Below are 123,955 nucleotides of genomic sequence, written 5' to 3' on the forward strand. Positions count from 1 at the left end.
ACAGTAATCCTGTTTTGTAATTTTCAGTGAATGCAAGTAATGTTTAAATATTAATTATACGTAATTACAGGTTATTTTTATAAGTATTTCTAAGTATTACCTAGCAATATTAAAGTTAATCCAAGTAAATTTAGTTAGTTAATAGTTATCACAATCCAAGTAAATGTATGGGGGTACCTGGTCTAAAATGGGCTTATCATATTTATCTAGTACATACTGAAATAAAATACGCTATTTTGACCGATTTGTTGAAATAACTGTTTAATGGGTCTTTTTGAATATCGACATATGGAGTATTGATTCTACGTTTTGAATAATGAACGGATTCGTTTATAAAGTACATATATATTTTATTGGTTCTGAGTAATTTCTATTTGAACTCAAATTTCAAAACAACACTTAATGCATTATATGCGTCCGACGCGCTTTTATGCATTTACGTTCATTAGGAACGCTCAAAGAAAGCCAAGGATGTATAAGAACTGAAACAGTTCACGAGCTATATGACTAAAATTGACCAACATAATAGCCAAATTCATCTATGGTCAACTTTGCCTTAGGGATTTGAAACCTTAGTTTCTTAATAATTTCTAAATTAATTAATGAACAATTTAAGAAAGTCATGTAGTAAACCATATCAGTACCAAAGTAATAACTATTAAGCTGATGATACTTTTAAATGTACTAAGCACAGATCATTACTTTTTTTTAAAAGGAATTTAAATTTGCAATGATATTTATTAAAAATTTGTCTCAAGGACAACTTGTGGTAATTTTTTTATAAATTTTCTTTTAAGCTTAGCAGTTTGTCAGTTTAATGATGCATGTTTCTACCACACGTAGCATGCGAAGCGTAACAGTTTAAGAAGTGGTTTTTAAAATGACATCTTAAATTTTCTTTCTATACGATGCATTTGTTATGATGATGCAATTTATGAAAATTCTAAAGAGCAGATCATTTTGAATTTTAAACACATTGAAAACTTGTTAATCAAATTATGCAAAACAAAGTGATTTCAACAACAAACTGGTTAAACTTCTTCAGTACTTGGGTACTTGCTAGTAAAACATGTCACAAGGTAAAGTGGTACACCTTCTTTTCAAATACTTCGAAACGACAACTAAAGACAATTCAATCAAATCTAGAGGGAAATGAAGGAACTATCTGAAAACAGTCTTAAATTTGTAAATGTTTTATTTACTTTTAATTCATATATTATTTATGTGGTAAACTTTATTTTGAAATTACCATGATAACATATCTTAAGGAATATGGCAGTTGTTTTTCACTCGATCCGTTGATTGATAGTGTTTGATTTTGTCAGTTTTTATAGACTTGCCTTTTTTCAATTTCCTTGCAGTTCTTTATTTTAGTTACACTTTTTTTATATAGTATGTATTTATAATTTATTATGAGAATAACTGTCAAGATGTATTAACATACGTTCAACAAAACACTAGAACAATTCTGTCTAGATATTAAAAAAAAGCATGTGCGCATGTTTCTTTAATAGGAAAACAAAGGATATGGGTGCAAGCATTTTTTTATATGATCTTGTTAATTATTGTTGTGCTTGACTTTGTGTTTTTATTATTTTTTGTTGTTATTCGTCTGATTGGCATTGAAGACAGAGGTTGGGACGTAAAAAAAACTTGTTCAACCCGCCATATATTAACGTGCCTGTCGTATGTCAGTAAAGTCCTGTTCCATTAGTTGCACCCGTCATGCTGTTTATTTGCAGTAAACAAAAATCTTTGATATTTCATAAACAGGATTAATTTGAATTATTGCCTATTCATTAAATAGAAGCTTTGTTCCTTTAATGTTTGTTTTGTCAAGTTTGTGCATGATTTAATGCCATGAAATGAGACAACATATCACTTATTTTCCATTGCAATGAAACAGTTTGTGTTGTGTGAAGGCCATAGATTATTTCCCCAGGTATCAAATGTAAGCTCTCATACTTTTACTTTTTGCGTATATTAATCATTTTTTAATGTGTGCTACTTTATTTTTTCTTTGTTCATATGTTTGTAAATCGACATCATGTCGAAATATTGCTCTATCAATTCATTATTTTATGCCTGTTATTTTTATCTTTTCTAATTGAAATTTGATATTATAAACATGATTACTGAAAAAAATATAAGAAATGGATAGGCTGTTGTGTATATTTAATGAATGAAATGCTTATATGAAATGTCTTTTTGGCAAATAAGTCAATGAAACATTATCACAAATGACTTTCCTGCACTAGGGGTGTCAAAACTACAAAACATATATTGTTAAAAGAATGTCATTTCAGGAGCCAAATCATGAATCTAATCATATCGTATCACTACTACTGCTATTTTAATGAAAAAGTATTTATTCTTCCAGGAAAATCTAAACCATACTTCATTAAACTTTTTGGGGTAAGATTCCGTCGAACTGAGCATTACATCAAATTTACGACAAAACACCATAAGGTTGCCTTAAATGTTTATTTTGTGGCAAAGGAATGATTTTATGCTTAAATTTCTCACAAGAAGCTCAGTTTTGTTATTGGACATAGGATAACTAAACTATGACGTAGTGTGTTCTAAATATCGCTATGAATTGTTTGCAATTCAAAAAAAAAAGACAAAAGACAAACATTAGAACACAAAACAAAACATTCAAAACTGAAGACTGAGCAACACGAACACCACCAACACCCGGGGTAATCTCCATGAAGGTAAGCCGATTCTGCTGTACATGTGACACCCATTGTGTTGCTCATGTTAGTATAAAGCGATGATAAGTATAATTCGGTAGGTCACATTTGAGGAAATAAACTCATCATAGATACCAGAATGAAAATGTGTACGCCAAACGCGCGTTTCGTCTACAAAAGACTTGACACTCAAATAAAAATAGTAAAAAAGGTAAAAAAAAAAAGTTGAAGAGCATTGAGGACCAACAATTCCTAATACAGCTAAAGTCATCTATTCCTGGGGTAAAAATCTTAGTATTACGAAAACGTCAAGGTTTTGTAAACAGTTCATTTATAATTATGACCACATGAATGATTGTTCATGTAAACACAGAAGTTCTGACTACTGGACTTGTGATACCCACGAGGAAAAAACCTCGACCAACATCAGCATCGACCCAGTAGATTTAAATAAACGCATCATAGATTGAGTAAGACGGCCTAAAAGCAAGAAAAAAAGACAATTCCATCCGAGAAAAATCACTCTGTAACTCCTCGCTCTTGCAATCCCAAAAATCAAATGGTTGTCCAGTAAAAAACATTTATGGTCATATATTGTTTCTTGAGCAAAGATAAAATTGGCGTCTCGTTTCTGTTCACCGTTTTTAGCGGAATGACATCTCTTTATTTGTCCGCAATTTGTGAACAATTGGTTATTGACTGTCTTATTGAAATCAAAGTGAATAACAGATTTTGGTTACGTCATATAATTTCTGTTTTCTTCCACTATAATCCATTAATAATGAAAAATTAATTTGCGTACGTTGAAATAAATTGTCGTTATCGATGATGTACGTTATTTCCATGAATACAATATATCTGAAACCAAATACCGTTCATCAATTATAAATGAAAAATGTGGGAAAAAGCAATAATTTATCAGGAATACTCAACGTCGGACCAGTATAGTCGTCTGATCTGTAAATTTATTGATTTTGTCTTATTCTAGATTGTGATAATTTGACTAAGTGTGAATTCGCATGGCGGATTATGCATGCATACCAGGGGACGCTTACCCCGTCGACCCACCTGGTCTCGCCCCTTTTGGAGTTTATGCGATTCCCTCAGTTTTTGTTTGTTATTTCAATCTGTCTCTTCATAATCGATTTACGGGGTTTAAACATCGGTAAATTACTGTTGCCTACAGCTATACAAACTGAGCATAGGCTGGTTGCAACATTTGGGTATCTCAGACACCCTTGGTGTTTCTGTCAGAGCCAAACAGATATAGGACAGGAAAGCAGTCTAAACTGAGCATTGTTTGACGAAAATACGCACTCATTGGGGTCAAGCAATAAAGTATCAGTTAGAAATAGAATGAAATACTTAACCAACAAAGAAAATAAAAGAAGAATGTGTCTGAAGACACGAATGCCCCCAATCAAGCTTGCTTTTCAAACGAAAATGAGGCGGACGGACGGAAAGATGGAAGGGCAGAAAGGTGCAAAGACGGAAGGACGGACAGACGGAAGGACGGAACGACGGAAAGATGGAAGGACGGAACGACGGAAAGACGGAAAGATGGACGGTCAAGGGTAACACTTAATGCCTACTTCGCCTTGTGGCGGTGGCATTAAAATCAATGTGATATAATTCATGATATGCATCGACAATAATAGTAAGCAAAATACCAAACGGTAAGTGTTATAAAAATTCGATCATTTGTTTGAGAACTGCCTTTGTTCGACAAATGGATGGGCGGCAGGCGGGGAAATGTTGGTACCTAATTTGTGTATTCAACTCCTCGTAGTTTTCAACCCATATCACTGCAACTTCACAGGAATATTGAACACATATTGAAATTGTGAACCTGCTTTTATGGAATTGTTTAATGAATATTTTATTCATTTTTCATGACTTGGCAATTTAGTCATTGTTTTAGCAAAATTTAGGAGAGAGGGTGAATCTTTTGTGTAATCAACGCCTACTAGTTTTCCACCCAGCTTCCTGAAACTTCACAGGAAGATTGTACATATATTGAAGTTTTGCACCTCCTATTATGACATTGTCTGAGGATTTTTTTTTCTCATTTTTCAAGATTTGGGAACTTCATCATTTTACAAATATTTATTCAGTTGATTTGGAAAAGAGATTTTAGCTTTACAAAATAATGTGATACTGCATTTAATTTGATACATCACTTTTGGTTTCAAAAATTCGTTGCATGAAGAAGTCGATTTTAATTATATCCCTATATTCTTACTGAACCTCAATTTAATAACAGCAAATAAAAAACAAGAAACTTGATACAAATGCACAATACATAGATAAAAAAAGGAACAAGTTGTACTGAAATTAATTTAAAAGGCAAATATACAGACAAACATCTGCTGAGTAATATATAACTAACATTCTGTAAGTTACAAAATTACATTATTGTATATGCCTTAAGATTGCTATTCCCTCAGGCTTATATGATTAACACGAGAGGTGCCACATGTAAAGCAGGATCTGCTTACCCTTCCGAAGTACCTGATATCACACCCAGTTTTGATGGGTTCATGCTGCTCAGTCTTTAGCTTTTATGTTGTGTTTTGTATACTGTTGATGGTCTTGATCGTTTTTCATTTTTTTGCCATGGCGTTGTCAGTTTGTCTTCGACCCATTAGTTTGATCATTACTTTGGCCTCTCTCTTTCAGCTTCTCTCAAATAGGTTTTGACTGTTCTGTTAAAGCCCTTTAGATTTGTATGCTTCCAATTGTTTCTATGTTTAAGCCATACGGTGACCAATAGTTGTTAACTTATATGTCATTTAGTCTCTGGGGGAGAGTTGTCTCATTGTTAATCATATCACATCTTCTTATTTTTATATTTAAGCTTTCCAAATTTTACTGCATGCCTAATGAATAATCCTAAAAGGTGTTTAAAGCATGGAAATATGTTTTTAGGATGCTTCACAATAATCGAAAAAACAATTAATGATGGCGAGAAATCTCGGTAATATTTATGAAATTGTTAATCTTGGTCTGAGCAATCCTGATGAAAGTAAACCCAGAAAAGCGATTCTGACACACGAAATTAACAAAATTAAAAGTGTTTTTCATTGATGTGATTCTATGGTCAGATTAAAACTAAAACTAAAATTTTACTACATTTATTTCAGGTTGAAAATATGTTAATAGGTGGGGAGTTTATTAAGATGTTTTAATACACAGTATTTTTTTATAATTCTCAGTGTGTATTTGTTTTCTTCGGAAAATGGTTCAAACATAGTTTTGACTAGAATGTCGTGCCATACAAAACGTTCCCATATTTGCTAAAAAAAAAAATTTTATTTTGTGACCATTTGTTTGTCATTTAAAATACATGATACAGTACCAGATCATATAAACAACTGTAACGTGTAACCAGTAAGGCGTTCATATCGTAAACGATTCGTTCCAGTTAATACTTGGATTCAAGTTTTCCATAAACAATACGGCGATACCAAAAATCTATAACTATCTATCTATGTTATGTACAATGAACTAAAAACTTTGTCTGGTATCTGTAAATATTTTGACCTGACTTTGTTCTCTCTTAGAACAATCACTACTCATTTTTGACTGCCTGCCTGATGTAAACCTACATGGTTTGCCTGGAGCACGACCTAGCGTGTCAGCATTTCTATGTTTGGTACCTTGAAAAATTAGGGGAACCCTAAAGTTATCGATGTGTAATAAGTTAGTAGACACGTCAATGAGACAATTATTTTTCTTCATAAAATCTAAACCTAGAATACCATCTACATGTAGATCAGTAACTACGGCCTCTGAAGTAAATTTTTCTCTTCCAAAACCAAGTGTAAAACTACTTTTACCTCGAAGTCTTAAATTGTTGTTGCAGACGGACTTAATCTGTGCCTTACTTTCACTCATATGTGACCTATGCAACCCAGGAATTACATTATACAATCTTGTAGAAACTAGAGTTAGTGTAGCTCCAGTATCTACCACAAATTGACTGGTACATCGTAAATGTTCAACTCAACAAACATTCCTGTATCCTCTGATGCTGGAATAACAGGGCTTTTATCATTGTTTGAATACTTATTTTCAGACTTCAGTGTATTGACCGACCCGTCTGTATCAAGTTCTTTCTTATGTGTTCCTTCATTACTTTGTATCTTAATATTATTGGGACAGTTTCTCGCAAAGTGTCCAAGACCTATTTCTCCACAATTGAAACAGGGACCACCCCTTTTTCCGTTACTTTGGGTCTTATTGATCTTCCCCCGTGGTTTGAACATTCTTATGGACTTTAAATCTCTAAGCTATTTTGTTAAGGATTGTAAGTTATTCTCAATCGTCTGCATCCATGTCGCCATATGGTCCATATATACAACGGTATCAGGACTGTAAGATGCTTTCGTCGGTTCATCACTAGTGGTCTGTCGTAAGTGACACATACTTTTCATTGTTCAATTCTGAGCCTTGTTATAAGCTTTAAGCTGAACTGCCAACATAAAGCATCCTTAAGTCCTTTTGTACGAGACAGTTTAATTCTCAGTCTCATTTTGGAGTCTATTAACGCATCTAAAAATTGTACTTTTGCGAGCGTTTCCCTTAATTCTAACGGGGCAGTCGGGTAGGCCAGATTAGAAAGTCTTCGAACTGACTGACCTAACTCCGGTAGAGTTTCGCTTGCATTCTGTCGACCTTCTTTGAATTGTACACGATAGAGTTTGGTTTGACAACACGTTCCTCCAGTGCATTTACTAGGTCTGCAAATATTTGTCTCTTTTCCTTTGATTAATCACCAAGGACTGCTTGAGCCTATCCACACAGTATAAAGTACAAACCTTTTTGATGTTCAGACCACATATTAACTAGGGCACACATCTCAAAATAAGTAATCCATCCAAGGAGTATTGCCATCAAATGTTGAAGGTTTGATTTTACATCATTTGAACCAGAGCAAACAGTATGACCAGAACTTTGATTTTTTGTTAAGTCCTGCTTAGAATGGCAATATTGATTTTTATCTTACCCTATAGATTTTCTATTACTCATTTGCGGTTTTGATATGATTTCCTCATCTGGCAAAGGCAGTGTATCACCCACGACCAATCCACCATGTGCTGATATGGACGGCCTAGTGTCACTACGCCTGAATCATGATCTTTATTTTCAATGGCCTTTGGACGTACACCCTGATCTCTAGATGTAGAAGATATAAAACTAAGTCCATGTTGGATGTTGTTATTGAGTTAACAGGGAAAGGGGGTGCCTAAATTAAGCACGATATAATTTTGTTCAATTAAACAATTGCTTTGAAAAAAAATCCGTATTTGTAAAAATGTCGACATAAATCATACAATTTTCTTCATTCAATTAAAAGTCTTATCAATCAATTAATGCATTCCATTCTTTTTTTTCAATATTTCAGTAAAGATCCAGACCAATTGTTTTCTGCTATTTCATGATTCAGGATAGCGGGGACCCCCGACCTTCGCACTATTTGCTTTTTGATTCAAGTCTACACCATTTCATTGACTTACCCTTCTGTCAATCCTTAAAATTCTTTTAGTTGCTATCCACTGTTTTTTTTCAAATGAAACAAAAAAGCTGTCATGATCTCAGCTAAACAATTATGATATCAGCACTGTACGTTTGCCGACATTATAAGTTATTTAAGCCTGTCATTATATACCACGTAATTAAACGTCTGGCATTAAAAAGATATATTACAAAGACAGCACTATAAAGGACCATATAGGTAATAAAGGTGCTTGAAACAAAACAATTGGAAGGCCAAATCATATACATAGCAAACAATTAAGTATTAAAACCATATTTATATTTTAAAAATATCCGGAAAATCGCTTAATTTTTATGGTTAAATAAATTTAGAAGTAAATTAAAATAAATCATTGAGCTTATTTTACAACTCATGTAATCAAACCCACTTTAGCTTTTTTTATACTTAAATTCTAACACTATGTGACGTAATATTTATGTTTTTATACATCCAGAATGACAACATCACGTGTGCAAAAACATGATTGCCTTGAACTAAGCAATTCAGCAGTTTATGACTAATCATATATAAGATGATAAACAACGTCAGTACATAGAATCTATACTTCAAGCCCATAATATATTATTTGTGAAGTTGATACGAACAAATCAACAAGGTCCATAAACAATCCAAACATTTCTGATTTGGTTCCATTTATATATCCCCCAGAACTAGAAATTAAAGAAACAACAGACACGGCTTCCTCCGCCTCATTTTTAGACTTATACCTTAAATTTGACATCAGCGGTCATCTCAGTACCAGAATCTATGACAAACGAGACGATTTTAATTTTGAAATTATAAATTTCCCCCACCTTAGTAGCAATATACCAACTCCACCTGCATATGGGATATACATTTCCCAACTCATTCGGTATTCAACAGCTTGCAGCTGCTACTCAGACTTTGTAAAACGTCACCAGTTTCAGGCAAAACGTTGATGAATCAGGGTTATTTCAAAGAACGTCTCGTCCTTTTTCTAAAAGAGTTCATCGGAAGATACCAAGACCTTGTTGATAAATATTCGGTATCAACTTCACAAATAATACATGATGGTCTTGAAGTATAGCTTCTAGGTACTGACATTGTTTATCATCTTGATTACGTGTTATAGTGTTCTTTTATTTGTCTTTGTAAATTATTAACGTTTAATGTTTGGTCCATTTTTGGTAATTTCTTTTAGACGTGGCTCGGTACTTGTATGTCTCCCCACTGTGTTTTTGTGCTATGGTCATTTTTTGTATTCTTGTGTTTCAATGTTGCGTATGTGCTTTGCCGTTTTCATTTTCTTTGTTGACATATTTGTTTGTTTTTTAAGTGATTGAGATTATAACACAATGTTGACTGCTGTACCCCTTTTTTTGACATGTTTACCTTTTATGTCTGTTTGTTTTGTTCACACATTGTTGTCAGTATAATGGATTTTTACGCGATTGTCATACAAGTGAGACGCTTATCTAGCTTTCAAAGCAGGTTTAATCCACCATTTACTACATAAGAAAATGCCTGTACCAAGTCAGGAATATGATAGTTGTTTTCCATTCGTTTGATATGTTTGAGCTTTTGATTTGCCAATTGTTAAAGGACGTTTCGTTTTGAATTTTCGTTGGAGTTTGGTATGTTTGTTGTTTTACTTTTTTTTCAAATTAGAAAAACGTGTTACAAACTGTATTTTTTATTCCGGTAAATCTTTGAAATAGTATCGGGTTGTAAAATTTAGGAATGACTTAATGTTTTGCAAAAACTGCTTTACACTCTTAAAAACAATTTCTTTGAATTACACAAAAAATGATGTTCAATTACTCAAATCAAGATATTGAACTTGTTAAACTTATTGATCATAGGTAGTTATTATTAATAATGACTAGTAAAATGTATAATTCTTTTCTAAGTAATTAGTAGAAATTTTGTTAAATCAATTTCAACAATTTAGAGTAATCAATTAGTATTTCCCTAATATACAATTTATGATAAAAGAGATGATTTTTAATTTCCTATCGTTAATTATCCATTTTTAGATGGTGACGTTCCCTTGTCACCATCTTATGGTGTTTATATATTTCAACTTGTTCGATTCGCTTGTGTATGTAACAACGTATTTGATTTTAACGAAAGAAACATCTGTATTACTGAAAAATTATTACACCAGGGTTTTCGATATCACAAACTTGTCTAAACATTTACCAAATTTTATCATCGGTACAAGGACATCATTCGTAAATATAAATCAACATGCAGACATCTTATACGTTCAGGTATTTCACATCCAATCTTTTATGGTAATATTCTATACAAAGCACAAACAACATGTCGACCTTCATCTCAAAAGCTAACCAAACCATTAAACAGACTTATGCAGAAGGAATATAGTTACGATATTGTTGTCAGGTCATTAAAGATGGCATATCTTGGTATTAATATTGATTCCATCATAGGGTCTTTGCTTCGGAAATAAAACATTTATTCTAAAACCAGTTTTTGCCATGATACGGATTATTTTCTTCTCATATATTTTATGATGGTTTGATACCAAACCCCTAACGGGAGGGATTGTGCTTGATTTTCGTATGATGAAGACATAATCTTTCAATCAGTTTAATTGAGGTCTGGAGCTGGCATGTCAGTTACTGCTAGTAGTCCTTTGTTAATTTATGAATCATTGTCATTTTGCTTAGTTTCTTTTGTTATCTAATCTGATATTGGACTCGGACTTCTTTTAAACTGATTTTTACTGTGCGTATTGCTGTGTGTTTTTAATTCTACATTGGCTAGAGGTATAGAAGGAGGGTTGAGATCTCACAAAACATATTTAACCCCGCCGCATTTTAGCGCCTGTCTCAAGTCAGGAGCCTCTGGTCTTTGTTAGTCTTGTATGGTTTTTTTTTTAATTTTAGTTCATTTATATGTTTTGGAGTTTAGTGTGACGTGCATTTTCATTGAACTAGTACACTTTTTTGTTAAGGGACCAGCCGAAGCCCACCTCCGGGTAGGGGATTTTTTCGCTGTGTTGAAGACCCATTGGTGGCCTTCGGCTGCTTTTGCTCTTTGGTCGGGTTGTTGTCTCTTTGACACATTCCCCATTTCCATTCTAAATTTTATTGTAAAAGTAATTATTAGTTATATTTGGAGTAATTTCAAGTAATTCTGTTTGATAATTCTCAGTGAATGAAAGTATTTTTTAAATATTAGTTAAAAATAAATACGGGTTTTTTTATAAGTATTCCTAAGTAATACCTAGCAATATTAAAAGTAATCCTAGTAAATAGAATTGGTTCAAAGTAATCATAATCAAGTAAATGTAAAATAGAAATAAGAAGATGTGGTATGAGTGCCAATGAGACAACTCTCTATTCAAGTCACAATGTGTAAAAAGAAAACAATTATAGGTCAAAGTACAGCCTTCAACACGGAGTCTTGGCTCACACCGAACAGCAAGCTATAAAGGGCCGCAAAAGGACTAGTGTAAAACAATTCAAACAGGAAAACCAACGATCTAATCTATATAAAAACGAGAAACGAGAAACACTTATGAACCACATCAACAAAAGTAAAATCACAAAAATACTGAACTCCAAGGAAAATTCAAAAAGGAAAGCCCCTAATCAAATGGCAAAATCAAAAGCTCAAACACATCAAACGAATGGATAACAACTGTCATATTCCTGACTTGGCACAAACGACAACCACTGAACAACAGGTTTCAGGTAAGTATTTCAAAGTAATGATATATATAATATAGCATATTCATATCAATCAATTGACACGATGAAAGGATATTGACTTAAGACAAAATCCGAACTCAATATACCCATATCGGTCGATAAAACATGTGTATGACATATCTGACTAGCCACTAGATTTCCAGACTGGGAAACCTGGGGTACCCCGTCTAAAATGAGCTTATATCATATTTATCTAGTACATACTGAAAGAAAACAAGTTATTTTGACAGATTTCTTGAAATTACAGTGTAATGGGTCTTTTTGAATACTGTATGTTCAGAAATTATTGCATGCATTTATTATTGCAATTTTTGAAGAATTAACAAAAATGTGAGTTTGAATATTACAATTTTAGGAAAAGCTACAACAGATATATGTATTTGATATCAAAATGCGAGTTCTTATTATTGCAATACTCAAGTAGTCACATTATTCGCATTAATAAAAACTTCAAAATAATTTTGTATTGACATATGTAGTATTGATTTTACTTCTTGAATAATGAACGCATTCGTTAATAAAGTTCAGATATATTTTATTGGTGCTGAGTAATTTCTAACAACTTATTTGAACACAAATTTCAAAACAACATTTTATGCATGTCATGAGTCCGAAGAGCTTTTCTGCATTCATCTTCATCAAGACTGCACAAAGCTGAATATTTTAAGCCAGTGATGTATAAGAACCGAAACAATTGACGAGCTATGTGACAAAAAGGGACCTAAAATAATAGCCAAATCCATCTATGGTCAGCTTTGCCTTATGGAGTTGAAACCTTAGTTTCTTAATAATTTCCAAATTAATTAATGGACAATTTAAGATTTGTTTTATTATAAACCATATTAGAACCGAAGTACTGACTGACTATTCAGCTGATGGTACTTTCAAATATACTAAACACAGCTCTTTGCTTTTTTTCTAGAAAATGTAATTTAAATTTGCAATTAAATTAATTAAAAATTTGTCTCAAGGACAGCTTATGGTAGGTTTTTTTATAAATTTTCTTTTAAGCTTGACAATTTTTCAGTTTAATGATACATGTTTCTGCCACACGTAGCATGCGAAGCGTATTAGTTTAAGAAGTAGTTTCCAAAATGACATCTCAACTCAAGTTTGCATTCGATACGATGCAGTTAATATTTGATGCTATTTTGATTATTCTAACTTTAAAAACTCTTCAGAGCAGATCATATTGAATTTTATACATATTGAAAACTTGTTAATCAATTTATGCAAAACAAAGTAATTTCAACAACAAACAATGTCGTTAAAATTCTTCAGCTCTTGTGTACTTGTCATCAACACATGTAACAAAGTAAAGTGTTATACCTTCTTCACAAATACCTCAAAACGACAACTAAACACCATTCAATTAGATATAGATGAAATTGAAGGAACTATCTGATACTAGTAACAGTCTTGAACTTGTAAATGTTTGATTTACTTTCAATTTATATAATATTTATGAAGCAAATTATATTTTGAATCTATCATGCTGACATATCTTAAGACTTCTTTGGACTTCTAGTGGTAATGTCTAATATTGCTTCTGTTTACTTATATATGGACATTTGGAGGATTGGACTCCTGATAATACATTCTCAATGCTCTTCAACTTCTTACTTTATTTGGCCTTTTTAACGTTTGTGATTCGAGCGTCACAGATGAGTCTTTTGGTTTTTTTTTTTTTTTTGTATTTTTTCTTATTTTTTTATAACAATACACATAATCCCCAGTTTACCTTCTGGAGGATCTTTCTACACGTTCCTGATTTCAACCAAAGTTTTATTAAAGCTAAGAAAGCGGTTACTAGTGAACATTATACCGATGACGAACAATGTTACTTGAGCGGTAAAACATTATATTTAGATATCCCAAGGTAGGATAACATGAAAAATGAAATGCAATAACTAAAGTATGATGAATATGGTACAAAGTCATATGAAATAATAAAAATAATAATAATTAAACAAAAATTACTAAGGCAATTGCTAACTCCGATCAAGACCACCGGTAGAATTTTTATATTTTTACATATTTTGTAGATCATTTTACGCTGAATAAAAAAATGCAAAGAAAATAGGGGGTCACCAGGCTAGTTTTTTCCTCAAAAGGAAACGAACTGTGCGAGTTAGGCCCTATTTTCAATCCTTTCCAGCCTGTCAACAATAAGGGCTACACCAGTTTTAAAGACTTGTAGAACTTAGTCTGTATGAATACTATGTGAAAAAAATCTATAAAATTATAAATGTAAACGTTTCCATTGGTTGTTTTAGACGTAAAATTCCTTTATTTACAAATTTTGCTGTACTCTGATTTCAATTTAAGGCTGAAAATATTGGTAAAATCGATTTTTCGTAAAATTTCTCAGGTAGATTATTTTTTAAAATGGATAAGCCAAAGTTATGAATTTTTCGAACATTTTAAGGTAAAATAAAATGGGGGTCACCAGGCGTTTAAAAAAGGTTACGGGCTTTTGTTTTACCCCTCTACCCTATAAGGTCTGATTTCAAAGCACTTCATTAATTACTTTGTTGTGAATTCTTTATTGATCGCTTTATTAAAATAATGTGTAATATTATATTAATGAATGATATCTGCATATAAATTTATTTAACGTATGATTGTCAGTGATGTCAAACGAGATTTTGATTATTTTGGCGAAATACGGTAACTTTGTCAGGCGCGAGTTGTTTCCCTTTAATTTGGCGCCAAAATTGGACAACAGAAATTTCAGGGTCGCCATTGTCGTGCAGCACATAAATACGAACGTGTAGCTGAATAACAGACATTGTGGCGAATATACAAGGTTGAAGGTAGAGTTATTGCATATAAAAACATAAATTTGGATATTTAAGGCAGATAAATGTTATCATTATCACGAAAAATACAAATAGGGGGGTTGTCTCAAAATAGTGGCTGCCCCAGAAAATATCTGCGACTGAAAACTTCTATGGGTCAAAAACTGAATGATGTTTGCCCAACGTATTTTAAATGTATTTTCCTACTTTAACATGGTATATTCGTAATGGCTGGCTATCCTTCTGTGTTCATTAAGCCGACATATTGTAAACATGTAACCTGGTGGCAAAATATCGGTGCCAAAAAGTATGATTGTTGAATTTGTTGGCAAGAATATTAATGGCCTTATGTAAATTAGAACCCCTACAGTATAAGGCAATATATTTTATTGGTCGATACTTCATGATCGTAATTGGTTAAGGTTCATCATTATATAAATAACACATAGCTGAGAGGGTGTTAGAGCAGATTGTTACCCCGAGAAAATATTGTTAACCACAAATTTTTCTCTGAATACAGACAAACCGGTGCATCTGTAAAAGTTTTGAGGCATGGCAGGAACTAGATTATCAAATTCTTAATGTAAATTATCTTTCAGATCATTATAAACTTTTCTGGATTTTGCTTTTTATCTTATTTTTATTCCTGCAGAAGGTGCTAAAATAAACTAAGTTGAAAAAGAGGTTTGAGAAGCTCCTCTCATACGATAAATGTTGTGAGTGGTATTGATATAAATGGACAATAGATGGACAATAGACATCTACAAACAATAGGTGATTTAAATTGTGTAAATTAGTGGACCGTATCAAATAAAACTAATGTGTTTGTTTATTTTGCTATCTTCTGCTGAGTGGCTGTCCTGTCCTGTTTAAAGTAAGCATATACTTATATATATATACATTATACAACCTACATATTACACCTAACATACCTAAATAAAACATTAAACTTTAAGGTCTTATTTTTGCATTGTTGTAACATTATTCATTTGTTATTCAAATAGCGTGATAATGCACTTTAGCAAGAGGCTTTTTTCAAAAGTTAAGATTTATGTTGAAGTCAAATTTGTTTTATTTTGTTTTTTACTTCTTTGCAACAATACAAACATTTTTGACAATTTCCTTTCTAAAAAAAACTTTTTTAAAGGTTATTTGAAAGATAAAACATCACTAAATAATGCCTCCTTGTAAAAGATAAATGGTCAGGCCAATAAGACAAAATGCAGTTCCTGTAATATCCAAATGAAAAAGAGTACATTGGACATTGAAAGTTGAATTATTTTTAATGTATTTTACTACTAGTAACCTCAATATAGGTTGATAAAGAGTACATTTTAGGTCTCATTGGGGTGTAAGCGTGATCGGGATTGGCAGATTTTTTGTAAGGGTGACACATGAAAGTCAAATTATTTTGCATGAAAACGGGAAACGAAGTCGGGCGGGACACGTGAAATTACAAGCGGTATTATAACAATGATAATCGGGATCCGGGATGAGAACCCCTGCAAATGTTGACATTTGACAGAGAAATACTTGTCCCTGGCAGCCAAACAGCCAGGCATCAAGTATGAATTCTGGACCACCTATTTGGTCAACAATATATTTGTTGAGTTTGAAGGACCGATATTTCAACAGACAGTCGGTATTCTAATGTGTACTTATTGTGCACCCCTACTGGCCGATTTGTTTTTGCACTCGTATGAAGCAGAATTAATTCAGAACCTTCTAAAAGACAAAAAGAAAAAGCACCTCGCGAAATTCTTTTATTTTACTTTCAGATATATTGATGATGTCTTATCACTGAATAACCCATATTTCAGTCAGTACTTACATCTCATATATCCCAGTGAACTTGAAATTAAGGATACTACTGATACTAGAAAGACTGCTTCATACCTTGATCTTTTCCTCAATATTGACACAGATGGACGAATCCACACTAAAATCTTTGACAAACGAGACGATTTCAACTTCCCAATTATCGAATTCCATTTGTCAGCAGTAACATACCCTCTGCCCCATCGTAGGATGTTTAAATATCTCAGTTGATACGTTATGCTCGTGCATGTTTACACTATACGGACTTCAAATACAGGAGTGTGCTCCTTACGCAGAAACTGCTCCAACAGAGTTATGAGTAGGAAAAATTAAAAATGACACTTCAGTGTTTCTGCTGTTTCGTTGTTTTCCTCTTATAGTTGATGTGTTTCCCTCGGTTTTGGTTTGTGACCCGGATTTGTTTTCGCTTAATCGATTTATGACTATTGAACAGTGGTATACTACTGTTGCCTTTATTGAGAGGTGTTTCATGAAATAAAATCACTTTAATATACATTTAATTCTATCTTGACCGAGTTAAAAAGCAAACATATGCATGCTGTTTCCGGCGGCGGCTTCAACAATGCTTGTGATTAGGTCAGTTTATGGGGAACCATTAGTGATAGTTCAATGGTATTTGGTATGCAGTTGCATTAGCATGGGCACATCTTATTTCCATAGAGATTATTTGGTCTCGCCCCCAGTCTGACATGGTTTATTGACTTTTAAATATTCGCTTAGTTTACATGTTTTAGTTTGTGATTAGGTCAGTTTATGGGGAACCACTACTGGTAGGTCAATGATATTTGGTATGCATATGTATTAGCATTAGCACATCTCATTTCCATGGAGATTTTTTGACCTTGTACCTTCAGTAATGGTCCATTGACTTTCAATATTTTTCTTAATTTACATGTTAAAGTATTGCTATTTTAATTTTAACATTTGTATTCAACCATCAAAATAACAAAAAGGCCAGACATATCTCTGTGTGAACACTTTATTTTTAAAGATGAATTACATTATACAGTTAAATATCAATCATGGTTAATTTTTCTGACAGAATTACTCTAAACTTTAATTTCAGACTTCAAATACTGGATACTGGTTCATATGAGACATTTAAAGGGAGAAGCGATTTGTTCTGGAATGTTCAACTTTACTTGGGAACTATTTGCAAAGTACTGTCAGAATCCACATGAGAACCCAAAATCATCTATACTTGGTGACTATATACCATGTGCTGTCAGAATCCACATTAGAAGCCGAGATCAACTACTTGGGAACTATTTGAAAAGTGCATTCAAAATCCAAGATCAAAAGGACCAGTTTACCTCCATGTCCCATTAATGAACACAGAATGTTGTGTCATATAAACAATACTGAAAAAGAATTGAAAATAATATATTGATATAAAAATAGTGAAAATATGGATATGATCACTTAAAGATTGTACATGTACTAGTATACATAAGGACATCATTCGTAAATATAACTCAACATGCAGACATCTTATACGTTCGGGTATTTCACATCCAATCTTTTATGGTAATATTCTTTACAAAGCACAAAAATGTCAGTATTCACCTCAAAAGCTAACAAAACCTTTAAACAGACTTATTAAGAAAGGATATAGTTACGATACTGTTGTCAGGTCATTAAAGATTGCATATTTTGGCTTTAATATTGATTCACTTATAGGGTCTTTGCATCGGAATTAAACATATTTATTCTAAAACCAGTTGTTGGCATGACACGGGTTATGTTCTTCTCATATATTTAATGATGGTATAATACTAAACCCCTAACAGGAGGGATTGTGCCTGATATTCATATGATGAAGACATTATCTTTCAATCAGTTTAATTGAGGTCTGGAACTGGCATGTCAGTAACTGCTAGTAGTCTGTTGTTATTTATGTATTATTGTCATTTTGTTTATTTTCTTTTGTTTCCTATTCTGACATCGGACTCGGACTTCTCTTAAACTGAGTTTTACTGTGCGTACTGTTGTACGTTTGTTTTTTCTACATTGGCTAGAGGTATAGGGGGAGGGTTGAGATCTCAAAAAACATGTTTAACCCCGCCGCATTTTTGCGCCTGTCCCAAGTCAGGAGCCTCTGGCCTTTGTTATTCTTGTATCATTTTTTATTTCAGTTTCTTGTGTATAATTTGGAGTTTAGTATGACGTCCATTATCACTGAACTAGTATACATATTTGTTTAGGGGCCAGCTGAGGGACGCCTCCGGGTGCGGGAGTTTCTCGCTGCATTGAAGACCCATTGGTGGCCTTCGGCTGTTGTCTGCTCTATGGTCGGGTTGTTGTCTCTTTGACACATTCCCCATTTCCATTCTCAATTGTATGTCTATTTTGGAATACACAAAGTAAATTAATGTTTAATATCTTTAATTTCATAAACATTTGAATACAAAAATGTTGCAAAAAATGACTCAATTTTTTTTTTTAGAGCTGATTTAATTCATTTTTTGCTGCATGTAGTGAGTTTTGTTGCAAATATGATATATGACATGCAAACTACAATATACATACTTTTGTCTTGCAAAATAAAGCTAATGAGATTTATATATTTTGGAAATCATTATTAGTATATCAGGTGGCAGTTGTGGTAAATGCACGTGCCTTTCCTTCATCTTTTACCTCACCAACCTCTTGACCAAATTCGAAATACTTTACATCATTTGGCATGTGTTGTTCATCCATATGCTAATCAGTAGCTATTTCAAAAGTCTTTGTTAGATAAAAGGAGATTTGGAATATAGTTCAATGATACTGCAACCAAACAAAACAATCAAACAAATTATATATTGTCTGGAAAAACTGACACAATTAGGATGGTGATTATATGGTTTGTCTGTTAAATGGTGTCTCACCAGAATGTAACTGACAACTTCATCAACTATCACCATGATCTAGATAACTAAAATCAGGCAAATATTGTTTTGTAAAATTATATATGACTTCCAATTAATAGGGATTGCAACAATGATTTCCGTAAATGATATTTAAAAAAGAAGTATAACCCTACCCTAATTATGGCCTTGTAAACATAAAATTAAACTTGCAAATATTTCTAAGAGTTGAAATGGAAAAATCCTGTCTTCACAATTTTTATCTCAATATTTGAATTATGTCTGATCAATCACCTGAATGTCATCAACAATGGACTTTAACACTACTTGAATTCTAAATTTTGTTACCTTAAAATTCCTATGAAGGAGAAATATGGAGTATTCATAAACAAAACAACAACACAAGGTTGTTTTTTTTTGCCTGCTATGAAAGTGGCATAATGTGAGATATAGGGATTACAATCGGGCGTCGGCATAAACTATTTGTATAAAGCTTTATATTTCAGAAGGTAGAAGACCTGGAAGCTTTTTAACTTGTATTCAGATGCCTTATGTTACAACATTTCTGTCTGTCATATGTCTGCTGTCCTTGGCTTCATTTTCATGGTTCAGCGACTGCAACATGTACAATAGGATACATATATTAGGTATATGGGTCCCTTGCAAGGTCCACATGTCCTTCAGACTGGTTTAATCTCATCTCAACCTCATTTCATGGATCAGTGATCAAGGTTAAAGTTATCTTATTAGGGCTGTTGCTCCGATACTGTAAGCAGTAGGTCATTTGTCAATGTTAATTTTTTGTGCTTTGGTCTGTTTTTCCAATACTAAAAGCAAAAGGTAAACTATATTTGGTGTATGAAATAATAGTAAGGTGTACAGGTTTGTCTGGCAGGTATCATTTGTCCTTGACCTCATTTTTACGATTTATTGATCAATATTAAGTTTTCATGGTTTGGTCTTTTTCTTGTATATTATATATATATATACTATAGTTCAACAACATTTATGGAATGGCTGTAAGGCGAACTTGGTTTATCTGACCTTTGCCTCATTCATAAATCGTTGATCACACAATTGTTTATGACACTTCAAGTAAAACTTGATCTTTAGGAATATCAACATAAAAGTAATAATGACCAGTAAAGCAGGTGAGACATTTCAGCTTGTGTATTCTTATTGACACAAAAACGTGTTGAAAACTATGACTAGCATACATGTAGATGTATCTAGGAATCTGTGGTAACAACTTAAAAACATATGTGATCTATCCTGATATACTTATTGTTTGTATTGAAACACGTTTTAATAGATCACACCGTTTGCTTGCAAGCATTGTAGTTTTAAGACAACTTATTTAGTGTTGTGAAATGATTTCCTTGTTAAGTGTTTTAGTTTTATAACCATGTTAACACATAGAGTCCAGTTTGATAAAAAAAAAATTGGCGTCTCATTATCAACATAGACCGATAATTTCGTTATTTTGTAGAAGGTGCTTCAAACATGGGACTTGTATACTAACTATATAGTACATTACATGTATATTATATATAATATGTACCAGAACAATCTAGTGATCACACATTCATTATGAAAATTGTTATTCATTTTTTTTGTTTGCCGCAAAGACATACTCCTGTCATTTTTGAAATCAAGATCTTATGTTATTTGCTTCCCTTTTCAAAAAACTCATGTCAAAAAAGTAAGACAGAAGAAGTTAAAGTTTGCCTATACCACCGAGTAATTTAACGTGTCTACTGGGCTAAGCTTTGAAATTAAAATCCCAATTTTTCCTAACTAATTAAGTAGTTCATAATTTTTTAATATTTAAAGCCTTTGGCTAGTAATATTTAGAACTACGCGATAGATTGCTGTGGGTCCTAAATTAAATCCCCAACTGGGTCGAATAAAAGAGTTTGTGCTTCTCCGCAAAGCATGCCACGTTGGGGGATAACAGCATAGACCGAATATATATAAGGTCATAATAAAAGGTCCATGTTACTATTAACTAGTTTTCATCTACGGTGGAAAACAGGAATTTATTAAAGTATTGGAAAAACAAAGGGTATGGGTTATCCATCAATGACTCAAAATCAGTCCATGCACAACAAAATAAACACAAAAAGCATAGAAACAGCGCTTCTATTGCTGTTTTTCATCTCAAAGTCACATTGATACCTTCTTTACGCGGAGCAAAAAACTCTCACCTCACTGCAAGTTTAAGAAGGAAGTGTCTGTTTTTTTTCTGTGTAAAACAAATCAATTGGGTAAAATGTGTTGCTCGAGTACCAGTAGTCTATCACATTCTTATTCAATTTCTAAAGTGTTAACGCTTATATATTCTTTTTTTACTGCGAACTTGGTTGGCACATTGATAGTTAAAACTGAAAATAGAAAATGAAAAAATAACAAACAGCAAAATAAGTTAAAAGAAAATATCAGAATCAGTCTATGGAAAGTGCGAATCGAAAAAACCGTTTCTTATGTGGAGTCGCGCTTTTTTCTAACATGAAACTGTAAATATGCAGACACTCCATGATGAAAAAGAAATTTTTGCAATAATTTTTTTTTAATATTAAAATATATAAATATAGTAAGTCCGAAAATAATTCACGCCGCGACACAAAGAAGAGTTTATGTATTACCATTAATCAAGAGAGTGTGAAATCGAATATTATAAGACTTTCGAGGTAGTTTTGAATGTAGAATGTCAGATGGACCTGTTAAACGAGCAACAAGGTAAGATTTCTGTATAAACATATAAACTGATAACCTATTATTTAAATATCAACGAAAATTAAGTCTTGAAATACGCTCAATATCAAAGTAAAAGCAAAAGTTGATGTCCTTGTAAAAATTGTACTGCTACGTTTTTCTTTTGTTAATAAATAATTAATTGCTATTTATTTTATTGTAGATGTGATATTTTTTTAATGTAGTTGCGGTATGTTTTTATTGTAACTAATCGTTTCATGTTATATGACGTAGCAGTCTTAACCCATTGCTTACTATCAAAAATCAATTTTTGAGACATCTTTCGAAATTCATAATTATTCTTCAAACATATTTTTATTAGGTAAAAGTTATATGGCAGATGTTTTTCACTTGTTCCGTTGATTGATAGCGTTTGGGTTTGTTAGTGTTTATGGACTTCCCCTTTTTGAATTTGCCTTGGAATTCGATATTTTTGTTATATTTTTTTATATGTGATGGATAAAATCAAGTCATTTTGTATAGACCGACCCGAATTTTCGTTCAAATTGGTGGCATCGACATTACATCTATTTCATTTCTATATGAACACGTCAAAAATGCATTCCGATATCCTTACTACATGTAAACTGCATAAATGGTGTTTAAATCCTAAACACAATTCTAAAAACATATACATTGTTTGCGCACTTTATTAACCTGTTTCATTTCGTAACATGTTTAGATTGAAGAAAGTGTTTAGGGTTGTGTTTGGGATCATGTTTAGCTTAGAAATTAGTGTTTAAGTCCTAAAAACTTTTAATTCTAAAAAACAATTCAAAGTGTTTATATTCAAGAGATGTGAACATTTAATGTGTTTACTTAGAAATGTGTGTTGATAATATCATAATTCTAAACACGAATTTTCAGGCATGTCAAATAGATTATCTCTGGAAAATAAAATTTACTTTAAGTAATGGAAAAGAAAAACGATTCCTAGTTCACAACTCAAAAATTATGTCCTTACTTTCCACATTTCAACCTATCGAATGCAGTTCTTGGCCTTTTTAATCTTCGTGCATAATTCGATAAAATTGCAATATCATTTCATCAAATATAGATTTTCCAGATATAAGAGGGCGAAAAAAGTTAGTGTAAATACTTTTTGTCTCGCCTCTACGTAATGGAGGCGTGCTGTTCCCGGTGGTGTTGGCGGCGTCAACATTTTTTTTTTCTAATTTGTGATAAGGTAATGTTTTTAAAATGGGACCACTAACGATAAGTCAGTGGATATTTGGTATGCATTTGTATAAGCATTGGCATATTTCTATTTAGATAATAAGGCCTCGCCCCCTGAACGATACATATATCTGTGTCAACACTTTATCGTTCTAGATTGACACTAGCCAGACATTTTTTTCACTGGAAGTTGAAAGGTAGCAAACACTGTGCAAAATTGATTTGTAAACACAAAATTGATAAATGCGCAGGGGATATTGAACATCGTGTCTATTTCTTTTTAAGCGTATAATTGGTTCATTTTGTATGTAAATCATCTATACGAAATTTCAGTGATATTTTGCCTGCCCAATCGAACCTATCATGAATAATTGTCGATGTTTCTACTTTGTTTTAACGTATTGTGCCATATTATCGTATTTTTTCATTAAATTATCGCATTTCTATTAGAAAAAAATCTCAGTGGTAAAGTTTTTCATAATAAAAGTATATCGCTATTCTATTAGAAAAACGTCGCATTCACATAAGAAAAATAGCATAAGTATCCAATTACAAGTGATTGTGGCGTAGAACTTAATCGATTAAGCTCAATGGCCATTCCATTTTTTGGTACATCATTGTAAAAGTATTTGGACACCTCAAAATTATAGATCGTGGAAATAAGTTTTATTTAATGCAAATGCATATTCACTCGTATAAATACAACATACTTGGGATTAAGTATTCAAAATACATGGTAAGTTGTAAATATACGTTTATGTTTTAAAAAGAATAGGCAGGTACTTACCGATGAATTTTGTTTTATTCCAACAAATGTCAACTTTCGTCTTAGAATTTACCCCACAATGCATCTCATTCACAAAAGAAAATATCGCTAATCCACATAAGAAACGGATTTCTCGATTCGCACTTTCCATAGACTGAGAATAGAAAACATCACACCCGAGGTATATGTTATAGGACAAGAGTTCCGGAAATCGTCGAATTATGTTACGAAAGAGGTTGTTAGATATCCTCTTTACGATAACAGATGCAAAACATTAAACTTCCAGGTTAGAAGACAGTGGTTGATATGAAGTGTTTTTTCGTGCCCATGATTTGATAAAGAATGTAAATTAAATATGTAAAATTCAAATGTTGAATGTTACTGTTTAGTATGTATTCTTTGCCTGAAAATTGTTATACTCCAAATTGTTTTTGTTCAATAAAAAATATTTAACTATTACCAAACATTTTGTAGTGGGAAAATATTTTATAGACTTCGGTATAAACTCCTGGCCATTACTTAAAGATGAAGATATTTCAAGTTAAAAAAGATTTATGACAGTGGCAAAATATAAGAATACCTGATAACGTCACGCCTTGCAGATTAACCTCTCGATGCAATTTGAAGCATACTAGGTATATGGATTTTACTCGTTGTTGAAGGCCGTACTATGGCATACAGGTCCTTTGTTTAAAGTTAAACGTTGCGTCATTGGCAGTCGTACACCATTTCAATATTTCAATTTTATTTTTTATGCACAACACCATATTTATATTTCTGTCCTTTCAATATTTTATTTGAAAAAGTAACAAACCACTCTGTATTCAAGGCCGTAACTAGACATCAAATAATAGTGAGGCAAGGGGTCTGGGAACCACACTGGTTCACAGCGGGTGCAGGGAAGAGTCCTGCTAGGAGGACTAGGGGGCAAATTTCCCACCTATGAAAAATAAACAACTATGTATATGGAGACAGCACACTTTGAACATGAATCATACAATTAGCATGACAAATTAGAAAAATGCCCACATTTCATTCAATGTGTAACTGTCTGAACTTTCTGTGTCCGGCAATATCAAGCATATTTTGAGAAAAAAGTCTTTCATCACGAACTGAAGATCGGTACATTGAAGAAAACATATTTCCATGCAAAATGCGTACAAATTAGATTCTAGTACTATATTTAAATTAGTTTGAATGTGTTTTTAACTCATTATACTAAGTTATAGAAGCTGAAATATTGAATTCATGGCTATGTGTAACACAAACTTTTATGGCATAGACTGACCAGTCTTACTTTACATAAGGTCTATAATAATGTACACGAAACGCGCGTATGGCCTACAAAATGTTAATCCTGTTATTTATGATGGTTATTCACATATATTCACATCTAATAACTTACATTAACCGACTGGACCTAACATAGACAGAATAGCATCTTTTTCTTTAAATAAATTTACTGGTCCTCTTTAAGATACTTACATTTGTTTCGAAACTAAATTACGTCACATATTTAAGGTGGAACCTAACACTACAGGGAGATAACTCTGTAAAAATCAGCTAAACGTTTTAATTACGTTGTATTGTTAAGGAAATATTAAGCTTCTCAATGATCAAAATTAGTGTTTGTCAAACTGCTATTTAACCAATGAAATTTTTCTAATAAAGTGGTTGGTTCAAATTTTTTGAAATTTTTATATTTTTGTCAAAATTTTATGAAAATTAAACGAGCCAAATTAATATTAGTCAAGGTGTTGGGTACCACCTTAAGTAGACAAAAACTTTGAAAACTATGTATAATGATAGAGAGTTGACAACCACTAAACTACAGGCTCCTGACTTGGTACAGGTACTTATAGAATGTGCCGAAATTAGATACTTGACTTTCTTTTCAGGCATCATAAGTTTGTTCTATTGTTATCGATTTCTGCGTTAGCTTCTTTTAAGTAAATATAAGTTTCTAAAACTACAGGTAACGACCATCTGGATGTATTTTCCAAACAAAAAACGTATCAGCTGGGAGTAAATCTCGAAGATGTCCATGGAATCACAGGTTATGCAATTCACAACACGTTTCGTGTGTTACCAGAAGAGGGTAGATACCAACTCACCATCGGAGACTACGCTGGCACAGCAGGTATGTTTTTCTTTATTTGCACAGGTTTTAACAAGAGCTATGTTTAAATCGGAGTTATTTTATACTGTATTTTAAAGTTGTTGTACACATTTCATTGACCAAAATAGACTTTAGCCATTTTTGTATTTTAAGCCGTTGTACACATTTCTTTGTGCCGAAATAGACTTTTACTATATTTATCTTAAAATTTTTGATATAACATTTTTTTTTGTTATTTGGATTAAGACATTAATTAAAATAGTATGTACTTTTTTTATCACATTATGCAATTAAATTGTCTATTTCCCTTAGCTTTCGTAAAGTTTTCCACCATTTCTTTTTATAAGTTTTTCCTCGTCTTTTGTAAAATGAGTTTCGAATTTGCAAATTTTCAGTATTAATTGAAACTGTGAGTGAGCAAACAAAAGATAACCCCAACCAACAATCCTATATATTTAATTACCCCCTATGAACATGTTATCCCGGGATTATATTCCTTTGTGCACATCCTCCTGTAAGATTCTGCAACTGTGTAAATGTTTCTTTATTATAAGTTACGTCTTATAGCTCTTCACGTGTAATTATACATTCTTGGTTTTCAGTTTTTGGGTAAGAGCGTTCTTGATAAAGGTTAATACAACAAAGCGTCGTGAAGAAGTTGTACTAAAACAACACATGGACAGACGGACAGACATATAAACAGGACTGTCAATGTGATACCTTTTGACCCCATTACTTTGTCTACCTAGGATATAATAAAATGCATGCAACTCTTACAAAATGTGATCAGTTTTTATGCTTAGATTTACTAGACTGGGTAAAAGAAATCGGTCAAAGTAAGAATTAAGATTTAAGTGATAACCAGCAAAGCCATACTAAAAAAGTCAACAAAAGGTTCATGAATCGTGCCAACTAAAACTGTACTCTTAAAAAGATATGTCAGTTAAATCAGGTACACCTTGAATTCAGTTGTATTGTTTCCTTGTAGAATTTTTTTTATAATCAAGGATAGAAAATATATAGAAATGCCATTCTGTCATGACAGCTACTAAGATTATCATTTGACCCAATTTTGTCAATATAACGGAATTATAAACAATTGTCAGACAAGTGAGAGGTCTATCAAGCTATAAACCAGGTTTAACCCACTATCTTTCTTCTGAAAATGCATGTACCAAGTCAGGAATATGGTAGCTGTTTTTCACCTCTTCCGTTGATTGATAGCGTTTAATTTTGTTGGTTTTTCAATGTTTTTATGGACTTCCCTTTTTTGAATTTGCCTTGGAGTTCATTATTTTAGTTCCACTTTTTCTCCGTTTTATATGTTTTCAAACTTATTGAAATTATTATAAGAATGGTTGTCAAGATGTATTAACAAACGTCCAATAAAACACTAGAAAAATTCTGTTTAGATATTTAAAAATGTCATGTGTGCATGTTTCTGAAATAGGAAAAAACAAAGGATATGGGTGCGAGCATCTTTTAATATGGTCTTGTTTATTATTGTTGTGCTTGAACTTGTGTTTTTATTAATTCTTGTTGTTATTCGTCTGATTGGCATTGAAGGTAAAGGTTGGGACGTTAAAAAAACTACTTCAACCCCGCAACATATTTACGTGCCTGTCGTATGTCAGTAACTTTCATAAGTATACTTTTTCCTTTTTGTGTGTGTTTTATTATTTTTTTTTTTAATGCGTACTACTTGATTTCTCGGTCGAATTGTTTGTAAATCGACATCAATATACAGTTCTTTCGAATTATTGCTCTATCTATTCATTATTTCATTTTCTAATTGATTTCATGAACGTGCCTACTGAAAAAGATATTTGTCGACAAGAGATGGATAAGCTTTTGTATATATTTAATGAATAAAATGCAAATATAAAATGTCTTTTTTGACAAATAAGTCAATGTAACATTATCACAAATAACCTTCTTGCACTAGAGTTGTCACAACTACAAATTTGATCTTGTTTATTTATCGAAAACAATTACCGTATAGCGAGTTATTTTCGCAGGTGTAAAATTTCGCGATTACGGGGCAACAAAATATACGAAAAATTTTGGCGGTTTTTGTCTTGGTGGATTCATAAACCCCTAATAAATATTTAGCGGATACTGAACTTGATGAGGTTAAAAAGTTATAAAAATTGACAAACAAGTGTCTATATTGTTATGGTTAAATGATTTTGTTTACCTGAATGACGTCTTATTTATTGAATATATTCTGATACATCAAATCAATAGAATACCGGTAACTTGAATAGTTGTCACAGGTATACAAACTTTTTGAAAATTTTACAGTTGATTGGTTACGATATTGACCGGACATTTGATGTACTTACTAAAAGAGAGGAGAAAGATACCAAGGGGACATTCAAACTCATAATTTGGAACTATACTGACAACGCCATGGCTAAAAATGAAAAATACCAACAGACAAACAATAGTACACAAAACACAACATAGAAAACTAAAGACTGATCAACACGACCCCAACCAAAAACTGGGGTGATATCATGTGCTAAGAAATGGTAAGCAGATCCTGCTCCACATGTGGTAACCGTCGTTTTGCTCATGTTAGTACAAACCCGGAATTAAGTCTAATTCGGTAGGTCACATTCGGGAAAAGGGGACGGGATTGTAGTTTTTTATGATCATATCCATTATCATCTGTGAAACGGATATTCCGTAATGATCAACCAACTCGTGATGGCGAAGTAATTAGGGTATAAAATTATCAAGAGTAACTTACAACTCTTATACAATTTGGCACTAATTAATAAAGGTAATAACCTGATAAAGTACCTTACAGTCTTATTTTGTTTGACACTAATTAATAAGGGTATACACACCTAGCAGTCATTTTATGAAATGCATGTATGTACAATGCGCTTTGGCATTTATATTGTTAAAACTAACATATACCGTTATTGACTTGCCGACTTCAAAAGAAACACATCGTTTACAAAACGTTTTAGCTATTAGAAAGAACATATGCATAAATTTTTGCGAAATTTATTTTCGCGACTTTCATTTATCCGCCAATATAAGCGAAGATAAACCGCTATACGGTAACATAATTTTAAAAAAGATGTCATTTCAGGAGCCAAATAATGGCTTTTATCATATCTTATCACTACTCCTAATGCTATTTCAATGATCAAAGTATTTATTCTTACAGTAAAATCTAAATCATACTCATATATGATCTGATCATTACATCAAATTAAACAACCAAACACCATACGGTTACCTTAAATAATTACCAAATATAAAAATAAGGCCACCAAACTATTAGACTGGTATTGTTGATGAGATATTCCTTTTACGATGGAAAAAAGTATCAAATCAATAGCTTATGAATTTTGATATTTAGTATTGAGAGCATTATAAGCATATATAAAATATCACATGCGAAATACATGTGTACCTGGTCAACATTGCAAAGCATTAGTAAGAAAACACGTAAATAAAATATATTTTAAAATATTTTAAAAAAAATACATTAACCAATAACTATAATCCAGGTCATATCATGCATTTGCTGCTCCATGAAATTTTATATAAATGTAATATATAATATTTTTAATACTTATCTCTACAAAGATAAACGAATCATTATGATTGGAGTGTATGTTTTAAAGAATCAGTATAACAGCATTTTGGTCACACCAAATTTCCTCAATATGAGAGTTAATTGCTGACATTTCCGGCATTTATAAACATTGATAAGAAGTAGATAATAATATAGTTACTAACATGAGTAACATGACGGGATCTGCTTACCCTTCCGGAGCACCTGAGGTCACCCCTAGTTTTTGGTGAGGTTCGTGTTGCTCAGTCTTTAGTTTTCTATTATGTGTTGAGTGTTGTGTACTGTTGTATATCTGTTGGTTTTTTTTTATATTTTTAACTATGACGTTGTTTGTTTATTTTTTAGGAGTTTTGAATGTCCCTTTAGTATCTATCGCCTCTTTTTTTTTTAATGTGTTAAACATAACAACTTGGAAAAAAAACGTATGAAGAAAGGCATTTAAATGGTTTATAGTTAAGAAACAAATGAATTTTAGCATGTAAAATGAAATATATTTGAGTTTTCAATTTATAAAATTCTCATTCGCATCCTTAACCTCTCGGCCACTGCCTATTTACTTCGTATTAGCATTAATGTATACTCAAATTCTGAATAATTTATGGAAAGAGTTTTAACTTTTTCGTTTGTGTTTTAATATTTTTTTCAACATACAATTTAAAAATAATAATTTTTCAATTAGTTCGATTTCAAGATTTGATGAATCTGATTTTTAAATCGGAGCATTTATTATCCAAATTATCAGAACATAATGAAAGAGCGATGTCAGTGCAATGAAAAATTCAAAATAATTTTGACTTGTTGATAATGACCATTCTCTTCCATCTTTATGTTGATATTGATAAAAGAAGTATAATTTTCCATATGTAGTTGTCTTTTCTTTTGATAAGCTGCGTTGTGCAACACATTTTACTCGTTAGTTTGGGTAATTACTTCTTCTTAAGTTCAGCGACAATCCAGCGTTTAAAGGTCAAATGGCAGTTGTACAGGATAGATTGTATGTAAAATTGAAATGTATCCTCAGTAAAAAATTTCGTTTCTTCCCTGCTTTGAATAGTACCGTCGTTTAAATATATATAATATAGATATTGTCTAAAATATATGTAGTTTAAATTTTCACCTACTGTGCATTCTGAAATATAAAACAAGACGAATTTTCGAGCATCAAAACATGATAACATTATCACCCAATCACAGGAAAAACCGTTGAAAAACCATGAAAACGTTGTATATAAGGATCGAATACAATTACAATTTGACGTAGAAACCTCCAGATCAACCAACAAAAATTATAGAGGTTTTATTTTTTTTTTTTCAGTTTGATTAAAACGTTTATGCAACGGTCGTTGTTACGAATATTTAAGATCGTAATAGAAAAAAAAGTACAGTTCACAAAGAAAATATATAAGTCAAAATGTGTACAGTAACAACCATAAATAAGTACAAAAATGAATATTTGATAACGTATACAAAACCAGTTAATATTTCAGATAATTAATGTGCTTCCTCTATATAAATTGATCGATGTCAAATGGCAAAGTTTATATCAATATATATTCCAAGAGATATTGAAGTAGATACTATCAAAGTGAATAAAATATAATATAAAGCAAGTTTAAATGTAAGCGTGAAAATTGTAAACTATCTGATCAAAATCCAATTGCAGCAATGTCGTCAGGAACATCAGTTGGACTTCGAGTGTCTGCAAGCAAGTTGCTGTAAAATTTGGCTCTGTGATTTAGCTGCTCACATGTAAAAACAAATTGCCAAGTAACCACAGATTCTCCTGGGTTAACTGAAACGTAAAGATATTGTTTAATTGTCAGACTAACTACCAAACTAGGAAATGAGTAATTATATGAAAAAGTTCCATGAACAAACATGTGATTACATTATGAAAAATTCCGAAAATATGTGAGACACAGATTTTGGTAAAATTTTGGTTGAACAAACGATAAAAATAATATAATATTAACTTTTATTTTTTTTTTGGAAATATTACTGATTGAATTCTTTCAACATAGGTGAACATTTTTATAGAAAGCACGAATCATCGTCGTTAAATTTTCTTAAATTGTCTCTTGATAAGGTGGCATAATAAAAAGGTCATCGAATTTGTTTTTACGGTATGCATCATTCAAAGTGGTACCAACTAGGTAATACATTGATTACTACACATAAAACTCGTAAATCGAAAATAAACTGTTTACTATATTTTTTTTTTTTTTGGTTTATTGTTTTTTACATAAATCTTCTTTACATTTGTTATTTCAGATCCTTGTATAGCTTGCTATGTGGTATGGGTTTTGCTCATTGTTATGGCAGTGCGGTGAACTATAATTACTATCTTCTACGTCATTTGCAATCATACCACATTTTCTTATCCTTATATTGACAAAAGCAAGACAAAAAACAAAAAAGACTAATGGCAAACAACAATCTACAAACACAACATAGGAAACTAAAGACTGAGAAACAAAAAAAAAACACAAAAACATGGGGTGAGGTTATGTGCTCATGATCCGTCACGTATTTGCTATGCTATTTTTTTGTTATGCAAAAGCCATGTGAAATCAATAAATGAGAAAACAACCTGTTATCTCTCGTTTAACTGTTGTCTCCTCCGACCATGTTGAAGCAGATGATCTTTCAAACATAGATGATAAGGATGCTGACGCGGATGCAGACCCAATACCAGCTGATACACTTGCTGTTGTTTCCCACTTAAACGAAAACGAATAAGTTGTACTCTCAGTTTTTGACTTCCCAACCTTGTATTGGAAGGTTTGTTTGTGTACCGCTGCCGGATTCATTACCATATTGATAATTTTCCACTTTCCACGTAAGGTTGGTGCACCATAAACTAGAGCTTCTTCGCTGGTATTGTTTGGAGATACACATTCGAACTTCATTTGATAGTGTTGATCTTGATGAAGGCAAACCTGCGTGTTATTTTCAGGCTTGTGGCTTCCACCTTTCGGATGTACAAACTTTCCTCCTATGTGCATTATGGCATCATTTGCACTATCGATACAGAAAAGGGCGCCTCCATGACGGTCCTCGTGTAGGACAAGATCCGCATTGTTTCTTGGGTTAAAATCGCCGCCATACGGATGTATTACTTTACCACTTGCTACGTGTCGTATGTATCCCCAATGATCATCTTCAACATCAAAGGTGAAATGGGTTTGGTCATCTGTTCCTTCGCATAAAACTAATTTCTGGTCGTTTCCTGGATTCTTTCTGCCGTTTGAATGATGTAAATATTTACCACCAGACTTGTGCTTTATGACAAACGTTGCCATTATCTAAACGCTATAACCTGCAGTAAATAATAAATGACTTTCATTGAAGAATCTTATGATACTTTTGAATTTAGATTTAATGCGACTGGAAAAAGTATAACAGAAATTTATAACGGAATAAAAGAATAATCACTGAGACAACACCACTATCAAAACAAACTTATTTCTGAAGGTAAACATACGGGTAATTGACTTTAGACAGATACGTGACGATTTTGTATCTTAAACCTCCTGGTAAAAATTACATAAAATACTATACAAGACATATACAAAAACACTTAATCTAAGAAAACGGATCGACAGATGTCGTAGTATGAACAAAACAGTAGTTTACAAATTACTTAATAAAACATAACAAAAATATAACAGGAATAACAAAATGATACTAAACAGTACATAGACTACGTCAACCACGGAGACTTGAGTCCTCCGAAAAAAAGCCAGACATTCAAACAGAATAAAATTACAGCAAAAGAATACGGTTAATATAGACTGAATTTGTATAAGCGTAAGATGTGGTGGGATTAAAATATTGTTACGTGCGTACAAACTTCCCCTTTAACTCTCTCGGTTGTATGTCTCAATACACAATAAACTAAACCTACACATTGTAAGGTGCCAACATAATAACCACTAGTTTAAACAAAGAAATTAAACACTTAAATGTTGGATTGATACTCGCAAGAAGCAACACTCCGAACAGGTCTCTTCATAACATTTAACTTCATTTGTAAGAATTATACAACAATAATTAAATTTTAGATGTAGCACGTCTTCTGATTGTCTGAAAGTTTTTTGTCAATCAGCTCATATACATAATTTTGTCATATGACGGTGACGTCATCAAAATCTTTTCATGATTTACTCCTTAAAATGGAATTTTGAGGTAAATCATAAGGAATGTTTTTTTCTGTCTATTTGAAATAACCTCAAAAATATGGTAAACACTTTTAAATAAGCCGCTACGCGGGTTATGCAGTTTGCACCACATTTTTGAGGCAAAAATAAATATTACAGTCATTCCATAAATGTATACAATGTCAAAATTCATCACATAAGTTGTCAAAGTGACTGAAAGTAAGTTCACATAGCTCAATCTCCTGTATTTGATCATGTTGGGGGAGGGAACTGTAGTTTATGGGATATTTTGTAGCAACTTCATAAGCACTATCTTGTTTAGTGCCCCCAGACAAACTGTAGCAAATTTCAAAGCAAAAAAACAAAAAAATCATTTTTTATTTATTATTATTATTTATTATTTTGCTTACTATTATAAATCAGTGAATTGATGTTCACACAAAAGATATATCAGACGCAATGATTAACGAACAATAGCATTAATATGACTTTTATCCATAAGCCTTTTCAGCAAAACAAAATAAGATTTGAAAGACAATATCTGAACGTGTTCGTTTCATAAATAGTAATCCTTAAAAAGATTGGTGTGAAATATCACTAATATGAAAAATTCTAAAAAAAGAACTAATATTTTCACAATAAATCTCTATATTTGTGTTACAATTTTGAGTAAATTATGACGAAAATTGAATAAACTAAAAACAGTGATCGTTTCCGTTTCGTTTCCTTTACTCCATTAGTGTAGAGTAGTAAATATATATATAAATATAGCACAAACAACATTTTCAAAAAGACCAAAAAAGTAAAAAAGTATAGTTAAACAAAACGCATTTGACTAGCAGGTCGAACAACGGATGTTCTTAAACCCTACTGACTACCATTGGCGATTGCCAAATAAACGGATCACCAGATGTAACAAAATGGATCTTATCTATTAATTTAATACCAAACAGAAAACAATAAACTTGCGGAAAAAATGGTAAACCGTAAACAGAAGGTGCACAAATTAGTGCACCATATCCGGATTTCGACAATTAATGTCTCTCCAGTGATGAGTGATGTTAGGAATCGGAACGGTATTTGGAAGGCCATATAATTTACCTCAATTTAGGATAGACTCTTGAATTTTGAAAGAGTCGTAATAGGATGAACGGGTCATATAAACCCGTAGGCAAATATGATACAAGCCCAAACGAAAAAATATATAAACAAGTCTTAATTGAAAACAACGTTCAAACCTATGATTGCTTTGGATAAACACCTCAATTGTTGTACGTGTGCATGCAAAAGAAATTCCTTGGCAGAGGGGTCTAAATACAGCACGAACAACATTTTCCAAAAGACCAAAAAAGTGAAAAAGTATATTTTTAACAAAACGCATTTGACTAACAGGTCGAACAACGGATGTGCTTAAACCCTGCTGACTGCCATTGGCGATTGCCAAATTAATGGATCACCAGATGTAACAAAATGGATCTAAACTATTAATTTAATATTAAACAGAAAACAATGAACTTGCGGAAAAGATGGTATACCGCAAACAAAAGGTGAAAAAATTTGTACACCATTTCCGGATTTCGACAATTAATGTCTCTTCAGTGATGATTGGAATCGAAACGGTATTTGGAAGGCCATATAATTTACCTCAATTTAGGATAGACTCTTGAATTTTTAAGAGTCGTAATAGGATGAACGGATCATATAAACCCGAAGGCAAATATATTACAAGCCCAAATGAAAAAATATAAACAAGTCTAAATTGAAAATAACGTTCAAACCTATGATTGCTTTGGATAAAAACCGCAATTTTTATACGTGTGCATGCAAAACAAATTTATTGGTAGAGGGGTCTAAATACAGCACAAACAACATTTAAATCCAGGCGAGGGAAAAACAAAAAATGGCTTTCGCAAATTTGCAGATTTAACATTGTTGTGCTGATATTTGGGGTAATTATGAATATAATATGTGTTTTCAGCCGTGTATCACCTTTACTGGTGGTCCATTGGATGGATCTCTCGTAGAGTTGTCACTTGTTTACACGTACTTATATATTGAAATGTTATAGATTTTCTATATATATATATATATATATTTGTAGTCACAACCTAATAATCTGTACTATTCTGAAAAACAACCTTGAAGCAAACTATTTAAAATCTCAAATATTTTCCCTGAGAGTGATGGCTTGGTAAATGCGAACAAATTGGCTTCATCTACGCATAGATTGCTTCTTATAGACAAAAGATGTCCTAAGTTGTATCTTTTATTTGCATTTGAAAGGAAAACAAATGACTTCAACAATTCCAAAGTCTAGATAAAGAAGAAGGGAAGCAATTTGTTATCATATAGCGTATAGTTGTAAAAATAAATTGTTTAGTTTCAGTGCATTTTACATAAATAAAAGTACCTTCTTTAATAACTATTGTGCAAAAGAACTCTGTCGTAAATGAACGCATCATTGACGCAGATGTTAACGCACGTATGCGTAAGAAAAAGAACACCTGTTTGACCGGTGAAAAATATACTATTCAACTATAATGTTGCTGACTTTATGTCAGGGTAAACATCTAATACAATTCGCTTAAAATTTACAAGTTAACATACGATTAATGAATTGTAAAACAGTGATTAATAACGCCACGTGTGGAGCCGGATCTGCTCTCCTTCATGAGGACCTGAGATCAACCTCAGTTTTTATTGGGGTTCTTGTTGCTCAGTCGTTGATTTTCTTATATGGTGTTTTATAGACTGATGTTTATCTTCACGTAATTGTTCGGTTTTTTATTAGGATTCTGTCAGTCTCTAGAGAGTCTTGATTTTCCCTTTGGTAGATTCTGCCTCTCTTTAAAAACAGTTATAACTAGATTTGTAATTGCGAGCAATAACATATTACACCCTCGTCCCCCAATTGCGAGAGTAACGAAAATTCAAAAGTCAAACAGCGCACATGCCATTTAAGATTTTTGTAACAAGTTTTAAGCATTTTGAAATTTTGGACATTTTTGCTGTTTGCATGGTAATGGCGGTTATTTTGGAAAATTCAGAAGTCAAATGGAAAGTCTACACATGCCAATTAACATTTGTGTAAAGTTTCAGTAAGTATATAAGTATATAAGCGGGACAAAAAAGTGGAAGACAAATAAAAATAACTAGAATTGTCATTGCGAGCAAAAGCAGATGTCACCCTGGTCCGCCAATTGCCTCTAAACGGCAGACATTTTGAATTTTTTTAACATTGAACGCACAAATATGCATCTCAATAGATCTATGCTTTTTTTTCAAATTTTCAGAAAGTTTAAAGCATTTTAAAAATTTTCTCATTTGTACTGTTTCCATGGCAACGGCGGTCATTTTGAAAAATTCCAAAGAGGGATAGCATATTTTCACTTGTCAAGGAACATTTTCACAAAGTTTCATTCAATTTGGAAGACATTCCGATTTTTCACATTCTTTCTGTTTCCATGACAACGGCGCCCATCTTGGAAATGCCAACTTCCGATTGCACAACTGAATATGGGGGTTAACATTATTGATAAGTTCCATTATGTTTGGTCCATACATTCCCGAGAAATAGTCTGGACAAAAAAGTGTGGAATAATAATATTAATAAAAATAAAAAGTATATATAAAAAAAAGAATGGAACAATAACAATATATCACCCGACCTCCGTCAGGGTGACATTAAAACTAGAATTGGCATTGCAAGCTATAGCAGCCATTTCAGAAATTTTAAACAGTGAATGCACATATATGCATGGCTATACATCTTTCTCAAAATTTTCAGAATATTTTGAGCATTTTGAAATTTTTACACAAATTTTTGAAGTTTCCATGGCAACGGCGACCATTTTGGAAATTCCAAAGTCAAAAGTCTCATTTATACTTGCCGGTTAACATTCATATTAAGTTTCATTAAGTTTGGAGCATTTTTTATGTTTCCATAGTTACGGTGACCATTTCCAAAATTTTAATAGCAGATGATGCCACATTGGTACATAAAAGGGATCATACCATTAAAGTTTCACTGGGTTTGACCTACCATTTCAATAGAGGAAATGCTACTGAAAGGATTTTAGAAATGTTTTTAGAGCATTTTTAGAGCATTTTGACCTTTTTTTCATTGTTTCCATAGTAACGGCAGCAATTTTAAAAATTCCAAAGCCAAATGCCACATCTAGTATTGTGTGATGGTTGATTCCTATATTTTTTCTTCCCAAAAGGATTAGGCGATATAGATTATTGGAGTAAAAACATTCAGACAATTGGGTCGTTTACAGTTTCTGTTGTAAATGAAAATTGAGTTAGCTCATTGTGTGATCTTACTAGTATGCCAGTAATAGCTGTTAAGGAAGTTTTTTTACATTGCATTCTTAGTATTTGTATGAGTTATTTTTCTTTACCTAGAACAATTAACTAGTAAATTGATGTGTTTTTTTTTTTGTTTTTTGTTTTTTGTTTTTCTAAAAGGTTAGTCTATAAGAATTCTGAAAGAATATATAAACAGGACAGCATAAATTATAACAATACTAGACTACAACAGACCATACTGGTAGACCAAACGTCATAAAAGTAAAAAAAAAATCCTGAAAAATTTAAACTGCCCTTGCAGATACAGGAGAGACTGGGTGGACTTTGCAAAAATGAGAATAATGGGCAAAAATTAAGAAAAATGAAACAAAAAATAAAGGCTGGAGAGAAAAGGACAAACAAATGAGGAATATAGAATACTGGTGTGCTATAATATAAATAGGTTCGATTGTTGGTTGCTTGCTTAACGTCCAGTGGTAGATATTTCATGCATGTTCAGGACGAAAAGAAATTAACAATAAATACAATAGGGAGGTCATGTAATAGAGGCCGTAGGGAATACAGGTCGTATAAATTATGACTGCCACTAGAAAATGAGGGTAAATTGGATAGGAGAAGAAATTTAGCCTTACAACATGCCACCTGCGGACCCCTCACTTAGACTGCAGATAGCGTGGCACTCTCTCTACACGAGGAATCGAATTTAACATCCCCATTCTGACCTGACGTGGCTGCGTACTTCCTTAACATCCCTTAAAAAAAGAGCTGACGCCACTTTCGCAAGGGTTTTACTGCCGGTCGGAAGAAGACCAAGAGTGACCATATGTTTATTCCCCAGTCACCATTAGGGGTATAAAAAGTAGAAATAATGGTGTGTTATAATATAAAGAATATAGAATTATGGCGTCTATGATTATAAAGAATAGAGAATAGTGGTGTGCTATGATATGAAAAAAGAATAGAGAATAATGGTGTGCTTTAATATAAGGAATGGAGAATAATTGAGTTCTATAATACAAAGAATAGAATATTTCACGTTCTATAGTGGAAAAGTTGGACTGATCATACCTGTGGATTTATCAATTCAGTTTTTTGTTCTTCAAAAAAATGTACATGTACAAAATTGATAAGTCAAAAATAGCAATAAATTTTATCAGGTAGGCTCGGGACAAAACCAAATGTAATTAGACTTGTATAAATTTGTAGAACAGCAAAACCCACGTCATCTTTTAAGAAGTATTATGTTATTTATATATGCTTAAGTTACTTTCGATCCTCTTTTGGTTTTATCATCTCTTTTACGTTTATATAAGTTTTAAGACTTTTGAATATATCGGCCTCAGGCATAACTAAATAGACATTGATTATTGTCAAAATGCACATCTGGTGTAGTTAAAATGAAACACTTGATGTTACCATAAACTGAAAACTTACAGTAAATAATAAAAATAAAATATGCGGACATTTAAATCAAATCGTATTATGCTAGAAATCTTCAGTCTGTTAATTTCATACAGTAAAGATATTTTTCCATTTTGCCAATGTTTTTTAAAATCCAATCTTAAATGCTGTTACAAAATTTAAGAAATTATTTTAAATTAAGGAAAATATCTCCTTCATGCCAAAACCTCTGATTCCTTGCCCGGCTTTGGCTAAACTTGTTTGTCCTTTTTGGATTATAGCTCTTCATCATTTTAATAAGCTTTGAATTTTCAAATATTTAGACCTCGAGCATCACTGAAGAGACATTTATTGTCCAAATGCGCATCTGGTGCAGAAAAATTGGTACCGTTAATGTTATTAAACTTTCGTAGAAAAGATAGACGTAAACATTTTATAATTAATACATATTTGTTCAAATAAGTTTTTCAAATAAACATAATTATTTACATTTCAATTGTAATGCGATTAAATAACACGATCTTTAAAGTATTGCTTTTATATTATTAATATCTTCAAATTCCTCTTAAATATCTTGTTTAGATTTAGAATTTATAAATCTTATAGATTAAACAAACATTTATTTTGTCCGTCTGAATGTTTCTGAATAGGATTTGTATTTGCTATATTTAGTTAATTCAAAAAAAAGACATTCATACTTACCAAGAACTGTATAAGTAGGCAAGTTATTAAGTGACTACTTCGCCGTAAATGATAACTTGTATCTAAATATATTTCAGTTCCACTTTATTTTGAGAAGGACAGATCCAGTGTGATTATTTTGTTTATGAGTTATGGTATTTATACCTAGCTTGTTTTTTGAGAAACATTTCTTAAGAAAGCAAAACAAAAATTGATCAATCAAATTTGATGGAAAGAGTCGTGTTATTTGTCACCGCCTTAATCGATAAAGTATTTAAGTAGGTGTTATGTAATTTCTCAGCTGGAAATCAATAAACAACATATTCATATTGATATGTTTTTAATTAAGGGTATACAAATCATACAATGTATTGAAGCTGATACATGTTGTTTAGATTTAAAGTAAAATATCTTAACAAATTAGAGGCCCTAGTAGTTAAACGTGAAAGGTACAGTATAAATTATTTTACAGACACTTTTGCTCGCTCTTTTTTATATACCTCGAACAAATAGTGTCATTTCACCCAACTCCATTGTATCGACAAAACTGTACTCCATTCATGTAACCTTCAATTAGGTTTATTCTTTCCAGTAAAATTTTAATGTCTATAAATCGATAAATTGCCTCCTTTACACATTTAGGCAATCACAATGTGTTTCTATATTGATGCATATTCCTTTGTAAATTTTCAACCACAAGGTGCAATTACCAGAAATTTGTAAGATACCTAGCAAACTTAAAACAAATACAACAATTATCTTTTATATTAAATGAGAAACGAACACTTTTATACTCACCCGGCAAATAATTTTACATTTTTGGGAAAATATGGAAATTACATAAACAGTCTATTTTTCACAATCAAACGAAAACATTTTATTGCTTGCCAAACAGGAAGATATTTAGGACTTTTTCATCACACGAGCATTGTTCGAAATTCCTTAATGAAGAATTTTCCTTTCGAAACTATTGCAGACTATTAAGCGTTTTCTTTCCCAAGTATACAATAACATTTCTCACTTTATGATTTTTAGATTTAATTGTTGTAAAAGATCAACGGACATATGAAAAATTTCTATATAAACTAAAAATCAAGTTAGCATTCTATATGTATTGGAACTACGGAAAAGTTATGACCGAAATGATTTAATTTCCTATATGGCGGATATACTCGAAAGTCATGGGTACAAAAACTTATTTTTTGACGGTATTGTTTGAAATGAACTTTATAACTTACATTTATATACCTATTCTTGTTTGTTTAATGGAAGACATTACTTAGTTACTTGAAATAGACTTGAAATGCTTAATTGAACGTGTTTGCTGTAATTATATTGCATTTTGTGCTTACTTTTATATATAGAAAATGTCGAAACCCTCTGATTTAACTTTGGTTTAAACTAAAGTGGTTATTTAAATTAAATATAAAAAAAACATTCAAAGAAGAAACCACCATTTTCAAACAAAAAAGAAACATTTTATAAACTGTATTATTTATTCAGGTAAAATCTTTGAAATAGTATCGGGTGGTAAAATTGACGAATGGCTTAATGTTATGCAAAAACTGCTTAACAGTCTTAAAATTAATATCTTTAAATTACACAAAAATTGTTGTTCAATTACTCAAATAAGAAATTGAATTTGATAAACTTATTGATCATGAGTAGTTAGTATTAATAATGACTAGTATAATGTAGTAATTCATTTCTTAGTAATTAGTGGAAATTTTATGTAAACCATTTCATCAATTTAGAGTAATCAATACTAGTATTTCCAAGTACTTCGTATACATTGTAAAAGTAATTATTAGTAATATCTGGAGTCATTTCATGTAATCCTGTTTGGTTATTTACAGTGAATGTAAGTAATGTTTAAATATTAATTATAAGTAATAACAAGTATTTTTTATAAGTATTCCTAAGTAATACGTAGCAATAATCCTAATAAATTTAATTAGTTCAAAGTAATCATAGTCCAAGCATAAATTATGATATTTCAAAGTAATGATATATAATATAGATAGAGGAAAGGCAATAGTAATACACCGCTGTTCAATAGTTCAATATATAATATAGCCTATTCATGTTTTATTGACACTGTGAAAGGATATTGGCTGAATAAGCAGTCCGAACTCAATATACTCATTAGGACATATCTGACTAGCCACGAGATTTCGAGGCTTATGGTGTCACCTGGTCTGAAATGGGCTTATATCATATTTACTTAGTACATACGGAAAGACAACAAGTTATTTTGATAGATTTGTTGAAATAACTGTGTAATGGGTCGTTTTAAATGTCGACATATGGAGTATTGATTCTACTGTTTATGCTATAATAATAGCTCAATCCATCTAAGGCCAAGTTTGAATAAGGCAGTCGAAACCTTAGTTTCTTGATAATTTCTAAATTATTTAATGTACATTTTAAGACAGCTTTGTTATAGACCATATCAGTACCGAAGGACTGACTACTGAGCTGATGATACCCTACATGTACTAAGCATAGCTCTTTGGTTTTTTTTTTAAGAAAATGTTATTTAAATTTGCAATGAAATTAATTAAAAATTTGTCTGAAAGACAGCTTGTGGTATGTTTTTTTTTATTTTCGTTTAAGCTTGACAGTTTGTCAGTTAAATGATGCATGTTTCTACCAAACATAGCATGTGAAGCGTAACAGTTTTAGAAATAATTTCCAAAATAACTTTTCAAATTTGTATTCCATACGATGAATTTATTATAATAATGCGGTTTAACTTAATCGCACTATGAAAACTCTATATAACAGATCATATTGAATTTTAAACACATTGAAAACTTGTTAATCCATTTATGCAATTTAACTAATTTCAACTTCAAACAAAAAAGTTACAATTCTATATACCTTCTTCACAAATACTTTGAAACGATAACTAAACACCGTTTAAATAAATCTAGAGAGAATTAAAGGAATTATCTGAAAACAATCTTAAATTTAATTTTTTTTTTATATACTTTCAATATATATATATTATTTATGAAGTAAATTATATTTTGAATCTACCGTGCTAACATATTTTAAGACTTCCTTGGACTTGTCTAATATTGCTTCCGTTTACTTATATATGGAAATTTGCAGGATTGGACTCCGAATAATACATTCCAAATGCTCTTTAACTTCGTTCTTTGTTTGGCCTTTTTATTTAATTTTTGTTCGAGCGTCACAGATGAGCCTTTTCGTACACGAAACTCGCGTCTAGCCTACAAAATTTTAATCCTGGTATTTATGATGAGTTTATTCACATATTTTCACGTCTTATAACTTACATTAACCGACTGGACCTGACATAGACAAAATTGCATCTTCTTTTTTAAATAAACTTACTGATCCTTTTAAAGATACTTACATTCGTATGGAAACCAAATTAAATTACACATATAAGTAGGCAAAAGCGTTGAAAAGTATGGATAATGATAGACAGTCGACAACCACTAAACTACAGACTCCTGACTTGGTACAGGCATTTAAAGAATGTAGCGGGGTTAACCATGTTTGTGAGCGCTCAACCCTCCTCCTCCTAACCTGGGATAGACTATAAAAATCAGTTGAAAAGAACTTAAATGAACGTAAATGCAATGTATGTGTGTCCCTACTTTCCTGTTGCCTTTAAACCTCTGAAACATATCTCATCTTAACTCAGTCTATTGCTATTGCAACTTGCTACTTATATCGTAAATGTGCAAATTAAAGGATTGCTCCTTTTCATTTAGGTCACATTATTCAAGTGAACAGGGTATAAATAAGATATACAATATCAACCTTTGACATTTGCCGAAATTAGATACTTGGCTTTCTTTTTATGTCTCATAAGGTTGTTCTATTGTTATCAATGTTCTGCAGTTGCTTCTTTTAAGTATATATTTGTTTTTGAAACTACAGGTAACGACTATCTGGATTTGTTCACCAAACATAAGACGTACCAGCTGCGAGTAGATCTCGAAAATGTCCATGGAAATACAGGTTATGCAATTTACAACATGTTTTGTGTGGCACAAGAGGAGGCTAGATACCAACTTACCATTGGAGACTACACTGGCACAGTATGTATGTTTTTCATTAATTTTACAGGTTTTAACAAACTCTATGTTTTACTGTATTTTAAAGTAGTTGTACACATTTCATTGTGCCGAAATATACTTTTACACTATTTTATTTTAAAATGTTTGAAATGATATTTTTTGTTTATTTGGATTAAAAGAGAGGCGAAAGATACCAAAGGGACATTCAAACTCATAAATCGAAAATATACTGACAACGCCATGGCTAAAAAGGAAAATGACAAACAGACAACACGAATCCACCAAAAACTGTGGGTGATCTCAAGTGCTCCGGAAGAGTAAGCAGATCCTGCTCCACATAGGGCACCCTTCGTGTTGCTCATGTTAGTTCAAACCCGGTGATACGTTTAATTCGGAAGGTAACATTCGTGGAAAAAGGGACGGGGTTGTAGGTACGACAATTGGAACATATCCGGTATCATCTGTGAAAAAGATATTATATAACGGTCAACCAACACGTGATGGCGTCCGTAAAATTTACGAAGGGATAAAACCATTAATTAAAATGATATGCACTTTGTTGTATCGCATGATGCGACACAATATATTTTTCAAAAGAGAATCATATTGAAATGTGAAACCTTCCATTAGCGGTCTAACAGTTTTCCACCATTTATCTTTATTATTTTTTCCTTGTCTTATGTGAAATGTGTTTCGTCAATGCAAATTTTCAGTACTTACTTAAACTGCGAGCAAGCAGATAAAGGTACCCCTGCCCCACAATCCAATACATTTATTTTTCCCCTTTTAACATGTTATCCAGGGATTATATTCCTTTATGTATAGCCTCATATAGGATTCTGCAACTGTGTAAAGGTTTCATTAATAAAAGTTATAGCTCTTCGCGTGTAATTATACATCTGTTTTAGGTAAAAACGTTTATGATAAAGGTTTAAAACAAAAAAGCGTTGAGGAGTAAAACCGCGCATGGACAAACAGACAGTCGGACAGACAGATAAACAGGACTGTCAATATGATATCTTTATACCCAATACTTTGTCTACGGAGGATATAATTAAATGCATGTAACTCTTTCAAAATGTGATCAGTTTTAATTCTTAGATTTAGTAGACTGGGTTAAAGAAATCGGTCAAAGTAAGAATTAAGAATTGAATAAAACTGGCAATCCAAAATAAAAAAAATCCACAACATTTTAATGAATCATGCCAACTAAAATTGTACTCTTAAAAAGATATGTTAATTGAATCAGGTATACTTTGAATTCAGTAGTATTGTTTCCATGTATAGGTTTTTTTATAATCAAGGAAGGGTATCTTTATAAAAATGTAATTCTGCTATAACAGCTACTGAGATTATCATTTGATCCAATTTTGTCAATATGACGGAACTTTAAACAATACAAGTGGGAGGAAATCTAGCTATAAAACCAGGTATAACCCATCGTTTTTTTTCTGAAAATGCCTGTGCCAAGTTAGGAATAAGACAGTTGTTTTTTCACATGTTCCGTTGATTGATAGCGCTTAATTTTGATATTTTTGTTAAACTATTTTGATACTAGTATGTTTATTGAATTTATTATGAGATTGGCTGCCAGGATGTATTAACAAACTTTCAATACAACACAAGAAAAATTATGTTAAGATATTAAAAAATGGCATGTGTGCATTGAGCTCACTTTAAATCACTAAGAGCAATATGGTATTGTTTGTTATTGTTGTGCTTGACTTTGTGTTATTATCTATTATTGTTATTTGTCTGATTGGCAATGAAGGCAAAGGTTTGGACCTTAAAAATAGTTCAACCCCGCCATATATTGCCGTGCCAGACAAAATGCACATATATCTGCGGTAACATTCAGTTGAATTGATCATTATATCATAACACAATAAAGAAAAACTTAAGACAGAACAACATGAACCCCAACAAAAACCAGGGTGGTCCCAGGTGCTCTGGAAGGGTAAGCAGATCTGCTCCACACGTCCAAACAATCAAACACCATAAGGTTGCTTTGAGTAATGACCAAATGTTTATTTTCGTGGCAAAGGAATGTTTGATATATTATGAAACTTAAATTCCCGACAATGAGCTTAGTTTTGTTATTAGAAATATTGTTACTAAACTATGAAGTAATGTGTTCTAAATATCGCTATAAATTGTTTGCAATTCAAAACATGTAAATGACATTTAAAGCATTGTTTATCAACAATCCAGAAAAATTGTCCCTTGTTGTTACTAAAAGACAAACATAACACAAAACAAAAGATGGAAAACTAAACTGAGCAACACGAATCCCACGAATACCCAGGGTGATCTCCGAGAATTTAAGCCGAACCGATCCTGTCGGGTTGCTCATGTTGATATAAAAGCGGTGATAGGTCTAATTTGGTAGGTCACATTCAAGGAAATAAACTCATTAAAGATACTGGGATTGAATTTATGTACGCCAAAGAGACTCCTCATGGGATTTTTGATTATGTGATTACTTGGCCGTTTTTAAAGTGTTTATTTGATTACCAGACCAACTATTTCATGATTATTTGATTATTTGATAATTTAGGACTGTATTTTTTTATTATTGAGGGTCCTCGCCAAACGCGTTTCGTTTCAAAAAGACTCATCAGTGACGCTCGAATAAGAAAGTAAAAAAGAACAAATAAAGTAAGAAGTTGAAGAGTGTTGAGGACCCAAAATTCCTAAAAGTTGGGCCAAGTACAGCTAAGGCCATTCATCTATTCCTTTTCGTAAATTTCAAGGTTTTGTAAACAGTTCATTTATATCTATGACCACACCAATGATAATTCATGTCAACACAGAAGTGCATACTATTGGGATAGTGATACCCTCGAGGAGGAAACCTCCACAAGCAGTGGCATCGACCCAGTGAATGTAAATAATAGATTAAAGAGAAAAAGAAAATTTCATCTGAGAAAAATAATCCTGTCATCCCTCCCCCTCCGTCACCCCGAAAATCTACTGCTCGTCCCGTAAAATACATTGATGGTCCGATATTGTTTCTTAAGCAAATTGGATAGGGTCGATGAATCTAGAATAAAACATAACTTTGAACGCTGCTTTACTTTTAGATGTCACATATCCAATAAGCTGATAATCATTCCATACACCAAACATAGTTGACCTATTGCTTATAGTTTCTTATAAAAATCTAAATCGATCACATAGCTATCAGCACAACTGGTCTACAGAAATTATTTCTAGGTTCTAATATACACGCTCCTTCCACTTCAAGTATGCAACACAGTGCTAATGTTGTTTCTGAAATTATAGAAGAGTACAATAAAAAGGATTTGGCTCAGAAAAGAAAATTACTAAAGGAAATAAACATATTGAGAGGTGATAATCCCAATATTATTAACATTCAGGCCGACGATATGTATAATAACCCTATTTATTCCGGGATGGGTAAAACACCATTTCAACCAGCTACTCAATGTACATACAACATGTTAGAAAATAACTCTTATAAGCACATTATTGTAAGCACAAGACAAGTTTCTAAGCTATGCTCAAATAAGAGTGAACATAAAACAAAAACAAAGGTGAAATCTCTCATGGGTCACTGTTCCGCAAACATTGAAATGCATGACAGCATAGGCAGTGAGGAGCGATGGGCTAAGGCTGCTTGTTAGACCGGAACAATGATGGTCTTGAAGTTCAAGAAATCACTACTGACCCTGACAGCAGTGCATTTAAAGCTGGAGAGTCTCTTTTTAAATCTGGTACTACCAATACTCAACCAATTCATTTTCTAGATACGAGACATGTGTCCGCAAATCATAGAAATTGTATCAAAAAAACGTCAGGTCTGACGGAAATAATACCGGCATGATTAGTTTCTGAGAAAAAAAAATGCTGAAAAGGTTTGCATTAGATATGGCAGCGCGTTGTCAGGCAAAGTACAATGCTGCCTTTGAAAGATTCAATATGGACTCTGTACGGATAAAGGTTCACTTATCATATGCATGTCATGCTATGATAATAATAATAATAATAATAATATAATAATAACAAATTCTTTATCTAAAGAGGGTAAACACAGTTAGTTACAATTACTAATCTTCCCTGAGGCCCTCATATACAATACAAGTAAAAAAATAATAATATGAGAAAAAAAGCAAACAAACAACATATTAACACACATGGTCAGTTCACAATCGTATAGTCATGATAGTTCAGTGTACATGTACCATTAGAACATATAAAACAGTTACAGAGTGCATGTAGTAATTTTATATAAATAGATATTATATACAAATCAAAATCATAAATTCTAAAAAAGTAATAGTTACGATCATTTCAAGACTGAATATTGGGACTGCCTCAAGTATCGTTTTATAATTTGTTTAAAATAAAAAGTGTTTTGCACTTTACGCATTTTATATGGTAGTCCGTTCCATAAAAGTGATCCAGAATAAGCAAAAGATTTTTTAAATAGTTCAATTTTTGGCTTAGGAACTATCAAATTGCCTTGAGTAACACCCCTTAAAGCATAAGGATTATTAACAGATACAAGTTGAAACTTTTGAAGTAGGTACTGTGGTGCTTCTTTCCGCATACATTTATATAGCAGTAATTATTTGTGGTATTTGATTCTATTTTCTACTGTCGTCCATCCAAGTTCTTTAAATAAGGAGGCTGATGGGGATAAAGTTGATGGCTATAGTTTCTTGCTATCAGGGAGATCATAATGGGTGAACAAAATATTCCCTTGTTTGTTCAAATAGGAATAGTTTGAAGACATGGACTGAAAAATCACCTTATCTGAAAAATAACTTCAAATTAGATAAATCATTGTTACGTGAATGCATGAAATATCGATTTGGACCTACCATACTAAACCGTACATGCAAAAACACTTAACACACAAAAAGCTGAAGCAACTAACCGTGCAATACATGCAACTGTACCTAGCAATGTAACATTTACCAGAAACTACAAAGGAAGGGTACATACAGCTATACACAATGTAAATAATGGCCCTAGAGAATCCATCGTTAAACTCTGTAAAGCGGCTGGGATTCCCATTTAACCAGGAAGTCGAGCTGCACAGGGTCTGAAAATCATTCAACGACACAATGAAAAACATAAATTATACAAACAGACAAAGCGGTACACAGACCAGAGATCATCTAAAAAGCATGCACTCTATGAAATATATGATGAATATCAAGAGGAAAAGTACTATGAGAAAAACAAACTTTTACAGACAAAACAGCTGGCCGCAAAACAATCCTCAAGAGTATTCGTTTGCCAAAAAACTGAGATCAAGACATGTTAAAAATAAATAAACTACCTGCATCAAATAAGACAATACGGTAATGACTTTTTGTACACTGTTTTATCCGTCTACAGAAAATTCTATCTATGTTTATACTAATTGCGGCTCTAAAATCAGGTGCTCCAGATTTATACATTTAGCAGGTTAACGCAAAGGTGTGAAATATCTAAATGGTCACCGTTTGCAGAGTAACGGGGAAGATTTTCTTTTAATATTTTTTTATCCAGCATATAAGATAATCTGCGAGCTCTTTCAAGAGTTCTAGTGCCATCAGGCCAAATTACAACTTTTTTTTCACATAGACCCCATGCTCTAAAGCTCCTATCCACACTGTACAGTCATAATTTCCATAATTTTTTTACACTTTTCTTAGACAAAGCTAACGCCAATGCATTCCAAAATGATTCCATGTTGATTCTGCAAAAATGAAAACCCAAAAGGTGTCCAAAATTTGATTCCGAAGAAGGCTGAGTGATAAATTCCCATTATTTACCTTATAGGTTGCACTTGTGTAAAATCAGCAATGCAATTTCCCATTGAAACTGCCTAAAATGCATATGCAGTCACTCTTCATTCAGGAAGTTTTGAAGATAATGTTATATTTCCCTGGAAAGGAGACATGTACTCCTTTTTTTTTGCACCAATAAAAACATATAGCTGTGCGGCATATTTTCAAGTTTTAATGGCCTCCATTTATAAACATTGTAGGATCGCACTGAATTTTTCCATAAAATTTGACTCAACACCCATATGTCTTCCAGTCCTCCTGAAAAATAAGTTGAATAAATAGACATTTTTATTTCTATCCATTTAGTTCTCCAATCAAGTCTTAATCAAAAACAAAATAGTTTGCATCCATAGCAACAACCACGTAAACAGTAGCAGCATTGATATGCATTTTAAATTTCTCCCAAAAGGGTCGTGACTTGCAAATCACACGTGATTTACAAAGTGCTAACCTGTAAATCCTAAAATATAGTTGATCTATTGCTTATAGTATTAGAAAAAAGACCAAAAACAAAAACTTAACTTTAACCACTGAACCATTAAAATGAGGTCAAGGTCAGATGACACCTGCCAGTTGGACATGTACACCTTACAATCATTCCATACACCAATAAAATGCTCCGCTGGGGCGCAGCTTGATACGACCGCAGAGGTCGAACCCTGAACAGTTGGGGCAAGTATGGACACAACATTCAAGCTTGATACAGCACTGAATTTAGATTGTGATTAAATATTTGACACAGCATAGGTTTCTGACACAGAATGAATGTGGTCTAAGAACTTAAAAAATTTTAATTTACCTATTCAAACCATATCATTATTATTTGCTTTTATATATAAATCAGAAATAACCAATTTAAAATGGAAAATTTTAAAGAAAAAAAAATCCCTCCACTAAATTTTTTGAGCCCCCTTATGATTCATCACCCCCAAACTCAATCCCAGCCTCCCCCTTGTGGTATGGTACCTTGCAGTACAATTTCAGAGAGATCCATACACTTGAACACAAGTTATTGTCTGGAAACTAGAAAAATGCTTGTTTTTAGGCCCCTTTTTGGCCCCAAATTCCTAAATGTTTAGGGCAATTACCCCCAAACTCAAACCCAGCTTTCCTTTTGTGATATGGAACCTTGTAGTACAATTTCATAAAGATCCATACACTTACACACAAGTTATTGTCCTGAAACTAGAAAAATGCTTGTTTTTTTTCCCTTTTGGGCCCCTAATTCCTAAAATTTTGAGGCAATTACCCCTTAAACTCAATCTCAGCCTTCCCTTTGTGGTATGGTACCTTGCAGTACAATTTCAGAGAGATCCATACACTTGAACACAAGTTATTGTCTGGAAACTAAAAAAATGCTTGTTTTTAGGCCCCTTTTTGGCCCCAAATTCCTAAACGTTTAGGGCAATTACCCCCAAACTCTAACCCAGCTTTCCTTTAGTGATATGGAAACTTGTAGTACAATTTCATAAAGATCCATACATTTACACAGAAACTATGAAACTAGAAAAATGCTGGTTTTTTGCCCCTTTTTGGCCCCTAATTCCTAAAATTTTGAGGCAATTACCCCCAAAATCAATCCCAGCATTCCCTTTGTGGTATGGTACTTTGCAGTACAATTTCAGAGAGATCCATACACTTGAACAGAAGTTATTGCCTGGAAACTAGAAAAATGCTATTTTTGGTCCTAAACGCAAAAATCCATATACTTACACACAAGTTATTATCATGAAACTAGAAAAATGCTTGTTTTTTGCCCCTTTTTTGGCCCCTAATTCCTAAAATTTTGTGGCAATTACCCCCAAAATCAATCCCAGCATTCCCTTTGTGATATGGAACCTTGTGGTACAATTTCAGAGAGATCCATACACTAACACACAAGTTATGTCTGGAAGTTACAAAAATGCTTATTGTTGGCCCTTTTTTGGCCCCTAATTCCTTAACTGTTGGTACCATAACCCCCGAAATCAATCCCAACCTTCCTTTTGTGGGATTGAACCTTATGGTAAAATTTCATGGAGATCCATTCACTTAAACTAAAGTTAGAGTGTGAAAACCAATGTGTCTTCGGACGACGACGCCTGACGACAACGACGACGACAACGCCAACGTCATACCAATATACGACCAAAATTTTTTTAATTTTTGCGGTCGTATAAAAATATAGTAGACCTTTTGTTTATCATATCTAAGATATGGACTTGACCACGAAAACTTAACCTTGTTCACTGATCCATGAAATGAGGTCAAGGTCATATAAAAATTGTCAGACACAAGTACCTTGCAAGGTACGCACATACTAAATATAGTTATCCTATTACTCATAATAAGCAAGAAATCAACATTACAAAAAATCAAGTAGTCACTGAACCATGAAAATGAGGTCAAGGACAATGGACATATGACAGACGGAAACTTCATAACACAAGGCATCTACCTACAAAGTATGAAGCATCCAGGTCTTCCACCTTCTAAAATATAAAGCTTTTAATAGTTAGTTAACGCCACCGCTGCCGCTGGATCACTATCCCTATGTCGAGCTTTCTGCAACAGAAGTTGCAGGCTCGACAATAAAACCATTGGTGAAAAATATTATTTTGTTACATTAGTGAATAGTGACTACGTGACTAACAGATAAAATTTGTGCTTCGTTTCTGTTGATCGTTTTTTAGCGGATATTTGTTCAGACTTTTGTGAACATTTGGTATTTGACTGTCCAATTGAAATCAAAATGAATAACAGATTATGATTGCCTACTATAATTTCTTTTTTCTTCTATATATAATCGATAATGTATGAGATTTCAAATGAATACAATATCTCAGAAACCAAATATCATTCATCAATTGTGAATGCAAAATGTGGAAAAAAGTTATTCTTTATTAGAAATACTCAACGACCAGTATAGTCGTCTGATGATCTGTAATTTTGTGTTTTATTCCTGCTTGTGACAACTTGACTTGGTGTTAATTCGCATGGAGGGTGATGCATGGATAATAGGAGACACTTGCCCTGTCGACCCACCTGGTCTTGCTCCTTTTGAAGTTCATGCGATTCACTCAGTTTTTGTTTGTTATATTGATCTGTCTATTTAGAATCCATTTACGAGATTAAAACATCGGGTAAACTCCTGTTGCTTTCAAACTGAGCATAGGCTGGTTGCTCTCTTGTTACATATGGGTATCTCAGACACCCTTGGTGGGGTCTCATTGATTAGCGACAAGAAGTGTCAAGAAGAACAACATTAGCAACAAGAAGAAAAATATTAGCAACAAGAAGAAAAAAACAGCAACAAGAAGACAAATTAAGCGACAAGAAGACAAATTAAGCAACAAGACTTGGTGTATCGATCTGAAATAGAAAATATGCTATTTGCGGGCTCTGATTGAAATATCTTTCTGTATTAATGGCTATTTTGCTGACGTCGGCAATATAATAAATTTGTTATTATAATAATTTAATGTTTACTTTTGAACACTGTCAACACAAAGGAGTCAAATTATTATCCGACCCCAGTATTTTTAGTAACGATTTTCCTTATCAATAAATAACTTTTAATTTTCGCACATTAAGAAGATAAATGAAATATACTGGCTAAAAGTGATGTTAATAGGTCCTCGGCCGGTTTCGGGTCCGTTTGCCCTAAAAACATATGTTCGCCCTTGGTTCGTTCAACCAGTACTCATATAGATAAACAAGGATAAGATTTTTAGAGGGGCGTAAAGGGTGGGTATCTGCACGGAAGAACGCGAAATAAAATTGCCATTTCACGATGAACAAATAATTGAAAATTTCTTGCACGTTGATCTTTTTACCGATTTCACGAAACACAGTGAATAACTAACCTTTTTCACAGCTGCACATGAAATAAAAACGGCAAAACACGTTGCATGAAAATAACCCTTTACCACCCTCTTTTTAAATTGTTGATTTTGGATTGAGCATTCCTGATGAAAGTAAATAAGGAAAAGCACTTCTGACAAATTAAAAAAATTTAATGTTTTATTTTCATTGATGTGCAACTTATGTCAGATTAAAACTAAAACTCATATTTTACTACATTTATTCCAAGGCACAGTCCATCTTTAATACTGACAACATATATGCATAGACAAACAAAGGAAATAACCTGTAGCTTTTCATCCCAAAAGTATCTCTGATATTATGATTTTTTTTCACATGCTCGTTTCTAAATTTAGAACATGCATGTAATTCTTGCCACTGGACATCAAACATTAAACAAACAACAATAATCTATCAAAACGTAGGTAAAACAGTTAATTTGAAATCCTTGTGAAGATCAAGGGGGTCACTAGTCTATAAAAAATCTTTTGATATTTTTATCACGGAAAGGTTATATTAAGGTGGTACATAACACTACAGGGAGATAACTTTGTAAAAATCAGCTGAACGTTTTAATCACCTTCAATTATTTTATAGGAAATATTAAGCTTCTCAATGATTAAAATTAGTGTTTGTCAAACTGCTGTATATCCAATGAAATTTTTCTGATAAAGTGTGTGGTTCAAGTTTTTTGAAATTTTTATATATTTGTCAAAGGGTCAAAGTAAATATTTTGTCAAAATTTTATGAAAATTAAACGAGCCAAATTAATTTTAGTCAAGGTGTTTGGTACCACCTCAATTACATATAAAATTCCTTTGGACTGTTTAAACAGATGCATATTCTTGCTGAAAACTCAAATGATTTAATACAGAATTTAAAATATCTTTGTTTTGTGGTAATAGGCATTGTGAATAAGTTTCATAACATTTGGTTGAGGCAAACTAAACTAGAGGACAGAAACCAATTCTAAGCGACATACAGACCGACATGGGTAACACTTAATGCCCCCTCCAGTGATGGATCAGACATATAAATATTAAGACTCTACCACTAAGAGGGTTACTGATATAAATCAATCTTTTTTTAGAAAGTACTGATTCCCATGATAGAGAACTCTGTAAAACTGAACAAATAAATTTTAAATAACAATAAAAAATTATTTAAAGTACAGAGATATGCCCTTGGAGCGGCAATTCTTCTATTTATAAAAATATTTTTAATTATCATGAAAATGTGTTAAAAAATATAAGGATAATGGTTTGTTAATTTAAAAATCTTAGAAATCTTATCAGATCTATAAAAAAAATACTAATGTACCTACAATCAAGCAAACAAATTTAAAAAGTTAACAATTCAATAAACAAGTACTTGGTAAGAACAAGAATGAACAACAGTAATCAAAACATCCATCCTTTGTTCTTAGAAACATATCATAAATATATATAACTTCATATAAACATAACGTTTTTTAAATAAAAATAAAATTGTTAAAAAAAAAAATTTAGATGCATAAAAATATAATATAAAATATAATATAATCACAGATTAAGTATTTAATTCATTCAAAACAGTGAGGACACAAAAATGTTTCACCTGTTTAATGAATCTGTACAAATAAATATATCAAGAAAATAAAGAAATGGATCAAAGACAAAATTAAAACATTATTAGGATACTAAAACTAAATAAAACATGTTTATGATTATTTTCATGTCTCTATTGATAAATGCTGTAAAAAGACAACCCCCCCCCCCCCCCCCCCCCCCACAAAAAATATATCTAGACTGATACCCTCAGCAGACGGCTGAAAATAGGATTATATGTAACACATTTCAACATCCTATAAAATAAAATAATCTTTCTAAAAGATTTTCATCAAGGCACTATTAAACAGTACTGTAAATTCAGAAATTATTACGAGGTTTTTATCAATGTGAATAATGCGACTGAATGCATATCGCAATAATAAGAAGTTGCATTATGCTATCTGATACATATGTCTGTAGGCAGCTCTTCCCGAAATCGCAATGATTAATCTTGCATTTTCCTCCATTCTAAAAAAAGTGCAATAATAAATGCATGCAATAATTTCTGAAATTTACAGTATATCACAGATAATATATGACAATATTAATTGCAGCTAAATATTAAATAATAATTGTCAACACTTTTTGGCAGTAACTTTTTGAAAGCATAATCAAATATATGCATATATAAATATATGGACCTATTGATGAAGGACCAATCAGTTGGGTTTTTTTTCCATACTTGACAACTGGATAGGACTTCAAGTTTTAAATCAAGGATTTCAATAATTTATAACGACATGTCAAGAAATGAACCATCTGCCTCCAAATCTGAATTTATAAAATTACCCCATACATATTTATACCTGAAACCAAACCAAGTTTAAACATCAAAAGGTCAATGTTATATTTACTTTAACTGTTTAAAGAGATGGACTATTAATAAATTCTGAATTAGACTTAAATTAAATAAATCAAAAACAGTGTCTGCTGCAATCTATTATTGCTTAAAAAACTGTATTATTATTTATTCTACAATTAAAATAACAATTTCATGTATAGAATTTGAAAAGCAACTAACTTTCAATATTTTATTAGTTTAATACTGATTAGTCATAAGCATTTAATTATTTATTCTAAATAAGCAATCATACAACATCTCCTTATTTTTATAAAATCACATTTATTGGGATAAAAATTACTTCTTTTAGCCCAAATAACAACAGGTGTTTACATTTAATTTTATGTAACTTAGTGTAAGTAGACCTGTTTCCAATGGGTTGTTATCCCTAAGATCACTGTTCCCATCCAAAGTTAGGAGATAGGGACTCCTTGTAAACTAGATGATTTACATTTCTTAAGTACAGAAATCAATTTGTTAACTATTTGCTTGACATTTTATAAAGAAATTGTCCAATAGAATCAAACTCTCTTACACATCTGCCAGCAGAATATGATTATATGAACTCTGCAACCAATTAAAAGAAATGTTCTTTCTGACCACTGTCACTTCTATACACACATAACTTGTTCTTTCATTGGCTGACAGTAATTGACCATGTGATCCCTGTAGTCAGGAGTAACTAAGTCAGAACTTTTGATGCACTGCTGTAATGCATAGTCACAATTGATTGTTTCATCTGAAAAGAGAAAAAAACATGAATGTTTTGGGTTCGTGTGTGTCATTCTAAAAACTGAGAGCACTTCATGGAAGCAAAGAGTCTAAAAAAAATTGAATATTCTGCAATGAAAGTATTCATTGATTTAAATTTATAACCGATTATGAAGATTTTGATGTTGACAGACATTTCAGAGCTTAATAACTGCTAAAATCAAAATGGCTATGTTCATCTAAAATCTATTTACTTTTTAAAGCTCATTTAATAAACCAATTTAAAATTCAGAGACATAATTATTGATGACTTTAATTTTGTGCTTAATGACAATTTGCAAAACAATCACTTTAGGTCTGTTACATCAAAAATTATACTAATTTATAACATGAAGATTTTTTACTTCCTTCAATGACAGACAAATTCCAAATTAGTGTATCAATTATATCTAACTCTCTAACATAAGACCATTTGTATATGAAAACCAACATACTTGACTCTTAAGTATTATGACTAAGTTGATCTTTTAACCTATAGATATTGGATAGTCCAAAACCATCAACTCTAAATCTCACATAAAAAATTAATAATATTTCATCAACAATAAAATATCTCTCTTACCTGAACTCAACATAAAATGTAAACCTATGTAAACTGGACCCGGAAATACATTAAAACTAATTAGTTATTTAACCTTATAATTATGTGAACTGGATACCTGTCTAAGGCAAAAAAAAAATTCATTTCTAGAAGGGTTTCAAATTAAATAGGTTTACTTTTATTAGAATGAATAATAAGTGCTGTGTGCATTTCAATTAATGTTTGTGTACAGACTTCAACAAATAAGATCTTATTTATACATTACCTTTGTTTATCCATTTATCTTGAGCTAAATACATAACAGCAGGTACACAATATTGGGCTACTCCATACTGGTCAGGATTCATGGAGTTTGACATCCACACTGGTAACATCAAATGTGTATAATGCTGTAAAAAAAATGGTCATAAATAACTTAACTTAATGAATTAAGATAGAATAGAGAATGGAAATGGGAAATATGTCAAAGAGACAACAACCCGACTAAAGAGCAGAAAACAGTCCAAGGCCACCAAAGGGTCTTGTGTGCAGCGAGAAAATCCCGCACCCAGAGAAGGGCTTCAATTGGCCCCTCAACAATAATGTATACTAGTTCAGCTAAATGGACACCCCACTAAACTCCAAAACTTATAAATGAACCAAAATTTTTAAAACAGCTGAGTTGGGACAGATGCAGAAATACAACAGGATTAAACATGTTTTGTGAGATCTCAACTCCCCCCTATACCTCTAGCCAATGTGGATTAAACAAACACAAAGCAATATGCACAGTAAAACTCAGCTTAAAAGAAGTCTTTATACACTTCAATGAGACAGTGACCTAGCAACAGAGAAAAATAAAAATATCTAGAGGTCAACATGAATCCTTCAACAATAGACAAATGTCTACACACTATGTCAAGCTTTACATATACCTAAGACTATAAAAATTGTAAATAAATACAATAGAGATCATCAATTTTGACCATCAATGCAGTATTATAAAAATTAAAACAAGAATATTCAATCTGATCTTGACAATCTATCAAAACTAATGAATATCTAATTTTGAGTAAATGGTCTAATACAGTAAAGAGTTATTTCCTTGACCAAAGACAAGCAAAAACCAAAATATCTTTGGAACCCAAAGTGTGAATGTCATGTAACATTTAGTTTGTTCTAACAGGATTGTATGTTTACTAGATTAATGCATTAAATGAAATACAGAATACTTTTGAAATTACTGTTATTTCAATACACATGATCCATTTCTGCAATAACTTTCATTTAGAAATGCTGAGGTTAAAAAGTTCAGCATATAAAATACATAAAAATTTATTAGCATTAGAACAAAAAGGTAAAATAGAAGACCCAAAACTATCTACCAATAAGGTCAACTTTGCCTGGAGAGGTTAAGATAGATAAATGTGTGAGATATATGCTTTTAAAAAAATCTAAAAATGTTGGTGGAAAATATATTTGTAGGTTATTTATGAGAGAATTCAATGTAAAAATGAAAGAAAATTATACAGAAAGTAACATTCGATATATTGAATGATTGATATTATTTAATGAGACTTTTGTATATGTGTATATCATCCATCATATATTCTGTCTTTACATATATTTACTAAGTTTCTAACCTCTGGATATCCAGTGTGATTATCTAATAACTGTAATTCTTCTGCCGTTATCTGGTAAATTACACCTTCAACTGAACAAAATGGGTTCAACTCAATATTGGCAAAACCTCCTGCTTCAACATCTAAACCTGAAATATAATTCATTAATCTAATTATATAAAACCTACTGGCTAGAACACATAAACCTAGAATATAACATCAATATGGGCAAAATCCTCCAGCTTACATATTAATTACAAATTTAAATCTTGTGAAATCCTATTTTGGACCCTTCCTGGGGACATCATTTCGACACAAATTTGTCCTTCTACACAGTCCCTCAACTCTTGTTGGTATTTTTCTTTTTGGTCATGTTATTGTCTGTTAATCATAAACTTATTTTTCTTTTTGGTCATGTTATTGTCTGTTAATCACAAACCTATTGTTCTTTTTGGTCATGTTATTGTCTGTTAATCATAAACATATTTTTCTTTTTGGTCATGGTATTATCTGTTAACCATAAACTTATTTTTCTTTTTTTGTCATTGTTATTGTCTGTTAATCTTAAAATTATTTTTCTTTTTGGTCATGTTATTGACTGTTTATCTGAAAATTATGGTTTTTCATTTACCCGTTTGGTTTCTTCTCATGTTTTTTTATAACCTGGTAAATTACAATTCTAATGATATTATTGTGTATCAATGGTTCTGATTGGGAGACAATTTTTTCAATGTCATCTTTGTATTTATTTGATGCAAATTTGTTTTAACTTATGCAAACTTTTGGATTTAACATTGTTACTGTCTTCATATGTATCATATAGATATTATACTACATGTACAATAAAACAGTACAATTTAATTTTCAAATTTCCTGATTAGCAGTAAAATTCTGAACATCTCTGTTGTTGAGCATTTTTCACTAATTTTGGTTATTCAAACCTTTTTGTTCTATTTATTTCTCTCAATTCCAAATCATACAGTAATATCTGTTGTCTGTCTCCATGCCCCAACTTATTTTAATTACAACAAAACCATTGATTGACAGACTATCAGAATTAAAATTGTAAATTCCAGTGAATCAACGCAGTACATCTGATCCTTATGCTAACTAACATATATATATAAATAGAGCATTCTATAATCTATCTGATGACAAACCTTTTTTGTTGAACACAAGCTGGAAACCATACAAAAGTCCCCAATATCTGCAGTTCACTTCTCTTTTTAAGTAAGCAGATACCCTGAAATAAAAAAAATAAACACATTAAGTTTTTTAGGTTTTTTGTCTTTCAGTTGCTGTTTGTTTGATGATACCAAACATATCTTTTTATTTATCAGTATAAAGGCACTGACTGGCTAAAAGACTTTTTATACATTTAAAAGTGATGCATCTTGGAATACAATTAAAGGTTCTTGTTAACACCATTAGAATTACCAAATGACAATGGAACATACCATAATATATGCATAGACGATTTTAAAATGTTAATTTTAAGGAACACCATGCAGACTTCTAATACACAAAGTGAAATGTGTTGCTGTTCAGTCTGTCGATAATGACAACTATTCTGTGAATGGATATTTAAAGCAAAAAGATTAATCTTGGATGCCTATTCAGTATGTTAAGATGTGGACATTATTTAAAGAGAATGTGAAAGCTACTTTGTACTGGACCAACACATTGGTTCAAAAAATAAAAGTATACAAGAAAATAGGTCAGTTTATCCAGACATATTCATACTCTTAAGCCAGCCATTCCTTATTCTTACCCCTACATACTGTAAATTCAGAAATTATTATGAGGTTTTTATTAATGAAAATAATGTGACTGGGTAAGTATAGCAATAATAAGAACTTGTATTCTGATATTTGATACATATACATATGTATGAAGCTTTTCCCTAAATCGCAAATTATTAATCACATATTTTTGTTCAGTCTTCAAAAATCTCAATAATAGATGCATGCAATAATTTCTGAATTCACAGTACCAAAAACACAGCATATCTTTTGGAGTTGGCACAGCCAAGGATCTAAAGTGAAACTTACCTAGATGGGTTCATGTCAGGTCCATAAGCAAAGTAATATAAATATCCTGTAGGTGCTCTAGCATTCAAAGTAAAACACAGAGGAGCAAATGGTGCAACTGGTTCCTTCTTCGCTGGTTTCTTCACTTGTCTATAGTTCAAATTTAAAAAGTTTGTTACATCTACTTATTCTGCAACTGTACTATTTGAACAGTCAAATTGTATTGACCATATATTCATTCATTTTATACAGTCACTAACTGTAAATTGCCTTGTTTGTGACATTGAGAACATTTTTCAGTAGAGTTTTATTTATGACATCAATAAAAAAATACAATTTTGCGCTGTCTGCTTCAAATTCAAAATCGATAGTTTTTCTTAAAATATTGCATTTGGTACAGTTTTAATATTTGCAGTATAAAGAGAACAACCATACATTGTCTTGTAATCTTTAAATCTTATTTGTACTCAAAACAGGATAGAAATGCTGGGCAAATCCTCACATTCAACCTGTTTTTAAGCCAGGTACAAATAAATTTTATATGTCCAGGCAATGTATGGTTATTCTATATATAAATATACAATATTAGGTCAACATCAGAAGATATTAACTTTTTTTTTAGGCTTAGAAACTGGGGAATGGTGATGTTTACTGAGCCTTTCAATAGTTTTGTGCTGAATATATGAAAAAGGTTTTATTTTTCTGACATTTATCTAATATTGTTTTTATACTCCAGCAAAAAATTGCTTAAATAATAGCCATTCAAATCTCAACAAAAAGATTAAACTTATAATCAAGCCCTTAAAAGAGCCCCTGATTGTGAAGGAAACAGATTGACTTGAAATTGATATTGTACAATATATCAATCTCTTTATTGGGAAATAACACTGGTAGACCTATTTGGCAAATGACCGCGATTTTTGGATAATCTGCACGGAACGGAAAATAATTAGAGGTTCATCGTAAATTTGCTGTGTCACAGAAAATTATGCATGTCATCCGGAGATTTACCGTGTCGGCGGGAATTTGCCGTTTGTCCGATAAAACTGGTGTGTATTGAGTCATTGATAGAACCAGTGATGCGTGAGCGACGGTTATTAATAGATCGTTGTATATAGATGTTTACATAATCCATTATACAGTGTCGACGGGAATTAGCCGTTGGTCCGATAAAACTGGTGTGTATTGAGTCGTCAATAGAACTATTGGTGCGTGAGCGACGGTTATTAATAGCTCGTTGTGATATATACAATGTTTACAGTCAGATAAAAAAAACTGTCTTATTACCCTTTTCAGTCGAGATAATAAAGTTACTTAATATTTAAATATCGAATTTGGTTATTGTTCAATAAAGAAAACTCTATTTTAATGTGACCGATGAACAGGATGAATACACGCGGTAACTTTGAAATACACAACTACAAATATTCTCACCTTATAAAATTCTTCTTTATTGTCATGTTTAGAAAAGAAATCAGTTCCTGTTCTAATAGTCTTATAACTGTAGATGCCGTAATTCGGCAAGATGTCACATACTGATTTGACACTTGTTTAATAGAAAAATATATGTATATGTCCGAGGCCAGAGATCATTTAAATTTCATTGGCAAATATGAATTTTTACTACGATCTGATTTACCTGTGTGATCCTTTAATCTTTATTAATGAAATGCACATTTATACTCCTAGGGGTTGAAGGCATATATAAACAAAACAACATGATTCGATGAGATAATTGAATTACCGACCGTGCGAGGGCTGAACAGCCATTCAAGGTCGTTAAACACTCCCAAACAGAAAAATAAATGAACAAATTGCTTTCAAATCGTATTCAAATCTCTTTCAAATCATGATTCTGCGATTTGTTAGTACCATTTGCTTGTGATTCATTAAACAAATTATAAACAAATCAGAATTTGCCAAATTCCCTAAAACTGATTTCTTTGTGATTTCTTTCAATTGTATGATTTGTAAGCAATTTGTTTCTGTTTTTGCGTGATTTCTTTATGATTTGTTTACTTAGAATATTGTATGAAGTGATTTGAAAGAGATTTGTTAACTTTGTTAGCTAAAATGATGTGATTTCGTTATGATTTGTTTACTTAGAATATCATATTAAATGATTTGAAAATGATTTGTTTACTTTGTAAATAATCATGATGTGATTCATTGATGATTTGCTATAATGAATAAAATGTTAATGCATTTGAATTTTCTTTGTTTATCTATCTCTCTGACTTCCGGTTGAGATCAAATTCAAATTTCAAATACTGTTCTATATTAACTGCACAAAGAAGGTTGCAAGATGAGGAGTTGTTCTATCAATGATGAGAGTGGTAAGGAATCTCAGTTATTTATTTATAATTTCACACATTCAATTAATACTATTTAACATGTAAAGGTGTGAAATTTTTAAATTCAGAAACTGTGCATTTAAGTATCTCGATTTAATTTTGTACTGTCTGCATTAATTTTCAAAATAAAAATGTGTAAAAGATGTGTAAACAGATCGAGACATGCAATTAAAGACTAGCTTCCCGAGCCAGCAGACAAAATTCACTGCCAAGTTTCATGTTTTAATTTTTCATGTTTACTGGCCAGATCCCGGGCAGTAGGGGCAAAGCTACATTAGCAAATTTAGACCAAGACTAAGACTGATCACCTATATATATTCGACATGCATCCTTTTAGTACACGTGGTTGCCCAAGTTTTGTCAAATCTCGTTAGAGACAAATTCGGATGAGAAGTAAGAGAAACCTAAACAGAGTTAACGATTCGTCCCTCATCGCAACCAAAGATAGTATTCCTTTTTACAATTAGAGGAGTAGCTAAGGTAAAATGAAGACAAATGCACTTCAAAGTTTGGGGGTAGTCAGGGGCAGAAAATATTTTTGATCTGGATGTAAATGATTTAATCTGTGAATTGATGGTTGATGCAAATTTATTGACGATTTGCTTGTGCTTGCTTGAAGTAGAAATATATGATTTACTTGTGATTTGTTAAAGATCTGGTAACAATTTGTTTATAATTTCTTCATAATTTGAAAACAATTTGTTTGTGATTTGCTTGAGGTAGGATTATGATTTACTTCTGATTTGTTAAAGATTTGATAAAAATTTCTTTACAGTTTGAAAACAATTTGTTTGTGATTTGCTTGAAGTAGGAAAGCAATGATCTCTGATTTGTTAATGATTTCAAAACAATTTCTTGACAATTTGTTTGTGATTTGCTTATGAATTGGAAGCAATTTGTTTGTGATTTGTTGTTGTGATTTGTTAGCTCATTTGCATGTGAAATTTTATCACTTTCAAATCATAAAGAAATCATACGATTTGGTTATCATTTGTTACCATGATTTGTTCCTCAATTTTTTTTGTTTGGGCTTCCATTTGTTCGATGAGATAATAACAAGTTGCGAATTGTAGTCCGAATGTGTATTCTAGTATATAGGAACATTTGGACATTATTTCATATTCATAATTAATTAGTTCATCCGTCATTTGTTTTATTGAATTACTATTCAACTGTGGTTATACAAAAAGAACCGTTTATTGGAACTAAAATACAATAAACCATCTGTTTATTTGATACAGGTGTCAACATTGAATTGAAGCTTTACATTTCTGACGGACAGGGGAAAGTTTTAACCTTAGTTGATATCAGGGGTCAACTGGTATAGCAGTATGTTGGTAATACACCGACCGTCGTTTCATAATATGTATATGTATTTACGCACAATGCAGTCCTTTCAAACTCGATTTCGCCAACTCGTAGGTTGTCTTTTAGACAAAAAAGTTCCATTTAAAAGATATGAAAGTTGCGTACATGTATACCTCAATGCACGTCTTGTAAACTAATCTGTTACATTGTGAAAAATAAATAAGTTCTAATTAAAAGATTGGAGGGTTATTTTACATGAATAAAAGTTTTTCTGATCATTATTGTTTTTCAATTATTTTTGAGAGTGCGATCTTAAAACTAAGTTCGTCCTGACATGCATGGAATATTTGCCACTGGAAGTTAAGCAACCAACAATCACTCATCTTAAAATATGCCTGAGAGATAATATTCTTTTAAATTTTAATTGTTACAGTTTCTCCGTTTATTATAAAGCACTTTCAGGTGTAATGTTAAAGTGTATATTATATACATTCCGGGATGAGATTAATTTACTATAATTGCCAACAAAAAAAAAAGAAATGATGCTACGTTTCTTTTAATTAAAAATTAGACTGTAACGAATGTAGACCGAACATTTTAAATAATGAAATAATGCACGCCAAAAATATCTGTAATCAACTTGATCTTAAACTTGACTTCACTCACAAAAGAGAATGTTAAAAATAGCTCAGATCAATTGTGTCGACTGCACGAGATTTTCCAACGGCGGGAAATATCATGTAACTATAAACACAGGTGATGTTACTGACCGATTGTGGAATGTCAATTTAGGGTTAAATTTGATGTGTAATGATTGACATTATTGTGCGCGTTAAAGTTGAGGCTCTAGAAGGTTCATTTCAATTTATAACCGAAAATCTAAAATCAAGTTTTTTTTTCAAATCAACGTTTAAGTTTTGAATCTTGTGGGAGGGAAACTTTATTTTGTTTGTTTTTTAGGGGCAAAGGGGGTTACGATAAAAGTCTATAGGAAAATTAAATAAAACAATTTCGAAGGTCACAACTTGTAAACTAATGAAAACAATAATATAGCGAATTAAATAACTGTTATTAGATTGCAATAACATGACGGTTTTTTTTTGTTTCGGGAGTGGGAGTGTGATTACCTTATATACTTGAGATGTTCCATTTTCGGCATTATTTGTTTTAGTTTAACTTGTTCTCGGTGGTGGATCCAGATTTTTTTATATAAGGGGAGGGGGCACTAACTGCTAATATCATTCTTAAGTGATTCCCTATATAATCAACATTTATTTTCCCACAAAAAGGGGGTTGGCACCGTGCCATTCCCCCTATATAGCCGACCGAGCAATGTATAGCCAGTCAAGGTCGTTAAAAACTTCCATATATATGTATAGCCAGTCAAGGTCGTTAAAAACTCCCGGTTCTATTAGTTTCATTATATCTTCATCAGCATAACTGTATCGGGAGCATTCGAGTAAGGTAGCACTCCATAGATAGGTGTGTAGTTTCGCATGTATGACACAAGCGCTGCAGTTGGCCTAATGTATTAGAAGGCCAGGATTGGAAGATTATGATTAAACATTCTGTGGCTCAATTTTAATTTTATTTTCTGTGAAGTGCTACCTAAGCCGTGGCCTGCAGAACCCTACTCATATTTTTAAAGGGTGTTCCAAAAGCACATTAAACCACTTCCAGCATTATACAGGTCGTGAGGTACAATTTGTTGGGGAGGAGATTTCAATTGCTGTTCGTTGGGTTAATTTCCTATAACTACGAATTTTCGTTTTTTTTTCATCAGATTTGCCCGAATTGTCTATTCTGTTAACTCCATGTAGACTCTCACACGCAATGTTTTGTCTTTTTTTTACCACGAATATTTATATTTGTCAACAAATTAGACAACTTATTTAGTTATTTTTTGTATGTCGAGGATAACTTCAATGTAATTAAAAATCGATCTCTCATCGCTCCCGTTTTCTGATATCTTGTCAAGTTGATTTCCAAATGTTTTTTTTTTATTTAAGAATTGAATGCTTCTTTTTGTAACTTCATTTGGGTGTAAAAGCGTTGGCCGAAGTACCTTTTGTATGAAGCGCGAAAGCGCTTCATTCTAAAAATGTGCGCACGGTCAATGCTTTTACACCCCTATGAAGTTACAAAAAGAAGCATCCAATACTTATAATTACATTGTTAATTAGCTAGGATCATGAAAACACGATTTTTATCATTTTTTTATTTAATTTGCCTGTGCACTTTACTGTTGGATCTCGTGTCATCATGAATGATAAATTTCATTGTGTAATGAAGTTGATTAAGGAATAACGCGAGATTTCAGTTAGCCACTCAGAATAACGTATTATAATGAAACATACATCTAATGTAATTATATATTTGTACCACTTATTTTATATTCAGATTATAAAAATAATCCCGAATACAAGTACTCCAAATCCCTGATAGCCCCCCTGAAACACCATACCTATATCAATTTAATTAATTCTTAAGACAACCATTTAACTTCAAAGGGGTGGGTGACTGCTTTTTTCCCCCCATAAAATCATATTCTGCTCCCCAATTTGATGAGAGAAAAAAATATTGTGGTCAGGCAGATGACAAAAAAAATATTCTGAATTCCAGATTTCCCCATACCGTTTATTTTGAGAAAAAAATTGCTTGGTAACAGTGGGGAATAACGTTGTGTTCCAAATGATTTCTGACTCAGACCAAACCCCCTAACCCCTTGAATTTAAATGTTGCTCCTATACGCGTTACTATCATGAATTTCTATGTTTCATGTATATTTCAGGTCAGGTCCCAGGACATACGCTGTGTTCAAAATTATAAAAACGTAGAAAATTTATGCTTCGTGTACGTGTAATATGTCTCAAGAAAATGGATTGAATTAAGTACTATAATCATTTTTTTTATTTGTACAAAAATACACAAAGGCAATGAAAACCGTGTGTGCGCCAAGAACGGTCAATACGTATGACAACTCGGGGGCTGATTTAGGGGGGTGGGATGGGGGCAGGCTGTCCAGGTCCCTCCTTATGAAACTACATATTTGGTTAATTCAGACTTTTATTTGCACCTACCCTAATAATTCAGTCGTTATATTCCGCTGATCTACGATTACTTCATTAACAAGTATATAGGAGAAATCGATTACGGGGAGAGACTTGAATTTTTCGGGTTTAGTTCAACTCCGACCTTCTTTAGTTTGTACAATATAGCAATACTATTTAATCCATTTCTCCGCTGTTTTCGTTATATATAGCACTTTCGTCATACTTAGGCTAGGTCTCAAAGAGTGGGTCATAGATATAAACATATCTAGAAAAATGCTGTGAAGGTAATATCTTGGATGTGCCAACTAATAAACGTGTCAACGCTGTACCATAGGATTTGTATAGTAATATGAAATTTCAGGGTATTGGTGCATGGTCAAGTGGTTAATTAAACTTGGATTATCAATGAGCGAGAATTAATGGCCATTTTAAATTAATCATAAGATGGTGATTGAACTTTTTTATTATTATTAAATAATGAAAGCTTTTTCAGAGGGACGTAAAAGAGGGCGTTCCTGCACGTAAGAACGCGAAATAACATTGCCATTTCACGATGAACGAACAATTAAAAATGTCTTGCACGTTGATCTTTTTACCGATTTCACGAAACACGGTGAATAACGAACCTGTTTTCACAGCTGCACGTGAAATAAAAATGGCAAAACAAGTTGCACGAAAATAACCCTTTACCACCCTCTTTTCAGATATAGGGAGTGACGGACAAAGTTTTAACTCTTAATGAAAGTGTTCTTTAATTCATAAGTAATAAAACATAAAATTAAAGGCATGTTAGGCCCTTCTGTCAAACGGAAAAGATGCGCTTGAAAAATAAGTGGCTGGGTACCAGTCTTCACGATAAACTTTTGAATCCACAAGCCGGAAGCTCAATTTTACGAACATTTAAGTTGGAATCTGTTGGCATGTAGAGAAGAATTTTACAAGCCCCAAAACAATTCTGTACGCCATGGCTGTAGGACTCGTGGTTAAGCTCGAAGACTGGGGTACGAATTAATTTTAATAGTAGTTCACCATGCAAGAAGACCGAATGTATAAATACAATATAGTTTTAAATATAGTGTGGCAGAAGCGGATTTAGAAGGGGCAGGTCCCCCCTTTTCTGGAAAAAAAAATTTGGTTGATTATGTAGGGAATCACTGAAGCATGACTAGAGCGAGCCCCCTTTTAGGCAGCCAATGCATATGAAAATTTCTGGATCCGCCACTGGTGTGCTAGCTAATAAATGATATATTTTTTACTACTTTTATTTTTTTTAATCCTTGGTCCGTCTATGTGAAATAATCTAAGCTTCATCAGGTACTCACGCGGAGAAATAAAATATTGAAGTGATTTGAGTACCGATAAATTAAATGTCTCCTTGGTAGCTGGTATCCCTTGAGGGATTAATAAATTGAACTCAGGCTATAAAAAAGAATATGTTTGTTTGCCCTAACTCTACCTATCCAGAAAATAGCTGCTACTCAAAATCTTTTATTGCCCTGATTTGAAAAGTTTTTTTCAAATCAGATAGTCCTGTATACTAAAACATATCTGATACTTCAACTTCTCTTTGCCGAAAAAAGAAAGAAAATGCCTGCCTACCTACCTACCTACCCACTGTCTCTACCTTTGGGTAGGGTTTGGGCAAACTAAAATATTTGTTTAGTGTGGCCTCATGTGTGCATGTTGGAATAGATATAATAAATATATTTCATTTTACAGTATTTTACAGTTTTTATGATTATTAATCAACTTATGGTACGGTAATAACTTTTATTTTTGTTTTTTTTTATTTTTCTTTTGTGTCAATTTCAATTTGTCCTCGTTCTGTGAACAAAATAACACGGCTACACATTTTAAAAGACAAAACACAATTATAATTCGATCAACACTTTGACTTATTATACTAACTTAGCATAAAAAACCCAGATAAACGAGATGCATGCTCCTTAAAATCATTTCAGATATTCTATAGAATTTTTAATTCACCAGTAAATCAGAAAATTATGTCCATCTTCAACATTTCTTTTCTCATTTGATGTGTGTTATATAATTTTAAATATCTTACAATGCACATAAAAAAAGACTAGGTTTTTGCGATGTCCAATATTACGTGGGATGATGCGTAGCTGCATGGTAGATACTACATGAATTACATCATTTTAGCACATACTTACAACTTCTCGTCCAATCAAATTGCTTATATTTGCCTTCTAATTTTCATAGTACATACTTTTTCCATGTACTAAGTAACTACGCATGAATGACCACAAGGGTAAGATTTCATTGTATCGTAATCAAGATATTAAAACAAAAATTGCTACTGGCTATTTTGAAATAAATGCTGTGTTCCAAATTAAACTAATTTAAAATAGTTTGTCATTAGTTTTCAAATTTTTAAGCATCCTACTATTTAATCTTTGGATCTAAAAATGTTTTTGACGATTAAAAGTTTCTTTCATTTAAATAAAGAGTAACACATATGTTTTTTTTTATACCTTGATTAGAGTACAACGCCATCTGAAAATTGTAATCATTTATCTTCCATGCAATTACTTTGTACACAAAAATGAGGGAACCATGAAACCTTGTGAAGGAAAATAACAGCAATTTGATATATTTCGTCATGAATTGATTGATTATTGGTTGCTTAATGTCCAGTGACAAATATTTTATGCATGTAAACTATCCACTAGACTACCTATGGGTACATACCAGGGCAGATCCAGTCATTTTTAAAAGGGGTTCCAACCCAAGATAAAAGGGGGGGGGGGGGGGGGGTCCAACTGTATGTCCTCATTCAAAAGCATTGATCATCACAAAAAGGGCGTTTTTCATCCCCCTCCTGAACTTCCCCTCCCCCTTTTTGGATCCGCCAGTGCAAACTATCTATGTGTAAAATTTATTATAGTTTTAGTTTTTAGGTGAAATTGAAAAAATGTTTTCAAGAATGTAAAGCTTCCACTTCAATTGAATTATTGCCTGCTTTTGGTCAATTTATTTTGTCATCTTACCATGTGAAGAAGTACATGAATAGTAAAACACCGCTTTATGTCAATAAACATACTTACACCAGCAGCTACCATCTTTTCATTCTGGATTCAATATTTTACAATGATACTAGTGAGTAGATTTACAAAACTACGTACATGAGCTACACCTAGTCAGCCAAAACATATCAATAGACTAATTACAGGATTACTCAAGTTGTAAATATGTGCTAAATTGGATAGTGTATGGAAAGGTATATACTATGAAATTAAGAGCTCGGGGCAAGCCCCTCGCTCTAAATTTCATAGTATATACCTTTCCATACACTAACCGACACTTGATTATCTTTGAAATCACTCACACGTGGCGGTGTACACATAATACACAATATATGACTTTAAATACCTGGGGCAATTTATACTTCCGTTTATTGTCCCTTTAACTAGCCAGTGTATCTGTGTATAATGTATTTACCGACCGTGCAAGGGCTGTATAGCCAGTCAAGGTCGTTGAAACCTCCATTTGTTATGATGTATCTCTGGCTCCATTGATAGACTCCCATAATATAGTCGAGTGCGGATCCCGGATTTTGAAAAAAATGTTGGAGGACGAAAAGACAACATTAGAAATGGGACTAATGTATGAAGTTTATATTATGCATTTACCATTGAAGCAGCCTCGATGATAAATTGTCATCTAAGACGGTATAAATTAAAATTCTGTATGACATGTCACGAAGAGGAGTTGAGATATATGCGACATATTTTATTATATGTCCTCAGACACATGTTTTCAGACATTAAATCTATTTCTTGTGTGACAGTTTGCTGACTGTTAATGTTCATCATATCCTTTTCGCAAATAGGGCCGTATTTACACTACAAATTTCACTCTGAGTACAGACAAACCTGTGCATCTTGAAAAGTTTTAGAGTATTGGGTGGGGGGGGGGGGGGGGGGTAGGACCTTTATCGGGACTCCGGGATTGGGTGTTTTTAAGCTCGGGATTTCGGGATTGATCCTTTCGGGATCCGGGAATTCTTTTTTCGAATTTCGGGATGTCGGGATTTACATTTTTTTAAATTCGGGACCTCGGGATTCCATGTTTTTAAGCCCGGGATTTCGGGATCAGGACCCCTCCTACCCCATTCAGTATGGCAGGACCTAGATAAATAAAATTTAAATGCATTTTAAGTTTCAGAATATTGAAAACTTTACTAGATTTTGCTATTCATTTTTTTCGTTCCTGCAGAAGGTGCCAAAATAAACTAAGGTGGAGAGAATCGGAGACGTTAAGGGCTTGAATAATTCGAGTTAGGTCATTACATGGTCCGAGGACACAGTTATCGTTCTTTGGTTTTTGTTTACCTAAAGTCGTGGTGTGAACAGTGTGTAACTAGCATTTTTTTTTATAATACTCTTTCCCAATTTATTTCTTGATATCTAATGCATGAAATTTTATGTAAGTGGATGAAATTACATATTAAAAAAATTGGGTGCTGAATCTTTATGTTAAGTAGTGATTTGGTCCAGTTAAAGTCTGAAGCTGTCTAACTGAATTTGAGACCCCCTTAACACAGAATTGTCAATAATATGAGTTATCTAGAGCGTTAATACGTTCCAATTGACTTGGAAAGAGCCGATTTTTAAATTGAATTGATTAATTTAAAAGGCTTGGGCAAATAACATTTGAGAACGTAACTTTATAGCAAGGAACTATAGCGTATGCAGATTTTCTTTGAACACATACGAGGGTCTTGAATATTGGGGGAAAGGGGTGTCTTTCAATCCTGTTTGTCTTTTAATTTGTAAGTCATTTTTTCTCTATTCTTCATACTTTTCTCTTTTCCTTATTTTCTTGGCGTCTATTTTCTTCACTTTATTTGGCCCTTTGTTGTGCACTTTTTGTCCATTTATATTCTCTATTCTTCTATAAATCCTATCCAGACCCTCATAAACATACACAATCAATATGTTCCGCTCCTAACCCCAGTTGACATGGATATAGACAATTGTCATCCATGGGGTTTTTCTCATCTGTTGTGATGATATAACATTGCTAAACGAGTCCGTTATAAAAAAGATGTGGTAAGATTGGCAATGAGACAACTCTCCACAAGAGACCAAATGACACAGAAATTAACAACTATAGGTCACCGTACGGCCTTCAACAATGAGCATAGCATATACCGCATAGCCAGCTATAAAAGGACAAAATACTAGGAGTCCATTACTTCTGATATTACATATAGATATATGATTAATGTATAAATACGCAATCACGTATACGTCCGATGCTAAATTGTTGGCTTTGTTGGAAGGCAAAATATTTAGCCCTATACTGACTGGAACTAGTATATACAACTGAAAACTAGATAAATAATGAAAATCAAGGAATCAATACATGCTATAACAGCAAATCTGAACGAAACCAAATGCATATTAGTAAAATTATAAATATACAACTTGCATTTCAGCAACTGTTTTGTTAGTTATTAATTATGATGCAATTCGTGAATAAATTATCCTACACAGTGGAACAAATGGGAAGTCAAAATACGTTAATTTCTGGATTAATACTTCTGCAAAGACGATGTCATTATATTGTTTCAATAAACCGACTTAAATAAAAATCAAATTATAACTTTGTAATGATTATAAATGTTTACCTTTTGAAATAAATTTTGATATATTGAATATAGATACAGAAAAAATGAACTCAAATGTTTTATTTGCATGTATTGTATGACGTATTTAATAACATCTATGTGTAAAGAAACGTTTTAAAGCATGCTATTTTGACGATTACGAATTCAGACTCTGACACTAAGAAAAATCTTATTAGAATAAAAAAAAAATTCTGATCGGCCGTATATAAACCTCCCATCACTTTATTCATATCACATATCAATTTAAAAAAATTTGCAACGATGTCAAAATAGAAAGGCTGACCAAAATGTTCAACTTGCGGCTAATGATTGACAGGTATGATTAGACCTTGAGGCTCTTGTGGGGAACGTGGTGTCTAAAGTAAAAAGAAGATTATTCAATTATTTATTTTAGGACTCTTACGATATGTCGATCTGATATGGAAAATTGTGAGTTTCTTTTAATAGCACAAAGAAATAAGACGATAGAATGGTAACAATTTTGTAACCATAAATGAATGACTCGTATATATAATTTACGGGACTGATTGTATCGAAAGTTTGATGAAAACATTCCATTTCAAACCTTCTTGGTTGGAATGAACATGTTCGATGTATATGCAAATAGGTCTTTATTATATAATGTATTTAAATTATCTTCATCAAATACAATACAATATATAACATGTATCTATGATATCCTCCATAAAGAGTAAATATCTGTACAGGTAAAATTTAATTCTGATCAATCGGGTACAGATTGAATTATTTACGACCTTCCACTTGTATTGTACAAGGAATATCACAGCAGGTGTTAATTACACTAGGACAAGTGTCAAATCAGTATGACATCTTGCCGGATAACTGCATCTTCAGTAAAAAGACTCTATTAGTACAGGAACTGATTTCTTTTCTAAACATGACAATAAAGAAGAATTTTATAAGGTGAGAATATTTGTAGTTGTGTATTGCAAAGTTACCACGTGTATTCATCCTGTTCATTGGTCACATTAAAATAGATTTTTCTTTATTGAACAATTACCAAATTCGATATTTAAATCGTAAGTAACTTTATTATCTCGACTGAAAAGAGTAATAAGACAGTTTTGTTTATCTGACTGTAAACATTGTATATATCACAACGAGCTATTAATAACCGTCGCTCACGCACCAGTAGTTCTATTGACGACTCAATACACACCAGTTTTATCAGACCAACGGCTAATTCCCGTCGACACTGTATAATGGATTATGTAAACATCTATATACAACGATCTATTAATAACCGTCGCTCACGCATCACTGGTTCTATCAATGACTCAATACACACCAGTTTTATCGGACAAACGGCAAATTCCCGCCGACACGGTAAATCTCCGGATGACATGCATAATTTTCTGTGACACAGCAAATTTACGATGAACCTCTAATTATTTTCCGTTCCGCGCAGATTATCCAAAAATCGCGGTCATTTGCCAAATAGGTCTACCAGTGTAAAGCCAACAGAAAGTATTTCAGCTGCAGTGTAAATGTTGTTCACATCAATTTTCCAATACACCTTAGTGCTATTTATTCCAATCTTGATAAGTTCTGAAATTACACAACTTTTTCAATACATCACAAACCAGTTGAATCTATCTGGGGCCCTGTTTAAACAATATACACTGTATTGTGCATAAAACTTTTCAAAGAGACAAAGTAAACATTTCAAACTTAGCTTTTTTTTTACTTTAATTTGTGCTTCAAAACATTGGATCACAATATATCAAAATTTCGATAATGACCTTTGTTTTTTGCCACCAATGATACAAACAGGAAGTTGTTCAAGTGACTGTTTTTTCTGGTTTGGACTAAGTAGCAATGAGGTGTATTGTTTTTTATTGAAGACACTTGCCTCTTATTGATCTGCATAACTTTCATGTCAATAAATAGTTCAGGAATAGAGGATAGTTGCATTGATTAATAAAAAACATTACATTTATATATATAGTTTTTAAAAAGTTATTTTCCATTGAAAGCTTTCGCCGCGATATAGCCATTTTGTGCTGATGCGGCGTAAAGCAATCACCAATCAATCAATCAATTAATCAATTTTCCATTGAAAATCGACAAAATGTATTCTGCAAATTAGAGTTACTTCCCTTTGTACAAGGCAATAACAGGTAATGTAGTAATCAAATAACTAGGTAGGAAAACATTATTGAAATTTTCCAAACAGTAACAGATTTTTATTATAGCTACTTACTTTGGCTTAGAAATTTCTGCAGCTGTGGCAACCACTTGGAAACTAGATTTAGTAAAATCGCTGAAAGTAATAATAATGGTTTAAAACATGATCTTTTGAATATTTATGTATCATCCCAAGATTCAAATATTAGCACTTGACCAGTATATTGGTCTAGGGATGATTAGGAAAAGGAACCATTTATAGAATATTTCATTTCAGCCTAAAATAACTATCTTTTTGTTTTTTTATCTCATTTTCTTCACAACAAATCACTTTTAAGTTCACTGCATTATGAAAATTTCTTACTGTTTTGGAAGATAGAATAGAGAAAGAAAGAAGAACTTATAAGCTTTTACAAACAGATGCCTGAATGTTGATCTGCAGATTTCTTTTGTTGTTTTCTTTTTCTAGGGTTGCTGTCTAATGTAGGTATACACCGGTACCACATCTATTATTAAAATATGATCATGTATATCATCCTGATTATTGATCTTCGAGTTTGAAAAAAAAAGTTATCATAGTGGTAAAAGTTTCTACATGTATGACATCACAGACAGAGCATTTTATCCTCCTATTTGCAATTAATGTACAATGATATAGCTTTGTATATGTGTTGTAATCATATACTTAAAGCCACTTACAAATATGTGATGAAAATGAAATATGATTGGACATTCTGCAAAGCTTTACCTTACCTTTTGTTTTCCACATCATTATATCAGTTTTATGAAAAAAGGGAGGGAGAATATTTCTTGTGAGGGCAGCAAAGTATGAATACATATTATTTGTCCACTTCAAGCAAGTAGTTTCGTATCTTTCAAAAACCATTTGTTTATTGTTAAAATATAGACCCATTCCAAAAGTGCTCCCTTATTTTAATTTCAATATGTGCAGAAAGGCAATAAAAAAACATTCACAGTATACCAGGATTGAAGAGGCATAAATTAAAAGAACTCTTACATAAATTATTTAACATATAATTCCTTGTTTTAAAGTTAAGAATGGATTTCATATGTTCATATTTTTTAATATTTGTATTCAGTTTCATCATAATTATTTTTATCAGAAGCAAGGCATAGAGGTAAAACTGTTTAACACACCAGCTTTGTTCCATCAAAACATGGTGAAATTAGTCAAAAATACAGTCTGGGGCTTTTTTTCATAGAACACGCAGGACAGGCAACAATAGCCTTATATAGTTTCTAAGCTTACCTTGTATTATTTGTGTTGGCTGAATTTGGGTTGATAGTCTGCAAAATATAAGAAATACATATACACATAATCAATATCAAATGTATTCTTTTTTCTGCTTGAAATCTGCACCTGATATCACCCCTGGTTTTTGATGGGGTACGTGTTACTCAGTCTTAAGTTTTCTATGTTGTGTTTTGTATACTGGTATTTGTCTTTGGGTCTTTTTTTTTTTTTTTTTGCCATTGCATTATCAGTTTATTTTCGACATGAGTTTTAATGTCCCTTTGGTATCTTTCATCTCTCTTTCACAGTTTGTAGACACAGGTTACTCATTTTAAACAAGAGTGCACATATTACAATGTCTTGCCTGCTTTAATTATCATGAATTGAATTCATGTTGAAAGTGAGTAAATGGGAAATAAAAATTTTAATAAAAAGTATCATATAACACTAACATTATCAATGATAAATGTAAATCAGGTCAGAATCCAGAGGAATTATGCCAGACACAAATATACACATTACAATCATACCATACAACAAATTTAGTTGACCTATAGCCTATAGTATCTGATAAAGGGACAACACCATGAAAACTTAACATTGACCAATGAATCATGAAAATAAGGTCAAGGTCAGATGAAACCTACCAGTGGGACATGTACACTTTACAATCATTCCATACACAAAATGTAGTTGACCTATTGTTTACAGTATCTGAGATACAGCTTTGACCATGAAAACTTAATTTGGATCACTGATCCATGAAATGAGGTAGAGGTCACTTGTTATTGTTTTTCACAAGTGATTATAAAGCTTCTAATTGTCCTCAAGACTTAATTAATTTTACCTTTATACTTTAGAATCAAAATTCAATAACATACAGTTCACCTCTTTACAATGAAGATAACAGTATTAGATGTACATGTATGACATTTAAAACAGTTGGACAAATTCGGGAATTTAACATTAAAATACCATGAATGCCTCAGAAGACTGCAAAACTTAATTAAACCAAGATTTTTAAAAAGATCCATTTTCCATTAACAAATAATTTCCCACATAGAATCAACTTAAACATTCAAATTTACAAATGTAAGTGAATTTTTTTTTTTTTGTGTTGTGTTGTGTTTTTGGGTTGTTGTCTCATTGATACTACCTTTTCAGATGTTAATGAGCCTATCTCATGTCAAGAACCTTCTCAGTAGTTTTCTTTTATCTGTTGTTTTTTATTCTTTAAAGAATTTGGTATCCATAACAGATCTTTTATAAGCTCGTCTACATTTATTTACAACTTAATAAGACTCTAAAAAATTTAACATTTGATTTATGATAGATACACATGTATTTGACAATTGAAGATGACTTCTTTCTTTTTGATTGATTGATTTTTGGTGTTTAACACCACTTTTAAGTACCCCTTGTGGGCTATTTCGTGGCGGCCAGTTTTTATTGGTGGAGGAAGCCAGGGTGCCCGGAGAAAACCACTGACCTTCGATAGGAAGACTGACAATCCTAGTCAATTAAGATTGGAGTCGAGTGCACCCGCACAAGCAGGGTTCGAACTCACAACCTGAGTGTTGACTGGCTAGTGATTACAGTAGCAACTACTTAGACCACTCGGCCACCGAGGCCCCTCGTTCTTATTTTGGTGTTGGGATGTTTATCAAATGGTATACTGTACATGTGAATTCATTATTTTTTGTTGGGTACCAATATTTGTGGATTTCGTGGGTATAGATGAACCCCAAATTTAAGTTTTGAACAAAGCATAAAAAGTTTGGCAAAACCACAAAATCAAGTATAAATGAAAATATAATTTTTCTTCAATCCACGAAAATTTGTACCCACAAAAATAAATGAATCCACAGTATATGACATCTACTTTTGATTTATAATACACAAAATCAATTTTTCAGACAAAAAATGGTAAACAAATTAATGATTATTGCCGTAAGTTAACAAACCTCATCAGGGGGTAGTTGATCACAAACCATAGCCAGTAATGGCTTCTCTTCTTCACTTCTATCAGTCACACAAACATCTGAATCAGTTGCAGCAGACGTCAGATAATAATTAGGAATTTTGTCTTCTGCTTCAAATCCTATACTACATCCACTGTCAGTTGCCATAGAAACAACAGATGGTGATCTGAATAAGACTTTTGGTTTTGAAACATCTGTATCAGAAGTAGGCTTTTCAAAGTGGAAACTGTTTCTTCTTTCTAGTTTTTTCGGTGAAGATTTTTTACTTGAAGCAGAAGAAGGTCTAGAAAATGAATGACTCCTTTTGACATTAGTCATAGCACGACCTGGTGTCATTAGTGAATCACTAATACAACCACAGTTTTCACTGACTGTCATACATTTCTTTCTATACATATCTAACAAGTCAGAATATGACTGTCCATTGTCCTTTGGTGTTTCAGACATGTAATCCTCATCCGTTTGCAGACATTTATTATTTAGTTCTAAATGCATGATATTTTCTTCAGCTTGCCTTTGGAGTTCACAATCATTTTCTTTCACTGTGGACTCAGAATTAAGGTTAATAAACATAGCATCATCTGATGTCTCCTCTCGTCTCATCTGAATACTTTCTTGAATGGCCAAAAGTTCCTGATCTAAATCGTCAAATGTCAATGTCTTGTCATCTTTAAGAGAGATCTCTATCTGATCTCCAATTTTATTCTCAGTGAATATTGATTGGTGAGGAGGATATTCTCCTTCAAAATAAACTTTTGATTTTCTTGATGGTGATTCTGCTGATTCAGATTTTCTATTGGTTACCACAGATATGCTTGAGTGCGATGTCTCAGAAGACCTTCTTTTGTGCTTTTTTCCTAAATTAGCTGAGGATGGCCTCACCAGCTTGTTAAATTTATTCTTAGAACCATCTGAACTACTACGAAGTGATGAAGCCACAGGACTTGGCGATCTTGCTGGAGAGGGACTACGACGAGGACTCTCTGCACCTAGGGTATAATAAACACTCCCATCATGTAATACAGACTGAATCTGTAATGTGTTTGGTGCTTTGTATCTTTGTCTATTCCTGCATGTATGTACTGAGTTCTGCTTCCCATTAACATTTTTATCACTGGGTTCCATGGATTGGGAACCAGACTGCTCAGCATTCTGGGATGAAGACGTATTTTGAGATTTACTTTCAGCATATCTGTTGTCATTCTGGTCTTTAATATTGTCATCATCATCATTATCATCATCTTTCTTAATTATAACATCATCATCAGGTTTACAACTTTCTTTAGTTTTCTTTTTGCCTTTTTCAATTTGTTCTCCTTTGTCTAAAACTTTAATCTCCCCTTGAACTATTTTGTTTTCTTCAGATTTAGATTTTTCCGTTTTATCAACAATTTTGATATCAACCTTCATAGCTATTTCCATTTGTGTATTTTCGGTAGACACAGTGTTTGTTGTATTTTCCCTCAAGCCTTCAGCAATTTTGGCATTTTGGAATTGTTTCATGTCTTTGCTTTTTTCACCATCCTCTTTAGAGCCCTCAGCAAATCTGACCAATTTTCCTGCAGTATTTGGCCTACTTTGGTTCTCGGTTTTGTCACCAGTCTCTCCTGCATTGCATTCCTGGTTTTGTTGAAGTTCAAGCTGGTTTTTTATTCTACTGTTGATATTATTATCAAAAGGTGTATTTTCTTTTCCTTTACCATTTATTTCTGTAACAAACATCCTTGGTGTAGGGGTTGGACCTAAAATGAACATAAAATTGTAAATTTATAAAAATGTTTCTGCTTATCTGTTGAAATCTGACACCAAGAGGTCAACAAAGTCTTCAACAACAGACACTAATCAATGTCTTAACCATATGTTTAAAATAATTTTATTTAAAATAAAAAACCTGGCTACTGAGAAATTAGAAATAAATTAGTGTTCTATATACCTGAAAGGCCACTGTTTGTAGTCATTCGGGAACCAGTTGGACCAATTGGTAATGAGTCACTTTGGTAAACTCTACAATCAGAAAAGAAGGTTAAAGCTAACCTACATGGCATCTTTTTAATTAACAGGGAAACAAATTTTAAGAACAGAATTGCCTGCAATATGATGACATCTATCTGTATTTTGACAATGAAATTTCAAATGTTTCCTATGCTAAGGGACACTTACATTTTAATTAGAAAAGACTCAGGACACTCAAGTAGAAAATGTAGATACATGTACTTATCAGATAGTGTGATAAAAATCTAAAGAAAAGGGTAATAACACTTTTAACTCACTTACATGCAAAGTTTTGTTTTAACAATATCCTCATTCACAGAAAGTGACCTTGGCAGAGATCAACCAAACATACTGCTTTAGATATACAAACTGCCACATCAACAGAAAGGTGGTTCATCTTTCCATAGAAAGAAAGACCTATAGCTTTAAGAGCTTATTCAGAAATGTAGGCAGGCGATGATTAACTCTAAAGGGTTTCTATTGAAATACTCTAGATTCATTACTATTCGTTGGGTACCAATTTTTGTGGATTTCATGGTTATAGATGAACCATGAATTCAAAAGTTCAATGAAGAACAAGATTTTGATAAAATTATCCGCAGACTTTGGCAAAACCACAAAATCAAATATCACTTATGAGTCTTTTGAAGACAAAAAGGCATCTGGAGTACAAAAATGTTTAATCCTGGTATCTATGATGAGTTAATTTATCCTCAAATATATATTTTTCCTCAATCCAAGAAAATTGGTACCAATGACAATAGATGAATCCACAGTAGATAGTATTTTTTTCTATCCACATTCTTACTCTGGTGTTTCTCCTTCTAGCTCTGTTGATTCCTCTTTTATAATATGGTCTCGGTTTTCATCCACACTCGATGCACGAGATGTACGATGAATGGATTCTTCAGTACGGGGCCTATCATACAGGTATTCGTGAACATTTGGTATACGTTCTAAGATCTCCCTCCTTCTAGCTAAAGTTTTGTTAGCAGGTGGCAGTGATGTTCTGTTTTCTAAAAGTAGAAAAAAATAATGACAAATATGATTTGTTTAAACACAATATACTTCTATATTTCTCTCTGACTTGTGTCAATGATTTTCCATTAATGATTTTAAAGCTAGTACGTAAGAACCATTTGTTGAATGTTTTTTAAAATGATATGTAAAAGTTTATAAAACTAACCCTTTAAATACAAAGAATAAAATACAAATAAAAACTCACAACTTTACAATTTATATATACATTTTGGTCAAATTAAATATCATGCATAAATCTAAATATCAATGGAAAGATCTCAAAATAATGCAACATTTCCTTAATGCAAGTTTTCAGGTATAAATCAAATCTGTGAAACATAATTCAAACTAACGTTAATTTCTGACAAATTGTCATAATTCTGGAGTCAAAACAAAAACTAATAAATAGTTACCGTAGTCACTGAATGGTTTGCCTAAATAAATGATGTCAAAATCAGTGCATTTGGTTGGTATTGGGATCTTTACTTTGTAAAAGTTTAAAACATTTAGGAAAGTGAATTTTACCTATCACTGATGTGGATTTAAAGGAATTTCCAACATTTATTATGCCTTCTAGGAATATCAAGTGTAAAGGGTGTGTATCTCTGGTAATTATAATCATTATAATATATATTTACATATCATTCATGTATGTGATTTATAAACCATATGTGTAGATACAACACATATGCCCCTCAAATGAAGTAATATGTGGATAAGGTCTATATATAACATGTATAACCTTAATTTGAATAAAACTACCAAAGAGTTTTTCCTATAATTTATTGTAAAATGAAAAAAAAAATTTAAAAGCGGGTAAGATTAAAATTCAAAGTACCAAAAAAAAAGTATTGTCAAACAGGAAGTTACTGCAATCAACCTTATAATGTTTAGATCAAAACAAGAATGTGTCCATAGTACACGGATGCCCCACTCGCACTATCATTTTCTATGTTCAGTGGACCGTGAAATTGGGGTCAAAACTCTAATTTGGCATTAAAATTAGAAAGATCATATCATAGGGAACATGTGTACTAAGTTTCAAGTTGATTGGACTTCAACTTCATCAAAAACTATCCGACCAAAAAACTTTAGCCTGAAGCGATACAGACGGACGAAGGGACGGACAAACGAACAAACGGACGCACAGACCAAAAGAAATAATGCCCCTCTACTATCGTAGGTAGGGCATAAAATATTGTTAAAACAGAAGCTGTGTTATACATAAAGAAAATGGACAGACAAAAAAATGGAATGATAAAGCAACAATGGTATGCCATTATATATATATGCAATGTCAGCTATATTTCATGTATTCACAAATAATTATAAAGATCAAGATTATAAACAGTGCATCATGTCAAATATATTTAGATCAAGATCAAGACTGTTTTAAGATTTCTTCTCCCTCTTCCTACAAAACTCATAGACAAAGGCAGTAAAAATGGGGAATCAGCTGTGCTAGTTTTTACCATGAGTTGATTTACAACCTAAAGAAAAGTTTTTAATTTTCCATAAGGATTTCAGTTTAAATACATTTAAAAGAATACACATTCAAACCACATGTATGATTATGTCTTTACATTGTACAAATTAAATGTCAAAACCATGCAATTTCAGCATATATTTTTTTAAAAGAATTTTTGGCTTTTTATTAAGGTCCCTTTTGGTTAATGGGCTCTAGTTTTTAATTGTCTAAACATTCCTGGCTTTTAATATTTGAGGCTTGAGCATTCCTGATAATGGTTATTCCAGAAAAGTGCTTCTGACACACCAATCTTATAAAGCGTCATTTTCATTTTGAAACACTTATTCCATGAAATTACTTTAAATTCAGAAATCATTGTGTGCATTAATTATTGCGATTTCAGGAAAATCTGCATACAGATATATGTATCAAATATCAGGATGCGGGTTCTTAGAATTGCGATATTCAACCTGTCAAATTATTCACATTAATACAAAAGTCACATTAATTTCTGAATTTACAGTATAAAAATGCAGAGATGAAACATCTGCATCTTAAAATCTCTTATTCCAATCGATTTCAGAGAAAGGAGCAAATGACCCATAAGTATGTTGATTACAAATAAATCTTAAAGTAGTACCTTAATTATCTTAAATCTGGATTAGTGATTGTAAATCTCAAAATAAGTTTTGTAATTATTTCATTTCACTGTCATTCATTTTTACCGCCGATTCATTATTATTCGTGGGATAACAATTTTCGTGGATTTCATGGTTACAGGTGAACCATGAATCTAAATGTTCAACAAAATACGAAAATTTAAATAGGCTTGTATGCAGAATGTTGTAAAACCACGAAATCGAATGTCAACGAAAATAAAACCATCTTTATTCCAGGAAAATTGGTATAATGTACAGACAAAAAATAATGAAACCACGGTATTTCTCTCACAGAGTCAATCAATGATTCTGCTCACTACTCACCAGAAACGATACCTCTACATTTCTCTATTGATGGTCCCTTAACATTCACTGGCTTCAGTGGTTTTAATCTACAAAATCAAAAAGAGAATGTCAATTAAAAATCAAAGTACTGAAGTATTGAACATCAGATGACCGCAAATTCTTGTGGATGGTCAAAAGCACTTGTCTCTGAAAAAAATCACATCTCTATATACCTGAAAGTGAGGTTAATGTACAGATATAAAAAAAATTCTGAGACAAGTTCGTGCGTGGATAATAAATAAATGACAGGGAATTCAACCTCACCGTAATAACTATTATATTGTAGTGATACAAATCAGTATACTCTGGTTTGTTGTTATATATTATATTAATATTTGTATATTACAGTTACATGTATATATAATTTTCATCCATTTGTATATCATTCTATTCTACTATATTAATAATAGTGCAGTGCAAGTGCATGGTGGACACTCTTCTGTAAAAATTCGATTTTCCTAATAGATTGGATTTGAGTAGGCATTCATATTTTCCCGCAAAACTTTCAATCTCCCATGCAGAGTTATCGGTCTTTGAGAGAGAGCAAGGACTGGTAACTCTGCATGGGAGATTGCAAACATTATTGAGATATTCTTCCGCATGCGTTAACACAATTTTTTCTGTACATGTGCATAGATATTAATGATTTTTTACTTATATATATATAACAAAACATTTTCATATTATTAATTTAAGTTCTAAAAAATATTTTATGAGTATTCATTGAAGAAATGAATTTATAACAAGCGATAAGGAATGTTATTTTGCACTCGATAATGTCTGTGTATTTATAAATCATAGATCGGTTACCAGTCAAACATGAAAGTTACGTAATGGAAATCTCTCTGGCAACAATACATCGGAATGCCCTCACAGTCATCGCTATGTAAAAATGAAACATTTAACAAGGTTAATTAACACAAATCACTCGCAAAAATTAGTTGGTTTATACTATCCATTAAACATGTAAGGTACACTAGAGATCACTGGTTTGGAAAGAAAACTTATAAGACCATAACAAACAAAAGGACATCCAAACCCTCTAAGGTAGAGGGAGCTATAACCAGTTATTTAATTTGTGTACTAGATAATCAAGGACAAAAATATATCATTTAAATCATGCCAGCACCAAAACACTGACTACTGGACATTTGTTTCCTTGAAAGTAAAAATCGACATTTTAGGCGGGAAAATCATGTATAAAAATTTGCAGAAAGTTTTGCGCTATTTATGTTATCGAGTTTTATGATTTGCTAAAATTGAAAAGTAGTAATACAGCATAAAAATTTGTAACTTCTACAATTAGTGCAGAAAATTTCCTAAATAAATAGCTGTACCAGATGCGCAAGATAGGCCCTTTGAATGCATATAGAAATTGAAACAAAATCACATGGAATATTGTAAAAAGTATTTTTGTAGAAGTCCTTAAATTTGAAGTCTATAAAATGGCACTGCAGAAAAACTTGCAGGAAGATAACCTAAGGCGTTTAACACTTTCCTGTAATTTGACAGTTAGTCTCAAAACTCTTAGATCAGCAAATCCATAGATTTGCATAATAGCAAGGGAACATTCTTTTGCCTATCTCAATTTAAGTGTGAAGTTTGAAGTAAATTGATCCTTGCATATTCAAGCTAAGAATAATTTACTTAAATCTGACATTTAAAGTCCCATAACTAGGGAATGACAAATTAGAAAATTTTCAGATTTGAAAGTAGCTTGCTTTTTATTGATCCCACATAAAGTGTTATGTAAATCTATCCCAGCATACTCAAATCAGTGCAAGACACTTGAAAAATTAACATAAATCTGATGGTTTAAAATCAAATAACTCTGGAATAACTGACTAGGACATTTTCAATGAAAAAGGGAGCTTACTTTCACTGAATAATAATGTAAAGTTATAAGTACATCAACCCCAGCATGCTCTAGATTGAATGTGATATATATGTGAAATATTACCTTAAATCTGACAGTGATGGTGGTTCAAGTTTGGAACAACAAACACAGAAAGTTTTCAACATTGAAAGGGAACTTTCTTTCAACAAATCAAATAAATATGAAATTCATTGAAGCATTCTCTCTCTATATTGTACAGCATGTGGATGCTGAAGGAATGAACAGAGACTGATAATTCTCTAATACATCTTGTCTATGACAGGTATGTAAAAACCAATTTCCAGAGAAAATGTTGAAATACAGTAGCATATATATATATGTATCAATGGTGGCATACTATATGGTGAATGTGCATGCAACTATTCTACATATAAGTAAGAAGTGAGATTCATCATCTTGGCCCAGATCACCTGTACAGTTTCATACTTCTAAATATAAAGAAATGTAATCTCTCAAAATATAAATAGAAATAATTGCTTGCATGCAACCTTATTCCCTGTATGCATATGTGGAGGCAATCATGCTTTATTTGTATTAAATGTGATAATTGTCTTACATGTAATTATCTCTACAAATCAAGTAAACAAATAAAAACAATTTCCTACAATAATTAAAAAAATAAACTTATAATATTAAGCCAGAAAAGTTATCTGCTTCCGGTAACTTCATGTAACAAAATTGAGCAAAATGAATTTGTTCATTGATTAAATGCTAAAGGTAGGAGTTCTGGTAAACAGTGTAATTTACGGAAAAGAACTTGCTTAAAACACTGTATTTTCCGTATAGTGACAATGAAAAAAAAAATGTAATCATAACATACCGACCCTAAAAACACATGTATTTGTAATCACAACATACCGACCCTAAAAACACATGTATTTATAATTGTCTGGTTACTTTCTTTAAAGCATTTGCCAAGAAAAACTTCTAAATACATTAAAATGTACTCAAAATATATAAAATTATAAAAAAAAAAAGGAAAATATATAATAAAAAGTGAAATATTCATAAATAATAAATTACTACTGTACAATACTTCACACTTTGCATCAATATGTGATACTTACTTTCCCTTTAGGAGCCTCCCATGAAGTTTGGCCTTTTGTTCCACTGGTTCTCTGGATAACATTTTACCTACTTGGAAGGTAGCAAATGCTGTCATGTCTTTCAGATCTTGTGCTGGAGAGGAAGGTCTATCCTAAAATATGTATACCAGTACAAAATTGTATGTATGTATGTACTATTCAAATATCGTAATTTTAATTCCAAATTCTTCCCAATTGAGATTTAAAAAAATGTTTTATGGATGAAGTGGATTTCAAATATACCTCAATTCCTAATAACATATAACTATATATCAAGTTAATTACAAGTTGGGTTATATTTGCCATTTGGGCTAAATATTGAGGCAGTTTAATCTTCACTGTGATCCTTATTCATGGTTCAGGGCTTTGAACAATGCATTTAAATGAAAAGTAAAATGTCCTTGGAGGGTAAATAATATTCCATGGTAAATTTTCTACTGCAACAAATGGCAAAACTTAAGACAAACACATGATAATTTCCCTGATATATAATATATTCTTTATATACAATTTCTCTTTATCTAGTTATAATTCAAAATTTTAGAGAACTCAAGCTAAACATTTTTTTGTCATTACCTGAGATGTCTCCGCCTTCTGCATAGAATGTTTAAAGGGTGACTTGATGTGAACATTTGGTTTGGGTTTCTGTCGGCTTGTAGGCGATACAAAGATTGAAGATGCTGGTGTATTCCTGCCACTGCAAAACATTAAAAGAAATTGATGATAATTTCACCTTTAATTAACATAATTAACTTTAACATTTCTAAAAGAGAATTTCACAAATTGTTTTTGTGAACTGAATTTTCTAACATTAGTTTGAGTGTTTCGTAAAATGGGTCAAAATCACATGCAGTCATTCACAATTTTTAAAAGAATCTTCTCGCAAACATAGCATTGAAAAAACATAATATTTTGGTTAGCCTTATAAATTAAATTTTTTTATAAACATTGATGCTAAATAAAGTTAAATGGGCCTTCATTCCTGGTAAATCAAACAGGTTGTTTATATACAGATGCCTGCATGTTCTTAAACATCTCTACAACATATCAGCCATATTTCAAAGATAAGAATGTTTGAAAATAATAATAATTAATGTCAAATGCAATCAAGAGTAACATTCATCAGATGCATTCATGCAAGATCTGAAATGTAGAGTGAAGTGACCTAATTCAGACATGCATATTACTTGTGCTAGCAAGTTTAGTTTTTTTTCTTCTGAAAAGCAGAGTAACCAATAGCAACTGACCTAAATAAGTGTTTCATCAGTCTGGATATTCTTTAACATCAGTTAATTTTAACAATTTACTTTCAAAGTATTATGACAAAACCAAATCTATAAATCTGGACATGGAGGGGCTACATAAAAACCCATAATGAATTCTGGGTAATAATAGAGAGGAAACCATGGAATGTTTAGGGACATAAAAATAATCAAAGCTTTATTTTCTTTTTCCAGTAGAAACTATACTATAAACAAAACAGTTGACTCAGAGATTGCTTTGCAGAAAAATAAAGATCCATGATTGAGATAAACTACCATATATTGCATGTACAATGTAAATGACATTGGACATCTCTTTTTTAGGAATTCAAAGGTTCACATGGTCGTATATCTTTTTGTTAAACAATATTGCTGCTACAAATTTATGAGCAAGACTAAACAATAAGCCTAACAATATCCATGTGATCAGAAACATGGATTCAAATTGTAATATACAAATAGCAATAGACTGTTGCACAAAGTTTAAAAAATTGCCTATTAAAAAAATGACAGTATATGTACCTCAAGAGAACATACATCTATTGGAAAATAAGTAAATAATTTCTTGGAATTTCTGCTTGATTGTACCTGATCCAAGAATATTAAAGAAAAACTTGATCTTCAAATGCAGAAGATTTGACACAATGTTTTATGTATCTCACTTGGATTTACCTTGACCTTAAAATACCTACAAGAAATGTATTTGACACAATGTTTTATGTATTTCACTTGGATTTACCTTGACCTTAAAATACCTACAAAAAATGGATTTGACACAATGTTTTATGTATCTCACTTGGATTTACCTAAATACCTTAAAATACCTACAAAAAATGGATTTGACACAATGTTTTATGTATTTCACTTGGATTTACCTTTACTTTAAAATACCTACAAGAAATATTCACATTCTAATGCGGTCTAGCCACTGCTAACATAATTTATTGTCTATAGCTGCTACACTAAGATCTACTAACCAATATACAACATTCAAAGACTTACAGCTAGAAATGAATGAAAGACTGAAAGAATGTATATATATTTACTGATAGTTTCATCAGAAAGTATTTTTGAGAACTTTAAGCAAAAAAACTATATAACTGGGATGGGAACTCTAACATACATACCCCTTTACAAGTTTTTTGTTTACCCTATGGTATATAAAATACTTATATTATAATATATACTGAAGTCTTTTTCTCCCATAGATAGGTTTTGAATGACATAATTTGAGTTTGAGCTATTTCCTTTGGAAGTCATTTTCGAGGGATAAACCATCGATTTATTTATCTTACTAACCAAATTGAAACATGCAATTCACACAATTTTGATAAGAGATTCTTACTAGATCATAGTGATGAATTAAGCAAGGATACAAGAAATAAAAATTGTTCAGAGGAAACCTTTTCTAAAGTCTAGCGATCAGTACAACATTTCTGCACTTAGATCTCCAGCAAGGTGAAAAAAGGGAAGTAACTCTTGCTCAAAGTGTGCCAATTGAAACCTGTCTATTCACATTTTGCCTATTCTTTTAATTGTGACAATTCATTAGTGCTATCTGTATAACTTACCTGCAAATTTCTGCTGACAAAATTTAATAAAAATTATAGAATTTATGTCTAATAAAAACATCTTGTTTGGGATCAATTTTACAAGTGAATTCATAAACCATGCAAACTTCAATTGGTGTGAGGGGTGCAGAATGTTGTTAGATGTGCATCGAAACATTTCTTTAATCAACAATTCATATTAAATGATTTTTTTCTTTGCTTTCGTTTTTCATGTTCATGAAGTGATTTTGTGTCATGAATTTATGCACCATTCCCCATCTTTTCCAATATACTAATTCCATCTAAAACCTAAATTGTCACGGTAAATTTTAGTAAATGAATAAATATGAAATAAGATTAATTTGAAGTCTGTGATGTCTAGAAACACAATCACACACAAGAGCTCTACTGAAACTTTAACAAACATAAAAAAATTGTTGATTTTGTATCTTGGAAATTACATTTTACAGGAGTAATATATAACATGTTGATTTCTTTGAATTTAATTCTAAAATAACTTGAAGTTTTCTTCGTTTATTTACTCATAAATGCTTTTAAATATTGTTTAAATAGATAAGATTATATTACATTTTCAATCACAGTTCTTTAGAAGGCATTTTTTTACCTCAAATGTTTTTAATCTTGGGCAGCATTATAAATGAACAATTGTATTGGTCGTAGGTACCATGACGAACACTTAATTATTTTTGTTGAATTGTATCAGTGATGGGAGTAAAAAAAACTGGTTGTGTTCTTGATAACATTATTTCACATTGGGAGGAAGTGGTTTTTAACAATTCATGCCAGGTTTACACTTTGACCTAGATAACATTATTTCACATTGGAAGGAAGTGCATTTTAACGAACTCATGCCAGGTTCACACATTGACCTTACCGTCGACGAAGTTTACCAGGAGCACTAGCTGTCTGTCTCAAATTATCTCTATACATCAAATAAACACATGCTAATTACAAATATTTTAATTTTAATATTCTATTCTTGTTTCGAAATTACAATAGGGAACACATATTACATATTAAATGTCTTATAAAAATGGTTTAATTACTACAATAATTAAATATTTTAATACAGAAAAGATTCATATAAAAGTAACCATTAAAGTTGAATTAAAATTCATTACATCTAGCCAATCTCCCTCCGGTTAAGCAAGTTTACTACAGAGAAGTATTTATACATAGTAATACAATTTCCCATAAAAGAACAAAACCTTCCTACAATGTATAAACCCATAATGTGTAAATGATATTCCGTTTGCCATATTAAACAATGTATTGATTACCAAATGTGCAGCTTAAATGGCTGAAGAGCTTCTCGACTTGGTTTAATTCTGCAAATTTAAATTCTAATTTGTACGTAGCCTATATAGAAGCATTCATTTTCTTTTCTTCTTCTTGTGTTTATTGGACAGGTGATGATCCCTTCTTATTTTTACATTTACACAAATGTTATCTTTGATTTTACACATTTCATGATTATATATTTATATTTAACATAAAATTACATTGTATGCATACAAAATTTGAGTGCTGCATTTATAATATACTTGCATTTACAAAAACAAAATTTGGCTGGACGATATGCATCTGGATTTTTCTAAATTGAATGTATGAAGAGTTGAATGAATAAAATATAATAATTCAAGAATGAATAAAAACACCTAAGAAATATATTTTTCATACATGTTATTCTTATGATTTTCTCAATATTGTATAGCTTTCATTAACTAACTTATTTATTTTTTTTTTTTAAAAACAAATATCGGGATTGCTTAGCAACATCCTTTCAATCATAGCTTAGAAAATGCCCATCAAATTGTATCAAGTATTAGCAAAATTGAGACTTTCGGCTAACAATTTTGGTACATCGACTGTATTAAATTGATAATTGGCTAACTTAATTTTATCATACAATTATTCATATAACAGTTTGTGTAAAATGTTTATGAAATGACAAACATGCTTACAAGCTGCCAGTAACCTCAATTTGCCAATCATTATCTACAACTTTTGAAGCCAGCAAAAACTGAAGAACAAATGGTATTATCCTAATTTATCGTTAGATTAAAAAATGTATTGTAGTTAAAAACTTTAACTCAGTATACATAATTACGGCTAAATGACTTTTGATAGTTTCAGAAAGAAAAAACATTAATAAAAGTACAAATCACAAAACAACAATAAAGTGAGAAAATGATCTAATTTGAGTTTACCTGTTGATATAAGGTGAAGGTGATGCGCCATCAGGGACGTATAACCTGCCTGATACTGTGGGTGCTCTTCCCCTTCTTACTGATGATGGTCTTTGTGGAAGACGTGCTATAAAAATAAACCATGAATTCAAAGTTCCATTAGTGCCTAAAAGATGTTTTGGATAAACATTTCATTATATACTGAGTAAAAATAAAAGTTTACAAAAATATATTTTAAGAAAAAAATCTTTTATTTAAAAATTTTTCGAAGTTGGGGAAATAACTTGCATAATAAAATTTTAGTAATAATTTCACAATATGGCTTATTTTCTTTGTAAAGATAATTCATCTATTGTTATATTTAGGAGTAAAGTTTATTTTTGAACTATCAAATTTAATGTATTTAATTGTTGCTAAATTTTTTTTACTCAGTTTATTTTTCTACCTTTATGTAACAAGCAAACTTACTGCCTGAGAAAAACAAACTTTTCACAAAACTTTAAGATGCAACATGACACCACAGTATGCTATCATCTTTCTTAAGCACATTGAGAAAAGTTTTCTAAAGCTACTCAAATATTCATGATTTGGCCCCACTAACTGTGAGGCACTGACCTGTCATGTCTGACCTCAACGCATACCACTTGCTCTATTCATACAAATGCATTTTTGGAAAAAGCATAACTGCTGTACCATTATAGCAAAGTTATGAAATATTAAAGAGGGGACATAATAGAAATTTCTACACACAATTATCTGAAAATATATGGACCACAGATGGTATATCTGATCTAGATAATCTAAAGACTTCCCTACTGAAAATTTAATTGGGATTCCATTGAGATTTCAGAGGAATTCAGTGGAATTCCACTGGTGCCATTGGAATTCCACTGGCATTCATTGGAATCATGAATTACAATGGAATTCCACTGTAAAAAAATATGCATCTTCTGGAATCTCAACAGAATTCCAATGAAATTCCGTTTCAATGAAATTCCAATGGAAGAACAAATAAATAATTCTGCATGATCAATTTTATTTTTCCAGTGGAATTTTCCACAAAAAAATTGCAACTAAAAAAAATCATTCTGATTATAAATTCAATTATTCCTGGTAGTAACAAACTGATATCATACTGAATCAAGTCGTGCAAGAAGACCTATTCTTACTATCATTCTGTTAAAAAAATTACCCATTCAGGGCACTTTGTGTAAGAATTAATTATAACATAAATAAATTAAATTGTTAACTTTAATTTCTCTATATGTATATGGATTTGAACAAAAAGCAATAATATGACTTAATTTAATATACATTGTAAGCTTGTTAAAGGGTGGCAAATAAGTTAGCTATATGGGATTAAAAATAGTGTTATGTAGATTTATCTTAAGTATCATTCTGAGCAAACAAGAAAAATGGCAATTCAAGTTTATATACTGATTATAAATTATTAATTAAAAAATTGTAAAAACAGCAGGGTGTTATGTTCTTTCCATAAAACACTTATGAATGAGGAAAATAACACTTAAGTGTGTAAACTTTCTACTTGATCAGAAATTATAGAAAAAAAGATACAAAAGGTATATATGTTTCATAAAAGGTTCCATACATGTCTTACAAAATGTCACTTTCCTAATTATGCTCTAGTGTATTTGGAGGACAACTAATAAAAGATAACTGATCATTAATATCAATTAGAATACATTTCTTCTTCATACAAACAGCTGGAATAATTCTAATGTCTCCATATTGTTCAATTCTCTCTAAATGCTTGCAAAAACAAACATCTAACTGATCCTTTAAAATTTCATTTTTGATGTCTCTCTTTATCTGTACATCCAGACTAAACTTCACCGTTATTATTTCCTTTACAATAGCATAAAGTTCCCCAGCTTCCAAAAATGATAAAATGATTCCTTTTCCCTCTTCATTTCCATAAACATAGACTGCAATATAATCACTTCTAGTTTTGGCATTTTGGTAATCTTTTGAATAATATGTGTTTCCATCTAATGATAGTCTCCAAAAGAGTTTTGGAGACTGTTCCTGCATGTGTTCTGCTAACAACGCATAGTATCTGTGGTTGTTTTTCAGTTGAACCTTCCTCCCTAAAGCAGTGCAACCTTTTGGCAGTGTTTTTTCTTCTCTGAAATATAAACAAAAAGATGCTAGCCTTTCAAGTTATACATTAAAAGTAAGGTAATATATAATACAGAATACAAATCCCCAATATAAATCTCATTTATAAAAACCAATCTTATTTAAATTAGATCTTTCACTTTGCTGATTTAAAATCGCATGCACAGAGTTCTATTTTCAGATGTAAACTATAATTCAACAAATCATTTTAAATGACTATGATGGCCCTTTGATTTCAAATTGTCCTTAAGAAAATTTCATTTTTGAATTTAGTGGTTTTTCAAATTTTTTGTTTTTAATTGTTTTACATTAGTTATTTCATGCCCTATTATAGCTGACTATGTGGTATGGTCATTGTTGAAGGCCGAATGGTGACCTATAGTAGTGAATTTCGGTGTCATTTTGTCTCTTGAGGAGACTTGTCTCATAAGAATTCACACATCTTCTTTCTTTTACTATCTGAAACACATATCATAATAGTCTGGTAAGCTTTACTTACTGAACAATTTTTGAACCAAGTTTGGCAAATAACTGTTTTGTCTTCACATCATCAACATGTTCTTGAAAATTTTTCACTATGCCTGACAAAGCCTTCGACATACTGACAGCAAAACTAACCTGGAATACAATCATTGACATGCAGTTTAAATTGTTTGTATATGAAAGAACTAATTTTCACTTTTCCAATTACATGTGCTCTTATATATATACTCCTGAGTATTTTTCTATCCTACTAAAAATAATGTGACCATTTCATATGATATAAAACAGACTATTTTGAGTCCAATATATTTTGATCCAGCATGGCCATCACAATTTTTGACATTTGAGATACCGTTTCCATACTCTACATTTTACTTTGATGAATAATAATAATCATGTTTCAATCCCATATTACATGTACCTGTTTATTTATGTGGGAGGTTCCGTGCACCATCTGTTTGATAAAAGAGTTCATAGATTCAAATCCAAAGCAGGAGTATCCAAAAAGTGGTCCATACATTCTAACAAAGTATGCTAGATGTCTTATCAAGTGAACATTCATTGTTTGTGACACATCACCTAAAAACCATAAAAATAAATCTTCATGTGATCAGCTTAGTTATAAAAAAATTAAAATGGAGAATGTGTCTATGGGACACAGATGATATGCAACAATCCATGAGATAAGTGATACTATGAATAAGTCCTACTTGTTTTTGAGTTTCAGTTATCCATGCTATTGAGTGTTAATAGGCACCATTTAACAGAACAGTAGAAAGATTTATATTCACTGTGTTTAAATTCTTAATTTGAATAAATAGTTAATAATCATAGAACGTACACATATATGTGAATAACCATAGAACATACAAATATATGAATAACCATAGAATGTACAAATGTGTGCAATAATTACCATATATCTTTGGATATACCATACAAAATTTATTCAACAGACTTTCAGCAATGACAACATCCTCAACAGACAAATCATCTCTTATTAAGGTAGTTACCCCTGTTACAAACAAGAGGTAGTGCACATACACTTCTGATTTCAGCACTTTATACAGAAGTGGAACAGAAAAATGTATTAACCATTCTCTGCATTCAGAAGCTGGAATAATAAAAAAACCCTTATTATAACACTTTAAACACAAACACATGTTAAGTACAATCCTGAAGAGTTACAAAGGAACATTTATATGGTGAGCTTAATGATGAACATGGAAAATCAAAGGCTCAGGCATATGATGTACTTGTTTAAAACAGTCTTTGTATATGTATGTGCCAGTCAGGAGCCTGCAATTTAGTGATTGTTGTTTGTTGCTGTATAAATCATGGGGCTTTTAAAGATTGCTATGAGTCATGTGTTTTGCCTATTGTTGAAGGCTGTAATAAATGGTAAAGGCAAATAAGTCTATATACCTTTCCAGTGTGCATGATCTGCAATTGTCCTCTGTCTTCTAGACACAAAGTCGGGAATTGGTATCTTTAAAAATCTTTTGTCAAGTAAGGCAATCTGAAAAATCAATTTTATCAGATCAAAACAACAATTCTCTAATACATCATTGTGTGGTTCTTTTGATATATTTTTTTTATGGGTCAGAATTCAATCATGACATTAAATTTTCCTACTTTTTTTACTTTAACCATGGTAACATGAACAAAAAATTATATGAATATATATAAAAAATAAAGGCCAACAATAGGATGATAGGTCTGCAACACAGTGAGAAAATGTAAATGAACTAAAACAAAAAATCATACAAGACTAAGGCCCTCTATACATATGTTAAGAGTATAGAAACATGATAAATACCTGGTTTCCGATATAAAAACTTTTGTCTTTGTTTTTTGCATCAAACCATAATTTCATTAGAGCTTTGGTAACACCAAGCAACACAGAATGCATCCAGTCAATTGCTAATGCTTTTGGCAGATCCAGATATTTCAACATCATAAGTGAAGACGCACCTTTTATACCATTTACCTAAAAATTAAACAAGTTTCACTAGAGGAAAATCCTATATAACAGACTTATGAACATAATTATTCAAACTTAATAAGCTTTCTTATTTAATATTAAGTTTAATCAAACTAAGGCATTTATCATGTTATATCTATAAAAACTAGTAATTAATAAGTATTTCATCAAAAATTTAATTCTAGGGAAAGTTAAAAAATGAGTCAATTCCCTTGGAATAGAAATCTAGTAATTAATAAGTATTTCATCAAAAATTTAATTTTAGGGAAAGGGCTTTAACTGAACAAGGAGAAAAGTTAAAATCGTGAAAATCGAACTTGACCTGTAACTTGTCATGATAAAACACTACACCAAATATAAAATAAATATCTTCAAGCATGAAGAAAAAAAGTCTGGAAAACTGTTTTGCCGGACTGACGGATGGACAGACGGACGAACGGACAGACAAGACTGACAGAGTGCAAACCTAAAGTCCCCTTCGACTTCGTCGGTAGGGGACTAATCAGCAATGATCTTGCTCAACCAAAAAATGAAGAAATGTACAAAAAAAAAACAACATACAGCATTTACTTCTTCTACAGCTCTGCTTGCATCATTCACCATGGACTGATGTGTTCTAATAACTGAATCTTTATTAAAAGGGTAATATCTCAGCATAGGTTGACCAGGACGTGTTGTTCCTTCGTCGAGGCATACACTGCAACTTGATTTTCCATTGAACTGCTTCATATTTGAAACTATTGCTCTAGCTGGTAAATCCACGGAAACTATCAGCAACTTGGCTCTAACCAAAATAATTCCTTTTGCTGTATCTACTTGCATTCCTAAATAAAATTGTATTCAATAATAAAAAAAAATACAAGCATACATGGTAGTCAAAACTCTGAAAATTGTTTGTATTTGTACTGATATTGATTTTTTTAAACATTTAAACAGGACATATTTTATATATAATTTAATTGTTATTGCTATATATGTCTGTATGTACAGTTATGTGCTATGTACATGTTTACCACTGCCCCAGGTGCATTAGGCGCCCATAAATATGTTTCATGCTGCCAAATTCTTTACGGGTCTATGTCTGTACCAAGTTAGAAGCCTTTAATTTTGTGGTTGTTGATTCACGTCTGTCAAATTTTGGTTTTTTTTGTTACTTTATCATTTGTCATGATCAGTAATTTGCATTTCTTAATCAAATTAATCCAAATTTTATTATTTTCCTCAGACTTGGTTTTGCTTACAATATTTCTTGTTTTTTTTTTTGTTTACTCCCAAGTATCATGTACCGGTGTGCGACGTGATCTTTGACAGTTGTCATTTAATTTTAATATTCAAAGCATAATTTAAGATTCTTTGCAATATAGAGCTGGATCTACATTGTGGGCATTTGCTTTTATTTAAAAATATGTTGACAATCATGACAATATAAGTTTTGATCATTTGAATAAGTGCATGGATTGTAGCTTTCTGGTGTACCCTACCTCACATTATTTATAATGATAGTATTCTAAGTTAAGGCTTTATACATTTAGATTGGTACCTGTTTCACTGAGTTCATTCAAAGTAGTCATCATAGGCTGTAAATAGGTGACCATATTTGGTTTTTCTGTCTGACAATGCAGATAACATGGAATAAGGTATTTCCTGCTGTACCTGTAAAAATAGTGTGTGACATGTATTATGACTATATATGTATATAATATTGGCCAGTGGGTCTAATCCTTAATAATACAAACCAATATATATTGTTCTTAAAACGAAAAATTCACGTGACTATTTGAGATCATGTCTTCATACATGTATGTCTTCTGATGTCAAGTATCATGAGTATAGCTTAATTGACACATGTAAAAGATAGCAGTTACATTAATGTACAACTAAACATATTTTTACAACTAAAATTATGCATCTACATGTAAGGGACCGAAATAAAACTTATATACTTTTGCAAGCAGATGTAGTATATATAATAATAAATTGCTTAAATCATGTGAAGAAATATTGAATAAAACTATTGTTTATACAAAATTAATAATACCTAATTAGGTGCTTAAGTATCAAGAATCATTTATGTTACCTTAGTTTCACAGGAAGCTCGTTCACTGCAATGTACACTGGCCACAAACTTCCTTTTTTAGACGATGAAAATAAAGCTACACCATCAGTATTCATAGTTAATGTTAAATTGAGGCCTTCTTCTGTTGCTTGTGCCATTGTTTCTTTATATCTGCTTCCTTGCACTATATCTGTTAAACCAGGCTCTTTTGTTTTTTCCTTCTGTTTCTGGACCAGTTTTATGAAATTTTCCTCTGAAAATATGTAAACTAGGTTGTACATTGTTTTTAACACAGTGTAAGTAAACAATTGGCAATTAAATAACACCACAAACATTATTACAATTTGAAACAATCTAATAAATATTACTTTTTTTTGTGACTACAAGTCAGGAATACATGTATGACAGTTGTTGTCCATTTGTTTGATGTGTTTTATCATTTGATTTTGCCATTTGATTAAGGACTTTCCGTTTTGAATTTTCCTGGGAGTTCAGTATTTTTGTGATTTTACTTCTTTTTTTTTTACACAAAAGTAGAAAAAAGTAAAAAAAACAAATGTATTAATATATAACGTACAAATGTATGCAGTTATAATTTGTGAATTTACAGATTCTTCGTGTGAACATAAGACAATATCACTATATAATATTTTTTAAGAAGAAGAAAACAAGAAAATATGATTATCATGATATCATTTTCAATTTTGAGATCAAATTAAAACATATTGATTATTAAAATTTGTTGAACTGTTCTGGAAAAGTATAAAGATGTTGACGAATTATAGTAAAAACATACCTCCACACAATTTCTTCAGTTGTTCCTTCATATTCAAATCATAGAATTCCAAGGCAGGTGCTTGATTTCTTTGACAAACATTATTTTGGCAGACTTCATTCTCTTTTAATGACTTCTGGCAGCTTTCACAATAAAAATGTACAATAGGGTCATTAAAATCTAGTTTTTTCTTCAACAGTTCTTTAACCTTGTATACTGAGGTTGCAAAGTTGGCTGATTCAGGTAAAAGAGCAGATATAATTTGCAGAAGCTCTTCAAATCCATCTTTGGATAGTGATTGCTTGGTAACATACAACATTATCATTGAATACACTGCAAATTTGCTGAGTCTACAACCATCATACAATGGTTTAGCAAGATCCTCATCAAGTTCATTTTCTGTGGATAAACTTTCATCGGAAAATGATTCACCATCACTGATGTCATCAGATGAATGACTATCAGGTTCACTATTTTCTACATCAGTATTACTGGAAGAACTATAGCTAGTACTAATGCTAGTTGTGAATGCATCGGAATTAGACATTGGCGATACTAATAGAGAATGTGATGAGGACGGACTGTGAATTGCCAAATGCAATGATTCTGATTCATCGGAAATCGAGTCTTCATTTTCTGGGATTGCACCTGGGGTTATATTCCCAATGCCTTCTTCGTCTGTTGTTATGTCCATTTCTGTCTCACGTGTAGGTTGTGACGCACCATGGCCAGTTCTACGATTTCGTATACTTTTTGTTGAGGTTTTTGGCAAACGTTTTTCTGGCGAAATTCGATGATATCGAGCACGACGCTTCGAAAACCCATCAGCGATAGAATTTTTATACCTCTTTTTCTGCGGCGTTTGGTATTCGTCTAAATCTGACGAGGCAGAATCATTTGGTGATTCTACATCTGACGGAGACGAAATTGTACTTTCCGCCATTTCCATGAACAGACATTTACCTCAATAACTGACAAAACGGAGTTGATTCTATCTAGGTCTCTTATGAGTGTAACAGTTCTTTACGGATAAAAATCTTCTATATGACATGGAAAACATAAAACATTTATTCATAATATTTCTGCAGTGTAATAAATTTCAATTATATATGTCGACATTCGTTTTGTTAAAATACGCAATTAGTTTCGTATTTATAATAATATTTCCAAAATATAAATTAAATAGGAAAGTATTTATTTTTTCTTGTACCTAAAAAGTTTTAAATGTTTTTTGAACACTTACTTAAAGTCAAACTTTTTTTTATTAAATGTCATCATATATATTCGAAAATAAAACTTACAAACAGCGGATTTTTCAAACAGAAAAGATGTATCAAGTTACATTTTGACTCGCCTTCCGCCTTCCCGTTCCCGCTTTTATAACCTAACATCATGGAAGACATGGAAGAAGAACGAAAATTATTTGCTATATTCGACTGGGTTGATGGGTATTCTGTTCAGACACTAACAGCCATTGTTAAACCGAGGAAAGATGTAGGAGACTACGAGAAAGGAGAACGTGTCCAGGCCAAGTGCTATGGGCATCCTGGATTACACTGGGGCACTCTGGCAGCGATAGATGGTAAGAATACATTTGTATGTCTCCTTTTATTTGTTTTGTAATTACCAAAACAAAATCAAAACGTGTTTTTTTTGTTTATGAGTATGAATATTATAGGAGTGAACTTTAAAAAAAACATGCTTTAGAGATGTTAACTTTTGGCCATGAGGCTGTAAAAAACATTAGAGATGTTAACTTTTGGCCATGAAACTGTTCAGCCTCAAGTCGTTTCAGCCATAGACAAGTCTGGTCTTGGTCGTTTCGGTCCAGTATACTTTATCCCTAAATGTTCTATCAATATTTTGAATGAAAAATAATAAGTAACTGGTAAGAAATTATTTCTGAAATGCATGTGATATACATGTACATGTAGACTTTTTAAAATTCTATAAATAATCGTGTCCATGAACCAATCTTAGCAAAACCTACTTATATTATATATTGCCTATAGGATATTTTATTTCTTGTCCGTATCAAGTTTCTTTAATTATTTTCCATGTATCGCTGTGCATATGTATGTGGCCTATGGCCTATTATAAATCTTGTTTTGAAAAAGAATGCCTGAACTTTTTGCTGTTCCATTTGGGGAATTGTACAAATCCATGTTACATTTATTAAAAGGATCACAGTAGTGTACATGTGAAAAATGAAAAGAAGACTTGTACTGTTTAATTCACAATACAATTGACTATTGTCATGACTGTTGATATATCTATATTGCTATAGTCAATAATTTTTTTTAATGTTTACAGCAAGTGTTAAAATATAATTTTATATTCTAAATAACAGTGAATTAAGGCTATTGACTTTTTGTGGCAGTTCCAGACCGTATGAGTATTTGGACCGTACGCGTACGGTCTGGACCGTATGCATACTTTTTCAAAATACTCATACGGTCGGACCGTACGCGTACGGTCTGACTTATATTAAGAAGTTGGTCAATTTTATAAGATACAAATGCATATAGCAGATCAACATAACTTAACTCTCAAATTAATATAAAAAAGTTCAATTGTAATTGAAATAAAAACTTAATATTTTAACTTTTTAAAAAATTCACGCTAATTAAATCTGTTAATCTCTTGTATTTAGCATGTCGATCAGAAATACATTAATTGAATTATGATTACTGAAATTGAAGATATCGGAAGTAAACATAATGTGGGAGGACAATTGTTTTAGAATATTTAGCAACTTTACAAAAAAATGCAAATGCAAAGGAACATGCATGAACTGCAAACATGTTTATGTAAAAAAATATTACATTACTTGTGGTAGCAAGTGTCACCTTGGGCGAGAGTACCAAAATAGGATTCGGATATACAATTAAACAAATATTTAATTTCAATTATTCGTTTGTTCATTTTATCCATCTAATTGTAATAATAACAATTTGTAAAACTAAAAATAAAGATTGTGATAAATGTTTGTTTAAACTTAACACATATGATCCAATAACATATGTATGGTCAGCTCGTACTGGACCATATGTGTATAGTCATACGGTCCGACCGTACGCCTATGGTCGGACCGTACGAGTATACGTATAAGGTCCGGACCGTACCATACGGTCCAAATACTCATATGGTCTGGAACATATATATATGCTTAAAAACAATAATTATGAAAATGTAAAATTTTATTATCCATATTTGGAACTTATATTAATTTTATTCCTCTTTTACAGGTGATAAAATCTGGTTAAATCAAAAGGCAAAAGGCACAAGACCAATTATAGATGAAAGGTATATATAATATTCCCTAGAAATCTTAAACGTTATCTAAAATTAACTGTTTTGACACATTTATAACTTCTGCTTTCAAATATGAGACCTATATATATAATGTTGATTTAGCTAGGTTTAAAACAGGTTCAATCCACCATTTTCTACATAGGAAAAAGCCTGTACCAAGTCAGGAATTTTAATTCTAATAACTTTTTTTCAGGACTAACAATGATGGAAAGGACACTTCTGCAGAGCAAAAGGTATTTAAAATTGTTAAAGTCTATAAAGAGATATAGGAAGATGTGGTATGAGTGCCAATGAGACAACTCTCCATCCGAGTAACAATTTATAAAAGTAACCCATTATAGGTCAAGGTACGGCCTTAAAGGTTTATTATTTCAGTTATTTGTATAAATAGTGGCAACCTGGTAATATTGGCAATGTGGTTATTTTCTGTTATTTTTGCTACTATTTAAAGTCATAATGATTGCTGATAAAGTATACGATACAGCGGAAAAGTGTTCATTGTATCATATTCTCTATTAAATGCCAAAAGAATACATGCATGAAAACAGTATATTCATTGATAAACAGTGTAATGTAAATCATTTTGCCGAATTTAATTATTCACTACACATTCTTAGTACGAAGTTATGCCTTTCATATTTTGATATATTCTGTATTGCAGGATGAGTCCAGAAATGAAATTTCAAACACTAAAAAAAGGAAAATCAACAAGAGGATTGAATTTGAAGGCGAAAAAGACTTGTCATCATCTGAAGAAGAAAAAGTAGAAGAAGAAGCAGATGAAGATATGGTGGTCATATTACCTCCAAAAAAAAAGGGGAAAACAGTTAAAATGATAGATGAGGTACATCAAGGTTTCAATTTACCAGGCAAAATCCTGAAAATTCTCAAAATAAACAGTCATCACAGATGACTTAAAAAAATGTGTCAGACAACCTTACACGTTGCAATTTACTCGAGTATTATGGCCAGGCAGCACAACAAATATTTCACATGAGAATGAAGCTTAAATTCTGTTATGGGAATTTACCGGTACTGCAAATTATGTTATATAAAATAGTAGCTGTAAACATGCCTCTTGTAAATGATTTTAAACTTATGTTTTCATTCATTGACATGTAAAATGATAACACCTTTAAAGAGTTAAAAATTATTATGATCATGTGATTGACTTAATCAGAGAAGACCAAAATATGTATGATTACTTAATTTGCTGTACTTTTTTCTGATTTTAAGCGAAACTTTGTGATTCATACTTTTTTCCCTCATATTAGGGGAAGAAAGCCAAGGCCGAGGCTAGTAAAAAAAAGAGGGAAGTGAACAACGAGAGAAAGAAGGTTGCAGAAAAGTTATCAAAGGTCATTCTAGATACGCCGGATACAAAAACATGCAGCTGTAATCCAGAAACTATCCAAAGAATAGAGAATAAGGTATGTATGCTGTTCACTTTTTATACATTGGACAAAATTTCATGTGAGATTTCCTTTACTTTAGCAATGTTGGTTTATGGGCTTTCTTATACCAGAGTTATGATTCACACCTAAATGTAAATGAATTGATATTGGATCAATTTCTATGAAATTATGTCAAGGATATAATCACAAATTGTATAAGAAATAAACTATAATTAAAGATGCACATTTTTTGCCTTGTAAAATATCACATGCTTTAATTATTTTACTATATAAACTTGCCTATCGCAATGATAGATATTATTGTTTTAGTATTTTCCTAGTTTCATAGAAATTGCTAAGCGTTGTAAGATGGCTGTTATCAAAATAACCTCAGATCTATTTGAAATTTAGATGTTACAAACCAATGAAATTTAGATGTTACAAACCAAGCCTGGTTATATTATAAAACTTGAGGGTTATATTTTTTTCAGTTAGACCAGGTTCTTTGTTTGGTGGAATCCCTTGCAGAATGCAAATATTGTTTAAAAAAGGCATATAAGGTATATTTATTAAATCAATGTTTACTTGCATGTTTAGACGTGTACTGTCACTTGTTTAAAGCCAATTACAGTGTAGACAGCATTTAAAAATGTATTGATTTTTTAATAAACACATCGTCAAGTTATAGTCAAGATAGTAGTCTATTTTCTGATAAAATTTTCTGTCATTAGATTAAATATATATATCAGGCCTAGATAAAAATTTAAATGTTAGAAAACAAATCTTTGGAAAAAGTCTTTGTTTGTAACAATATCTATACATGTGTTTGAAAAATTAGTAGCAACATGTTAAAAAAATTAAGCAAATCAAAAATTGAAGAATTTAATATAATGAATCCAAGACAAATTGAATGCTGAGATCATGTTTTCATATTTCAGTTATTTGATATATAACATTTATGGTCTGTTAATGATTTGATATTGATATCAACAGACAAAGTTCTTTTCATCGTTTTTGATAGAAAAAATTCTGTGAACACTTTCCAGTCAGTTCTTTGGCCATTAATATAAATAACAAAAAAGATACCTGTATTAAATATGAGGAAAAGTCATTTATGAGGCACCCAAAAAATACATTTTTATTGTGATTGTCAGGACTGTTAAAATACAATATCCTGCCTGCCTGGTAAGCTCCGATACTAAGGGCAGGGGGAGTGGAAACAAAACATTTTCTTAAATTTTGCCTTAGTTTCAACAGAATTATGTCTGGCAATTGATAACAAAATTTAAATCTTAAATGTATTTATATTTTTCCTATTCTCTAGGTGCATGCTCACTGATCAGAAGTAATGTAAGGAGTTTTCAGTTAACAGTTTGCATGTAATGGTTTAAGTCGAAACACATTCCATTTGTGTTCCTTTGCATGTCTGCCTACTTTATCGATTGACATAGATAATAAGCACTGTAAGCATTTTATATCAGTTTTATGCATATAATTATATTTCTATACATTCAACAGATTTTGTACAAGACAAAGATATAAGAATTGTGTTACTGTCTTCTAAGATCTCATTCAGACTATTTGTTTTCTTGTAAGAAACTAAGGTTTCATACAACATACTCCCTCAGGCAAAGTTGACCTAAAATGGATTTAGCTAATTTTTAAGATCCTATAAGCTCTTCAACTGTTTCTGGTCCTATACATCATCGGCTTTCAAATATTTTGCTTTGCACATAGATATGAAGGTAAATCTAGAAAAGCTCTTATATTTAGATGCATGAAATTTATAACATATGTTGTTTTATAAATTAAATGATAAAACAACATTTGCATGGTATATATATCTTGTGAGATGTCAGTATGCAGGCAAACCTATTCCTTCTTTTTAAATGATCTGCAAAAAGATGTGTTCTTTCTATGTGATGTTATCAGAAATGGTCGCCTTTTTTTTATGCCATCACAATATAGAGGAAATTCTGAGAAAAGCAAGAAAATTTGATGTCATAATAGAATTTTGACCATTGAAGAACTTGTGATCAAACGAACTACATGTTGATTTAAATAAAAATAATAAACATGTCAGGGAAAGGATAAATCGTGTAAGAATTAGAGAAATATATATATATATATATATATATATATATATATATATATAGGTTTTCATGGTGATAATTACTAGACTTAATAATCAAAGTATTCATGTAACTATAGAGATAATCTTAAATTAACATCAATCTCACAGATGTCATTACCTAAATACTGCTTTTTTTTTAAGTAAGTGACTTAATGTATATAAAAAACAAAATATACACTTTTTTAATTATAGCGAACAAGTGAGAAAGTCCCGGCTGCATCTACACCATGTACATCATCTGGTAGTTCTGTAACGGTTAAAGAGATGGTTTCTACTGACAACCACAAAAACCATGAAAATGATAAGAAAGAGACAGAAAAGGAAAAGTCAATTAGTGACGATTTAAATAACAGTAAGTTCATTATACTGATTGGAAAACATACATATTGTTCTGGGTAGTCTTAATTTCCTAATGCGTCAATCATCCTACTTTTGAAAAGCTTTAAATGATGATCAGAACAATCTCCATGGTCAAACCATATGCTCATTTCAAACACAGGTAACTATTTTTTGCACCACTGACTAAAAGAAGAACCTAATATTTATACTAGGTTACAACAAATACAATTAAGGGTCTCTGTAAGTTTAATTATTATATTACTAGTCGGTGAACATTGAGTTTGTTAGTTCAAATCCTGTACGGGGCAGATGCACTTGACTAATCTTAATTCGCTAGGATTGAGAGTTTTCCTACGGATGGTCAGTGGTTCTCTCAGTGCACTCCAGTTTCCTCCACCAATAAAAAACCAACTGCCATGAAATAGCACAATAGTGTTGAAAGTGGAGTTATAAACAAATCAATCATATATGTTACCATATAAAAATCAATGTTAGCTTTTTTACAACAAAAATTTATAAGCTGCATTTTAAAAGGTTCTATAGTTTTAGTACATTTTATTGAATATAGTTTCAGCAATTGAAGAAACTAGCTTCACAGTTGGAGAAAGGGATAAAAGTGATGAGGATGAAGAAAAAAATGATGGTAAGCATTATCTTTTTTATAGAATTGGAGTGGAGAAATTGCATGGTAATATGGCAATTGGAAAATATCTGTCAACAAATTTTGAACATTAAATTATTGGTCTAATATTGTTTTCTGCAATTATAAGTCCTCTTAAAGGAAAAACTGAAAATTTAGGGATATATAATATACTTGTATACAATTTGACTGATTTTTTTTTAAGTCAACTTAACTTCTAGGAAGACAAAATGAATATGTAAATTTAAGTAAATAATGTTTTCTAAATAACGAGAATCAATATTTAATTGATATTTTCTTTTTTTGTCTTTCTCTAGAAACAACATTTGTTGGACCCAGAAAATATGGGGTAACAATATCAACAGAAATTCTAGAGCGTTCGAAGAATGTATCAAAAACGCCTGAAAAGTTGGTCCTGAACATAATTAAATACATGTTAACGGATTATGAAATTAATAATTGTACTGTATATGGGAACAAACAGTTCAGGAAGGAGGCGCTTCCTGAACAAAAGAGGAAAGCAATCAGAAGTAAGTATATGCATGGTTACTATAATTTTTTTGGTGATTCATTATATATGTAATTGAATATCATGCACATATTATATATATCAATCTAACAATTTTATTCTTATTATGCTGGAAGGCAGATTAAGTCATTTCACCAGAACTTCGCTTTAAATCACTGAAATATTTATAGCAACCTTCAAATTAAAAGAGGGACGAAAGATACAAGAGGGACAGTCAAACTCATAGATCGAAAACAAACTGACAACGCCATGGCCAAAAATAAAAAGACAGACAAATAATAGTACAGATGACACAACATAGAAAACCAAAGACTAAGCAACACGAACCCCACCAAAAACTGGGGGTGATCTCAGGTGCTCCGGAAGGGTAAGCAGATCCTGCTCCACATGTGGCACCCGTCGTGTTGCTTATGTTATTACAAATCCGGTTAATAGTCTAATTCGGTAAGTCACATTCGTGAAAAATTATAAAAAATTAGCCATATAGCTTAAACCATAATATCTTGGTGCCAGCTAGGATTACACCCTGTGTTCCATCCCCCTTGCTTGATTGAATTACCCTTATGGACAATTACTTCAGACCCTGGAATTGCCCTAAACTTCTCTAAGGTGTAACATAATGTACATGTGTTAAAGATTACTGTTATTATTGTTCGAGAAAATGGTGATTTGGTGTAAATATTAATTATTTTCCTATAAGCAATATGATTTGATTGTCTGAAACTAAGCATAGAACGACTGATTTACCTACTATTAAAAATAACAATATTTTGGTAATAAAATACCATTAGAAACAAAAAATATTTAATACTTGAAGGACATAACTTTTATTAATAGCTTAAAGTGTTCATATATGTCATTTAAATACATATTTTAAAATTATTTTAGGTGTTGTGCTTGAAACATTCCCTTCCTGCAAGCTTGAGGAGATCTGGTGTAGATTAGTGATTGTGATAAATGACAAAATTAGAGGACTAAGAAACGGGAAATATAAGGACTAGACTTCGTAATTTTTTGAATGATTAAAAATTAATTTGGATTTAAATTCGTTTTTGTTCATGCAGGCCATAAATTTGTACTTCATATTTGCCTGACACACTTGTGAGTATGATTTAGCAATATTCAATAGAAAATTTTAAAAAAAACACAAGCATGACAAAACAAAAATATAATATGACATCAAATTCACTCAATATGGAAAAAACAATGAAGTTTTTCTGCAGATGGAAATCAACACTAACAAAAACATATTCTTTGTCCAGTGGTATTTCATTGAAATGTCAGTGAAATTTCATTGAAATATCAGTGAAATTTCATTGAAATATCAGTGAAATTTCAATGAAATATCAGTGAAATTGCTTCGAGTTATCAATGCATTTCCATTGGGATTCCACTGTTTTTTCAGTGGAATCTGCTGTGGATTTACACCGAGATTCCAGTGGAAATCCATTGGTATCCCAATGAAATCCTAAGAAAGTCCAAAGAAAATCCCGACCAAATTTCCCAGTGTGAATCCAGTGGAAGTTCCAGTGGATTTCCACTGGAACTTCCACTGGAAATCCCACTCAAGATTTTCAGTAGGGTTACATTTCTATAAATAGTTTGATACTTGTGGAAATTTTATATTCATGGATATTTCTTAGTATTGCAGAAGTCTTCTTAAAAGCCTTAAGAAAATATATACTTCTTTATACATTTATATTCGTGTTTTAAACATAGCCAAAAAATTCACAAAATTTGGTACCAAACTAATAATTATAAATCACAGTATTATAAACTTATCTTTCTTCAAAAAATATATACAGATAATTGTTGACTTATACAAAAAATGTACAAGTATGTTGTTTTTTATGTTGTGTTTGGTAGACTGTTATTGGTAGTTTTTGTTAGTTTTTTGCCTTGTCATTGTCAGCTTGTCACGGACTTTGGAGTTTGAATATCCCTAAGGTATTTTTCCCATCTCTTTTACCAAATGATATACTTCCACAGTTTGAGACAGACTCATGCAGATTCTGACGATTTTTTACTGCCTATACTCATTGTAGTTATGTCGAAAATTTTTGCAAGAGGAATATTATTTACCAATTTTGTGGTTAAATTTGGTAAAAAGTCCATTCCCTGGGAAAAAAATGTACATGCACTAACATCAAATCAATATTTTCAATTAAATGTTATGGTAAAATGGCATGATACCTTTTTATGACTTTTATACTTCAATAAAACGTAAAGATTAAGCCAATTTAAAAAAAATTCAAACCTACCAGAATAAGTATTTTTACGAGCCCACCAAACATCTGAAACTAGATCAAATGAAGTATGGAATCGCTCAAACACAAAAAGCGGTGTTTCAGATTTGCTATCTAAAATATCCATTTTTGATAACTTGTCACTACCACATTAATTTCCATAAGAAAAAGAGCAGAGAAGATTTCATGGAGAATGAAGTTCTGACATTGAAATTCCGACAAGGATATATATATATGTTTTAAATTCCCCACACAAGTGTGAAGCTGTCACTGCTATACAATATATAATTTAAAACACCCAAGACAACACAATGAGATATTATAATGATGATTATTTGTAAGATAATTGAGTATTTAAACTTCAGAAAAGGGTTAATATATACAAAATATCAATATTGTATACATTATGAATATGGGTATTTGTAATATATATATGTAATAAGAAGAAAAAAAACATTTTACAAATCATTAATAGAGTCATCTTTGTTCTACAATTTAGTTTTAAATACTACAGTACACATTTCAAAATTTAAATGAAAATATATGAAAGAAAGATGTGGGTCTTTAAAAATTTGTCTTTATGTCATCGCGTTGTTGAGTTTCTGTCTTAAATATACCAAAAATAAATAAGACCAATATCAGTTCTACACCTGCATTGCCGTCTATAATTGATTAAAATTTCAAACTATCAGCTAACAGTAAATAGTTGCACAGCAGATCTAAAAATAGCTAACAAACTATAACTCAACATTTAATATCAAGCTGCAGACCAAGTATATATATTCCGAAACGGAGGGACAGAATAATGGTTTGAGCCCAGCGGTTACTAGGCCTGTCTTAGCCAATGGCAACAAAGGTGAAAAGTTACATTAAACCTAGAATCATGCAAATTAAGAGCCTACAACAACAAATTTATACGCATAATAAATATTAACTCCGCTGAGAAAATAAAATTCAGATCTTCTATATAGTTAAAAGAATCAATTGTGCACTGTTCATGTCCAATTCATTTAAATTTCGCAGTTTAATTATTAATATTTACAAAATCTTTTTTATTCAATTATTTAGATAAAACATCATATCATACATGTCATATGGCTTCGATTTAAAGACATTTAATTTGTCAATTATTACTTGTCAATTAAAAAAAGAGAAAAACTATGCAATCATTTCAATTGTAAGCAACAATGATAAAATTATATTTTTTTTAGGTTTTTATTTACTTTCTCTAGGGAAATTTAAGATACATTTAAGATACTTGGTGCTGCCTTCAAAAATGTCTAAACGAAGTTCATTCATGAACATATATACCTGGAGAAGTGACAGCAGATGTCCTGCCAGAAGCCATTGCATCAACCGTCAAAAACGGCTCAGTCTGAAAATATAAATACACAAAACTTTAACAATACATTTGATCTTTTTTAATGATCACAATCTAAAACTGTGTTTATTTATAATTCTGTTAATCAAGGTATGTTACAGTAACACTAATACAAAATTACAAATATGTATAAACACAAATTCTTTGTAATTTTAATGATCTTTGATACTGTGGATTCATTTATTTTCAAGGGAACAAATTTTCAGGGATTGAGCATGTTGAGGAAAAAATTGTTTTTCATGGATATTTGATTTCGTGGTTTTGCCAAAATCAGCATACAAACCTATAGAAAATGTGAACCCGTTAAATTTTTAAATTCGTGGTTACCCTATTTGCAAGAAAATCCATGAAAATTGGTGCCCACAATTAATAATGAATCCCCAATACTCTATTTGAAAATTTTGTCTCCACTTTTCTGAAACCTCAACAATTGAGAGAATATTGAATTAATACAATGTCTTTTTTTGTTGAAGACTGTATGTTACCTCTACATGTACATGTATTATGGTTTTTTGTGTTGTTGGGTCGCTGTCTGTTGATGTATACCCTGTACATTTCCTTTTATATATATATCATGTCTTTTCTAATCGGGACCTAAATTGAACCGTAGTTAACAGATTTGAGTTGAACTTGATAGCATATATTGTCAAGAACATTATATATGGGCATAATGTGGCATGCACAGTTCAGAATTCATGAACATGGGTTTATAAAGTACAGTCAAGATTTTCAGTCTACAGCTCCTATAAGAGTCAAAAATTTACATTGTAGGCCTAAATAAATTTTGAGTCAATGAAGCATGTGTTAAAACTATTCCAGATAAATTCAGACTTTTCTTTACACATCAAGTAAAAATGTGTACAACCAAGTACAACAATTGGTCTCCTCTCAGTTCGAGTGACATTAGTCAGCTGTGTTGTCTTTACATCTATAACATCTACAAATGTATCAAATGTATGTACTTACCTTTATTAACAGTCAATATATTGTAAAGTCACCATTATTCATGTTATTTACAAATGTTCATATACAATGGTAGACTTTAAATACTTAAATATAGTAGTGCTACGAGTATCTTTTGTATTCTACAGTGCATACCTTTGTTAAAAATATCACAATAAAACAAAGATTTTTTTAAATAGATACATTTGTAATTTAACCTTGATCATCCTGTCATCTGCAATTTATAGCTTCTTATACATTGAATGAGGGTCTGGATACAGGGTCCTTTATTTCTTTATTCTTTCATACTTTAGGCCTCAAATTTTTTCTCTATACTTTTTTATTTTGCTCATTATTCTGTATTCTTTATACTTTAGCCCCCATTATTCTCTATCCTTTATTTTTTTGAACTATTTTTCTCTTTTCTTATTTTTTTCCATTTTTCTGTACATAGTTTTGGCCTGTTATTCTCTATTTTGTAAACCTCATCCATATGTACCCTCTTGTATAGTGTGATCTTACAATTGATGAAGACAATGAAAGATTTAAAGCAGTAAACAGAAATAAAAACAACAAAGAACAGGTCCAATAAATGTTTTATACTTTGTGTTAGAATAAAGCATTACATAACCATGTGATTTTTCCTCAAAGGAAATTGGCAGGTATGTACAAAATCTAAACTCTAACGTCTTTCAATATTAATGATATTATAGATACTGTAAATTCAGAAATATATTTGTGCTTATTTATCACTGCAATTAATATGCCATGGACACAAATTTATGTGAGATTTATTATTGTGATTTCAAAAAATTATGCATACACAAGTCACATATTGCTATCCAAATCTAAAATTCATGGATGAAAAACATATCATGTAGCAATTTTGGATATAATAAAAACATCGCAATAATATCTTAGTTTACAATATTTGCCAAGATTTCAAAATTAAATGATGGCAGAACTACCATTTCTTCTCAAAGATGGGACAAAAATGGCATAATTTAGACACATGTTTGTACATGTTGAAAAAAGTAAAATAACAAAAATACTGAACTCCAAGGAAAATTCAAAACGGAAATTCCCTAATCAACAACAGTTACTGTCATATTCCTAACTTGGTATACAGGCATTTCCTTATATAAGTTTAATTTGTAAGTGTGAATTTTCAAATGTGTGCAAGAACTAAGTAATTATTTGTGAGAGAGGCTAAACACTGAGTAAATTATTTAGTTGGCTCTGTCTTATGTTCTTTATTGTGAAGTTTAAGTATTTTTCATTTATGAAAACTATTCCAACTCATGAAAAGGGCTTTCATATGTAAATTGCTTTATATGCATGCTGAATACCTGTTATAGTGAAAAGACAGAAGCTCATAGAGAGGTTTTGTTTTTATTTTACGAAGAAACAAGAATGTGTCCATAGTACATGAATGCCCCACTCGCACTATCATTTTCTATGTTCAGTGGACCGTGAAATTGGGATCAAAACTCTAATTTGGCATTAAAATTAGAAAGATCATATCATAGAGAACATGTGTACTAAGTTTCGAGTTGATTGGACTTCAACTTCATCAAAAACTACCTTGACCAAAAACTTTTAACCTGAATCGGGACAGACAGACGGACGGACGCACAGACTGAAAACATAATGCCCCTAGGTGGAGCATAAAAAAGAAAATCAGTTCTGTCTTTAAACATGTAATGTATATATATATATATATGGTAAAATTGAGAATGGAAACGGGGAATGTGTCAAAGAGACAACAACCGGACCAAAGAGCAGAAAACAGCCAAAGGCCACCAGCTTGAATGGGTCTTCAACACAGCGAGAAAATCCTGCACCTGGAGGTGGGCTTCAGCTGGCCCCTAAACAATAATGTATACTAGTTCATATATATATATGAATAGAGTTTTAAATAATTCATAAATTAAGCCTTTCCTTAATTAAAGGCACATAACAAATATTGTTATACTTCAATAATATAAGATATAAAAATTTGGGGTGATCAATACTTTTGTCCTTTGCACTGAAGTCTGTATTTACCGGTATCTTGTATCTAGATACTTTGATATTCTTTTTCTAAATTAACATATATGGCTTATAAAAGAGATTACAGAATATATGGACAGAAGTATAAACATTCTTGTGGGGTCATTACTGGTCAGATTTTAATAAACTTGGTACATTCTTAAGAAAGAGAATTTACACGGGTGTATTTGCTTGATTTGTTAATTGATTTCAAGTGTTTTTATTTTCTAATGATTGATAAAAACAAGTTTTATTTATCATGTTTATTGTCAAGAAGTTTGTTATATATATTTCAACATGTTTTACTAAAATAAAATTGTAAATAATTATCAGTGTGTTTAAATCAGGAAAAAACAAAAACAACTGAAGACAAAACTAGCTATAATCGAATGAAAAGTAAAATTTTGACAATTCGAATACTTAATTTCAACACCTGGTTTGTAAAAATGCGAAAACAAATGCCTTCAAAAGGCTTTTTTTTTGGTGATTGATACTTTTGTCCATGCACTGAAGGGTCTGTAGTTATCTTGTATTTAAATATTTTTATATTCTTTTTCTGAATTAACATATATGGCTTATAAAAGAGATAACAATTATTTTTTCTGCAATATGTGACTATGGTTAGAATGAGACTGCAGAAAGGATAAAAGCTTAAGACCATGTCTCGATCTACTTTTCTCTGTGTTGCAACTTGTTTTAAAAAAATAATAAGCTCATCATGATACCAGGCTTATAATTTTGTACACCAGATGCATGTTTCGTCTAAAAAAAAAAGTGATGCTAAAATAAAAAACGTTCAATGGCCAAATCAAGTACAAAGTTGAAGAACATTGAGAATCAAAATTCCAGAAGGTACAAATGTATAGATAGAATACATTACAGCTTAGGTATTATATTCCTGGTGTCAAAAATCCTCAGTATTTTGAACAATTCAAAGCTTTGTAAATTTATAAATATGACCATTATATATAGATAACATTTCATGTCAACACGTACAGAAGTACTGACTACTTGGTTTGTGAAACCTCCATCAGAGGTAAATACATGTGCACCTTCTACATATAATGTAAATGCTGGTACCTGCAATTTGTACCATATGTGAAATAATATAATATTACTGTGTGCACACTTACATACACATCAAAAGTCACATTTTTTTTCATTTGAGGCATTAACATTGTTCTAATACCACTAATAATTCATAAGAGCATTAATTTAAAAATAATTATTATTTTGGTACATTATGAAAGAGCTTAAATACAAATGTATATACATGAATAGTTTTAAATATTTCATAAATTAAGCCTTTCCTTAATTAAAGACACATAACAAATATTATTATACTTCAATCATGACAATAATATAAGATAAGTTAATGGTAGTTGAGACTGAAATATGAAATTTTGTTGGTATTTTTCATAAAATCTCAATATAAGGACAATAACTTCGAATACAAATAAACAGTGTTAGGGGGTAAAAAAAATTTTTAACACAGATACTGTATATGTTCAAAAATTATTCAGATGTTTTTATAAATGCAACTGTATCATGATCAGTATAAAACTTGCATTCATGATTTCAGTAGTGATTTTCCTGTACAACATTTTTGCAATCACACTTAAACAATAAGATATAACTATAATACCACCAATCAGTGATTCACAATAATAAATGCAAGCATTAATTTCTGAATTTACAGTATTCCCAAAGAAATACAATATTTACAGTAAGAGTTTTCCACCAATGTTTAATTTGGTCATATTAATAACTCCTCACATATGAAAGTTCTAATACATCCTTGGTTTTAAATTGTTTTAGTATGAGTGTTCATAAAGATAGTGCTTCAGATGCACAAATAATGATTTATAATTATACAGTGGAATTTTAATTTTTTACGTCATGGTGAGACAATTCAAACTTTTTCTGCAACTTAAAAGATACAGTCTTATATGAGTTTGAGCTTTTCTGATGAAGGTAAATCCAGAAAAGCACTCTGAAAAGCAAGTTTATATAGTGTTATTTTAATTCAAACTTGTACCAACAATATCCATGAAAATTGGTATCCAATGAATAAGGGATCCACAGTATATAACTTCAGAGATACATGTGTACATGGTGTACAGTGCTTTAAAAAACTTTAAAATATGTAACACACGAACAAAGGATATGGTGTATCCATCAATGACACATGTCTATTATACATGTACAGTCTGCACCATTTATAGCCACTAGTCCTATGCCCCAGACTAATAAAATTTAATTCAGACTTTTAAGTATTAGCAAAACTTTGTTTAGACACATAAGGAAAACGTTTGAATATTGGTCTTCGGACTAATAGAACTTTGGAAAAAACTTTGGTGCTGACTGCATGTATTGTGTGCAACAATTCACTTCAGGTTGAACAAAACCTTTTTCATGGGAAAGGTTGCCCATAAAAGTATCTATTCGTGTAATTAGAGATACTTATTTTTCATTATTCCTTTTTTTGTTTTGAATCAATACTTCAAACTCAAGACACTTGTAAGACCTCATGTTGATATAAATTTTTTTTTCAAAATTTCTAAAGCATGGGAAGAATTCCTTTTTTCAGGATTGTTATCATGAGGGGGAATTATCTCTTACTTCTTCATCTATGCAGAGTCTAAGAACCATCTCACAAGTACAAATGTACTTTATTCAATATTGCAAATGTATGATACATTTTGTACTCATTCAAAACATCTTGTTGGGTCGTGCCCACCCTAGTAAAGGACTACTGAATGAATTAAAAGCTGATACACTTTACCTCATTGGGTTTCATTGGTCTGCTTCTTGATTTGACAGGAGGTCTTCCAAACCCTGAATTAGTACTCCTATATGATCTTTCAGTTCCACTGCCAGAAATTCCACCAGCTGAAGAAACTCTTTTATTTCCAGCACTAGTTTTGCGTTTATTTATTGGGATATCTATCTCTACAGTTAAATCTGGATCTTGTTCAAAATTATACGTAGTGTGATCAACTGTTATCGGGGATTTGTGACCCCAGAGATGAACTTTGATTCCATCGTGATGATCTACCGGATTATGGTCACCAGAACCAGAGTGAGAAATGTCCCCCATATTATTTTATTTAGGGGTATTTAGCATTTTTATGAAACTAGTTTCTAGATTTATTATTGTTTTCTAGTTATTCACAATATAATCACTCAAAGATGGGAATTTCAACTGCTTTGCATTGTAGGGGTTTATTTTGCATGTGCATGTCAACCATATTGTTTACGTCCGGATAACAACCAAGAGATAACAGGTGCGACCAAAAAAGTCCCTGTACATATGAAAATTTGAAACATATGATGATGAAAATTTTAAGTATATTTTGATTTGTACATGCCATTGATACGTCAAATGAAATATGCATACATTATTATCATTAATCGCAAATAGTTTTTTTTGTCAAAATCAGTACGCGAGCGGAAGTTAGGAATTTTCCGCCAAAATGGTAATTCCCAAGACCAAACTAGAAATAAAAACGAAACAAGAAAGAAGGGACGCGATTGAATATAAAAATCATATACATGTACATATGTATTGAATATATATTTAAATCCATCAACAGAATTCAATAGAAAAAAATCAAAAGAAACAACTATTTGAAAAAAAAAGTACACATCCTCCAAACAAAATATGAATGGTCGGGCGACGTCTTATATCATATTTTTAAGCAGTACCTCGAAATGCAGGCTAGAATATACATATCAAGTCCTGCAAGTTATTCATCTTTTAATAATAAATTTTCAACTTAATTATCGACTTAAATGATAACATGTTTAATAGTGCTAATGGCTTTCACCTGTCCACTGATATGAATTAAGATTGAAGAAAAACCTTGAAAGGACTCTAAGCTACAGCTTCTTACTTGTCACATAATCTTCAATTTAATTTGTTGAAGGCGGTCACTATATGGTAGATGTAGATGTACAGCTTCTTGCTTTATTTGGACCTTACCAAGACTGAAGATCTCGAAAAGAAACGACAGAGGATGTCAAGGAAAAGTCCTTTTGTAATTTACCGACTTTTGAAAATTATTTGTTTGTGTCATTTTGAAAGGACAACGATTTCTATTCCTATCGTTTGTCTAATAGCTTTCTTCAGCTGTCAAGAGTTTGTTAATATGTATAAGGTACCAAAAATAGGAATTTGTGAAATTTGAATTCCAGTTCGATTATACGGACATTACAGTTATCGTAACATATCCTTAAAGTGTTGTCATTCTTGTTATTTAATTAACAAATTATTCTAAGTATTGTCTTTATTTTTCACAAGAAATCAGATAAATATCCTTCTTTGTCCTCATTTATAAATGGGAAAAGTCAGCAGTCACTTATTCCTACACAAGACTGATATAGTGTACACGTCCTTGTACTATCTTTTCTACAAAATAATAAAGGTACAAGAATCGTGCAAAAGAAAGAAGAAAAGAGCTTATCAATTCATCATCAGAATACCATACGGGAAAAAGAATAGAAAGGACACTATATATTTCTACAGTACTGAAAAACAGCGCACATAAAAAACGCTGCCAAAAATTGTAACCCTTAAAAATTATTATTATTCTAGGAACTATGTGGTTATACGTCAATAAGACAGCAACTCAAGGGAAATATATCAAATAAAATTGAGAATGGAAATGGGGAATGTGTCAAAGAGACAACAACCCGACTAAAGAGCAGAAAACAGTCGAAGGCCACCAATGGGTCTTCAACACAGCGAGAAAATCTCGCACCCGGAGGCGGGCTTCAGCTGGCCCCTAAACAAAAATGTGTACTAGTTACATATCGGAGGGTAAGATATGACCAGAAAAGTATTCGTTACTAATTTTTAAATTTTGGTTATGTATATAGTTTGAATTTTATGATTTTTATTGTTCGTTATTGGTCTAAATATTACAAAAGTAATATGTATTTTTATCCTTTCATTTACATTAATTATCAAAGATTTATATATGTCTTTATGTTCACACATTGTGCAATAAAGAATATAGACAATTTGACACATAGTGACAGCTTTAAAAAACTTTAATAAAGGAAGAATGTTTTAATCCGTATAATTTCCGCATTCGACAAAGCACACAATTTCATTATTTGGTAACTTAAAAAAAATATATTTTGATTGGTTGAATGCCACATGTCAGTTAGACTTTGTATTTTGTATTTGTTTATATGTTGTTCTGTTGTTATTCAGTTATGTGCTTGAAGGATGAGAATAAACTCTGTAAACTAAATCCATTGAATGTTGGTTTTGTACTGATTGATATTTTAGTCTTAGATGCACGATTTTTTTTTATTAGTTTTTATTTGCTTTGAACTAGCTGTCAGTAACTGCCAGTACTCTCAGATCTGTACTGTGTAAAATAGATTTTAAAAAAGACAAAATACTTCACAAATTACCATATTACTGAATACTTGCAGTTACTGAAAGACAGGTCAAAGCACTTTACTTACTGATAAGAAATCGTGTTTGTGAGCGCGCAACTCTCTCCCCCCCTAACCTGGGACAGTGATGTTACAGCACAACATAAGAACAAACTATAAAAATCAGTTTAAAATAAAGGGTTTATACCTTTTCCGAAACTGTCTCTGTTCTACAAACTTTTGTTCCTTTCACTTTAAATAAATCCATCTTGAATATAGATGATTGAAGCACCGATAGCAGTCCTTTTAGCGCCAATTGTTATTTTTCATATGTTTCACTTGCACCAAATATTATTCTTAAAATATATCAATTGCGCCACTATTCGGAATTAATTTGCGCCAATTTACCTGTACACATATCTATCCTACATATTAATCATAAATAATTTTAGGTGGCTTAAAAACCATAATTTGTAATTTATGAAATAATTAGGACTATTGTTGCTTAAAAACCGAGAGGTGAGTTAACAAGATAGGACATGAATGAATAATTTATCGATTTGCACTAATTAAAAGTATGTATAGAAATTAGAATCAAATCGATGGAAATCAGTTGTAAATATAAATGGCTATAATTCCCGCCAATTTTCATTGAGAAAAGTGGAGAAATAAGATGACATTCCATAAACACCACAAATAACTGTTTTATTTCACATATCCATCCATGTTTGTATTTTTTAATAATATTTTGAAATTTCAAGCCATTAGATATATTATATTAAATTGCGCAGTACCATGCAGCAGCAGTAATTTAGAAGCTGACATATCTCAGCAAAGAAAAACATTTCTTTAGATTGGCACAGTCGTATACTTTATTTTTGGCGCAAACAATACCATATATTTTCAAAACTAGTGGCACAAAGATAGCATTGGCGCAAATGAGTTATGTCGCAAAAGGACGCATTTTAGGACCAAACGGATTTCTCCCGAAGCGGTAGCAAATGAGTTGTGGCGCAAAAGGTACGCATTTTAGGACCAAACGGATTTCTCCCGAAGCACCCTTTAGATAATAAGATATAAATTGTTTATTTTAGTTTAGTATGGAAGTAAATATCATAAAATGTTCAATATGATAAACCGTATACGTCAACTTTGGAATTAAGTTTCTAGCCAAATGTTCATTGTCTGAATGAAGTCAGATTTTGCGTAGAATATAAATGACTCATAATTCTTTGAGAGTTTTGAGTGACTAACCGGTTTGATTTCAACTGCTAGAGAAATAAAATGTCCTTTTTTTATTCCATCCGAAATGAACATAAGCTGACAATAATTGTAAATCCCAAATCGACTTTTTACGGTATTTGATACTAGTATATGTTTCCTTTTTTTTCAATATTTGAACTGAGACATAAAAAAAATTCTTGCGTTCGCCATATCTCATATTTTCCTTTAGAGTAGCAAATCGATTTCGATATGTTAATGCAGGTTATGACTGATAGAATCAGAAAGTTCATGTATACCAGAAAAATATGAAAATAAGATGTGGTATGATTGCCAATAAGACAACTATCAACCAGATATCAAATAACGAGAATGTTAACGACTACAAATTACCGCACAATCTTCAACAATGCAAAAATAAACCCGTATAGTAAGATGGCATGCACCGGCATGATGAAAACATTCTAAAAGAATTTAAAACCAATGGCCTGAATTGTGCTTAAAAAGAAATAAACGGAAAATACTAATGATAGACCGCAACCAACGACAACCACTGGATTACAGACTCGTGATTTTGGACATGTACATAAAGAATTCGATGGATGGGGTTTACAGAATAGAGAATAATTGGCAAACAAATACTGAATGAAGAACAAAATAATAAAGAATAGAGAAAACTAGGCCAAAAATTGACGAATAAAGAATAATGGCCTGCATAAATATAGAGAATAAAAAATCATGGGCAAAAAATGAAGACTACAGAAACGAAAGACCCATATCTAGGCCCTGTTTTATCAGTTACCCTTGAGATAAGCCACGGTATCAGAGGAAAACAGGAAATATTGCAATCGTCATTGAATCTATGAAATCCAATCCATTTTGTCAGCGTTTCGTTTCGCCAGAAACATGCTGACAATACCATAAAGAATCTGATAATGAAATTCCAATAATTTGTCATTCTTTGGTCAACGGTTAACTTATTTGAAGTCCTACGTAGAGGCAACTATTTCAGGCATTTCTGTTTCTACCCAACCATCAAATACTAGTAGTTTAAGATGAACATATTTATGTAGGATTTGGAGTTTTGGTAACAGTTTTTTTTATTAAATTTATAATTTGTCCTTTATCAAATGTTTAAAACATCAATAAAGCAATCAAATAATTCCAATGTTGTATGTCGTCTTTTTTTATATGTGCCAATTTCCAATAACAAGTGTGTTTGCTTAAGTACAAAATTTTATTTAGAATATTGTAAGTCTTAGACTTTTTAATCAAAGTATGTAATATAAAGGGTGGTTTCTAAAAATCAACAAATCTATCAGAACAAAAATTGGGTAATCTCCCGTTTATTAGAAACAAAACTCACAAAAAACTAACACCAACGAAAACATATTCCACCTTAACTAACACCAATGAAATCATGTTCCACCTTCCATAGCAAATGCAGTTTATGTATATTTGATAGGTCCGATATTTCTGGAAAGTATAAATTATGTCGCTATATCCCGGACGTCTCTATTTTGACATGATTTACTCGCTAATATGGTTTCAAATTCGATTGAACCGAAATGATTATCTTCTCATATTTCATTTCAAAATAATATCATTTATATCTGCAGTTTTTCTTTCCAGTTAAATAATATTGCCTGTCCCTTGTATTTGGCTTACAAATTTTGCATGCCGACCTGTAGCTTTAAAACAGGGTTGCCAATATTTGTTATTCTTTTGAAAATAGCACGATACAAGCTATATTTTGGCATAGGTAAAACATATCATTTTGCTTATATTCCCATGTTACCATTAGTGCAAATAAGGCAATAAAACAAATAAAACCCTCATATTTGCAGTCAATTTCGTTGTTATCATCTTCGGCTAGGCAAGGTTTACGATCTGACCCGCTCCTCTTCACAGGACCGGGTCGGATCGTTACCTTTGGCTGGCGAAGATGCGTTGTTGTCAGCTTTGTTTTTGTTAGTTTTGTAAGTTTGTTTGTCTGTTTATTTGTTTTTCTGTGAAAAAAAATTGTGACAAACATATTAATTTCACAACGTTAACACTATGCTGTCGTAAACAGGATCATGTATACTTTTTCTTGATATGTTCCTGAAATCTCTTCTGGTGAACAGGTATGCAAATTCTTGTGTATTTATTATGAAAGCAGTGTGATTCGGTAGAGCTTCAATTAAAACCACATCTTATAGAGGTAGCCGCCCAATTTCTT

General features: G+C 31.7%; 4 protein-coding genes across 8 annotated transcripts; 1 reads left to right on the forward strand and 3 right to left on the reverse strand.

The window, feature by feature from the left end:
• Positions 1-28,105: 28,105 nt before the first annotated feature.
• LOC127729593 (galactose-binding lectin-like) lies at positions 28,106-40,549 on the reverse strand. The gene is made up of 3 exons (XM_052237412.1): positions 40,434-40,549; positions 32,450-33,178; positions 28,106-31,651 (listed from the first exon to the last, which is right to left on the reverse strand). The coding sequence occupies exons 2-3, from the start codon at positions 33,159-33,161 to the stop codon at positions 31,506-31,508; spliced, it is 858 nt and encodes a 285-aa protein (XP_052093372.1). The 5' UTR covers positions 33,162-33,178; positions 40,434-40,549; the 3' UTR covers positions 28,106-31,505.
• A 13,771-nt stretch (positions 40,550-54,320) lies between these two features.
• LOC127729595 (uncharacterized) lies at positions 54,321-118,383 on the reverse strand. 5 transcript variants are annotated; one of them, XM_052237414.1, is made up of 17 exons: positions 117,908-118,383; positions 112,080-112,143; positions 92,756-92,861; positions 91,420-91,467; positions 88,289-88,409; positions 87,695-87,825; positions 84,710-84,777; positions 82,047-82,254; positions 81,180-81,250; positions 79,229-80,988; positions 77,280-77,317; positions 76,086-76,145; positions 61,512-61,640; positions 60,621-60,703; positions 59,482-59,609; positions 58,125-58,248; positions 54,321-57,286 (listed from the first exon to the last, which is right to left on the reverse strand). In XM_052237414.1, the coding sequence occupies exons 1-17, from the start codon at positions 118,220-118,222 to the stop codon at positions 57,159-57,161; spliced, it is 3,582 nt and encodes a 1,193-aa protein (XP_052093374.1). In that variant the 5' UTR covers positions 118,223-118,383; the 3' UTR covers positions 54,321-57,158. The 5 variants fall into 5 exon arrangements, with proteins under 5 accessions (XP_052093374.1, XP_052093379.1, XP_052093376.1 ...); XM_052237419.1 differs by lacking the exon at positions 117,908-118,383 and adding an exon at positions 113,116-113,926; XM_052237416.1 differs by lacking the exon at positions 91,420-91,467.
• Positions 93,551-96,392, reverse strand: LOC127729596 (uncharacterized). The gene is made up of 4 exons (XM_052237420.1): positions 96,273-96,392; positions 95,778-95,935; positions 95,373-95,491; positions 93,551-94,880 (listed from the first exon to the last, which is right to left on the reverse strand). The coding sequence occupies exons 1-4, from the start codon at positions 96,292-96,294 to the stop codon at positions 94,367-94,369; spliced, it is 813 nt and encodes a 270-aa protein (XP_052093380.1). The 5' UTR covers positions 96,295-96,392; the 3' UTR covers positions 93,551-94,366.
• LOC127729597 (uncharacterized) lies at positions 101,478-110,009 on the forward strand. The gene is made up of 11 exons (XM_052237421.1): positions 101,478-101,753; positions 103,420-103,477; positions 103,680-103,719; positions 104,148-104,330; positions 104,761-104,916; positions 105,372-105,440; positions 106,205-106,343; positions 107,207-107,366; positions 107,922-107,996; positions 108,311-108,523; positions 109,411-110,009. Exons 1-7 carry the CDS (start codon positions 101,564-101,566, stop codon positions 106,217-106,219), a joined length of 711 nt encoding a protein of 236 aa, XP_052093381.1. The 5' UTR covers positions 101,478-101,563; the 3' UTR covers positions 106,220-106,343; positions 107,207-107,366; positions 107,922-107,996; positions 108,311-108,523; positions 109,411-110,009.
• Positions 118,384-123,955: the final 5,572 nt, after the last annotated feature.

The sequence above is a fragment of the Mytilus californianus genome, unplaced genomic scaffold, assembly GCF_021869535.1.
Source record: "Mytilus californianus isolate M0D057914Y unplaced genomic scaffold, xbMytCali1.0.p SCAF_2, whole genome shotgun sequence".
NCBI classification, from domain to species: Eukaryota; Metazoa; Mollusca; class Bivalvia; order Mytilida; family Mytilidae; genus Mytilus; species Mytilus californianus.

Bases quoted from the DNA above. Each gene is read 5' to 3' on its own strand.
- LOC127729593 (XM_052237412.1), bottom strand. From the start codon at position 33,161: ATGGCAACGTTTGTCATAAAGCACAAGTCTGGTGGTAAATATTTACAT. The intron at 31,652-32,449 runs GTTGTTTTCTCA...TTTACGTTTCAG, and splicing joins AGTTAAACGAGAGATAACAG to TTAACCCAGGAGAATCTGTG.
- LOC127729596 (XM_052237420.1), bottom strand. From the start codon at position 96,294: ATGGTATATCCAAAGATATATG. The intron at 95,492-95,777 runs GTACATGTAATA...ATTGTATTCCAG, and splicing joins CCTCCCACATAAATAAACAG to GTTAGTTTTGCTGTCAGTAT. The intron at 94,881-95,372 runs GTAAGTAAAGCT...TTTATATTTCAG, and splicing joins CTTGGTTCAAAAATTGTTCA to AGAAGAAAAAACACTGCCAA.
- LOC127729597 (XM_052237421.1), top strand. From the start codon at position 101,564: ATGGAAGACATGGAAGAAGAACGAAAATTATTTGCTATATTCGACTGG. The intron at 104,331-104,760 runs GTACATCAAGGT...CCCTCATATTAG, and splicing joins CAGTTAAAATGATAGATGAG to GGGAAGAAAGCCAAGGCCGA. The intron at 104,917-105,371 runs GTATGTATGCTG...TATTTTTTTCAG, and splicing joins TCCAAAGAATAGAGAATAAG to TTAGACCAGGTTCTTTGTTT.
- LOC127729595 (XM_052237414.1), bottom strand. From the start codon at position 118,222: ATGGGGGACATTTCTCACTCTGGTTCTGGTGACCATAATCCGGTAGAT. The intron at 84,778-87,694 runs GTAAGTATCACA...TTGATTTTGTAG, and splicing joins GGGAGGCTCCTAAAGGGAAA to ATTAAAACCACTGAAGCCAG. The intron at 59,610-60,620 runs GTTTGTCATCAG...ATTATATTTCAG, and splicing joins GCTTGTGTTCAACAAAAAAG to GTTTAGATGTTGAAGCAGGA.